General features: G+C 31.8%; 16 protein-coding genes, 1 non-coding gene and 1 pseudogene across 22 annotated transcripts in view; 13 read left to right on the top strand and 5 right to left on the bottom strand.

The window, feature by feature from the left end:
• The window catches only part of LOC100775760 (uncharacterized), a 2,356-nt gene extending 2,170 nt beyond the window's left edge, over window positions 1-186 (top strand). Inside the window, exon 1 of the mRNA XM_006575561.4 lies at window positions 1-186. This exon is cut by the window's left edge and continues 2,170 nt beyond it. The gene's annotated coding sequence lies outside the window, so the exon portion shown is untranslated.
• Window positions 187-6,028: 5,842 nt separating this feature from the next.
• Window positions 6,029-6,637, top strand: LOC102666204 (AT-hook motif nuclear-localized protein 17). Its single transcript, XM_006576055.1, has one exon. It carries the CDS (start codon window positions 6,029-6,031, stop codon window positions 6,635-6,637), a length of 609 nt encoding a protein of 202 aa, XP_006576118.1.
• Window positions 6,638-25,180: 18,543 nt separating this feature from the next.
• On the top strand, window positions 25,181-31,273 carry LOC100805374 (hydroxyproline O-arabinosyltransferase PLENTY). Its single transcript, XM_014770319.3, has 9 exons — window positions 25,181-25,674; window positions 25,985-26,393; window positions 28,476-28,543; window positions 28,630-28,831; window positions 28,996-29,093; window positions 29,254-29,323; window positions 29,408-29,479; window positions 29,654-29,767; window positions 30,900-31,273. The coding sequence occupies exons 2-9, from the start codon at window positions 26,019-26,021 to the stop codon at window positions 30,969-30,971; spliced, it is 1,071 nt and encodes a 356-aa protein (XP_014625805.1). The 5' UTR covers window positions 25,181-25,674; window positions 25,985-26,018; the 3' UTR covers window positions 30,972-31,273.
• A 1,716-nt stretch (window positions 31,274-32,989) lies between these two features.
• LOC100804837 (protein SMG7) lies at window positions 32,990-39,633 on the bottom strand. Of its 3 annotated transcripts, none has more exons than XM_041009371.1 (8): window positions 39,432-39,633; window positions 38,843-38,929; window positions 37,561-38,163; window positions 37,330-37,452; window positions 36,618-36,823; window positions 34,572-36,503; window positions 33,759-33,879; window positions 32,990-33,482 (listed from the first exon to the last, which is right to left on the bottom strand). In XM_041009371.1, exons 2-6 carry the CDS (start codon window positions 38,891-38,893, stop codon window positions 34,613-34,615), a joined length of 2,874 nt encoding a protein of 957 aa, XP_040865305.1. In that variant the 5' UTR covers window positions 38,894-38,929; window positions 39,432-39,633; the 3' UTR covers window positions 32,990-33,482; window positions 33,759-33,879; window positions 34,572-34,612. The 3 variants fall into 3 exon arrangements, with proteins under 3 accessions (XP_040865305.1, XP_040865308.1, XP_040865307.1); XM_041009374.1 differs by having other exon boundaries at window positions 33,759-33,889; window positions 39,432-39,600; XM_041009373.1 differs by having other exon boundaries at window positions 33,759-36,503; window positions 39,432-39,603.
• Window positions 39,634-41,147: 1,514 nt separating this feature from the next.
• On the top strand, window positions 41,148-45,187 carry LOC100527869 (uncharacterized). Of its 2 annotated transcripts, none has more exons than XM_006574315.4 (7): window positions 41,148-41,321; window positions 42,819-42,887; window positions 43,484-43,575; window positions 43,672-43,752; window positions 43,841-43,938; window positions 44,019-44,100; window positions 44,666-45,187. In XM_006574315.4, the coding sequence occupies exons 2-7, from the start codon at window positions 42,857-42,859 to the stop codon at window positions 44,702-44,704; spliced, it is 423 nt and encodes a 140-aa protein (XP_006574378.1). In that variant the 5' UTR covers window positions 41,148-41,321; window positions 42,819-42,856; the 3' UTR covers window positions 44,705-45,187.
• A 1,477-nt stretch (window positions 45,188-46,664) lies between these two features.
• On the bottom strand, window positions 46,665-58,796 carry LOC100820132 (rho GTPase-activating protein 7). 2 transcript variants are annotated; one of them, XM_003518435.5, is made up of 22 exons: window positions 58,195-58,796; window positions 57,195-57,231; window positions 56,501-56,577; window positions 56,018-56,088; window positions 55,860-55,938; window positions 55,601-55,745; window positions 55,157-55,276; window positions 54,506-54,583; window positions 53,931-53,986; window positions 53,304-53,373; window positions 52,685-52,772; window positions 51,638-51,881; window positions 50,945-51,166; window positions 50,495-50,827; window positions 50,139-50,191; window positions 49,798-49,858; window positions 49,629-49,712; window positions 48,827-48,940; window positions 48,567-48,733; window positions 47,980-48,049; window positions 47,385-47,588; window positions 46,665-47,207 (listed from the first exon to the last, which is right to left on the bottom strand). In XM_003518435.5, the coding sequence occupies exons 1-22, from the start codon at window positions 58,246-58,248 to the stop codon at window positions 47,022-47,024; spliced, it is 2,613 nt and encodes an 870-aa protein (XP_003518483.1). In that variant the 5' UTR covers window positions 58,249-58,796; the 3' UTR covers window positions 46,665-47,021. The 2 variants fall into 2 exon arrangements, with proteins under 2 accessions (XP_003518483.1, XP_006575623.1); XM_006575560.3 differs by having other exon boundaries at window positions 50,139-50,188.
• Window positions 58,797-65,402: 6,606 nt separating this feature from the next.
• On the top strand, window positions 65,403-69,159 carry LOC100803941 (vesicle-associated membrane protein 711). The gene is made up of 4 exons (XM_003519463.5): window positions 65,403-66,080; window positions 66,185-66,375; window positions 67,329-67,492; window positions 68,583-69,159. Exons 1-4 carry the CDS (start codon window positions 65,864-65,866, stop codon window positions 68,668-68,670), a joined length of 660 nt encoding a protein of 219 aa, XP_003519511.1. The 5' UTR covers window positions 65,403-65,863; the 3' UTR covers window positions 68,671-69,159.
• Window positions 69,160-70,073: 914 nt separating this feature from the next.
• On the top strand, window positions 70,074-75,706 carry LOC100819600 (protein CLT3, chloroplastic-like; annotated as a pseudogene).
• A 1,181-nt stretch (window positions 75,707-76,887) lies between these two features.
• Window positions 76,888-80,596, top strand: LOC100803404 (uncharacterized). Its single transcript, NM_001253112.3, has 8 exons — window positions 76,888-77,177; window positions 77,514-77,642; window positions 77,762-77,853; window positions 78,244-78,344; window positions 78,561-78,671; window positions 79,129-79,237; window positions 79,621-79,671; window positions 80,200-80,596. Exons 1-8 carry the CDS (start codon window positions 76,973-76,975, stop codon window positions 80,278-80,280), a joined length of 879 nt encoding a protein of 292 aa, NP_001240041.1. The 5' UTR covers window positions 76,888-76,972; the 3' UTR covers window positions 80,281-80,596.
• Window positions 80,597-82,946: 2,350 nt separating this feature from the next.
• LOC100819061 (calcium-dependent protein kinase 34) lies at window positions 82,947-90,157 on the top strand. Its single transcript, XM_006575559.4, has 8 exons — window positions 82,947-83,778; window positions 87,947-88,090; window positions 88,213-88,365; window positions 88,500-88,615; window positions 88,790-88,957; window positions 89,071-89,198; window positions 89,292-89,391; window positions 89,719-90,157. Exons 1-8 carry the CDS (start codon window positions 83,100-83,102, stop codon window positions 89,812-89,814), a joined length of 1,584 nt encoding a protein of 527 aa, XP_006575622.1. The 5' UTR covers window positions 82,947-83,099; the 3' UTR covers window positions 89,815-90,157.
• A 762-nt stretch (window positions 90,158-90,919) lies between these two features.
• Window positions 90,920-91,581, bottom strand: LOC100802877 (splicing factor 3B subunit 6-like protein). The gene has a single exon (XM_003519461.5). The coding sequence runs from the start codon at window positions 91,463-91,465 to the stop codon at window positions 91,091-91,093; it is 375 nt and encodes a 124-aa protein (XP_003519509.1). The 5' UTR covers window positions 91,466-91,581; the 3' UTR covers window positions 90,920-91,090.
• Window positions 91,582-92,830: 1,249 nt separating this feature from the next.
• Window positions 92,831-94,219, top strand: LOC102667968 (uncharacterized). The gene is made up of 3 exons (XM_006575558.3): window positions 92,831-92,961; window positions 93,410-93,661; window positions 93,845-94,219. Exons 1-3 carry the CDS (start codon window positions 92,947-92,949, stop codon window positions 93,905-93,907), a joined length of 330 nt encoding a protein of 109 aa, XP_006575621.1. The 5' UTR covers window positions 92,831-92,946; the 3' UTR covers window positions 93,908-94,219.
• Window positions 94,220-95,378: 1,159 nt separating this feature from the next.
• LOC100802353 (dihydropyrimidinase) lies at window positions 95,379-100,240 on the top strand. The gene is made up of 13 exons (XM_003519460.5): window positions 95,379-95,684; window positions 96,040-96,177; window positions 96,282-96,333; window positions 96,810-97,079; window positions 97,159-97,370; window positions 97,798-97,918; window positions 98,600-98,687; window positions 98,786-98,864; window positions 99,066-99,153; window positions 99,246-99,286; window positions 99,396-99,448; window positions 99,584-99,740; window positions 99,894-100,240. The coding sequence occupies exons 1-13, from the start codon at window positions 95,595-95,597 to the stop codon at window positions 100,083-100,085; spliced, it is 1,581 nt and encodes a 526-aa protein (XP_003519508.1). The 5' UTR covers window positions 95,379-95,594; the 3' UTR covers window positions 100,086-100,240.
• A 1,243-nt stretch (window positions 100,241-101,483) lies between these two features.
• Window positions 101,484-106,759, top strand: LOC100818525 (uncharacterized). Of its 2 annotated transcripts, XM_006575556.4 has the most exons (9): window positions 101,484-101,762; window positions 101,847-101,938; window positions 102,269-102,340; window positions 102,451-102,557; window positions 102,723-102,778; window positions 103,306-103,480; window positions 104,328-104,411; window positions 105,046-105,336; window positions 105,708-106,759. In XM_006575556.4, the coding sequence occupies exons 1-9, from the start codon at window positions 101,577-101,579 to the stop codon at window positions 106,556-106,558; spliced, it is 1,914 nt and encodes a 637-aa protein (XP_006575619.1). In that variant the 5' UTR covers window positions 101,484-101,576; the 3' UTR covers window positions 106,559-106,759. The 2 variants fall into 2 exon arrangements, with proteins under 2 accessions (XP_006575619.1, XP_006575620.1); XM_006575557.4 differs by lacking the exon at window positions 104,328-104,411.
• A 91-nt stretch (window positions 106,760-106,850) lies between these two features.
• Window positions 106,851-106,959, bottom strand: MIR398D (microRNA MIR398d). The gene has a single exon (NR_126760.1). It is a non-coding gene; the product is annotated as a microRNA MIR398d (primary transcript).
• Window positions 106,960-113,250: 6,291 nt separating this feature from the next.
• Window positions 113,251-114,713, top strand: LOC100527682 (heat stress transcription factor B-4b). The gene is made up of 2 exons (XM_003518431.4): window positions 113,251-113,658; window positions 113,961-114,713. The coding sequence occupies exons 1-2, from the start codon at window positions 113,407-113,409 to the stop codon at window positions 114,528-114,530; spliced, it is 822 nt and encodes a 273-aa protein (XP_003518479.1). The 5' UTR covers window positions 113,251-113,406; the 3' UTR covers window positions 114,531-114,713.
• Window positions 114,714-127,282: 12,569 nt separating this feature from the next.
• Window positions 127,283-131,875, top strand: LOC100801819 (F-box protein At2g26850). Its single transcript, XM_003519459.5, has 5 exons — window positions 127,283-129,035; window positions 129,189-129,268; window positions 129,639-129,817; window positions 130,122-130,196; window positions 131,403-131,875. The coding sequence occupies exons 1-5, from the start codon at window positions 128,364-128,366 to the stop codon at window positions 131,588-131,590; spliced, it is 1,194 nt and encodes a 397-aa protein (XP_003519507.1). The 5' UTR covers window positions 127,283-128,363; the 3' UTR covers window positions 131,591-131,875.
• Window positions 131,876-131,905: 30 nt separating this feature from the next.
• On the bottom strand, window positions 131,906-135,557 carry LOC102667373 (uncharacterized). Its single transcript, XM_006575555.4, has 2 exons — window positions 133,485-135,557; window positions 131,906-133,377 (listed from the first exon to the last, which is right to left on the bottom strand). Exons 1-2 carry the CDS (start codon window positions 133,709-133,711, stop codon window positions 132,582-132,584), a joined length of 1,023 nt encoding a protein of 340 aa, XP_006575618.1. The 5' UTR covers window positions 133,712-135,557; the 3' UTR covers window positions 131,906-132,581.
• Between the last annotated feature and the right edge of the window lie 6,843 nt (window positions 135,558-142,400).

Genomic DNA, 142,400 nt, shown 5'->3' with positions numbered 1-142,400 from the left:
GGCTGTGCAACCCCAAAAAATGCCTCATGAGTATGCATAAGTTTTCTATAGTGTAATCATGGCAAGGTTTTTGTCAATTTTAGTACCATTAAAATCAGTGTGACTTTAAAGCATGTTTATGTACTAAAAAAATGGCAACTCTTGTAAAGAGGTTTAAATATATGAAGAGTAAAAGCTAATTTTTTAGAATTCAATGTGATTTAGTTAACAATACATGTTGAATTCGTTAAGAATATGGATTTGATTCTTATATTAAGAAATTTTACGATTTTAGTTTCTATATGAACAATTTTTTTATGTTTTAATTCTTATATTTTTAGGTATAGAGACTAAAATACAAAGATGAGACCAAGTGTAAGGATAAAATGCTAATTAAAAAAGCAGTTTTTGAGATTAATCCATTTTGTGCTCAGTAGTTATACTTACGCCTAATTAAATTGCTAGAAAGCAGAGTGTTAGTTCTACTTAGTTCTGCAGAGGACTGAGAGGTTAAACTAGATTCACTATTTTACTTCAAAGCGATATAGGTAAAAACTAATGTCATGATCAAAGGCTAGAAAAATTGAGCCAAATTTTGTTGATTATTGTAATTCTGGTGAATGGTGGGGGCAGATTCACCAATTTTGTCAACACAATATGGTGCGCATCGTGAAATCAGTGAACGAAATGCACTTAATCAGAGGAGACAAGGATATCTAATATGTGGAATCCAAAATCCACGTCCACATTGGTCTCGTTATTGCTTTTTGCACAATCAAAATTGCAAAAAATCTGTCACAATTGTCAACGTTACTACATCTGAAATTAAGTGAAAAATAATTAGTGGGGTTTAGGTAAGAAACCATAATCAAACGTAGGCACATCATCAATCATACATAATTTGTTTTCAGCTAAAGAAATTGTACATTTTTTGTTGTTGAGATAATGGTTTGTACTAGTAGTGTTGCTTAAGGAAGAAACAACATATTCATGTTTTTATGTGCTAAGGACGAAGATCAATTTTGTTAGATCAAGCGAACAAAGCATATTTGCTTCGGAACTGTCCCATACGTAGTTGTTGATGTTGACTATGAATTGGTTGCTTCATTATTACATTTTGTTCTGTTAATTAGGACCATTTTTCAGAAGTTTGCTTTGCAATATAGGAAACCTATTGGCTATTATGATTATCAAGTGAAGAATAAATATGTCACGTTTCAGACAAGTGACGGGAATGGGATGGGACAATGTTCTCCCAATTATGCTTGCTTAGGATAAGAAATTTCTCATATTGATATTTATTATTTGAATATTAAATTATTATTTTATGATTATTAATTGCAGAATTTTAATCATAACATTTCAATTGACATCAGAGGAAGGTTGGTGAGGGAGGGTAAGTCTGTAGAATTTTAATTGACATGACACGTTTCAATTGGTAGGAGAACTAGAAATAGACAAAGCACAAGAGGTCGTCCCTTTATTTGTTACTAATTTACTATTATCTTATTTCAAAATTTTCATTAATTAAAGTAACAAAATAAGCAAGAAATAATTGAAAAGATATGTGGGAATGAATGGAATGGATTCTGTTTATGCATTATTTGGAAAATAATGAAAGCACAGACTAAAAAAAATGACCTATATTTGGTAGTTTAATTATAAGAAGGATATAATTAATTTTTCAAAAGGTATTATAATTGAGAGCAAAATTTTCAAGTTGAATCATTTAAAGTTACATGAATCCTTTATTGACTTAATCATTCAACAAATTAGTTTCTTAAAATTTGTGAGGTATTTTAAAAAAAAAATAACTTGAAAAAAAAGAGATAAGTGTACTTCCAATAAGTAGACTCCATGTCATCCAACCTTTGAAATTGTTCTATAAATTTCCATAAGGACACAAAAGGTTCACATTGCATATCCGGCATATCCGGCATATTTTGCCCCTTCTCTCTAAAATACTTTCTTGCTCTATGTGATATCCCCCACCCTCAACCATGGAGAATAGTGTCCATGAACCCTTCTTTTGCCTACCTTCTCAGAATGGCTCCACGAGCAACAATTCCACTAATTTTACCACCCTCTTTGAAAGCTCCCATGTTGTTGGTTTCAACAAAAGTCATTTATCCTTTGATAACATCAATAGTAGCAATAACTTTCTCGAACCCATAGTCCTAATTGTTCCTCCTGGAATTGACATTGTTAATGCCATCATCAACTTTAGTCATGATCAAGATGTGGACATTTCGGTGCATCATGCTTCAGGTCTCATATGTGAAATAAACCTTTGCAACCCTCTCTCCACTTCCGATGATTTGTGCTTCTTGGGAACCTTTCACATGATTTCTCTCACAGGCTTTTACACCAACAACAACCTTTCAGCTTCTTCACCCCCCAACAACATTCCCTATCCATCCTTCGCAATTCAATTCACGAGAGGAAGCCCTCCCAAACTCTTTGGAGGCCGTATTGGAGGCAAGCTCATTGGTGTAGAACCTGTGCATGTAATGGCTTCTATCGTTAAGAAGCATGAGTACCATAAGCCAAATGTTCAGCCTGTCATCAAAAGTACTCGTGGTGCTAATCACTATGTTGACATCACCAACAACACTGACAATAATCACCTTGGTTTCTCTAATATTGGACCTTCAAGCTCATCTCCGATCAATATCCAAACCACTACTACTCCTTATGCTCCTACAGATGCTAACATGCATGCTCTATCTGAACAACCCCACCAATCAGGATAACAGATACCAGGGATAGATAAAAAAGTTTCATTTTCGATTGTGTGTCTTAAATACAATGGACTTATTGTTTATGCTTTTTACCTATGTATTTGTGTGCTATAAGCAAGGAGTAATAATATTGTTGTCGCATGAATAAATAACACTAGCCGAAGTCAATTTGACTAACTTTTACTCTAATATGATTCGAAAATTTGAATCTTGTAATTAAACAATTTGTAAGTGAAAAGGAAAAATCTGTCTTTCACCTGTTATGGACTCTCAAGTTATTTTGGAAAACACTTGATTGAAGGTGAATTGTAAAAATTTCGAAAGAATATGGACAAAAGATAAATCAATTTGAAAAGATAATTGCAAACAAATAAAACTGAATGCAGAAGTAGTTGGAAAAGATAATTGTATTGATTGATTGGTTTGATGTGTGTGTCTAACATTTTCAAACACATATTTATACAAGAATATACAATATAATCACCTAAATTCATGTGTCCACGTTAGACCACTATATTCCTGGTTAAATATAAATTCGACTAATCTTAAATTCAATTGTATCTTTTTTGCCCCGATTTTCACTCTTATCTTAAGGTATGTTCAATTGATCTTCCCATATCTCTGAAACGTTGATCATAATCGCTTTGTTGGATGTTTCTTTTTTTTTCTTTTTATCCACGATGAGTGAAGGCTCCAATTGACTTCACATGTGCCAAATCCTAACAAATTATTCAAAATAACTTTGTATTTATTAGTTTTATTTGCATCCTCGTATTTCAACAATAACTTGGCAACCGTCTTTATCACATTGGGTGACTCAAATTTGGATGACAAAATTTTTAGGTGATAACAAATACAAACAAATTTTATGGGATTCACTCTTGTAGCATTTTTTTTCATGAAGTTATTAGAGTTCTTAACTGAAATCTCTCTCTAACTAGTTTATTTTGTGGTTAGGTTGCGTATAGTTTCGAGTATTGACAAGTGTTTGCCAATCATGTTCTCAACTCACGTTTATGCTATAATTTTGTTCTTTGCTTGGCTTGTAACAATTATTAGATGAGTAACTTCCTGGAAGTTTTTTAAAAAATGTGAGTGAAACTAAAACATGTTAAAAAAATTTGTGTTGATTTCTAGAATAGTCATGAGTCTTAAAAACAATTTGATAGACAATAACTTGAAAAAGACTACATGCGAAAGATTTTAACTGGTGAAAGGGTCTGACCATTAAAAAAATTAAGTAAAATATCACTAATTCAAGTATCATGAGTGCGAGACACTAAGACGTCGACTCGTAGGGACATTACATTATTCCTTTTGAGTCAAATGTTTTTTTAGAGAACCAAATGAACAAATAGAACCATAACTTACTATGGTTAAAATTGCTTAAAATACAATCTTTTATCTCCCCCCCCTCCCCCGCCGCCCGCCAAGAACATCTTCAACATTCAATTCTTGAGGGGAAGGTCCGTCCAACATTTTGGTGACCTTGTTAGAGGCAAGCTTATTATATTGCTGCAGAACCTGAGCAAGTCAAGGCTTTTATCATCAAGAAGCATCATTATTACCAAGAAGTGGTGCGTCTCATCACCAATCCAAATGTTCAACCTGTTATGAACAGTACTTGTGCTAACCTATATGTTGTTATTTGAGTAATGATCTAAGGGGAATCGCCAACAACATTGTCAATCACCCTAGTTTCTCTGATGGAGCTTCAACCTCATCTCCAATGAATGTCCAACTCCATGCTTCTCTTATAGATTTCGACATGCTTTGTTGGAACAATCCGACCAATCAAGGGATAATTACTAAGGATGAATCACAAAGCTTCATATGTAACTTTGTGTGTCTTGAATAATACAATAAATGGACTTATTGTATATGCTATTTTACCTATTTATTTGTGTTTCCATAGGCAAGGAGAAATGATACAAACATATTTTCTATGGAATTTAATCGTATAGGTTTTTTGTTGCATGAAGTTTGCAGAGTTTTAACTAAGGGGGCCTTTGTGGCCATGGTTGGTCTCACTTTGCTAAAGGGTTTTTTCAACTAGTTTATATTGGTGTTATGTTGTGCATAGTTTCTAGTGCGATGTGTTTGTCGGTCTTGTTCTCAAATCAGATTTCGTGATACAATTTTGTTCTCTTTGCTTCTTCTTTGACCGAAAAATTCCAGTAATACATTAAAATAATCTTTTAAATCACGAGTATTAATTAATTTATGTCTTGAAGTTTTAAAAATATAATATTTCTTTTATATCCAAAGTTACTAAATGATCAATATTTTTAGTGGCTAACGTTACAAAATAATAGTTGTTTTAATACTAGAAGTTATAAAATTTATTACAGACTGATAGATATAATATTTTTAATATATTAATGCATGGGATTGAAAGCTTAAAATTGGAAAATAAAATACCCTCTCTCACCCCAACCCCGTCACCGCCAACCACCTTAAACGTTTAACATACTCGACAAAAAAAACATGGTACCGAGTCTCAGTTAATTACAAAATGTTATATATAATATTTTGAATTAAACGTCACCCGTTGATGAAAAATATACCGACAATTATGATTGAAAAAAAATCAGTCCAAAAGAAAACTATGAAATAAACACCAATAGAGGCAATGTATTGGGAGGGAATAAATATAAAATCTGTGAATTTTCAGGACCAAAAAGTTAGGAAAATATTTATTAGAGATGAAATGTAAAGTTTATAAATTTTTCAGAGGATAAAAACATATTTAAATAAAAAAATTGATCAGTGAATTTGTCCCTCAAAAGTATAAAACAGCATCGCTATATTAATTGTTGAAATTTTTTTACTATAAAAATCCTTTAATGATTTAATTATTCAACAAATTAGTTTCACAAAAATTGTGAGATACTTTAAAAATAAATAACTTAAAAATAGATATGCACATCTAAGTCTAAACTGAATTTAAATGTGTAAACTTTTAAACTGAATTCAAATGTGTAAACTTTTAATTAAGTGACACGTTATGAATGTCTCTTAACTTATTAGAAATTAACTTGGAGTGTGTAATTATTGTTGATTTAAATTTTTTTTATACATAATATAAATTAAATATGAATATTTTTATTAAATAAATAGTTCTCATCAATCATAGAGCATAGCATAATCTCATAATCTTTTATCCATTCACTCAAACATTTGGGTTAATACATCATCTAACCTTTGAAACTGCTCTCTAAAAATTATCATAAAGACACAAAAGGTTCACACCCCCTATCTATCTGAATTACTTTCTTCCTCTTTGTGAAAGTCCCCACTGTCAAGCCATGGCAAACAATTTTTGTGCACCTTCCCTTTCCCCACCTCCGCCATCACCTCTATCATCAACTTTGTCTTCACCTATCTTCGTTATCCCTTCTGAGTCAGATGTCCCTCCTCCTGATGTGGTTGCAATTGCTAAGAGGCTTAAAAGGAAGCCATCTGGCTCAGAGAATAAGCCCAAGCCAGTCATAGAGGAATTTCCTAAACCCATGTTCCTAATGGTCCCCGCTGGCATAGACATTATCAATGCCATCATTACCTTTGCCCGCAACCAACATGCTAGTATCTTGGTGCACCATGCTTCAGGCACCATCTCTCAAGTTAACCTTTGCAACCCTGTATATCCTTTTGATGATTTGTCCTTCCAGGGAAACATGTACATGTTTTCTTTCTCTGGATTTTACACCAAAAGCCTTTCACCTTTACCTCCAAAGAACATTCCATTTTCCTTCTTCAACATTCGATTATCGAAGGGAACAACACCCCAACACTTGGGTGGCCTTATTAGAGGCAAGCTTATTGCTGCGGAACCTGTGCATGTCATGGCTTCACTCCTCAAGGAGCATGAGTACCAAGAGATTGGGTATCCCATGATCACAAATCCAAATGTTTAACCTTTTATAAACAGTACTCATGGTAACCGTTATGCTTCTATTATGAATAATGCTATCAATGGCATCACCAACAACAACACTGCCAATCATCACCCTGGAATGAATGCCCAACCCCTTGCTTCTCCTACAGATTTGAACATGCTCTATTTGAACAACCCCACCAATCAGGGTGATAATTAATAAGGAGGGATCACTAGCTAGGCTTCATTTGCGACTTTATGTGTCTTGAATAATAATCCAATAACAGAATTCTTGTTTATGCTTTTACCTATGTATCCGTGTGCCTTTGGGCAAGGAGTAATAATAAAACATATTTTCAATAGGATTTAATCTTGTAGTACACTATTTTTTTTCACATCAAGTTTTAGAGTTCTTATTCGACGGGGTTTTGGTGGCCATGGTGGGTGTCTCTTTGCTAGAGGCTTTTTCTAACTAGTTTATTTTGCCATTGTGTTGCGTATAGTTTTATGTGTCTATGTGTTTGAGTCTTGTTCTCGAATCACATTTCATGTTAGAGCTTGTTGCCTTTACTTCTGCTCTGTCTGAAAAGATCCAGTAATAAATTAAATTAATTAACTCTTAAATGGCAAGTGTTAATTAATTATCCTAAGTCTTAAAGTTGAAGAAATATTATTTTTATGTCAGAAGCTACTAAATGCTCATTATTATTTTAGTAGCTAACGTTACAAAAAAAATAGTAATTGTTTTAATACTTGAAGTTACAAAAAAAAATGTTTTAATTAATAATTAATGTTTTTTAAAACAAATTTAATAATTAATGTTAAGGTAATGTACAAAGGATTTGTTTTTTTTTTTTTTGGAAATGGAGTGTTGATGCATCACAATGAGGATATACATTCCAACTATTTTGACACTTACTTCTTCACGGCAAAGGAATTAACAAAAGAATGCTTTATAAAAAAATAATATTAAGAATATTAATTAATTATTCAAAAAGTAAAGATTTAAACGACTAATAGTTGGATCTTTAGACTTTTTCTACTCACAGGATGTCACATTCTGCCTCTTTGTTTTTGTTATAGGGTTAGGATAAAGTTGTCCATAAATACTTATAAGAGAAAAAAATAAGAAACAAAAATAAAATAATGGCATGTCTAAGTAATTAAGCTTATTTATATAAGCCAAATAGGCCTAATTTTTTTTCATATGTTAAAATTATCTTATGCATAAGTTGAAAATCAACTTTTGAAAAAGTTAATACAAAATAATTTTTATAAATTAGTTTACACATAAATTAATTTAGATTATAGAAAGGTTTATTTTATATTTTATTCTTATTTTTTTTATAAGTATTTATAAAAAAAATTATCCAATCTCACCCTTCAACATCACAAAAAGAAAAACTATCTAGACCAACGATGGAATTATCGACTAACCATATCAGTCACTAAGTGACTGATGAATGTTTAGCAATATATAATGACCAATATATCGGTCACTAATAAGTCACCAATTATTTTGTCATTTTTTTAGGGGTTGACTTAACTATTGTATTTTCTGTCTCTGATTCGGTCACTAAAGTTTATTTAGAATACTTTCCAAACAAATAAAATATTAACAGTGGGTATTCCGGGGATTATATAGAGACCGAATGTGTAGTTGTTGTCATTTCTATATCTAATTCGGTTACTTAAGTTAATGTCAAATTTTTAAAGTAATTATAAACAAACTTTGGTTGTTACATTCAGTAGCTCTATAAAGTTTGAAATTCTTTGATTGCCAAACAAATTGAATAATTATAATAATTGACATTTAAATAAAACAAAAGTAGTTGTTTTGATCAATAAATTGCAACCTATGATTTTATGTGGTTAAAAGTAATGTCCTTTTTAATTTAGCAACTGAAAAATAAGGTCACTAAATTACATTGTTGTGCCTGATTTTTGCTTACTTTTTTAATTAATTAATTTTCAACTTGCTTAATATTATGAACAACAAATAAAATTCTTAATCACATTTAAATCCACAATAAGATATATAATATATCCATAAACAAAATGTATAATAAAGTGCAGCTTCAATGTGTGTAAAAAATACCAAACACAATGTATGATAAAAGTGCATATTCATACCCCACATTTTTATTTATTATTTGCAATATATGTGAATTTTTTTAAATATATTTTTAGGTTTATTTTGTACCAAAAAATGTTATAAATCTATTATTATTTATAATTTTAATTATATAAATAGTGTTTAACTACGTTAACATGCTAACATGTAAAGTGATCTTTAATTTCTTTTATAAAAGAAACTATGTTGTAAGACATTTTTATTTTTATGTTAGGTCTCTTTTAAAAAAATAAAATAAAATAAAAGTTTAAAAAATTATTTCATGATTGTTATGTTAATATTATTCATATTTAGTTATATATGAAATATTTCCAATATTATTAGTATTTTTGGTCGCTAAAATGGCATGATCTGTATAGTACATATCCTTGTAGCGTGGGATGGTCATTAGAAAATTTGGTTTGAGAGAAATAACGACCAAAATGATTTCAGTTGCCAAACAACAAAAATGTGATGTTAACATTTATCAAAGAAAATAGATAAATAAGTATTTCTAATCTCATTTTATATTTATCAATTAATTCAATAGTTAATTTTGTCAAATACTTTTTAATTTAATAAATTAATTTAAAACTTTTAGATAAATATAATTTCTTTTAACATTTTACTAATATATCAATTATTTTTAGCAAGGATCTTATTTTTCTAAGAGAAAATATGATATACACTGTAAATGTAAACTATTCTCACACTAAGATCCAATAAAAATTTAATCATTTAGTTATATCAAATTAATCATTAAAAAATATTTAAAATTATTTTTTTTTAGAAAAGGCTAACCAACCCATCATTTTTTTCAATCACTCTCCTCCACTCCATGCACCCTTCCATCTCAAAACTCCAACCCCTATTTTTTCTAAATATATTCTCCTGCCTTACTCTTCCATGTCAGAACCTTAACCCCCATTTTTAATCACTTTCTACCTCCCCATTCCCCATACCAAAACCCTAACTCTTTATTTTTTTTCCCGTAGCATTCCTCCATCCCTCTCCACCATATGAAAACTCAACTTTTTTTTTGTGACCCTTATCCACCCTACTTCCCTATCTCAAAAATCAAATTGTTTTGGATTAGATAAAGTGGTTTGGTTTCCTAATTGAACTAGTTTTTAATTGTTTCTTAATCAATTTTGAATAGAACCATTTTGATTTTTAAAACTGGACTGGTTTTTTAGTTTTAAATTTCTTTTAAAAATGGATAGGTTATTTGGTACCCCAAACTTGCTAGAAGAAATGGTGCATTATATCCAAATTAATCCAAGTGCCAAAGTGTTTTGGTTTAAGAACCATTTTAAATGATTTGGCTTTTTAAATTAAATTTGATTTGGTTTGATTTTTAGCACAACCCTAGATATATTAAGTATGTTCTGCTCGGTTTACCATGCTGGGGCACATACCCAAAACAACCATTGTACAAAGATATCATAAGAAATGTAATATGGTGATATATTGCTGTGCTGGAAAAATGAACAAACAGCCATAATATTGCATTATCATCCCAAGAAATTGTTGTAAAAGAGAAATTCAGAGTTTATTTATTCCCTCATCACAAATTATGATGGTATAATATTTGTAAAAGATTTGTACATCAAGATTTTACATTATATTTTAAATTTAGGGCGCCTCGATCACTTTCTTATACTATTCATTAAAACAATGATGCAGCAGGATAAATCCTTAGGCTTCAGCTGTAATTACCTTTTTCAAGAAATTAAGACCATTTTGTGACAATATTACCTCAGGATTCACAATTAATTAAAATCAAAGACATCTGCATATATTACATCCAGCTGCAACAGCCCAGAGATCTTACAATATTAACAAGCTATACCCAAAAGTGATATGATAGTGCATGTTTAGATTAGCTTAAAAATACGTTTTACTCTTGAAATAATAAATTATTCCTTCTACACTTTATATATTAAAATTCACAAAAATAATATTTCAATTTTAATCCAATAATAATGATGATAATAATAAAGCCAGATATTCAGTCACAAACAACTTGAACCAATTAAAGGGACAATAGTCATATACTTTTTAGGTTCATTGTTTAGAACGGACCTCATAACATACATAATATCAAGAGAATGGTAAAAGCACATATGAAGTGTGGATTTGTAGGGAGGGGTTTTCGAAACAGACAAAAAAAAAAAAAAACTTAACATCACATTTCAGATCCAAACTTCTAACTTTCACACGTGTTGGAAAAAAAAAAAAAGAGAAGTGCTGCTCCTTTTAACACATTTTACTACAGAGTATGAGTGAGAATCCTTATAGAAAAGACTTAAAGATTTTCACATAAATTATAACTTATTAATAAATTTTAATCAATTATAAATAATATATTTAAAAAAGTGTATTTCGAATATTTAAAAAAGAAAAAGAAAAAAAATAAACCTACAGAGATGAGGATGGGAATGCAAGAGTATAAGACCTATTTGTAAATAAGAAAAAAATATTCTTGATAGAAACTTCCAATAGAAACAGGCAGGGTCAGCAAATCAGAACAAAACCTCACATTCCAAGCTCTAAGAAAACGGAAGTTTCTCAAACACTGAAGAAGAAGAAGAGGAACATGTTACAATGCCTTGAGCTTTTCTCTGCTGTCATCTTAACATTTTTTATTTCAAACAAAAAGAAAAGAAAGAAAAAGAAAAACAGAAAATGACAGACATAAAATGCAGCAGCAGGAGCAGACTCATCATGATGCATACGGCGGTTCAAGCCGATTTGGTTGCCGGCGGCACCTTCTTCTTGGGCGGAGAAGTGGCGGCGAGAGGGGAGTCTTTGATCTCTTGGGAGCGGGAAACGGTGGCGGCGGCGGCGGCGGCGGTTCCGGTTTCTTCGTTGATGATTTGCGTGAAGTCAAAGGGCTTAGTGAGTTCGTCGGCGGCGAATAGGTCCGACGGAAGGGCTTGGGAGGGTTGGCGTCGATGACGGGACATGGTTACTTGGTAGTTCCTATTACTGCTGAGTCTCAGAGAGTGTGAAAGAGTGAACAAAACAATGAATGTGATTGGGATTTTATGGGGATGACAAACAAACTTGGCTTCTTTGCTTTGGTTGGACACACACAAATACAATTCTATTCACGCGCTCTTCTGTTTCGTGCTTCTTCAAACTCCTATGCTATCTTTCAATCCAAAAAAATATAGTTTTTTTTTATTATTAAAAATGGAAAAGAAGGTTGACTTAAAGAAATAAAAATAAATATTTTTCCTTTCTCTTATTTTCTTCTTAATTCAAATTATAAATTATTTTCCTCTCTCTAATTTTATTTCCTACCATCCAAATGGAGGTTTATTTACGTTACAATCAATATAAAAACAAAAGGAAACTAGTTTACAAGAAAGACAACCTGCCAAGTGCCAATGTCTACGGGTTCATGATTTGATTTTCATGTTACCTTCTACAAGAACTGATGATATTTTGTGAAATATTGAACTTACCCTTTATTTTATTGGGGTATGAATAAAAGAAAGGTAAAGAAAATTAGAGAGAAAAAAAATAAGAGTAAAACATTTATTTCATTCTCATCAAATTAGAAATATTTAGATTTTGATTTCTATGAAAATTTTAGTAACCTTTTTGTCTTGTAAAATTAAAATATATCAAATTTTAACATGAAATTAAGTTCGGATAAATTCTCATAAAATATGTTTAGATTATACTTTTTTTAGATATAAATGTAATATTTTTATACCGATTATACATATAACTAAAAAAAATAAACATATATAAATTTGAATCCAAAAACCTTACTGGTTTGTTCTAGACCAAATAATAACACATAAATTTTATGATTATAAAAAAAAAACAGTAAAAATTTTACGTGAGAGAAATCTATGTCAATATATTTCTTCTTTTATCCATGATCATCTCTTTTATTCCATGTATGTGGATATGGATATTTATATAAAAGAAATGTCAGGTTATTATATTCAAACACTCAACTTCTCTTCTGACATTTAGAAACAAAAATAATGAGAGTGAGTTAAAAGAGAAGTTAAGTGTGTTTTTTCAGATAAGATCGAGAAGTTAAGTATTTGAATACAATAACTTGACATTTTTATTTTACAATTCATATAAATTTTATTTGAATAAGAATGACAAAATGTTCATATTTAAACTATTAACGTCTCTTCTCAATCTCACTTTTTTCTATGGTCCTTTAAACTTTGAAATTTTTTTCTACAAGTTTTAAATTCTAAAAAATAAGATTCTAACTTAAGAAAATATTGTTTATGAGAATGCAAACTCTTCCCATCTCAATTTTCTTTCACGAAATGTTTTAATAGCTAGAAAAACTATTATTAAGAATTGAACCCATTTTTGTCAATTAAGATTGTTCAATCCTACCAATTAAGTTATCCCTTATTGGCAAGCTAGGTTAGACAAACTCTAATTTGAAAATGCTAAATTATTCTAACTTGCTAAAACCCTACATGTTGGTAATATGGAAGAAACCCATCGTGCAAAGACGGAGTGGATCGTGATGGAGAGCGACGGAACAACGATAGAAATGTATTTATATAGACACATTCTAACGCCCAAAAAAATAAGCTTCAGGTAAATGTAAGTGATGAGTAATCAATCAGTAGTACTTATAGGAATTATGTTTGGAATTAGGTACATGCAAGTAGGGGTAGTCCGTTCCATCAATATCTGATTTGGCGATTTTTGACAGATTCAAATTTTAGAAATTACATCCGATGTAATTTGAGGTTGAACTTGTTGGGTTGTCCCAGTCCAATTCAATGTATTGTACTGTTATATTCTTTAAAGAGTATAATTTTTTGAATAATTATGTATCATATAGATAAAAGATAATAAATAGTTTACATAACATAGTATTATATTTATGATGATATTACTTATATATATATATGTATATATATATATATATATATATTAATTAGTAGAATCGATCATTTGAATAATATTAATTTGCATAAGATCTTCGATTCTAATTTATCTTTATAAATTAAGTTTACCTAATATTGTGTTATACATTATCGAGTTTTGAACAGATGAAATTCAAATAAATGATTATATATCTCATAATTTTAGGTGAAGTAAGAGAGAAAAAAAAATACTCATCACAAACTGGCATCATGGTCAGCCTTAGATGCAAGTGGTAGTGGTCATGGTCACTGGTCAGAGGCAAAGGCAAACGTGGGCCACAAGCTACCTGGTCATGCTATACTAGTAGGAATACTCCTAAAATCATGATGCAATGCAGGTACGAGGATGTGAAGCACAACCAAGTGACTAAGTCCCAATCATCGGGGTCAGGGTCATTCCGAATATATGGAGAATCAGAATCTAACTTGCAGGTTAGTAAGGTTGTCAACCCAGCCTAATTCTCTATGTTGGAGAATAGAAGGTATATATATGAAACTATCAAACTTTCTATGTTTATGAACCGTACGTGTTTATAGTTTGTATGCAAAATGAACATGTGTAGGAAACATCTGATTTTCTTCAAAATTAAAATGATCAAAAGGAGTAATGCTGTATATTATTTTATAAATATTCCTGTTCATATATAGAAGACTTTTTAATTAATTTATGTATCTAGATAATTTCAACAATACACGTGTTAAATGATAGTTTAATGCTTAAAAATAATATATTATAAAAAAATTTATAATTAAGATTTTAATTTTACCATATATTGCTTCTTGTATAGACATTGCCTAACTTATTGGTTATGTGTCATCTAGCACTGTTAATATAGTTTTTTTTAGTGCTTCTCACGGAACATTCTATTCAGACCCATGTAATGAGATAAGTAATTTAATTAAATATTAATTCAATAAACTCTTATTCTATAAGGGTTGATGTCATAAAACTTGTTAAAACTAGTTTAAAAAAAACTCATGAGTCATGTCTTATTTTCATAAGAAAAAATAAATTTATCGTTAATGTCCTGAATATATTATTGATAAACCCGTAGGAGTTGTATGTCTACTATAGACATGTACTACGATATATCTAGTTAATAGGAGTTGTCTACTATAGACTTGGGTATTTTTACTTAATTATAGAGCAAATAAACTAGTTATCTTATCATTATTGTAGATAAGTTAATTATTAGATAAATTAAGATCATGAGTTCCAAGTTCTTTACTCTTTAACCATCACAAGATTTTAGCTGACAATTTTCTTTTTAGCCGAAAAATTAGAGAATTTCCCAATTGAAAGAGCATTTCTCATCAAAACACGAGTAAAATAAGCATTTCAATCGAGTAAAATGATAAGATAGGAAAGTAATTTGACAAGATTACAAACTCCGAAACTTTTGCGATAAAGTAGCTTGGGTTTAGATGGACTTTGTTAATATAAAAAGAGTTATTATTATCATATATTTATATTTTCTTTTATTTCATTTCCGATCCACCTATTTTTATATTTATCATTTTTTTCTATTTGTCTCTATTTTATCTACTCTTACACTCCAAAAATACAGTCTATGTTCATCATTTTCCACTACAGCTCCTAGATTTTGATGCAATCATAAGGGAGTGGTGGGCACACTTCAAGCATTATATATGCTGCGCGTTTGCATTTTGTTTGAAAACTTGAACAAATAGTAATTTAGAATAAGGACATACTCCTTGTAACTTACTTCTTGTATGTAGCATTTGCTCAAATAATGTAAATATATAGACACCAGCAAATTGAAAACAATAATATGATATATGAATTATTATTTATTTTAAATATCTTATTAATATTTTTTATTTTTTATATTATATTATAAATATCATCATCTTATACATATATATATTTTTATCCACCTAGGTGTTGATGAATGCAAAATGGGAGATTGTGAAATATGGCAGTTATCCAAACCCAGTGCACATGCAAGAACACGTTGTGTATACTGAGCAACCACCGGTTTCATGATGGTGTTGGGGAAAGAAGGTGCAAACACATCTATTGCCCAAAAATAAAATCTATCCATGTTTAACAGGTGTCGTGGTGTGCTTCTCCATTATTTTTACGTGTGCAATTAGGGCAAGACAAGAAAACAAAACAAGGGTCACGCGCGCGTGGTGTGGGGTGTGTGCGAAGAGGAAAATTCATTAGAGACTGAAAAAATGGAACGCGTGGCGACAGAAGAGCCTCATGTTAACAAATCTATTATCTCGATCTGTGGGTCTCAATGAGTTAGGGCTTAGGGCATATAGTTCAACTAACCAAATCTAAAAGGAGACATTTCATTGCTTGTCATATGGTTAAGACTTAGGAGAGGTCTTCAAAATTCAAACATAATTACATTATTATTAAATTTAGAAAAATATTTAATAAACACTGATTAGCCTATTTAACACTTCAAAACAAAGATAAAAACAAGAGAAAAATATAAATAGGATAAAATTTGTATGTAATGTAACAGAAAGAATGAGAAAAATAAAAGATGTTGCTGAAATATTTATAATTAAAAACTATTTGTATATAGTTATTCTTAAATTAGTTTTGGCAATATATCAACATTGTGTTGGTTTCATTGTACTAGACTTAAATTTTGTAAATAAAACCTTAAATTTAACCTTTACGAATAAAATTAAAATATTTTAAAATATATTAAGTGCATGTGTAAAATATTTTTTAATAATTTAATCTTAGATTATTGTACATGGTAAGGTTTTTATTTTTTATTTTTGTAACAATTACTTTGAAATTGTATATATTTAAAATATTTTTAATTGTTTAGCAGCAGTGTAAAAATCTCTACTCATAAAATGTATGAAAACGAAACTCTTGAAAAGATATGTACGTAGAACCAGTCTGACATCCTGCATACATATATATATATATATAGAAATACAATGAATCTTGAGCATAAGAATATAAAAATTAGAGCAAAAGCATGTCCTACATATACATAAACAAAACAAAAAAGTAGTAGAAATTTAACTAAACTCCGTATAAAAAATAATTAAGTAATTAACTCAAATTTGAAAATTAATAATTAATAAGTAATAATATCCTAGTACATAATATGCAATTATTAAAAGATCTGATCTCATATATAATTATTCAAAAGAAGCCAAACAGGAGTAGATATCCAGACGCAGAGCCGATGTATCACGTTACGAAGATAATCCCTCAGTGTTGGGAGCATCCATAAATAAATAACTGCAACGTCAATAATTGATGTACGATGCTAGAACAGCCTCTGATATTATTTTATTATTTATTGGTTCATTACAATTGCCAAAAATTAATGAGGGGACACGTACTGCACTGTAGAATCACTGATCTGTGGACACTCCTTTTGTCTGCATGCAAATATATTCTTCAACCAAAACACTAGAGTGCCAAAAACACTATTTCAACATTATCCGTAGAACCAAAGTAAAATAAATAAATAAATGTAATTTTTACTGCATTATCCACGTACGTACCATTCTGCATTTCGCTCTCTCATCTTTCCACTACTCTTTCGTGTACGAAATAGTAAGGTTTTTACACGTGGGATGTCTAAAATTCAGATTTTTGAAGCAAATATAAAATCAAATTCCTTTTATGGCTTTTATAATTCAATAATATATCTTAAAATTGATAACGAGTGTTTAAATAATATTTACACAGACGATTCACATAGAACTCATTGGATTATTTTGGATAAATATATTTAGGAATAAAGAAGAGAGGAATTTTTCACCAAATTTATATATTTATTGATATAAAGTTGTTCTAATTTAACATGTTATCTTAATACACAATTACATTAAATATTTAAAGAAAAATTTTATTATACATATAATAATATTACTCGATTTAAATAAGATTATCTTCTGTAAAATATATAAGTAATTTATACTAAAAATAAGAGGAGGCTTTTAAGGGTTAAAAATATAATAAAGATTTTCATACTATAGCTATTCTCAAATAATTATATATGGAGTGTGAAACCATAGAAATTAAGCTCACATTGTATGCCTTTGAATAAGGTTAAAAAAAAGTTTTGGTTTCTAGATACTTAGGGAGATTGAAGGGAATGTGGGAGTGGTTATTGGATTTAGAAGGTGGGTGCAGTGGACATATGGAATCTTGATAGTCTGAGGACTATAGGCCAAATTGGTTGACTACCAGTCTGCCACAATAGTAAAATTAAAGAGGTGAAAAATGAGCGTGGTACCATCCTCATGACATGCATGATTTATGGGTTCGTGGAAATTGTTCCTTATCTAATTCAATAGGTTTGTGTAATATAGCCTCTAATTGAGATGCCAATTTAAATAGCATATTTACAAGTGTGGGGTACAGAAAAATTAATGGTACTCGAAGTAGGATTGGAGAAGACGATTTTTATTTGAGATGGTTAATATTTTTTATGCAAAAGTGAAGTCAGTAATGTTGCAAGAGAAGAACAGCAAAGACGAATAGAGATATGGAAAGCTAATTCGGTGAGGGTTTACTATGCACAAAATCAAGCCATTTAAATCTTATATATATATATATCATAAAAATTCATGTTATAGCTGCATGATAATATGAGGATTTTGCTTACCCTTATATGTTATAGCTGGTACATACTGAAATCTTTGTTAAACACATGCAGATTAATTAAATTGGTCGTGGAACTGGTACTGCGTAACATGATTGAGGGCGCTAATTAATTCAAGTTGCACTAGTTCTATATATTCTATTTTTTACGTTGTTCTTATATATTGAGGCAGGTTTTGTGAATTGTCACTTGTACGTTATTCGATAGTATGACGTTGTCTTTCTAGGTAATACACTAGCTAGGATTAATTTCGTATGGTTATGTTCGTTGGTTAGCATTTTTGTATGTGGAAATTAAGTTATAATGAGGCTCTAATATTGAGAACGTATATGGGCATGTTTAGGTTTCTCTTTGCAGCTCTTTGATCGGACATTGCAAAGGAACTCTTTGATATATCCTTTGGATTCAACGTACTTTCAGAGGCTGACCGACAGATTTCTAAACATAGGCTATATAATGGTGAATTTGTTATTGCTTACTAAGACTTGGTCGGATCTTATGGTACAAAGGTTTATTTGATTATGCTTTTTAATTAGTTGTAATTGTTTGACAATCATATCTTCTGCAAACTTTGAGTTCTTCTAGTATTCACATTTAATCAAATTTGCTTATAAAAAAAGGCTTATATATAACAATATGCTTGGTCATTTTTAAGGCAGACATTGTATTTAGGTTAATTAATTTTTGGTTGGTCATTACACTGAAGTAAGATACTCTTCCTCAAAATCTCAAAGTATACAAATTGGAAGGGATGGATTCAAAAATGTATTAAAGGATCGGTTGAATTAATTTTTTTTACACAATTATTTAAATATTTAATTTCTTATAAATAATTATTTAATGAATAATAAATTTTATAAATTGATTTATTATTAATTTCATATGTACGCTACCAGAAGAAAATTAAACAAATATCCTCTGAAATTAATTGTCCCTAAGAGGAACAACACTTTCAGACTTCAAATTTGGAGATTGATGAGACACTAGTGGAAAAAACATTTTTTACATCATTTAGAACCAATATTAAAAAATCCGTAGTAGCATTTTTTAAAACAAGTATTTTTTTTAAATCAAATAAAATTTTAACCAATTTAAAACAGTTTCCGTCAATTAATATTCAATCCCCATAACTCTCATCTCCCTAAATTTATCAACAAACTCATTCATGTCTCTTCATCAGTTAAACCCATCCCCCACTTTTCCTAATTTATTTCGCACTGCATTCTCTCTTCTCATTATCATCACCTAATCCCAATTCACCACATTTCACAAATCTTCCTCTTCTCTTCGTGAGGTTCTCCCAATCCATTCCCAGTTTCACAAATTTGAAATTTTCCTTACCATCCCAAAGGGAAATCAAGTTCGTACATGGATCAATAAGACGAAGAAGCAATTTCCAAAATCATGAATTAGTTGACAAGATCGAAGTTGTTCCTAATGGTCTCTCCACTGATTCAAATGTGTCTAAAAGGCACTAAGTGTTGTTTGATTTTTCTTTCTCTCTTATTCACTTGTAGTTCCCTTGCTTTGGCAAAAAAATATGAACTCTTTTAGTGTTACCTTAATAATAATTTTTAATTAAGCAAGTTGAACGAGAGGAAGGTTGGCTTAATAATAGGGGACAGGTGAGAAAGAGCAAAAGTGAGAATCAACAATGAATGAAAGGAGGAAATGTACGTGAGTGATGGTGATGTGGATGAGAGTGAGAGAAATGATTATATATTTCTAGTTATTCAATAAAAATATTATATCTAACAAATTGTAATTAATAGAGTGTAGTGCCACATTTTTTCTTGTGTATGTTAAATATTCTTTTTTCTCTATTCATTTCTTTTTCGTCAATTCAAACTTCATCTAAGAATTATTGTAATGACCAATAAATTTTGACCAGGTTAATACGCGGTTATAGGCTAGTCATCGTTGCTTTTTGAAATACAACTTATAATTTTTCTCTCTTATATTTGCTCCCTCGAGAAGTGTAAAAATACATTTATTTTTTCCTCCATCTCATTTTTTACCCAATTTATTCTTATCTCTCTTTTCTTTTACCATCACGTCATTCGTCACTTTCTCTTCACCTTTATATTTTATCTGCCATATTCACCCCATCTCTAGGCGTACATCAATCTGCGTTCTTCTCTCCTTATATGGTAAACATTACTAATAATAAATGAGAAAAAAATAGTACACCGGATTAATTTATCAAAATTTAAATATTAATTAATTTAATTTGAAAATTATAAAACAATATTTTAATTAATGTAATTTTTGAACTTTCGGATGAAGAAGAAGCAAAGGCAACACAACTATCAAATTACAGCAGCAGCAAAAAATTACTGCACGTGTATAAAATAATCGGGTGGTAAAAAATTATCATAAACATCCTTTGATTGTCTCCAAAAGTCTAAGATTTTTAACTCTTTTTCATAAAGTCTCTGGGCACCTATCTTTTACAAACTTACACCAAATCATAAGTTTTATCAAATAAAATATATAAAAATACATAAATATAACTTGAAAACTCACATTAAAATACAATCAAAAATAAATTTATCACATGACTAACAAACACATGAGCCCTAAACACTATACAACTTAACGACGAAATAAATTAGTTAGGGAGAGCTTTTAGCAAAGAGTCTCATCTGGGCCACCCAAATCCCCCCAGTTAAGAATTCTAAAAACTTCATGCAGAAAAAAACTACAGGACTAAGTTCCATAAAAAACATGCATGTGTTGTATTATTATGTCTTGCCTAAAGGCACACAAATACATAGGTAAAAAGCATATACAATAAGTGCTTTATTTTATTTTGAAGGCACACAAAAGTCTAAAATAAATGTTTTTGATCCTTCTCTAGTAATTATCATCCTAAATTCCTAATTGGTAGGGTTGTTCCAATAGAGCATGTTCACATTTGTAGTAGTAGCAGGGGTTTAGACATTACCTCCACCTGAGAAGTCACTCAAATCATGGTGATTAGCATTGTTATTGGTAGCTTTTGTTCCAACAAGTTCACATTTGTTAGAGTGAAATGGGTAGAAGGGCTTGAACCTCCAGCAAAGAAATCATTCAAATCAGGGTGATTAACGGTGTTTGATTCTGAGGCCACTAAGAGCGCTACTCATTGTAGTAGCGTAACCATTAGCATAACTACTATTTATAATAGGTTGAACATCTGGATTCAAGATTAAATTGATTTATTTTTAAAATTTTGAAAATCAAATTATACCTTTTAAAATTTTAAAGATTAAATTGATTTAATTTAAAAAACTTAAGAATCAAATTAAATTTTTTAAATTTTTTTGGAAATACCATTTAAAATAAATTGGAGACTAAATTGATACTTAAAAGAAAAAAAATGCTATCAAGACATAGACACATGACGTGACGATACCCATTTTCATGGAATTCTCTAAATTTTCATGAATTATTAATCATGCATGGCAATAACTAATAAATAAAAATGTAAGATTCAGTCTTTTTAAACCCAGTCCAACAAAACTCAATGCAATATGACTCTCTTTGTGCAAGTCTTATTACTACATTTTTTATTAAGTCGTGAAAATATTTCTAATATATATGTTGTTCATTAGGAAAAAAAAGGACATAACAAATTGACATGTAATATGAGTAATTACGATTTTAACATATTTACCAATAGGAATTTTAACATATTTGCCAATTTTGTTATCATTCAGTTCTTCTAAATATGTAAGAATAACAATAGGAATTTAAAAGTGTATTTTTTTTAGTCATAACACAAAATGTGAATTGATTATTAGTGGATCATTAAAATATTACATTATTGTATAAATCATAAATATATACTTTATTTAGTATAAGTAATTATTATTTTGACTTTTTGAAAAAAAATGTTATCTTTTAAAGTCAACATACTGGTCAAGATGAAAATAATACTTAAATACTATTTATTTAGTTTAGATGATTCACCCCAGATTAATATAATATATTTGACTTAAGAGAAAATATTTTTGAACATTTAATTTTTTTAAACAAGTTAAAATTTAAATTATGTTAGTTAATTCCTAATAAATTATAAAAATATTTTATCTATAATTATTAATAAAGACAATTATCCCCTTTGATGTATACATTTCATATTCCTAATTTACTCTTTAATATATATAATTATTTTATTTCTTTTATAAACCTTCAAAAAGTAACTATTATAACTATTTTCTTCAACTTTTTTTTTAAAATACACGTATAGGCATGAATGCCTCTTTTTCAACTAGTTAAGTATAATAAAATATAGAGAAAAGTAAAAAAAAAATATAATGTAACAACTATTATAGATTATTTTTATATGTTTTACTATATATGCTGATCATAAATAAAGAAAATAAAATATACCATTGATTATGAATTAAACATTTTCACTACCTTTTTATCTTCTAAACCTTGTTTTTTCTCAATTAGTTAATCAATATCAATTAAAAACGTAATGCTTTTTAATGATCATTAAAAATATATATTTAAACTATTATATAAATCATATATAGAGAAATATGGAAGTATACTTTATAAGAATATAAGTAATTACTATTTTGAGTTTTTCAAATTCTTTTCTTACTAATCATACTGTTCATAAAATAAATAAATAAAAATTACATAATAAAAAATCATTAATTGTGATTTTAACATATTTACCAATTTTGTAACCATTCAGAAATTTTTTTCCTTCTAAATATGCAATAACAATAGGAATTAAAAGGTGTATTGATTGTTAGTCAATAATTACGTTATTACTTTTATATAAATAATAAATATATGGAAATTATTATATAATTTATTAATTATAGTATAAATAATTATTATTTTTGACTTTTTGAAATATTTGTTATCTTTTAATGTTATTCATACTGGTCAAGATGAAAAAAATACTTAAACAATATCTATTTCATTTAGATGTTTCTCAATTTGTTATCTCTGTTTAATATATATATATATATATATATATATATATATATATATTGATCACAAATAAAAATAATAAAATATATATGATTAAAATATCAATAGTTATGATTTTAGCATATTAACCAAATTTTTTGTCATCCATTCATTATTTTTTTTCTAACTTTTTAAGAAAAATAGATATTAAAAAGTCCATTATTATAAGTGAATCATTCAAAAAATAAATCACAAATAGAGAAAACTAGTTACACAATTTATCATATTATAGGTAATTATTTTTTTATAAAAAAATGCTATTTTTAATCTTATTCATACTGGTTCAGATGAAAATAGTCCTTAAATAATATTTATCCAATTTAGATCTTACACCCTTAATTAATAATATATTTGACTAAACAAAATGTATCTTTTACTTTCAAGTTTTATTTTTTGTAGTCAGTTTTCTTAATTTTTTTTCAAGAAATCACAATCTAATTTTTATTAGTTATTTCTTATTAAATTTTAAAAATATTTTATTAAGTATACCAACATGCAGAGAGAAATAAAAATACAAAATATAATGTGATTGAACTTTTTATCGTAAAAGCATTGAGATAATACTTATTGATCTTAATTTTGCATGATTAATAATATATTTAAATGAGTATACATTATCTAAAACGTGTCATTTTCAATTTTTATTTTCTTATACTTTTTTAAATTTTTTAAAAAGCAAATAGCATTTAAAAGTGGTTTAATTGGTAGCAAATCATGAAAATTAAAAATGAGATGAATGAGAATTCAGTAAAAGTTACTTACAAATGTTATTGGTACTAGTTAGTTTCTCATTTACAGTACAAATGTTTTAAAAGTTTATAATAAAAAAATTAAGAGAATAGTATATGTTTTGAATGTTAATAATAATTATTTTATTTTATTATATAAAAACATCTCTAATGGAAGTACTTATATGAGTGTTTAACTTTTAAGTAACCGTTGCTTAACTTTTTTCTTTCACTGACATGACATTGCTTATATAAGCACAGTTCCTTAATAAATTAACAACATAAATGAAATATTTTTAAATATTGTAGGATTTACAAATTAAGTTAATCATTCTCTCCATCAACTTTAACCTTAGAGTAAATTTTCATGTAGAATGTTTAATCAAATTTTAAGACTTACAAAATTATGATAAATAATTCATTTAAAGAGTTGTACATTGTAGATATTTTAAGAATAAATTAAAGAGATGCAATTTTTTAAATTGAGAAAAAATATAATATTTTTTTTCTGAACCGAAATAAATTATTTAAATAAAAATATATAATCTTAATTTTTTTTATCTGTAGAAATTGAACATATTATCAAAGAGTTTGTAACAGTCATATTCTATTTCATCAATGGAACTAGACACTATGATTACAATAGTTTTAAAATTTATCTTTAAAGTATCTTCAATTTGTCACAATACATCAAGATTTATTGTTTAAATTAAATTAAAAATTGAAATTAAACGACATATTTTTAATTAACTAACGATGTAACTCACTAACTAATAAGTAGTATTTCACATAATTGACACAATAATATAAAATCTCACTTGTACATGTGAAATATGATTTATCTATTAAAAAAACTTATATTTAATTATCTTTTTATGCACAAAATTTTCTTGGAGTCAATAATAATTACATGATGAGTGTAATTAATTTTTGACCCATGAATTAGTAACATCCTAATCTTGGACACAAAATAAAAATGTAATTAAGTTAAATACATTTGTTTTCATCTATAAATAATCTCACAAGCAAATTGCAATAAGAAAAATAGAGCACAATAAATTAGAGTTATCAAACTTGGCCAAACGAACCTAAATGAGGACGAAATCTAAATATTTTTAATTTTAAGAGGAAAAAAATAAATTATAATTATACTATGTAGTAAAAAAACAAAAAGAAAAGCAACATAGGATAGGACAGGCATCCCTTAGGATTTGGAGTGGCTTTTTGAACATTCATTGAGATGGAGACAAATTGGAATGTGTCTGAGACCGGGATTTGCGTCCAATGCATCCCAATGACCAACCTTTCTTAAAGCTTTCTCCACTTTTTTCTTTCGTTTTGGTGTTGTGCACTAACGGCACCTTCATCATATATTCACCCCTTTCACTCTCATTTTTTTCTTTCCTTTTAATTTTATTTCAATTTTGGAGTCAATACACGCTCAGATTCATCATCATCTCAGTCTCTTCAACCTTCAAACCTCCGCGTTTTCTAGTGCCTTGTTGCTACTTACACCCTATTGTTGAAAAGTCAATCCCCCACAAATCCCTTTTTCCACATCCACCCCTTCTCCATTTCCTTCCTTCAAAACATTGCTTACCCTTCTCTTTTTTCCCCCAAAGTTTCGTTCTTTTGTATCTTCTCTCATTCAAAGTTTGAGTCTTCCGCATTTGGGGTGCCCTGAATTGCCGTGCAAGTTCAGATCTGCTTACGTGAGTCTTCATTCATGTGATCAAGCATGCGTTTTCACGTTTTATGCGTTTCAGACTCTGGGGTTTTATGCGGTGGTTTTTATTGGTTTTTTTTTTAATTGCATTGGTTGCTGTAACGTGGCATATTAACTACTTTATGTTGTGATGCAGTTTTTTTTTTTTTTTTGTGTGTGGGAAGAAAACGGTTAAAGGATTGTGTTTGTGTCTGTTGGCTATAGCTATGCATTAAAGTTGTGATTTTGAAGGGACTATATTGGTGTGAGTAGGGGGTTTAATCTAAATTTATAAGGGTTCGTTTCTGGGATTTCAGAGAATTCATATTTGAATCGGTGAAGATTTTGAAAATGATCGTGAGAAAAGGCATGGGGCGAGCAAAGTCACTGCTTTTGCTGCTTATGGTGCTTTTGTTTTCCTTTGCCACTTATAATTTGGTAGCTATGATCATGGACCATAAGGCAGATGGGTTGGAGTCTTTGAATAGAAAAATGATGGTATCGGGAAAGACTAATTCAAAGTTTCATGTTGCCGTGACCGCAACCGATGCCGCTTACAATCAATGGCAATGCCGGATTATGTACTATTGGTATAAGAAAGTGAAGGACATGCCTGGATCAGATATGGGGAAATTCACCCGTATTTTGCATTCTGGAAGGTCAGACCAGCTGATGGATGAGATTCCTACTTTTGTGGTTGATCCACTTCCTGAGGGCTTGGATAAGGTAAATGTTTTTTCTGGTACCCCTGCAGAATTTGTATCTTTTTAGCCCTTTTAAACTTGTGTTTTTTTGGGTGAATTTCTGACCTAATAGCAAATTTACAAATCCTGTCATACAGAATAAGCCTATTCCTTTCACAACTTTGGGGTGTGGGGGAGAAGTAGAAGGTAAAAGGGGGATGTTTGTTTGGTAAAAGTAATATGTTTTAACTTTTAGGGTTCGTTTGATTCTATAAAATTATGGTACTTGACAAAACAAATATTTCTGTTCCACCTTTGATTTGAAAAAGTATTAGAGGACAACACAAATCAAGCAGAAGAAATCTATAATTTTTGTTACTTAGAAAACCATGGGACAACTTTTTGTCCCAGGTACAACGTATTAAAATAACATATATATATATATATATATATAATATATATATCCCTATTTTTATCTCCTTAATAACTGGAAAAATAATAACTAACCAACTTAATAATTTTAAAAAGGAAACATTGGATTTTTTGTTCTAATTTCTCTCTTTTATCTCGGTAAACACATTAAATTTGATATAAATTATATTAAGATAATTAATATTAGGTATTTTAGTAAATTTTTTATATCATTTTATTTGTGGTGTTCATTATTTGTCAACGATTTACAAAATAAAAAATTGTCCTGTGACTTGTATCTTTGTCCTGTGCTGTTCTTATTGTCCAGTACCATATTTCTTACAAATCAAATGGACCCTTAATTTGTTGCTACTTAATTGTGCAATAAGCTGTCTAAAAGAATGCACAGAATGATCGTTATTTGTTACCAAGTCGAATGTTCTCCTCATCATACATAACAAGAGTTTATTTTTCTAAAGGGAGGAAATTTCTCTTCACTTGAAGCAAATGCAATGAGACGTGTTTAGGGGGAAATGGGATTTTGGTTTATATGATGGTTTTGTTTGAATATCAGCACTTTTTTTTTTACTATTATGGCACTGGTTATTTTATTTATTTGGTGTTTTGTGGCATTCGGTCTGCCTTATAATGTAGTAGTAATGATTGTTGCTAGTTTTTGGATTTGAAAAGCCATTTCCATTTTTTCTTCTTCTTGTCACCAAGTTAATCTTTTTATTGCTGATAGTGATTGACTCACAACTGATTTTATATCCAAGTATTTTGTTGCTACTGTTTAAGGTCCAATGCAAAAAGTTGATTGTGTAGTAGGGACAACAGAAACTGAAGTGCAGAAAGATAATATGTTAATATGCAACTACATTTTGAGCATTTATGGTATAATTACACCCATAACATAGCATCATCTTGGTTTAAGAAAAAAACTAGGGACTTGTCCATAGTACCATGTTGAAGTTACATATTAATTGTTTTTAATGTACCTCTACAGAAGACTGTATGATTCACTTAATCACATGTTATTATATGAAGCTTGGTGGACTCTTCATGTCATTATCCTTGCATATTGTATTGTCCCTGTCAAATAATGAAGGTTTATGCACACAGAAAAAAGGGGAATAGAGATGAAAGTTGCTAAGAACTGTTGCAGTTATTTTGCTTCTTTATTTCTGAAATAATCTGTTTCCATCCCTGTTTTCCTTGTATGCCTACCTAGTAACACAGACAATATCTTAGTGATTTTGATTTTCTCCTCTCTCTCTCTTTTCCTTAGTAACTGATTTTTTTTTCTTCAAGCAAGGTAATGTTAGAGCAAAAGAGTGAGTATTTTTCCATTTACTGTGCATCTTACTGTGTGTATATTCCAAATAGTCAAATGTGTACCAGTAGTATTTATTGAAGTTTTGCAGCTGAGGGTACTCTCTTAGCTGAGATTAGTATGTGAACTCACAAGTCTCAATAAGTGTATGCCCAAATAAGCTGGTTTTGAAGAATGAGTTTCAATAACCTATATTTAGGTTCATACTTGATTTTCAGTCATGCTGTCCAGTAGCAAGTCTGTTGACTTAACACGTTCTACACTGTTGATAGTTATCAACTCTATCATGAATGTCATTGTTTGTGATCTTTCTATATTATTCCCAATTTCCCATCAACTAACGCTGTCATCAAAATTTATATCCTCTTATTTTTGGTGCAGGGTTATATTGTCCTAAATAGACCATGGGCTTTTGTTCAGTGGCTGGAGAAAGCAGATATTGAGGAAGAGTAAGTGTCTTAATTCTGCTTTTCTACAATTTTTATGCTCTCCAACAATGAAATCTAAGAGGCAGCACATTTTATGATTGGTGCAGATATATTCTGATGGCAGAACCTGACCACATATTTGTAAAGCCTTTGCCTAATTTGGCTCAGGGAACCCTGCCCGCAGCATTTCCATTTTTCTATATAAAACCAGATCAGAATGAAAAAATAATCAGGAAATTCTATCCTGAGGAAAACGGTCCTGTTACTGATGTTGATCCAATTGGCAATTCTCCTGTAATCATTAAGAAGGTGAAATCTCAATAGTCTGCATACTGTGCTTGATTGATTTTAGTAGTTATATTGTGACCCATATAGCTGTAATTGTTACTGTTATAGCTATTATCAGATTTTTGTGATTTTCCCATAAGCAACATATTCTTTCATTTAAGGCATTGAATTTTCTTTATCATCAGTCTTTGATGGAGGAAATAGCTTCCACATGGGTAAATGTTTCATTGAGAATGAAAGATGATCAAGAGACTGATAAAGCTTTTGGATGGGTGCTTGAAATGTGAGTATTACCATAGAAATTCACGAATTCACGATTCGGAGGCTTCATTTTTTATTATTTATCATTTACTGATGTTCTTTTCATTTTATAATTTTTCCTGGACCGTGGTCTGTATTAATAGGTCTAACCTTCTGCTGCTTTGATTCTCTGTTGAGTAAAGGTATGCTTATGCTGTGGCATCTGCATTGCATGGTGTAAAGCATAATCTTCGCAAAGACTTTATGCTTCAGGTTTGAATTGCTTGTGTTGTTTTGTATTTGTTACTTAAGGAATTTATACACTAGTCAATGACATGCATCATTGGAATGTTTCAGCCACCTTGGGACTTAAATGTTGAGAATAAGTTTATCATCCACTATACATATGGATGTGACTATAATATGAAGGTGAGTTCATTCTCCTTAATGCAACTATGATGTGAAAGTAAGGTAGAGAAACTATGTTTCTGTGGTCAGTATTACTTTTGCAGTTTTGCTTATGTCTGTCCATGTATAAAATGTGAGTCTTGCATGCTTAGTTGTTTTATGTGTAAGGTATTTACTCCTTATTACTTCATCCAGGGGGAACTGACATATGGGAAGATTGGAGAATGGCGTTTTGACAAGAGGTCTTATCTTTTGGGTCCTCCACCCAAAAACCTGCCCTTACCGCCTCCAGGAGTTCCTGAAAGTGTGGTAAGTGCATGCTTCAAATTTTTTGGTTCTATTGCTTTGAAATTATTAATCAAAGTCATCTTGATTAGTTAATGTTGGAAAGTTGATATTTCCCAAACAGTCTAAATTGTTATCTTCTTTCTTGATTTTAATGTTTCTCAAATAGCTAGCATCACTTGAAAAAGCCAGGTGATTAAAGGTTTGACGATAACTACAAATATTGATGTCTATGTAATGCTCAGAAAAAGTCCTTCTTAATACTGATTGACCAATCCTCTTTTCTCATGTCGTTTGTGTTTTTAAATACTCCAAAAGGAGGAGTTTTGGTACACTCTGTACCTATCTTTCACACTTGCCTATCTATTTCAATCTCCATCATTTCAATTTTTTGCTTTGCTTTATTAACCCATAATAAGATCAGAATTTCTTCTCATTATATCTTAATTTAAATTTTAGAATGTTGATTTTGCATGTAAAATTAGTAATAAGGAATTTTATGATGGTTCAGCTTTCTGACAGATGGCTATATAAAAAAAAGGTTCATCATATGTAGCTTTAGTTTGTGGCGGCAAAGATAGTAAAACCAATAATATATCATTCTAATTTTTGCATGCTAAGTGCTTCAAATAATTAAATTAAATTGAGCAAATTACCACTGCAAAACCTAATCAAATGCTAATCATGTTGGCATGTCCACATAGGATGCAAATATATCCACAGGAAATCAACTGTGTATTTTGGGTAGGGAGTCTAATTTTTGATGAGGATGAATCGTGATTGATAATGTGGCTGTTTTTTCTCCAAAATTTTACTCGTGAAGATCTATGAATAGCTGCAATTTTTTTTGTTGCCTATGTCCATTAATGTTATGTTATGCCATTAGTACACGGTATTAGAATTAGCCTTGTTTTAGTGGCGCATCTATTATAGCATTTGGTGGACCACTGGACCTCAATGGCAATGGAAAATCAATTAAATGGAAAAGATTGGTTCTATGCAAGTGTTTGGTGGGGTTTTGATGTGATTTTACATAGTCTTTGCTAAACCTTCATACGACAGGTGTTTTAACTGAAGCTTCATTAATGCCATTTTGTGCTTCTTCAGTGATTGCTAGTTTTTGTCAATTAATAGATACTGCAATAATCATTTTCAGGTGCGGCTTGTTAAAATGGTCAATGAGGCTACTGCAAACATACCTGAATGGGATTCATTAAACAAAAGCTGAGGGAATGATGATAAACCATAAAGCCAGTGATTTTGAGATGAGGACTACAAATACCATATCAAAAATAGATTAGTTTAAGCAAATAGGAGTTGTGATAAATACAAATGATGCTTGTGCTTTCTATGAAAATAGATTTTTTTTTCTTTTAATGGCCAGGAAATTCTTTTACATTCAAACGTATACAAGACCTTTACAATCTATTACACTGTTGTAGTTTTGCAAACTGATTGTTATCATATTGCAACCAATGGAATGGCATCTTATCCCTTTTGTTTTCCCCCACCTTTGGTGGATGAAACTAATCTCTGACTCTCCTCACTAGTGTTTTTCTACTAGTTAAAAGCACCAATATTGCATAGACCCTTCAACTGCATAGGCTAGGATTGCTTACCCCTGAGCCACTCGAGAGGGTTTGTGGTGTAAGCTCTACCGCATTGGCTGTGTAGTAATAAAAAAGGATCAGGAAAAAATAAGTGTCTTTAATGGAAGGAGTTTGTACCATTATGGCGAGGTTAAAAAATTTACAAGTACGATACCAAAAAATTATAAGATTGATGTAATTTATTTATGACAATATTAGAATAGAAGTTTTAATAGTTTGCGAGAAACTGAATATCAGTTAATATAAAAAATATTTAAATATGAAAACATCATTCATTTTGGATAGGAGGAAGAATCTGTGTTTTGATTCTTTGTACGTAGAATTTTCTTAAAACAAGCATAATTATGTATCACGAAATGGAATAATTTTTTACCAATTGGATTGGGGATATTTTGGTCTCTAACTCGTGACAAAAAAAAAATGAATGGAATAAATTATTTTTAGATCATTTAATATTTATTATTTGATTTTTCTAACGTGCAATAATACACACAATAAAATTAATACTTATTACTAATGATTCTTTCAAATTAATTATTATCTTCTTATTTTGATTACTAAATTCAATTTCAATCAAAATAATAAACATCTATCTTTATTAAATAGATTCATTTTCTATAGTATTTTTACCTTAAAAATAATAATCTCTTTTAAAAAAAATCAAAATAATATTTAAAGACCATAATGATATTCATCATTTTTTAACTTCCTATAATATTTTTTCCTACAAAAATATATCTCTTTTATTTATTAATTCAATTCTTATGATATATTTTTCTTTTAAAAAACAATAGTTATATATATTTTTTCTTTTTCTACGATATATTATCGAATCAAGATTAATCTAATAAGTCACTATTAGACTCACACGACCTAATTTATATTAAAAAAATCATACTTATAAACTTGTACACTTAAAGTTTAACAAAATTCATCATATTCAAAATCATGTGTTTAAAACTTTAGAGCATTTTTCTTTTTCAAAATTCAACATAATCTAAATTATTTATTCTTTCACATTGAAGGTCCAAAATATACGCATATGTTATTTCGTAAAGCTCCAAATGATATGCTTCTAAAAAGTCCTAACACTTAAACATGAAATCACACTAAGGTGAATCGACTTAAGATATAACTGTGTTGGATAAAAAAATTGAGTTTTATTACTTACTTTACTAAGTTGTTAAAACAAAAACATTCAAAAATAAATTACTTCACTTCAAAATCAAAATCAATTGTAAAATAAATTTAAATCAAAATATTCTAAAAAATAATTAAATCATTTTTGGAATAGTGTTAGCAAATGTTTTAAATACATCCTTTACTATTTGTTGAAATTAATCCGATATCATAATTGTGGTATCGCTAAATTTGCAAATACTCACTGATCACTTATGAGCCTAAAATAAGTTGTTGCGTTGTAAAAAAACCGTCATAATTTATAAGATCGTCCGAAGTTGTGAAACTATAGTAAATTTTTAAATTCATATTTATACAAGTCTGAAATTATTTTTATTTAATCCTTTGTCTAAAATAATTATTTCAATTGTTAATCGTTGTGTTAAGAAAAATAAAGAGAGACAATTAAATCCCTACTTTAGATAGATATATTTCCTATAAGACCAAGACATATCCATAATCCACCATCCAACAAGGATTACTTATTTATAAGTTGGAGTAAACCCCGACTAGGTAAAAGGGAGAAAGTAAACCGTATGTATATCACTGGTTATATAAACACGATAACACTAACACAGATGCAAACCACTAGACACTTGTACTTAAGCATGCTTCACAAAGTCATTATCATATCCCATTATCCAACTATAGACGAGCGCTTCATACCTACCAATCTTCCCAACTAGTCTGAAGCTTTGAGGTAGTAAAAAAAGGGGCTAGCATCATGTATCACCAGCAGCTAGAAGACGGTAACAAATTCTTACAGGCGCATGGCGCATGGCGCACCATTATGACATTTCCACTAGAGAAGTGAACAAACCATAGTTATACCACCAATTCCAGAAGATACATACAAGCTCCAAGATGACTGGATTTTATTTATCACCCTCTGTCCACCATAAAGATGCTTGTTTATCTTCAATCAACCAGACTTGAGAGCTCAGCAAATTCTACAATAGTTTACAAGCAAACTATGTAAGAGTAAATTCAGCAGTTCACACATAATGACTGATCAACGGTTCAGAAGATACAGCCATGAATCCTAATACTTCCCAACACTGTTTACGAAGATGGTAATAGAGGCTAGGCTAAAAAAGAAGCTAGACAACTAGACACAAGATAGGAATTTGAAAAATCAGAGGAAGTGTATATTTGTGGCACAAATTGTCCATTTTAATTTTTGCGAGTTTTAAACATAATGAGAAAAATAATAATTTGGTACCCACCTTTTGTAGTAGCAACCTCCTGCAACATGTCTAGGCAGATAAACTCCAAAAAATCAATGACAAGGAAGTAGAGTTGGAGTTTGAAGGGGTAGCAAAGGAATGCAGCACGTTTGTAATAATCCTTCAAGGATCTCAAATATGTAATTATGTTAGCAATCCAAAAATAAACAAAATGAAAGGCATCCTTCAAACAAACAGCAATATAATAGGGATGCTCACATACTGAATTGGATCAGTTTTGAAGAGAAATATCATCTAGTCCAATTACTTTAGTTTTCTTAATTTATCATTCAATTAGATTGGTTTAAAATTTAAATTCAATTCAATCTAAAGCAGATTGGATTGAATCAGTAACAAATATAATAAATATGATACAAAATAATTTAAAATATCAAATATCTCATCTATAAGTCAATAATAGTAGTATAACTCCTCAAATATATACTATACTATTAAAGATAAATTTACACAGCTTAATAATTATATTTAAATACCCTTTACTCAAATAGTTACTAAAATAATTATCTTTAATTAAATATTTTTCATAAATAAGTATTAAGTTATGTGATAATTTTACAAAAAAATAAATAAAAATGTAAACATGAGTGATATCATAAATTTTCAAATAGTATGTCACTGTAATTTCTATTTGAATTTAGTAAGTTTTCAAAATCAAATCCGAAATCTAATCAGATTTGTTTTCAATTTTTTAGATTCTCGGTTTAGTCAGTTTTAAATTCTTTGGATCAGTTTTTTATTGGATTGGATCAGTTTATGCATACTGCTAGCAATAAATACAGATGGGAAGCATACCATCAATATTCTCATACTGACGAGCGACATCACACCAAATATTAACCTGTCCAGATTGACTGTCCTTGAAATTGCTCAGGCAGTGGAGTAAAATGCTGATTTCCATTTGGGGCCAACTGTGACTGCAACTGCTGATTATGGTGTGCTTTTAAAAGCTCCAAAGTCTGAAAATCTCGCCAACCATTCTGTTTCTCCACCTGCAGTGTAGATGGAATTTGTTTTCCAGGAAAGGGAAAACTGGCTGTCCCACTCAAACCAATTTGATGAGGATTTGACTGAGAGTAAGTAAGAGGACCATCAGGGCCTAAATCGTTGGTTGATGCAGGCAACTGATATCCATCCAACCAACTGTAATCATCCATAATTGGATTCCCACTAATTGAATCAGAAACAGTGGGTGAACCTTGTTTAGGAGGAACATGACTGAAACCAGGAGGAGGTCCAAGGTGCCTAGAAGGTCGGCTGACCAGAGATTTTTTCAAACCAGCTTGCAAGGTGGATGATGTTTTCACAACAGAGTTATCAGTGAATGTTCCAGAAGATGCAATGGCATCAATTTTGGATGATATTGCAAAGTCTTCAGCTTTTGAGAGATCATGAGCATAAAACATATTAGTACTAGCACTTACAGATTGCTGGGTAGGAACTGCAAGTGCAGCATGGTCAGAGATTGCCACAGCAGCTTTAAATGGTAAGTCAGGTTTCATCACGTGCCCATTCTCCAAGAATCTAAGTCCTTTCAAACTGTTAGCAAGAGATATTTCCTCCTCTAACCACCTCGAAGAATGTGGCTGAACTGGTTGTAGGTGTTGAGGCATCATAGGACTAACAGAAGCAGGTAAAGAAATTTGATGATTTGCATCATTCAGAGGGTTAGAAGTAGAATTAACATTAAATTTTATATCCCCAATAGAAGCTTTTGGAACTGATTCTAAACCTTCATGGGGTGCCTGTGATGAGGCAACAACCACATCAGCTCGTCTCTCAGCCACTATAGGTTTGAAAACAATAACCTCGTCATCCTCCTCTCCTTCAATGTACTGTTGGTGGTCTGGATGACCGATTCCGACTTTTGTCTTGTCTACTACGGTGTTGTCTTTCAATAAATCTTCTGCATTAGGCATACCTGAATAGGAGGAAATAACAAAATCATCTGAGATTTGAGGCTGAACACCAATTACAAATGTCTTTCCCTTTGAGTCAAAATATATCATTTTCTGATCAATCCTAACAACATTGGCTAAAGCCTTTCCGGCAGCCAAAATCCTTTTGACCCGAGCTTTTCTTTCCTTTTCACTGTCACTGCCGAGGTTATTCTTCCTTGAAAAATCCAAGATGGTTTGTGCAGGGAGAAGTGGACCAAATCCTCTTAACTCAAAATCCTCCCACAGAGCAAGCCGGTTTTCAGTTTCCCCTTCTTCATACCTGCTCATGTTATTAAAGCAAGTCTCCTCTTCATCATCTTCAATAGACATGGGCCAAACTGAAAGTAGCTTGTTCAAGAAGGATATACAATGATTCCAAAATTTTGATCTGACAGTTGCCTGATTCTCATCCACATCATTGCCTGCAGCAAGATATGGATAACATGCCAACCACTCAACAAAAACCAAAATGCCTGGTAAGAGATAACTACAAGAAGGATCCCACAGCTGCATACATCTCTCTACTACTAAACTCATCAATTCAAAAGCTGCAGTGAATGCATTCTGAAGTAGAACAGCACGCTGTACAATTTCTGCATATGTTTGACCTTCAGATTCCTTATTCACATTATGAACTGTAAATATGATAATGGAAACAATTCTGACAATGGCAAGTTTGTTCTCAAGAGTATCTGTGCCAAAATTCAGCTCTTCGTCTTGCCCTGATGATAAAAGCTCACGCAGGCCAGCGCTAACAAGAGAGAGAACTTCGGTGAGGATCTCAAGGCTATCATCCCAATATATGAGAAACAAAGAAAAGGAAAGAAGTCAGAATATAATAATCCTTAATAGTTTTATGCATATAATGGTCAGATAGAATTTGTGCATTAATAATATATACCTTGTACGAGTGAATAAGATTCCATTTAGACGGACAAGGCGTGTGCAGAAGGATTTGTAAGTGTCCTGTATATTGGATGCTCCTCCCTTTCTAAGACAGGTATCCACACCAGTATCCCTGTTCACAAGTTTTGCTTCCCCTTTTCCTCTTCCATTGACTTCAAGAGCTTTAACATCACCAGAAAGCTGAGAGTAACTTTGACGATTCTATCATGGTATTATAAAATAGATAGTTAGAAGTAATGCTAAAAAAATCATATACATGACAAAGGGGAAGAGTCAACAACACACACCATAGTATGAAAATAAACAGAGGAACAAGCTCAAGAGCTAATTCTTCACCCCCAACCATGCCAAATAAACAGAACTCCTTTATGTGAAAAGGTATGCTGGGTTGCAGTTTTCAATAATATCAAATATAATTGCATGCTTATAATGCATGCACAAACCATCTTACACATCTCAATGCTTGAATAACTTGCAAGCCAGTATGAAATTTACAACTTACAAACTTCCAATGCATTTAGCTTTGAGTACCAAACACTACAAGTAGCAGCAAAGACTTAACTTGAAACATCATAATTGTACTTCAATTTGCAAGTAAGCAAAAACACATAATAAAAAAACAAAGAACAAGATACATCTCAAACAATTGAGACTTCTAAATAAAAAAAATGCCAAGCATTTCAAAATCAACCCCATGGTCATATTACCTTCTCAAATGCAACTATCAAATTATCCCTGGCAGTTGTAAATGGACTATCCACAGCCAAACTCCGAAAATAACAATAAATAACTGCCAGCTCATCCCCAGAATATGAAGCCAACAAAGCAAGCTGAAAATAACAGACTTGTCAAATGGAATACAGTAGCCACAAACTATGATCAACAAGAAATGTGAACAGCCAAAAGCAAAACACAGCAGAGACAGGAATGCCAAAAACCTGATGATGGGGATTTCCACTTGTAGGACAAATAGATGCAGCTTGTAAATAGTAACTAGAAGCTGCTGCAAACTCACGCTTTATTGAGTCACCTTCACCATATAAGCCTTTGTAGCGTGCAAGATCACCCAAGTATATCAAACAACGATGACAAGATATTAAACCTTTCTTCATCTCAGAAGATTTTTTTCCATCCTTCTCCGTGACAACATTATTCTGTGAGTCGTCAAAGTAACCAAGTGGAAGCCCATACTTTGCTCTGATTTTCATAATAAGATCATGGTAAAATCCAGTTGCTTCTGAAAGGAAAGTCTTAAACTGCAGCCTTATTTTAGTTATCCGGTCAGGTCGAACAGGACCTTTCCCTCCCTGAGATGATTTTGAGCTTACAGAAGCATGAGCAGCATTAAAGTATGCCCTCAATTCCTCAATCCGCTTATAATGCAATTGCCACAGAGCATACTCAATATTATGCTGCTCAGAAAAAGCATGATCCTCAAGAATTATTGCTTCATAATTCTCCCGAATCTGCTGCCAAGCATTTGGATCTGATGGGACCTGCGCCTGAGCTGATCTCCTTCGCTTATTCTCCAATTCAAGATTCTAAGTGAGAAAACATTTGAGAGATTAAAAATATATCTTTTGCATTCATTCCACAGAAAGAAAAAAATCTTACGAAGTTAATTAGAAGAACAAGTAAGCCTCATCACGCAAAAAAACCACAGGTTAAGCGTTCTACATGGTTTGCCATGACAGACAGCAGCAACTCATGGGTTCTTAATTTATCACTCAAGAACCAGACAAGCGCTTACTAACCAGTGTAAGGCTGTATGCCAATTGCCAGAGGCTACCTAAAATCAAAGGGCCAAAACACCAAGCATGCAACATTTCTTGGCAATAATAGTATACACCAGAAGGTACTAATAACAAGGACTAGCAATAATTCAAAAGAATGTCATAGTAAAGAGAGCAAACGCAACCCTGCAAAGGGGGGTTATCTTCCCATTAGAGGAAGAAGAATAACACCAATTAATCAAACCCAAACCACTAAAGTCTAAAAGGATCAATGAACATGCAAAAATGGGCTCCAAAGTGCAACTTCAATATGCAGATACATTATACCAAGAGTACAGTTGAGTTAATTAAGATAAGATTGACCAGATTTCTTTACATTTGGAAGATTATGAGAGATTCACATGGATAAGACCTTATTCAGTAATCACATCTGCGATAATTGTCTGGTCAGTGAATGACGAAGAGTGAGTGAGAGAGAGAGGTGTACCTTCTCATAAAGGCGTTGTGCACGCTCCCGTGACGAAGACACTTTATCCATCTCTACAATATTGATTAAACTCTAGCTACATAAAACCTACAAATAAAAAAAATCAAATATCAAACAAAATAGCCCAGTTCAAAGAGTTGGGTTTCAAGTAACTGAGATAAAAAGTAACACGGCTGTTGTGGCACCAAAATGCGCTGATGATAAAAAACAACAAGTATGGCCTCCAGATTATATAAATTTACCCATTATAAGTGAAATTCAAAGCTAGAATACAATAAAACAACAGTTATTTCAGTTTCCAGACATCAAGTTGAACATTGAGTTCTGACCACATACACAGAAACAGAGTCGAAAACCAAAAAACTAAATGCATCAATTGTTTCAATTCCAAAATCAACTTCCCCTCAGTTTCCCACTGATAAAGCAATTGCATGAAATTCGATATAGGAAGGGTGAAATAATAAAATAGTGAACAAAAATGCGAGAGAATGCACGAGCAACGATGGTAGTACCGAGAAACAAGACCAGATCCGAGAAATTGAATTCAATAAATATACAACATGAAGAAGAAGAAGAAGGAGAAACTCACCGGTGAAAGAGGATCGAAGAATCGATCAGGCTGGAAGTGTTGGTGTTTTGGTAGGGTTTTATGAGAGAGAGAGAGAGAAGAAGAAGGAGGAGGAGGAGGCGTGGAAGTGGTTATTGTGTTGGAGGGTCGTAAAGGGATAACGCGTCTTTCTCTATCTTTCCATGCAGGCGGTCAATCACTAACGACGCCGTTTATACCACCATTTTCAACTTTCCCCTCACCTCATCTTTTTTGTTTTAATTTTGATTCTCAGTTTATCTCTAATTTTAGATTTTGGTCTCTTAGTTTTATAAATCTATATAAAATTAATCCTGAAAGTCCGATTTAGACGTTAACCATTAACACGTTGACAGTCACGTGTCAATATCAATGTCATGTGTGACGGTCACATATGTTAATGTCACGTATTAACGTCTACGTAGTTTCCTGTAAAGACTTCATTTTTTATAGGTAAAATTATATTTTTTGTCCCCCAATTTTGATTTTCATTCCCTTGTAATTTAATTTGCACATTTGATCCCCAGTTTTATAAATCTCTTTATAAATTCAGCCAAATTTTATTATTGAAGAAGTTGTATTTCAAATTTCAAACAAAAATATCATTGTCATACATAGGCCACTTAAGCACTCCTATACACATAATATTGCATGGGGAGCCACTCAGACATTCACACGTGACATTCAACGTCTTAAGTTAACGGTCAACATCCAAGTCGAACTTCTAAGACCAATTTTATAAGGATTTATAAAACTGAGGGACCAAATTTGTGAATTAAATTATAGGGGGACCAAATTCGTAATTGAAGATAAAGTGGAGGACTAATTTTACAATTTTACCTTTTTCTTATTGGATCGACGGATTATATATATCACTACAAGTATTTTTTTTGTCATTGTATGGTCAATTTTAATATATTTTTTTATTGGAAAATATTTTTGCTAGTCAAAAAGTTATGAGATTAATCCTTGAGATGTGGAAATTATTCAAATCAATTTTATCTCTTATAATAAAAATATTTCATATTTACACTCCGAAAATCAAATTTTTATCAATCTATTTAAAGAATTCAATCTATAAATTGTGTTTAAATTTTATTGGTATAAAAAATTATATCATATTATCAAAATAAATAACAATTTAATATATAAATTGTAAGGACAAATATTTATAAATTAATTATATTTCATTATAATTTTTTTGAAAGAAATTATGTGTAATATAAGTATATAAACATTAAAAGAGTTTAATTCAGTTGGTTAAGTGTTAAGATATAAATTTTTAATATACAAGTTTATAAAAAAAATGATGTTAATGTAATATGCCATTTATTTTTTTTTACAGAAGAAAGACACTATCGCAACTTTTTATTTTGTCAAATAAAAGTTTAAGAAAATAAGGTATAGGAAGTTCATAACGGACACCATATTTGATATTTCTCGTACCTTCAAATACTATTGTAATTTTAAAGACTAGTTTTTCATTTTTTTGATTACTTTTTCTAATTTTTTTCCTAGTCTTATTATGATAATGATGATGAATATCTAGTTTTGTGTTTTTCTTAACTTTCTTTTTAGAAGAAAACTATTAAATATATTCATGTTTTTGGTTTCAAGACTAAATTGAGCCACTAAGGGCCTAATGGTGAAACACTATTCATATATTGGGCCGAGATTTTGAACTTCAAAACTCGTACATGGTTAGATTAACATTGGGCCGAGTTTTTGACAATTTCTATTATTTCTATTATCAATGCAATTTTTTTTTAAATTTTTTTTCTGACCAAAAAATTATTTTGCATTTGAGAATTGACAATCTCTCTTATTAATCACCACCACCACTTCCGGCGAACATTACCTCCGAATTCCGGCGACGCCACGCTTCTGACACCGGTAACCTCTCACTGAACGAGTGGACGTGCATCTTTTTTTTTTTTTTTATGAATTTGGATCGATTTGTTTCTGTTACTGAAACAAAAGATGTGAGATCCCACAGCGCTTCACTTCTCTTTCACTACGCTTTCAATTTGCGAATCCCGAACGTTCTCCTTCTCTGATTCGCTTGGTTCAAATTCATATTCAATTTCGAAGGATTTTCTTCACCAGAATAATTCATAGCAGTAGCATGTACTGCGTAACTTCGTTTTCATCAGAGGTGTCACCGAAGTAGAAGCATGGAATATTTTTTCATTCATTGTTAAAATGCTTAGCCACCGTGGAGGATAATTGTTAATTGCGCTGCAAATCCGTGTTCTCAATCGTTATTCTACGGGAATTTGATTATTTAAAATTCGAGAAAGCTAGAAAATATTTATGTAGAAGTAAAAGTGGCTATATGACTAGTATCTGTGCAAATTTCTTTTTGCGTTTAGTAATATCAGCTTTCTAATTTCTTATTTTATTTTTATCTGCTTCTGTTTTCCATTTCTTTTTATGTGTTTTTAACCGTAACCTATGCAACACTTGTAGCGAATATTAAATGTTTGGATGCTATAGTTTGAATAGCTTAATAGATTTAGTGCTTAGTACTGTATTAGTTTTTGTGAAGACTTCAATTCTGGTTTTCTATGGCTTGGGTTTTGATCCTGTAAGTATTATTGGAGTAGGATAAGGTGTGAGTAAAGGCAGTAGCGAAATAGCCCTCAATTTTTGAGCCCTGGATTGGGTATTTACAATTTGCTCATTAGAATGCTATACTTGATATGTGTGCAGATAAAATTTATGTTTGGTCTTCATTTCTTTCTTGACTTGCATTTTGCCTTTTAGACTAAATGAGTGGAAACTGTGCAATTTAATTAAAGAGAATGCTGGTTATAAGTGGTTAATACATAGTGGGGTTCCAAAGTTTGGAAAAACTCAAAATTATTCTTGATATCTTGCATAATTTATTGGCTAGAGAAGAATGCTGTTGGTATGATTGTTCAACTTGACTAACTGATGTGGGCTTTCAGAATGACTGGAATTTTTGGTTTGACAGTTGTACATTATATGCACATCTTCTATTTCATGGATCATTGTAGTTGCCCTTCTCTTATACAGTTATACTTGAATTGCTATAACGGTAAAACATCAAGTTTCTTTGCTACATTTTTAAACTTTTGTTACTTATATTGTTGCCTGTGCTTTTCTCTGAACACAGGTAGCTTTATATCTGAGAATTATTTTTGATTGAAAAACTGATATTTTGTGGGCGGGTAAATTAAAGTTTAGAATTCACTTGCGTTGTTCAGTGGAAGCTGAACATTGCAGTTGGTTGTCCCAGGATCTTTTCTTTGATTAAGATTTCCCATGGTGGTAGTGTTGCAGTATGATCTTTAAATTAAACTGTCCATAAAGAATACGATTCACACTCATTTATTAACCGGGTTTGGTTATTTAGTTGTGTTTCAGCGAGGGCAAGGTGCTTGAACATCTGATTTGTTTGCAAAATGGTTTCCTTTGAGATGAATGATCGAAAGAGTAAGTGCAATGTGATAGTTTTGTTCTTATATATTATATGAAGTGATCTGTTGTCTTAATGCTTATGTGTGAGAATAAATTATTGTGGTGTTAGCTATAGTTCCATAAACATATAATGGCATTTTATAGACTTGGTAGCCATTTTTATAATTTAATGTTAATTACCCAATTCTCTTGTCAAAAGTTATGTGATTCTAATTTAATAGGAATAATTTTTCTTCTTAAAATTGCTTATTTAAAAGTAATGACATCACCTAATGAAGCTAATTGAAATCTGCCAATAATGGCATTACTTATCACATTGTAAGTAATGGTATTCCAATCCATCATGCTGATTTTCTTCAGGTTCTTAGGGGAAAGACATCTTTAAGATGTATGTTATTTGTTTGCCTAGTAATAACATTATAGAGTTTTCAAGAAATATATTAGTGTCTTTATGTTGTGATATCATACTTGCTGGCAGAAGCATTGATTTGACTAAACTGTGTACTATTTTTCTACGTTACATATTTGATAGCTACTATTTTCCTATTTCTTAACTTATTTACGATTTTGTTATTGCTATATTTAATGTATTTGATTGGCACATGATACAGAGATTGGATTAGGGTTAACTGGCTTTGGTATATTTTTCTCATTCCTCGGAATTATCTTCTTCTTCGACAAGGGATTGCTAGCCATGGGAAATGTAAGATTTATCTACAAGTTACTTGTCATAGAAGTTGCTTCTCATTTGATTTTGCTTAATACATCTTTTTTTATACCTTGTTATCTACGTGATTAGGTCCTGTTTGTTTCTGGAGTGTCCATAACCATTGGGCTAAAATCCACTATGCAATTCTTCATGAAACGAAGTAATTTCAAGGTAAACTTGTTACATGTCTTTTCACTTGGTGCATCATGCTTTATTTTCATGGTTAATTTTCCCTGCTCACCTTTTACTCTTCTTAAAGGGAACAATCTCATTTGGTGTTGGGTTCTTTATTCTCATCATGGGATGGCCTATTGTGGGCATGATTGTTGAGGCTTACGGATTCGTCGTTCTATTCAGGTTTGGTGCAATTTGAAAGAAATCTGTTGTGTTTGAGTATGTCTCTATGCTTAAAGCTAATTATGGATTATACTGTGCAGTGGTTTCTGGCCTACGCTGGCTGTTTTCTTACAGAAGATTCCTGTTCTTGGTTGGTTGTTTCAACAACCATTTGTTCGATCGGTATGTATTTGTGATGAATGGGAATGTGTTAACCTGTCATCTAAGTCTTCACAAAAGTATCTTACACATTCACCAGTATGGGTGCTACCATATCAATAATTGGTGTTCATGAAGTTATCAAGAAATCTTTACTCACTTGGATTAATTGGAGAATATTGATTTTCATTAATAGATGTGAATGGTAGTGACATATTGGGTAAAGAGGAAAAGTGACTATATTTAGTGAATGTCAAACTTCGTCTTCTGATGCTGAAGTTAGAAAAAAGAGCTTTTAAGCTTAAAAACATTTTCACTTTTTCAATGAGGCTACGGTGAACTACAAATGAGGCCATACAGTCCTCTGAATATTTTTGGCGGGTGGGGGTGACTGATCCATTTTTGCATGTATTTTCATAAAACTTTAACCATCGTGTTCATTATTTTTAACATTATCCTGGTGGGTCTGGATGAGGAATCTGACACTAATGGTTGGTTGTATATATCTGTCTAGAGATTGTTGAGTGATACTTCTGTGTAATATGTTGAAATTTTCCAACTGAGTTGCTAATTTTTTGTGTTCTTGCAGTTGTTTGACCGCTATAGAGGCAAGCGAATGCCCGTGTAACACAAGAATCTATGAAAACATAATGTAACTGGTAGCAACTGCATTTGTAAGTCAATGTAAAGAAAATACTCGTATGGATATCTAACTGATTTGAGTTCACTTTTTGATGGTAGAAAATGATTATCATTTTATCATGGTAGTCATTTAGTGGAAAGGAAATTTGCAAAAGAAAAAATGTTTCAGTTTTCACTTTACTTTGCTTGGTGGAAAATCAATAGATATGGGGAGTGGTTAGTTCCATCTTCGTGACTATTCCAATCAGAGACCTTTGGGAGTTGTCCCCGCCAAGTATAATGGTGGCTTTTGTTCAAACTCGTAAAAGGAGTATAATGGTTTTACATTACATGATGTCATTGCAGCAATATAGTTAGAGAACTACTTTCTTTCTTCCATATTTTTTTTCTCCGTATCTTTATGCTGCTAATGTGAGATGGAATCGGTGGAACTCTGCAATGTAACTTGCTCTAAATATTTTACCATTTACTCCCATGTCTTCTATTTGTTTCTTTGGAATTGCGTCTGTTTTCTTTTTAGGCTGAGTTGTGTTATTCATATAACAACTCATACATTTATACATCATTTTCTCTCTCTCTTTCTCTCTCTCTTATATTTCTTTTCTCCTTATTGTACAAATAATATTTCTCTTTTAGGTTTAGTTGCATTTATTGTCTTAGTTTCAATTGAAATTTGAAGTGACTTTGGTATTTCAATTTCTTTGAGAAAAATAAACAAATTCAGTTCTCTTCTATTTAAAATCCTCAAAATTCTATTATTTACTTAAATATTTATGGATTTATGATGGATTTGAGATATGTAATAATGTTAAAGGTTTAAAAGTAAAAAAATTGATAAAATATGAAGGATTTAGTAAAATATGAGATTAGGCTTTGAAGGGGAAAAATAGGAGTGCTTTTATTTTAGGTAAAATATGATATTTTTATTTTAGTTGAGTTAAAGGTCTAAAATGATTCAATTCAATTTATGAAAATTTTTAGTAATATAAATAATCCTAAAAATAAGAAATTAGGATTGCATGAAAATTATTTTTATAACAGTAACGATAATAAATCTTAAAAATATAATTATACATTCTTCAAGATACAAATGGTGTGATCTTGAGTGTTTCAGAAAAGTCTTTTGGTAATATAAATAATCCTTCATATTGCCTCTAAACAAACTAGTTGTCATTGAAGAAAGAGCAAGGTTATGTGAACATCGATGTGTTCATTAACTAGTTATCATAGACAAAAAAAAATGTGATAAGAGAGAGATATTAGTTATCATTGAAGAAAGAGCAAGGTTATGTGAACACCGATGTGTTCATTAAGTAGTTATCATAGAAAAAAAAAATGTGATAAATGTAATAAGAGATATAATGTGATAAGAGAGAGATATTGGATGTTAAACGGATATTTGTAATAAGAGTGTACATGTATCTTTACTCTTGTTAAATGTTTCTTCAACATTAAAAGAATTCCCTTAATGGTTGAATACTATAACTATACATTGTTAAAACTAGAAATACATCATGATTATTCGAAGCAGACCATTTTCATAAAGTGCTTCACTTCATTTTTTATTTAAAGAGAACTATACATGTGTAAAATAAATAACCGAACTGGACCAAATTGAACTGCTCTATTTCAATATTAATTGCTGCATCGATTTCACAGACAAGAGAGCAACTTTTTACAAATAGTTATGGGTAAATACTAATTGTTAGCCATGTCCATCTTAAAAATGGATTCAATCTCGTTTCCACCTAATATATGCTGAGTTTTTCATGTTTTTGAGATGATTTTAGGATAGTCACAATACGCAGGAGTAAAAAGCTGAGCGTTATACTAAAGAAATAATTTAATAGCATCACAAACAACCTGCTGCTAGATACATACCAATCATTCCACATAGGTGACATATAAACTGGCAATTTGCATGTCCCTATGTACAAAGAATTTGCCAAAACGGTAATTAAAATTTCTTCACTTTAGTTGTTTGTTCAACAAAATTCCCCATCTATTGACATGCCATATAATTACACCAAATTCCACCCCCTCCCCTAAAGAAACAAAAGAACTCAAATGTTATTAAAAAAAAAAGAGAGAAAACCTGAAGACCAAAAGGAAAGCCTTTCATTTCAACTCCAATGAACTTCACTACCAAAAGAAGAAAAAAATTAAATAGGAACCAAGAGAATGAAGCAGTACACAGACCATAACGGATAAAAATATATGCAATAAGTCAAAGACTCAAAGGATATACAACATGTCAGCCAAAATTCTTCTGTGCGGATTTTATGAAGCACCTATTTGGCCAGTCAACTCCATGACGGCGATGACGGTTTATAGACAAAGTCTTGGGAAGTTGTAGAACCATAATTCAAATCAAGGTTATGGAGCTGTTCCATCAACTGTGACCGCCGTTCCTTGAAAAAATCGAGACGAGTAGTTAACTCTACTAATGTTGAAGATGCTACAGGTGGATGTCTTGCATATTCCCCCACCTGAAACAATTGCAACTAGGTTAGTTCCAAATTATTTGGAAGCAGATAAAGATTCTGCAAAAATGTATTAGCAAAGTACTAATGATACTCATATCTGACAAAATGAATAAAATGATGTTACTGGAACTTTGCATGAGAACCACTTTCCAAGACACATTTGTTAAACTTAATTCTTACATCTGCTACTCTTGAGGTGGACGGTACAGAGGCCGAATCAATGGCACCGAGATCATCGACAGACATGCTTGTTGATGCCTCAGTACTTTTGGAGTCACTAGGACTTGACTCTAAAAATTGCTTTCGAGAAGGCTGTCTAGTACCATTACCAGATGCCAATACTTGTCCTTTGATATTTCTCCAATCAGTGCCCAACAAACTCTCCTGCATAAATGAAAAGGCAAATTTTACCGGTCTAGTTGAAGAGTTCCCCAAACCATAAAAGAAGATATCATTCATAAGTAATGGACTAATTTTATCATAAAAAAGAACTAATAAAAAAGACAGAAGCATTTTGGATTCTAATACCCTAAAGAAATGAATCCAGTAATATAAATTCCTGATTTATGCAGCCATTCAATATCATTTTTCATTTGTCATAATGAGAATAAGTTTCACAACAAAAGCAAAGAAAAGAACTAGACATGTTTCTCGATTATTGAGGTTAATTATGGAACTAACTTCTGTAAGGACTAAGGAGTTGAAAGGATTAGACTAACATAGGAAGATTAAACCCTCTTCCTTTTGATTTTGAGAAATAGACTATAAGACATACCTCAGTCCTTTGTTTCCTCTCGTGATTAACAAAGGCCAGGGTTGAATCAAAATCTTGCTGAAGAAATCTCCTGCATAAGTAAAAAAGAGAACTTAAATTACTACTAAAGGAATTAACAAGTTCACATGGTTTTCAATTAAAAACAGGTACCATAAATTTCAAAGAAAAGCAGCAACAAACTACTGTTCGGGTCCAGAAAAGGCAAACTACGGTTAAAACATTAAATTGACTATCATCGAATAAGTAGAAGCACACATGCAAGAGATACAATTATACAAAGCATCCTTTATAATGGAACCAAGGAAAAAGAAAATTGGAATTATTACAACATTTCATCTCCTTTTTTTAGGAAAATTTCTCCAACTACAGTATTTTGTGTATCAACTTTAGTGGGTACTTAGCCATTTTAAGTTGGAATATGCCAGTAGACCCTTATATTTAAATTGGATTTGGCGTCAAATTCATGTGGAACTCGCACCAATTTGAATTTTGAAGTACATCAAAAGCTTTAACAGTTAATACTTAAATTTCATATGTAGATTCCTTCTCTTTCTTATTATTAAAACCTCATAGGTCTGCATACTCACTGTTGAGGATGATTTTGGGCATGTTGGTATCGATCACCCACATCAGTAAGTGAGCCATAGTGATGCTGTCGTTGCTGATTAAGTTGATGATGGAGTTCCGCAACCTTCTGCTTCAACCTGGCCACATCAGCTTCAGCAAGTGCAATCTCCTCCAGCTCAGCCTTTGTCTGTACAATTGCAGATTTTTTACAGAATGTGTACTGAGAAAGCAATCAAAATGAAAAATAGATATATTAAAATTTACAAGAATATCAAACCACCTTGGAATCCATGCCACGTGAACTGGAAAGCTGTCCTGAAGACATGCTCAAGCCTACTTCCAATGCAGCTCTAAGATCCCTCTCAGCTTGCAACTGTTCTTGCAATCTTGAAACCTGTAGATTAAAAAATCAGTTGCATCTTATTAAGGGATCAAAATTATGATGAGGGGATGTATATCCATTTGAATCTTAAAAAAAAAATGAGGAATAAAAGACTTTCACATATTACTCCCAAAAGAAACAATAACCTTCGAACAGGACACATACTATTGAACTAAAAGAAAGATATGGCATAATTTTTTGCCCTAGTGATTATAAAATCCTAAGCTTCAGCCAGCACAAATATACCTTCAAAGGAGCTTTAAAATGCCATCTAGAGTACAAAAGTACAAACGTTTTTCCAATATGGAAAACCCTTCCAGCAAGTAACACTTCAAATTATAATTCTTTATAAACCTCCATCAGTAGTGTAGAATGCATTTTATCCATATCATAAATCAATGTAAAGATGTTACATTATTAACAACCAGCATCTCTCATAAATGGTAGTAATACACAAGGAAAATTCATTAGAAACAACTTTTGGTTTTTGCAAGAATATTTTACACAATTTAAATTCAAGGGTTCAATCAATTTAATGCAAAAAAACAGCAATAATGATGTCAGGAATTTCAAACCCAAGAATGCCCAGAAAATTAAATCACATGCCACATTGAAAACAAGCAACAAAGCACAGGGCAAACCAGCAAATGAAATTTAAACAGTCACAATTCATATTGGAGGGAGATATATAAATATATACATCTTGTTCAAGTGCCAAGCGCCGCTCATGCAAAGCTTGCTTCCTTCTCTCTAAGCTTGCTTGTAAAATTGCATTGCCTCTAGCCTAAAATGAAAACAGGACCAATTCCATTAAAGAAAATATATTGTTTTATGATTCAGCATAAAATAAGTAGGCAGAAGAAATCTACCTCCTTTGCAATTCTGTGTTGCAAATCATTTTTTGCAATCTCTAGTCTCTGAATAGCAAGCCTACAGACATCAAAAGTATTAGTTATCTGTTTTCAAGGTATAAAATTGAAAGAAAAAAAAAGGTGAAAAAAGGAGACAGGTATAAAGCAAATCACATAATGCAAGGAGATAACAATACATAGCTGTTACAGCTAATGAAAAAAGCCAAGCTAGAGAACCTAACACGACCTATCCAAAAAGTCTATAAAAAGGCATTGAAGAATAACTCAGAATTCTATCAAGAATCACAATCCAAGAGCACATAATACAAAGAAAAAAAGTACAACGCTAAGTATCTTACTCCTCTTCTCCGGAAGAATCAACTGATTCCACTGACGGTGTCTTCCTTGGCTGCTTAAATCAGAACAAATTATCAGATGCCATGTATTTACCTTGAAAATAAAAAACTACAAAAACTGGGAAGAAAATATCTGTTTTGCCTCACATAACAAAATTTAAGTATATTATCCACTGCTAGCATATTAAGTCTGCATATTTTAATGGCTAGCTTATTGCATGTATATTGTAGGTGTCACATAAATGTATCATTGCCCTATAAATGGTTATTAGTGTAATTGTGATTCCTGTATTCACAATGTGAGTTTAGATATCCTACAAAGTTGTTAGGCAGTAAAGGGTCAAAAAATAACAACTCACATTGCTCCTTCCCCAGAATGTCGACCGCTTAGAACTGAAACTAGTGCTACTAGCTTTACTTGTTTGCTTTCCAGAACCCGATTCAATCACTGGCATGGGTAAATGGTTGCTGGGGTCCATAGAAGATAAAATCTCACCCATGGATCGATAAGATTCAGATGAAGGCAACAAATTCGAAGCATCATTTTCATCAACTGGGTTTTCACTGGCCTTTCTTTGCTTGTTTTGATCCTCAGACCCTGGGGTATCTGGAACAGCATTCAGATTAGCATTTTCAGTCTTAGCATGGTTACTACTGGAGGATCCAACATCAGAATCATCACCTCCAAATGCCTGCAGGATCACAAAGAAGAGTTTAGGAGGACAGAGGGAAAAGAAAATAACATTGCTACTCACAGCAAGAGCTTAATATAAATCTCTAACAGAGGAAATAAGACTGCAGAAGATAACCTTGTAATCATAAAGATCACTGCCAGCATAACCACTACTCTCACTCAATTTTCCACTCTGAACACGATCAGCATCATCATCTGTCTCCTGATCAACTTCATTCTCTGCATCATGGTAACCATTTTCTTTCACATCTATATTATCATCATCAGTTGAATCTTCACTCCCACTGTTTTCAACCCGAGAATCTGCTGACATGGAACATCTCTGTATATTTTCTTCCTGAAACAGCAGATAAAAACTTAAGTTGCAGAATTGAATCAAGGAATGAAAAATATACATTTTTGGAAGTGCAAAATTTAGCAAACACTTCCAACTGACCACGGGTAAATAATTAATCACATGAATAGACATTCAATTTTAGTTGTATTATAGGAACAACCTATGCTACAAGAGGTCAAACCTTTTTATCTCATTATACAATCTACGGATTGAAATTTATAGCAACAGTTAACTTGACGAACAAGTCCCGCAGCAAAACTTCATAGTAAGTTTGCATCTTCGGTACAAGCAAAAGAATCCCATATAAGCACAAAAAAAAAGGAGAGCCTGAGAGTAATCAAGATACCTCAGGCTGAACAAAACATAAATGCAGGCTATGCATCAACTTGAAGTTACTTTTCCTAATTGTAAGCATAGACAATCCAGAAAGCAATTAATCAAAAGAATACAAGTTTATTGAGAGTTTCTTACATCAAATATACTCTCATACTCCTCTAACAAAGTGGTAATAATTGCTTGAGCATTATTAGCAGCATTAGCAGCAGCAAGAAGCTGGGCCGAACTATCACCACTGGCATCAAATTCATCCTCCAGTTCACATTCTCCAGCTAGCAGAGGCCGTAAGAGCAAGGGTGCCATGCAAGCAGCAACAGCAGATGGAGTCATTCTATTCTCCTGAGAATGAGAACCAATTGTATGCATCATCTTCAGAATTCTGCGAAGGTAGAGACAACAATTATGGTGAAAAAATTAAGGTATTTGTTTTTGTCATTTTAAGTTTATACAAATGCAATTCTCAGATTAAGCAGGCTACAAATTTAAGGTATTATTACCACATATCAACATAATAATAACTGCAGCAGATCATTCCTCATCACCAGATATTATCAACAACAACAAAGTCTTATCTCACTAGGTGAGGTCGGCTACATGGATCCCACGACACCATTCGACACAATTAAAAACCAAAGTTTCAGAAATATTATTATGTCTGAGATCTCCCTTGATGATTTTTTCCAACTTCCTTTTTGGTTTCCCTCTTCTCCTTTTTCCCGGGCTAAAAATCATTCAATCTACTCTTCTAATTGGTGCCTCTGGTAGCCTTCTTTGTACATGCCCAAACCACCTTAACCGATTTTCTATCATCTTTTCCTCAATGCTACACCAATCTTCTCTCATATCACCAGATATTATCATAGGTTACAAATATCTTAGGGTAAGATAGTGAAAACTTCCTTGTATTGTATTTATTAGAGGCTTTTTTTTCTTAAAGCCACATAAACCTGAACAAAACTCCAGAAACATAAAGGTTCTAACTTAAAATGCAACCAAACAAAAATCAAGAAAACCAAATATACATTCTCTTCAAGTGCAGGTTTTTAATTATTCTATCATAACTATTCCATAGCAAACTCAAATACAAGGACAAGATACAACAAATGGAAAGAATAGTGTGTGTGTGTGTGTGTGTGTCATAGCCAAGGCAGCGGGGAGAAGAGAGAGAGAGAGAGAGAGCACCTCTGTAACAAACGTCGATTTGGCTCTGGAAAAGTCTCCAATATAGCACAGCGCATTGCATTAATCCTAGCTTCCTTGCGATCAATTTCTTGTAAAATAAAAACAGTAACAATTAACTCAAGCATATATTCACATCCAAAGAACAAGATAAAAGCAACAAAACTTGATAACTGAACAGTTTGTGATGGAAAGAACATAAGCATTAGACATCAACATAAGCAAATTTGCACATCAGAAATAAGAATCAAATAAAGTCAATGTGAGGGGAAAAAAATAGGTGAGATTTAAATAGGACAGTCAAGGATAGTAACTGACATCAAACACAAATTTAAAGTAGCTTTTAAGCCATAAAAAGGTGGGCCAAACATAGCCCAAAAAGCATAACTCGTCCACACATTTCAATATTTCACAGCAAATTTTCAACATTAACAGCTTTTTTTAAAAAAGAAAAAGTAAAAGTTGTTATATTTTCCAAAGGTCAAACATATTCCATAAAAAAAATAGATGAAAAAAAAGCAAAAATAAATAGAGCAATTTAGCAGCATTTCAAAAGAACAAAACTAAACCACCTATTCAAAACATATAGTTATAAAGAAATTAAACATAGAGTTCAACTTACTATAAGCCTCCAACAAAGCAGTGCAGCATGAAGCTGGAACTGGAGAAGAGGGCAGCTCCCTCAGAACATGCTGCAATTATACCCAGTGGATTGTCATTAAATAAAATGCATAATCCAACGGAACATTTAAAAAATCCAGGATCCATATTAATTAGCTTGATTTTACCAAAATAATAGCTGCTCCAAATCAGGTTATATTAATCTTTTATGCTGATGGAAGAATGCACGATTGATTACAGGTCATGGTCTCAAGGTCTTAATAGCAAGCACAGGAAAACTATGATGGTTTGGACTAGAAATCTTCCCGAAATTTAACTCATTTTTATGTCTTTCTTCCCAGTTCAGCATTCAGTCTCTTTCGGAATTTTTACTTAGTAGACAGTAGACATGCAGAGCGATTGAGCACTTTTACACTAATCATTAATGTGATTGTCAGTTTTTGAATTAATGGCTTTGTTCTGTGCTCAATTGCTTCTATGTTTAAGGAGAATTTCTAATCCTATTAGATAGAGGATTTTCTTCTACATGATCTAGTGTGTTCAACATATAGTTTGCTTCTTTTTTTCCTTCAAATATTTTATATTTATGTTCACTAAATAGCCAATTATGGAAAACTAGTATAAATACCTTAACACAGTCACCCACAACATGGGCATCCTCCTCAGGACCAAATTCAGTCTTGCCTGGAAATATCAATTAAAAATAAGGCATTCGTAAGTTTCATGTATCGAAAAATAAATCCATATATTAAACTGAGTGTCTACGTCTGGATATTATCTTTACTGGTCTTTCACCAGCAGAAGGGTTGAACTACAAAAATAATCATAACATCGGTTTAGAGGGTGGCCGATTCTAAAAGTAGCAGCCAGCACAATTTATAGCATAAATTGGGTGGCAAGAAAGAGCAACTACTTCAGAACAACATAAAGTTCTTGAAAAGGTGCATAGATATGTTTGGTTAGAAATCTCTTCTACCCCTCTCAAAACACCTCTTTATCATTTTGGATAATCAGGATTTATGAAAGTTAGATTTCTGTTCCTCTATATTCTTTTCTCTCCTTTCTGTTTCCCCAATGAACTTCATTGCTATTTTTTTCTTGAAGCCCAATTAACTTCATTAATGCTATCTGTACCAAGTACCAACAACTGACTCTCTTCAAATGCATGTAAAGTGCTAGGACGTTTAAGATAACTGTTTGTACCTTGTTCATATTCTTGAACTCTCCTATCTACTTCCTCCACATCTGCAGACTGCCGCAGTATTCCTTCAACTTTAGTTCCTGCAAATTAAAAATAGTAAAATCAGCAGAAGCCCTTCACTGAAGAATAGGGTAGAATATGTTTCACACATTCAACATTTTTCAGTCATTATGCAGTCAGGTGCTTTTACAGAAAGCCATATCAACATCACATGGAAGGCACTCAAATTATTAAACAAAGTAATCGTCTGCTTTGCTGATAGATGAGCTAAAGTGTCCAATGTGCTTCAATAATTGCACACCAATGTTGTTATTTAATGATTAAGCAGCTTAACTCACAACATTTTAAATCAAAGGCTATTCTCCAAAGCACCAAGGTTGAAGAGGTAATTTGCATTTTAACGTAACAAGACCAATAAAGAAAAACCCAAAATATCCAATGCAACATGATCTCCAGTTGAACAAAATTTTGGAAAATTTAAGCACAAGGTTCACTTATCCAGACCGGAAGGCCGACTAGCCAATAAATTTTGAACGAACTGACTATAGAGAAATAAAACTGAACAAGTAACTCCTAAATTTTGAAACACGAGAGGAGAAAAAGCGAAATGAAATGCAGATGTGTCACATATATAATAGAAGATCATAACTTACCATACTTCTCTAGAAACCGAAGAGCTTTTTCAAGGAAAGATGGGCCTCCATCAATATCTTCTAGTGCTAGCAGAATTGGTCTTCCAACAACCAGAGACTTAATTGGACGCTTGTCCCTCCCTGGAAGCACCGCACAAAATATAGTGAAAACGAGGACAGATTCTTCTCTATTGAAAAGAAGGATGACAAAAATCCATACAAACCTATAAATAAAATATTAAAAAATTTAAACTTGAAAAAAACACAGAATCCTAGCAACACCAGATTGACCTATAACTAAGCTAATAAACATAAAATAAATAAGATTTAACGAAGAATGAGCACTACATTGATGGTAAGACCCTTCAATAAAAAAAAACACAGAATCCTAGCAATGCCAGATTGACCTATAATTAAGCTAATAAACATAAAATAAGTAAGATTTAACGAAGAATGAACACATACATTGATGGAAAGACCCTTCGATAGAATCACTTGCATCACTCCGAAAAATCCCATTGTGTCCCATAACAAGGGCAGCACTTGGTGCCTGTGTGAGGGCTTGTTCAAGAGCTGTCTTCCATTCAAGCAGGTCTTCTGATGTCTCCGCCTGATATTTGAGAAAACAATCAGAATTTATATGGCCCAACAATTAAAAAGGCATTTAGAAGAAGTACAATTGAATTTAATTCTCATTCACTTAAAAATATAATAAACACATCACCTTAAGGGTGAATGCTCGCCCATCACGTCCATCTGGAAATAATACCGTAAGAAGCTTTTTGTCTTCTCTAACAACAACACTGGCAAATAAAATTCACAACTTTTAGACAGATTGACATCAAAATTTACAGCTACAAAAAATCAATTTATCCAACATACCTCCCTGAATTGTTTAAGTCAATACCCCCCAATGTCAGGTTTACTTCACCACCTCTCTGTGGAAGGGCACTCTACATGACCAATAACTAATAAGTAAAGACAATTATAAATAATAACAAGAAAAGTAACTGTGATATATTGCAGTAAAAGAAATCAGCACTAATAGCTAAAGACTTTTATAGTATTATCCAATGCTCTATTGGTCTACAGTCACATATTACTCTCCAATAAGAACTGTGAAGTAAATAAAATGCCATTTTTCCAAAACATATCAGCACAAAGTATATCCACAAAATATTAATTATTTCATATATCAAGAAAGCCTAATCAATCACTATATTTAATTTTTGTCAGAAAAATCATTATTTGTAACCATATCTGCTTAATTCAAAATTGAATCACACAGAACAACAGAACACAAAAGGATATCAAATAAAGATGAAAGATCATAGCAAGAATGAGAAAGATTTGAGAGATACTAACAGGATCATTTTTGAAAAAGACCAATGACGTGCGTGTGAGTATAAACCACCTCTTTTTCCAAGACTTCCAGCCTATTCCTACAGAAGATCAAAATGGGATAACATTGATAAATTCCTATATTGCTGATTTATTTGGATATAATAAATACCATCCACAGAGAACAGAAGTGTTAGGTACTCCCCATTAGTGGATAGTTACAATAGGTTAGTAGTTACCTATCTATTAGTTATAGAGCTTAATGGTCATGCATTGACAATGTAAAATAGTTTTTACACTGTCATCCAATCATAAATCATCATTGGTATGACTTTTTAGGTAGTTATTGTAAAAGTTAACAAACTTACCATAATTGGTGAGTTGTGATTGGATGACAATGTAAAACTATTTTACATTGTCAGTGCATAGTCTTTTTTCTCTAAGTTATATTAGCTAGTTAGTCAGTTAGTTATGTAAGATAGTTTGGTTAAGGTATTTTTCCTATAAATAAGAAGGGGTGTTTTGAGGGAGGGATATCTTGTCATTTTGTAAGAGGATTGAGACCAATTAGCTTTAAGTTCAGCAAGTTTAAACAGTTCTTTCAGCGATTCTTTATTCGTTACAAGAAGCTACCAAAAAAAAAACTCCTTTCAAGAGAATATGAAAATAAACGACAAGAAAATAAACAAACAGGGGAGACGAAGATTCAGACACCAACCTTTTGAAGATATAAAAAGTGGGCCACTTTTAAAAACCTGCCAAATAATAACATCTGTTAGGAACCACTGGGTAACTCCTGATTAAACCTAATAGAAATGAAACAAGTGTAATCAAAATGCATGACAACCCCCGCACCCTCCAAATCCAACTTGATCCTTTGGTAAATACTAATAGCATCATATTTAGGAATAGGAGATATCAAGATTATAATTATTTAAGAATAGTATAGATTCTTCAAATTTGTCAACTACCCTATATTTTTTTCCTAGTTTTTCCACGCTTTGACAATGTAGTTCAGTAAACGGGTGTGTTAATAGGTTTTACTTAATGGGTTAAATTGCTCAATATATTTTCTTTTCACTTGTCTCACATGTCAATTTGTTTGGTATTATACTTTCATCCTCCAAACTGTAAAATCCCTTATTAAATTTAACAAAAGAGTAAACAAATAAAGATGAAATCTGAGGTACTAATCTCAGCCTCCAACATGCCAGAAACTATCAATCACATTGCCCACATAAATCCCGTTCGTCGCCACAAAATTATAAATGCAAAAAAAAAAAATCATTAACTAAACTAACATGCACCGAAAATATAAATTTTATTCAAAAGAAACTAATAGAAAACTAATCATATCATATTGATTAAATTTCAATTAAATTAACCTAATACTTCACTGCATAAGAAATAAAAAATATTAATTTTAACTGGACCAAGCTAAAATGCACTCTGCACACAAACTCAACACTCAACTAGCAAAACAAACAAGCAAGGCCGAGCTTCACTTCCTTCACTCCATCACCAACATTGTCTCACTAACACAAACAAGGGTCAAAACAAATGTGTCCGAGTTCAGTAAACAAATCAATTTATTTACAAATCACAACCTTTCCTTCAAACTCAAATTTTAATTAGCTAGAATCTGCATTAATTCAAAATCAATTTTTTTCAACAAAAAAAGTCAACATAATCTCTGCCGCCTCCAAAACAAAACATACCGTATTAGAAGCCCCAGGTCTCGGTCGCTCAAAAGCCGCTAAAGGAGCAGACATTTCCACACAAACACAGTATCACTGAACAACCAGCATTGCCACTCACTTCAAATTTCAAAACCCCATCACCCCACAAAAAAGAAATTAACCTTTCAACATTTGAAAACCCCACAATCCCCCAATCACAGTTCTCTATTGAGTCAACCCGTCAGAGAGATCCAACCCCAAAAGCCACAACATCAAAATCGCTGAGATCTGACCAAAAAAGCCTCAAACTTTCAGCGCCTAGGGTTCAAAAAACCCAACTTGATTGTATCCCCACATAAGCCACGACAAGGGCAAGACCTTCCCCCTTCTGGGGTTTCAATTTTCCGTCACTTTCTCGGCGATATTTTCGCACTTTCTGAGGAGATTAGGTGCGAGGAGGAAGAAACAGTGGTTATGGTGGTAATGTGAAAAATAAAATTTTAAGAGAAGAAAGAAAGGGTTCTTTGCTTTTCACCTACTTCTGGTGTCTTCTTCTCAGAGTGTGTGTGTGTGTTTGGGGGAGGTAGAGAGAGAAACAAGGGTAGAGAGAGAAAGAGAGGGAGTGATGGTTAAGGGCATTGGGTCCGATATAGTCAAGTTTAAGTCTTGTCAGGTAACCTTCCAATGAAAATGAGACACGTCAGCAACATACCAGAGTTACCTGTAAATTATGAATGTTACCTAAACACATAAATAATGGTCTCAATTGATGGGTTGGATTTTGGTTTGGGATGGTGATGATTCTAATTCAAATTCATTCACCTCCTTAAATTTTTAATGCACTACTTTATAAAGATTAAAAATCTTCAGATATAGATCCATCAAATAAAATTTTAGAAAAAAATAGTTTACATTTCTAGGTTGAATAAATAATATATGCAATATTCTGTCAAAAAAATATGCAATCTAGGTATAGACAATAATTTTGTAGGTGAAATTCTGATCTTACTGATGAGTAACCTTATTTCAAAGATCATTAAGTACCCTATGAATCAAATGAACAACTGAGTTTGGGTAAATAGACTTATTTAAGGCTGCGCAATTTCATTGGTGTTTACATCGTAATATTGATAGTATTTCTCCATTTTATCACTTTTTCTTCAACAAAAATTAAAGAATATGTACATGACCGTTTTAATTATAATTCGTAATAAATACAAAGTATTCATCGTTTCTGATAAAAAAATAACAGCAATCACTAATAAACAGAATTTTTTTTAATATCAATAAACAGAAATTGTTGTATGATTACATATTCAGTTAAAACACAGTTTGATCATTCCTTTTAGATGAAAAATTCTATGTTGTTTAAGAAATTCAAACTCTATTCTACCCAGATCAACAATCATATATTATAAGTTTAGCAACTTTTATAGTAGTTTTTTCTTAAAATTACTATTCAATAATAATGATATGTGATGAGTCAAGGATGTAAAAACTTTTATGTTTGATAGTAACGCGTCGTTATTAAACCATTTCAGTTTTAAGTTTAAAATTAGTGTCAGTTTCATTAATTTAGGATGAAAATGATTTTAATTTTACGAATCGGTAGAGTTGCGGTGGAAAAAATAGTTTGAGATAATGTAGGGAGCAATATCTCCCTGTTATTCCGTGATTGCCTCTTCTGTTCTGCACATGAGCCTCTAAGCTCTATGATGAAACACCTAGAACATGCTGTATCCCATATTCGCATGCTTTTATATTTTTTTATTAGTTTGTTTAAAAGGAGAAAAATCTGGTTTATGATGAAATGGATTTGAACTTGGGTAATTCCAAATATGTTCACCACGGTGTTTATGATCAATTTAATGCAACAAAGGGATGTTTTGGGTCTAACTTATAAAAGGAGTAGTATTTTTTATTTTTTTGTAAAATTAGGAAGTTCGAAGTAAGTATTACTATTGTGACAACTAAAGAAATTAAGGCACTAATTAATTTATGAGGTTCAAATATAGTACTGTATCATGATTAAGAGCATCGTGTAATTTTAAATTTTAAAGTCACATTAAAGTTGTAAAATACAATAAGAAACCTGTTCAAAGCAAAGATAAAATGTTTGCACGTGATGTCTCTTTGTTTTTTTAAAGGAAAACAATATCAATAGTATCAAAATTGATTTAGTATATCAAAATTCAAAGAGGATTATTAATTCACACTCGAAAAGTGTGAGAATGCCCAGAGGATGATGAATAATCTATTATCTTATTTCAACTCCTTTTTTATAGAAATAATTTTGAACAGTTCAAGTGGATATTATTTTTCCTTTTTTTTTAATCAATGCCAATAACACATTTTTTTATAGAAAAAAGAAAGGAAAAAAGGGAATGAAAAAGAAACAGCACGTAGTCATAATTATGGCTTTGTATTAGAGCCATCTCCCCTTCTTTATTTTGTATTTTTCAGGTCTTTTCATTATGAAAGAAGTTGTCAAAGTAAAAATGGTCCATTTATTGAAGCTTAGCTTTCACTGCAACAAACCCATTGCACATACATACATATAAATATTAAAAATAAATAAAGAGCGTGACATTGTGATAAGAGCATTTCATTGGTCTTTGTTTGTCTCATTTCGCACTTGGCATTTTGCCTCGTGTGATGGCAGAAAAGAAGTAACATGGGACAGAATTGTTGAGGGGGTGACCGGTTGTGAAGGTAGCCGGTGGAATTGCTGCTCTGGACAATTTGTCTGGTTCGGTTAGAACAAGGAAACGATGAATGAATGAATGAGATTACACTTACATTTGCTAGACTTTGTCTTTTGGGTACCTTTTTTCGTGTCACCACCCAACCCATCACATTCTCACACCACCATCTCTCCTTGGCCTTTTTTTATATATCACGGTGGTCCAAATTCCAAATTCATTGCCAATACATGCAAACCAAATTATAAATAAGTTTATATTTCAATGCTGCAATGAATTACAAGGCATAATTTAGTAACACATTCTTGTACTAAAGAAAAACTAGGATCAATTGGTAGTCCATTTTATCAATGGCTGTAGGTCAAAGTGGGTAGGAATGCGCAATGCCAAAACCATGATAAATAGCATAATTTAGTAACACATTCTTGTACTACGTCATAATATATTTTTAGATGTTAAATAGCATATGAATACCAAATTAAATATCTTTTCAGAAATATTGTTGATCATGTGTCTGGTGCTAGAGCTTGATGATACCTTGTGCATACAAGAAGTAGAATAATAGTTTGCCTTTGCCCAACAGAGAGGGATGCCTGTGACTGCCATTCCCTAGCTAGCCACATCTTTGATCTCATACAATGTACAATGTACACGTTGTCAAGTACCTAGCCATGCACATTGCTATTACCTCTAATTAACTTGCTCTTTCTCCTCTCAGAGTTCCCATTTAATATCAATTGTAATGACTTACGTTTTTGGATCATCATGATTACTGAGAAATGTAAAATTTCTTTCTAAATGGCATGTTGCCTTTTGCAATAGTGACATTGGGGGGGAATTGCCACCCCCGTGGCCACCACCAATCTTATGCCCCGCCACCGATCCCCCCTAGAAATGAATGGTCCCAATATTTTAGCATAAAAAATTATTAGAAAGGAAATAAACATAGAAAGATCACATACGCATTTTTAAGTGCAAAATAAGCATAAACAGGCCTACAATTCATAAATCATAATTCTATATGACGTAATTATTTTTTAATAATCTTATCACTTTATACCAAGAAAATAATTGATGGAGTGATTACATATAAATAGTAATTAATGTGTTAAAATTGAGATTGAATCATTTATAAATTAAATTCAATTCTTGACGAAAATAATTTTTTATGTTTTATTTAGTTCTTGATGGAATTTTGAAATAGTAAAATAAAAGAAGCTTCTATAAATAAGAGAATTAAGACAAAAAAATATAAAATATAATATTTTATTTTTTAATTAAATATTTTGAGGATCACTTAAAAAATGTTTGAAGAAGACATGTCGTCATGTTTTTCCGATGTTAGCTAACCAGATTGTATCGAAAAGCTTTGATTCCATAGACGGCCATTGTCCAATAAACAATAATGTCACTTAAAACTTACGCCACATGTGACCCATATAGAAAGAAACCTTTCTCACAAGGGTGATTGAGGCAGCAACATTCAGTCTGAAAAATCGCAAGGATGATCAGGAGATGAACAATATAATTAATTTCAATTATGAATTTCTAGTTCTGAAAAGTCAAAAGGTCACGTAGTCCTTCGTTTTTTCTTTTAGGTATACACACGTAGTCCTTCTTTGGTACTTCATATTAATTACCATGTTATATACTTGCATTGCAATGACTATCTGCCAATAAACTTGAGGATTCAAAGATTCATTATGGTTTCCTATTTTAGCATTCATTGGATACTTTCAGCTGCTTGTCACCATGATTACTTGGAACCATCATGGTGGTCTTATATATGTGTGTATATAAAGAAGCTATATATATATATATATATATATATATATATAGTTTTCACGTAAACAGAAGAGAAGATGGTAGATATTTTTTGTTTCTTCCTCCTACGACCCTTATCAAAATCATTCATTACTCACGAAACAAAAGTGCATTTCTTAATTCACTTAAAAGAAAGAGTTTTGTGATAATAATAATAATAATAATAATAATAATAATAATAATAATAATAATAATAATAATAATAATAATAATCGATAACCTAAGTATCCATATGAACAACATACCCGTATATTACTATTGCATTCCACCTTTATACGTATAATTTAATTTTTCTCTGTTGCACATGCTTTTGTTTTTATTACATTTGATGCATGAAAAATAAGTACAAACAAACATGTTTCTCACTGACCCAACAGTATCTCAGTGATATATATACATTCTACGTGAAGAAATTTTTAACTAATCAGGAACATTTCAAAATAGTAGTGCTGTATTTTTGTTGGAAATTTTAGATACTCCTAACCGTATTTTACGATTATATATTATCTTCTTTTATTTCCCGAAACTTAATTCTAATATAATATAGATGGCACGAAATCATGATGAGTAAATAATTATAACGTTTCATTAGAAAAAATAATAATTATAACGTTTAGTAAATGTTCACAAAAACTCATACGTACTTCCTTTTAATTAAATCATGGATTATTTATATTTTTATGTTATTTTTATACTAATCTTATATTATGTACTACAAATTGTATCTGTATATCGTGTCCTACAGCTTGTACTATTTATCTTATCCTTATGTCCGCATGGTATTGTATTCATATTCTGTATTCATGGATTTCTTGATACAAAATGTCTTGTTGTAAAAGATGCCCTTAGGTGAAAATGCCAGAGACATGCATGTACTTCAATGGAGGGCCATAGCAAGATTTAATCATATTCATTGTATGAAGAGGAGTCACAGTCTTTGCTCCAGAATCTGTTGATGAATGGAAGATAGCATTAGACAGATTGATGAGGGATTTAAAGCTAGTAGATACTGAAGATAGAGTGGGAATATGAATATTTGAGAATTAGCTTGAACAAGTAACTCTTAAGTCTTAATGTTATATGGCCTATTTCCTGAAAATCACAAAATCATTGAGTCAGGCATGCAGTGGGGTTGGACTTATATGGGGATGTTAATTAAGTAATTGGACATAGGAAGGAGCTAGCTGTGTGAATGTGGGGATAAAGGAGCTAATAAAATCTTGTTTTCTAATGCTTTGTGAGGAAGGACAATACCATGTGAAGATGCCTAATATGGCCCATGATGGGGTTTGCCATCAAGGTAAATGTGGCAAAAAAATCTAGATGCAAAAAGGGAAGTTTTATATTTTCATGGTATGAAGGACAGATCAACTTCCTCATCAATTGGATGCTCCTAACTCCTAAGCTTGATATAATAATGTTAAATACATACTGAAAGTGGCTTTCAATTATCAAATGTACCTTTGGAAGATGCTCCAAGTTCTGGCTGTAATTTCTGAAAATTATTGAGAAGTACTTTTGCCATCACTGCCACAATCATGTGAAAGTGTCATCCCTTAAATGTTTAAAGCCATAGGAGGCACGAATGAGTTAACTGTCCTTTCTCTAAGCCGTTGTTAAGAGATTGAGTGATTCATCAATACAGCTTTTAATCAAGCTGATTCTTTACAATCTTACAATTGGATCATGCCTCATTCAAGTATAATTGTAAGATTGGCAATTTCATTTCATATATAGAAATCGGAACTCGAAATAAAATTCCCTAACCCTTGCTCAAGATTTTTGAACCAGCAAGGAGGAGACTCAATATATGACCATATATATATGGAAAAACAAGTGCTCTATAAGAAGAAGTGGTTAGGTAAAGTTGAATTCACTAGAAAACCCATTCACATGTGAGGGAGAGCAAATGTTCCCTCTTGCCTCTCACTTCACCAAAAATTACAAGCAAGTATTATAAGTTTTTTTTTTTTGTCTCTTATTCCTATCATATTGAATCCACTAGTGGATCCAAACTCAACTATATTTGAGTTTTAGTTTTCCTGGGGAAGAGGGGTTAGTATTTCTATTTTCTACTTAAGCCCAATAAATTTATAAAATTGATTTTTTTTTCTCTTTGTTGACATATATAAACTTAAAAGCTAGTACCTACTAAATTTAAACTTTCATCATTTTATAAAAAGTGTCATATATAAAATACTTTTTGAAACACAAAAAAATATTTTGGAAAGTACTTTTCAAAACACATATTTATTTTTAACATTTTAGAAAGTACTTTTCAAAACACAAAAAATATATTTTAAAAAGTACTTTTCCAGAATGTTAAAAACAAAAATTGTTCCTAAAAGTACATTCTGAAATAACGGTTATGTATGAACGTTATGGGTATAAAAGGTATATATAAAAATAAAAAAATCAAAAGAAACGGAAATGTACTTAGCATAAAAAGGGAGTGGATTTAGCAAAAACTATTTTTAAAAAAGTTGTCCGAAAGTCCTGAATCCTGTTTTATTTGGATTAAAGCTTCGTACACTCCTATCATTGCTTCTTGTTGCACCCATAGTTTTCCGAAAAGCCCATTCCTTTCATTTGTGGTAGTGTGATTCCAATCCAATTTGATTTTCCTTTTTTTTTGGCCCGAATGAAAAGTCTTCACGCCGTATTGCTCCGGAATCTAGTTGGTCTCCATGTTTAAGTTACTGAAAATTTTGAAAACATTATTCGAACATTACAAATTTTGCAAGAAAAATATAGATTTCTACTAATAGGGATTCATTCATCTTGTGAAAACGGGAGGAAACTAATAAGGATTTCTACTAGTATATTAGTGATTACATACACAGTGATTTGTAAATTTTGAAGAGTATTGGTAAGAAAAAAAAAGAAGAAAATATTAAATCAACATTAAATTAACAATTTTGAAGAGTAATTTTTTTTTAATGTAAATTTTGAAGAGTAAATTGTAGTTGCGGGGGAAAGCAGTTTTTGGTTATTAGAAAGGCGGTGTGAAGGCAATTTTAAAATCCAAAGTGAAAAATTAAATTGGAATGATTAGTGGCGGTAAAAGGAAAAAAGTAAAGAAGAAAGTGACAGTGGATGAACAGAAGAAGAAGAAGAAAAGGGTTTTGTGTGTGTCGAAGTGGATAGTTCCTTCCTTCAATTAATCTCCGATCCGAAACCGAATGGGGATTCTGTACGCGCTGGTTGGTCGTGGATCGGTGGTGCTGGCGGAGTTCAGCGGCACCACCACCAACGCCAGCGCAATCGCGCGTCAGATCCTTGAAAAAATCCCCGGCAACAACGACACGCACGTTTCTTACTCTCAGGATCGCTACATCTTCCATGTTAAACGCACCGATGGACTCACCGTTCTCTGCATGGCCGACGACACCGCCGGAAGTTCGTTTTCCCGATCCGTTCTATTCTCTTCTCTTCAGCTCAATTCCTAATCGTTTTAATTCCTAATTTTTTCGTTTTTTGTTTTTGAACTGATTTTTCTTTAGGGCGAATTCCTTTTGCGTTTCTTGAGGATATTCATCAGAAGTTCGTGCGGACTTACGGACGCGCCGTTCACTCCGCTCAGCCTTACGGGATGAACGAGGAGTTCTCTAGGGTTTTGAGTCAGCAAATGGAGTATTACTCCAGTGATCCTAACGCCGATAGGATCAATCGTCTCAAAGGTGAAATGTCTCAGGTATCGTATCGATTTTATGTTGTAATTGAAAATTGAGAACTAATTGCGCCGGTGAGTGTGTGGCTGAACAATCCTAACAATGATAATTAATAAGTTAATAACTAGTATAATTGCATTTAATTCAACTTCAGTTCTGTTCTTACTTTTTCAGCTATTCAAACACTGCCTAAGTTCAATGAACAAGATAATTGTTCCTTAGAAATGTAATATAGACATTAAATTTATAAGTAATGGGACAAATACATCTAATAATGACTAATGAGAAGCATTTCTATTTGATATACACTTTGAATTTTACATTTTATACTTGTGTCTAGTTTGGATGTTTGGATAAGCTTTTATATAAGCACTTTAATAAGAGAAGAAATAGGCACCAAGTCAAGATGATACGGATCAACCCCTCCTCTTGCGTTCTTGTGCCAAAGATCTTACCATTTCCGAAATAATTGGAGTTACATCTATTTTTCCATTTCAATTCAAGAGTTCTTATGTGTTTCCACGCCCCTTCCAGACCCCGAAAAAATGGACAAATTGCTTTTCTTAGGAACACATATTTGTTACCAAAAAAGATAATGGTAACCCCACCATTAACTACTTCAATTTAATAGTAATAAAATACATGCTCTACTAAGACAGAATTTGTAATTTGCTATACTCTTGCATAGCAGGCAAAGATTTAAGAAATAAAATAAACCAAACTTCTCCTTCAAGTTAAAATCTAGTCACGCACTTTAGCTTTTAGAGAAGATATTATAAGAGAGCTTTTAAAAGTTAAGGTGTATCAGACTATAAGTTCATTTTAACTTGTGGGAGAAGCTTGATTTATTTTACCTCCTTATTTTCTTCTCTCATAAGTGTTTGTTGAGAAGTTTATCCGAATTGGGCCTTATGTTTGTTTGATTCACTTGTGCTGTTCTCATGGGTGTTCTATTTTCTTTTGGGTTCTTTAACAGGTACGGAATGTCATGATAGAAAATATTGACAAAGTTTTAGATAGAGGTGATCGGTTGGAATTGCTGGTCGATAAAACTGCTAATATGCAAGGAAACACATTTCGCTTCAGGAAACAAGCTCGTCGCTTCAGAAGCACTGTTTGGTGGAGAAATGTCAAGCTTACGTATATTCTTGATCTAAACCTCAGTCTTATTAGTTGAACTTATAAGGAAAAAATGCAGTCTCTTGAATGAATCTGAAACCTTTTCTCCATCCTTTTTATATTCATAAATAAATGGAATATGTGCCAATACCCTTGGAATCATCTAGAGTAAATAGATAATTATTTGATAGGATTCTGATGGAAACCACCTGGGTTTAAACTTAGGTTGTTGGTTGTGTGGGGATTAAGGTAGAGGTTCTAGGTTGGAACTTGAAGTGTTGGCAAAAACTTCCCAATGTGCCAAAACATTTTTCTTGATAGAATAATTCCACTGTTAAATTTTTATTAAATTATAAAAGAAGAAAAATTATTAGAGAAAGGAAGACTAGAAGATGTAGAAGTGAAGAAGGTTGGAGGAAGATTTACACCAATGAACCATGAGCAACTACATAAGGGAACTTGATATCACACTTTAATCCAAAACCTTAAGGCCTAGGTTTATGGGTTTTCTCCTCACTTATATGGTACTCAATTTTTTCACTTTTATTCGATGTAGAACTTCACCTCACACTTGTACTGCAACACTAGAACACACCCATTTCTCACCAAAATTACCAAAAAGTTTATTCAGAAACTATTGCACACCTGAGTAATGGAGAAATAAATGAGACAGTTTCAAACTTAGATATAGCCTCTGTTTTGGTGTTGGAAACTCATGTCATGCACTTTCTAACAAAAACACGTGTACCAATATAATTCTATGGTTATTAATTTGGACATATTCCAATTATGTCCAATGGTTCAAAATCAATTCTATCCAACAAAATAACAAATGGGCCCTTACTTGAACACCCTTAAGTGGAAGGGCTATGTGAGGATTTCTAACTTACAACATGTCAATAGTATTAATTAATGTAAGTATTTGTGTGGTGAGAGAGTTCAATTAAGTAAAATTTGAATTATCTCTACTATCGTACTTTTAGAATAATTTCAAATAGTAGGCAACAAACTTGTTTCCTTCATACAACTTCATAATACAATTAATCAATCTTTAGCTATGATTATGCTCAGTTTTTTGGGTCTCACTGACTAAATTGATTGCATGTTGCAGGATTGCACTTATAGTCGTCCTACTAGTGATAGTTTATGTTGTATTGGCATTTGTTTGCCATGGGCCTGCGCTACCATCTTGTTTTTAAGTGAAGGATTGGCAAGTGAATTTTATGTGTGCTTTCTTGTCTTCTTCAGCTTGCAGAGGTCACTTCTTTTTTATCTGCCATTGTTATGCAGACTCCCATTTCTTCAACTTAATTTCTGGGTTGTCCACTTTTGTGCTAGTAAATTTCTTGTAATAGATTCAAGTGTTTTGGGTTGTATTTTTCATTATGAGACTTGAGGGGCAAAAAAAAAACTATTGTATCATGTTATTTATTGTATTCTCCTACCAGCCCAAAGATTTGGATTGAACCAGAAAATGGCTGAGATTTTGATTGATGTATAGTGTTGCAGCGTGAGGTTGTCAACGTGTCATGGATGTTCTCTTGTTCAAGAGGGAGAAGGGTAAACCTTAAATTCCATTTGTCCCTTCATAGCTTAGTGAAGGGAGATTTTATACTGCTCGGCCAGGTTCTCTTGTCCAGTTGATGCATGTGAACCGCATAAGCTTAATGTATATATTCTTAAATTTATCTTTTTCTGTTTTAACCTTTTTTATGCGTCAAGTGTTAACTGTGAAGTATTAAGGTTCGTGACTTTGTTTTCTCTTCGGGTTGGTGATTCTGAAATGGTCCAAAGAAAAGTGATTGTGATGTGAGAGACCCATGCCATTATAATCAGCAACAACGTTTCTGATAATCTGATCTATGGTTTTAGTAATTTATGTCATTTTTGTCTTCGTATTGCAACTTGCAAGTTAGTTTAACTTAATTTTGAGGAAATAATTCCTTTTTCAAAAGTTATTACACAATATTACATAAAAATTATTAAAACAAGTTGAACCAAACATGGACTATATGAATAGCAGTTAGGACCAATTTAGTAAAAAAATATTCCGCAAAATATGTTTTAAGAAATAGATAATCTGAAACTTAAAAGTTATTAATTATATTGTTTCTGAGAATGGAAATTCATTCTGTATGACATATTGTACATGCTCTACTTTTTTTTTTTACTGGAAAGAAAAAGTACCTGCTCTACTTGTACGTCTGGTAATGCACTTTTAGTGAATGGTGTTTGGGATGGTAATAGACAGGTAACATTATGCTAATGCTAGTCCATTTCTTTTTTATAACTATCTACTGTAATCCCATTTCCATAAAATGATAAGTGAGCGAGAAGAGTCTTACATTAAATAAAAATCAACATATTGAGTAAGGAAGTAAAAATGATCAACAAATTTAATGTTTTTTAAGATTTTGAATTAAATTTGATATCAAAATCACTTATATAGTTTATTTATTGTCATGGAGTCTATAAATATTTTTTTTGCTAGTGGAATCTATAAATGTTGACAATTAAATAGTTAAATGTAGCTTTCTTGTTATTACTTGTAAACCCTTCCCTGGAGATGTATTGGCCAAAGCTTTCTTTTTAGTATGGTGAATAAAATATAAAATTTATATTATTTATACTTTTTATATATTTTTTTATCTTTTTTGGTCACGTTAATTATTTTATTTCTCATTTTTAATTCTCTCTTTGTTGTGTAATTTTTTTGGGCAAAATCATCACATGGTTTTGTGCAAACCTTTTGGGCACTCCGTGTCCAAGAATTGTTTCCTTTTTTTGAAGGTGATTTTATGGTCAAATGTTGATTTGGGTGATTGCGACAGACTTAATTGAAAAGTATATCTAAATTAATCTCAATATGAAATGTAGGCAACAAGAAAGGGAATTGAATTCGAAACATTAAGCACTGAATGATTGATGTTGTATATTATTGTTTATTACAGATATGTAATAGTGTACTTTGCGATTTTGTATATTCGACACCATGCGGGCATAGTTACTGATGAGATGTTAGATACTCCGAAGGCTCCATTTATAGTTGTTGGTCTGTTGGAGGCTCTTGCTGCTGCCACTGGAATGGCCGCAGGAGGTAACTAACTTTGCACCCTTTTGAATCACATTTTCAACTCATTCTAATTTCTTCCATCACTACATCAAGTTTGTTTTATTTTGCGATGATGCACTGATATGATATTCATACTATATAGTATACAGTAGGCCGTTAATGGAAATTTTGTTGGTGTTAGTTTGCTTCATAGATTTAGAGTGGAATGTGTATACTCAGACTGCAACTGTGTAACATTGATTAAAGAATATTTCATAGAAGTAGACTAAAATACTCTTATTTAATATCTCATTATTTTGTAATAAATTGTTATAGTCTCTACAATGCTTATACTTTCAGTGTTGACAATGTACAGCATAAATAATGATGCTGATGCTGGAGGGTAATGCACCTTGGACTGCTATAGTTAGAGATGCTAAGAATATATATTATCTTTTAGTTGTGTAATTTTATTTCTCCACGATAATGGTCAGAGTCTGAATCTGGCATACATATATTCTTAATTCCTGTTACTCTTGCATCTGCGTGATTGCTCTAGAGGATGATAATATGTGTTTAGCTCATATATTTACAACTTGTGTAGGTGTTTAGTAAAATGTAAAATAAAGTTGGGTAATTAATTTAGAGTGTGTTTGGATAGAGAATTTTTACCGAGAAAATTAATTTATCAGAGAATTTAAATTTCTGTGATCTAAAATTCATGGATGTTTTTTTATGAAAAATTTGAATTTTTGGAATTTTAAAACAAAATTTTAAACAACTAAAAATGTGAAATTTCAATTTCCTTCTAAAAGGTAATAAATTAAAATTATCTTCTTAACAGAAGAATCTTTTAAAATGTTAGCTTATTTTCTTTTTAACCTTCATTTTCTCTTACACCTGAAAGTTTCGAAATGTCATTCTTGAATTCGTGACGTTTCCCTCACATCGATAATCCTCATATGCAAGAAACACCGTCTGAACTTGTGGAGCATCGACCGAGTGTAGGCGTATGGGAACACGTAGAATTGCACCCGCCAGTCAGGAGAGCAGGCGTTGCTATCCATCACGCAACGAAGGGTCTGGGTCACGTCTTGCGCTATTGACTGAATGTTGTCGGGTGTGGTCGTGTAAGCCGTGGTGTCCCGGTCTCCCTACAACTTCCCATGCCGCATCAATATTCTTTTCTTTGGAAGCAAACCAATCATATCTTCTCTTCTCTTTGCATTCATTTTCTTTCATTCTCACAATTTTAATTTTTTTTATTCAAACACAAAATTTTGAAAATAAAAAAATTTCAATTGAAGTATTTAGAATTTTTAGAATTTAAAATTTATCAGAATTTTAAATTTCCTCGTCCAAACACACTTTTAACCTATTCTTTTGCAGACTTTTCTAGTGTGACAAATACTCCTGTCAATTATTTATTTTTCTTGGGAGAAGATATGAAGTCAACCAATTACTCGGATGCTTTCTTGTAACCATTGGTGTAGTTGTTACTGAAGCAAGGTCAGTAGTACATCTAATTTTATTAAAGATCTTAGACCATGGTGACTCAGGTTATGAGTGTCAAAAAGGATGCATTGTTGAACCATGATGCTACAGTAATGAACATGGTCTACAAACGATTTTGTCAACAAACTAATTCTGAAAGTCTAGGCATCTTGTCACAATTATTATTAGTAGTCAAACAAATGGATTTAATGATACTATTACTCTATTAGGTTTGTTTTTCAAAGGTTAAAATATGTTTTTTTACTCGTAAATATAAAAATATTTGAAATTTGTCTTTGTAAAGTTTTTATTATGTTTTTTGTCCTCACAAAATTGAGGTGTCATTTTTTGACCCAAAAGTAGGTTTGGATAAATTCGAACTTACGATAATGATTTTTTACATTGGTTAAGCTTATAATTGATGTAAATGTGACTTTTTATATTGATTGTGCATATAACTGATGTAAAAAAATAATGCATGTAGGTTTTGCTGTCCAAATCTTGTTCCCGACCAAAAAAGGAACATTTCAATTTTGTAAGGATAAAAACGGACTAAATTTTTTATAGAAATGAAGTCTGAACATTTTCATATTTATGGAGATGAAAAATATATTTTAACCTTCTTTAAACTCTGAAGTCTAAGAAATTGTTGCTTGTTGGTAAAAAAACTACTTTATTGGAAAGTCTCATGTGACATACCTTAATTAATGAGGTATTGTTCAAATACTTACGAGACAACTTCACTTAATCCTAATGATTTTAAACATGAAATATAACATAATGATTTCAAATGTTAATAAGTTAATTACATGTTTCATGCTGGACAACAACGTCAAAATTCTTGGACTGACAGAATTCTCTCCTAAGGCATGTTGAATAAACATTGTAAATGTATGTTACTATTATAAAGTATCTGAGTCTGGTACAAGCTATATGATATTTGTGTTAACTTTCTAAGGCCTTCTTATTTGTACCTTTGTTTACTATTGTAGTGGAGCTGGTGCTGGGAATTCATTAAAGGAAGGTGGTATGTTTTGGAGTCTTTTGATGATAGTTTCATTTTTCCTCCAAGCGGCTGAAACCGTGCTGATGGTTATCATGGTTTAATTTGTTTTATCTGTTCATTATTTGTATGTTGAGAATCAATTCGCCTTCCAACATTTTGAGTTTTTCTATTCCCCCCAACTTTCAAACTATTTCTCTACAGTTACACTGCCCTTTTCATACTTTGCAGGAAATAATCTTTTTGGATTCATCCCGAAAACTGAAGGTTCGCACAATAGTGAATTGTTTTAATTCATGTCTATGATAATTATGGCTTTCAATGCTCTTCTTAGGCCATTTGACAACCTGAATTATGCAATAACACTTCTGCTGCACTCACAAGCACATGTGTCTCAAACTATAATGCAGAGAACAATATTACTGAATTGTAGTATACGTAAAACTTTCACTTAATTGTGCTTCCAAACCACACTTTTCAGATGCATGCTGCTAAACTAGTCCTATTTAAACCTGACATTTTTTTCCTGACATGGAATATACTAATCAGTATTCAATATTATCTGAAATAGGGAGGTTGTTGTATGGACCTTTTTGTTGTCAATTCATACGGATCCGCTTTCCAAGTAGGTGTCCTGCAATCTTTCATGAAATATATTCATCTTTTGGATTACAATTAAGTGTTTACTATATAAATGCATTTTAGTCGTCTAAATGCAAGAATATATGCTTAGTGTAGGCACTATTCGTATGCCTTCTTCTTCCCTTCTTGTCAAAATTATGGGGCATCCCCTCAGTCAACTACCAAACTACCTTAAAGATGGTGCAGCCTGCTTCCTAGATGTTGGTACATTAACAAGCGGTAAGCTATATTTCCTTTTCATATTGTCATATCGTCTAGTGGTAAGTTTGGTGTCCACTTAAAAATGAGGGTGAAAATTTCAGGAATGAGCTATGAAAAAAATTGTGTGAAAAGTCATTCCTAAATATTTCACTCCCAATTTTAAGCACGTTACCATACTGGCAAGATTACCTAGATCATCTGTCTCTTATACAAGGCAAGATTGCCTGCATGTAAAATTTCTAGAAGAAGTGCAATTACCTGTTTGATGAGTTGACTTAAAATTCCCATTTTCTATTCTTAGTTTAATGATAATTGTAATGAAAGAAACTGATTTATGGTTCCAGGATGTGATGGTGCCCCTCTGCTTCCTCTGCTGTTTATTATTGTAAACATAGGTTTCAATATTGCATTGCTTCATCTCCTGAAGATCTCTTCAGCTGTTGTATCTTGTCTTGCTTCCACATTTTCAGGTATGCGAATTGTTTCACCGAGAATAACTGTACTGAAGTTCATATTGGTGCAATTATTGAATGGTCTTCGACCAACATATGTCCATGGTCCTAACTAATCTTTATGTGACTAGTATTCGAAATTTTCAATTTATTAGAAAGAGTTAATGAAACTTGGTTACATGTTATGATAAGATTGGCCGGAATCATGGAAGTATCCATGGTCCCCACTAATTTCTACATGATATATATAGCCGAATTTTTCAATTTACAGGAAAGATTTAATGAAACTAAACTGTGTGTCAAGTGAAGATTGATTGAAACCATGAACACATGGTCATTCAAAACCATATAAGAATTTCTTGTTTATATTCCCACCTTGCTCTGGAATTTGGGAAACCAAGGGAGGAGAGTTATGATGAAATATTTGTTATTTTCCCCCAATACAAATACATGCTAATGCGAAATTATGAGACATACCCAACTAATGCAATTTGGCTTTGTGGCAGTCCCAATATCCATCTATGTGTTCACCATGCAATTGCCATACCTTGGTGTTGTGATAGCATATCAGGAACAGCAAACATAACACCAGGAAGCAAGGGCATTAAGGAGCAGAAGCAAGATCAAGAGGTGCAGAAGCAGGATCAACAGGTACAGATAGCAGAGAAGCCCAAAAGAAAGGTTACTAGGCCTACATACCTGAAGGACTACGCGTAAGGGTAATCTGGGAAACAACATCAGCTCAGCTTGACACCATACACCATACTCAGGTTGATTGTACCTTGTCCCCCTTAGCTAGACAAGTATAACCGTATAGAATATTCCTGTAGTCAGAAGAGTACAAATTCTGTTACTAGGAACTCTTATAAATAGCCATGTAAATAATCAATCAAGCACAAGAAATAAGACTTCCCTTGCGTAATTCTCTCTTCTTTCTCTTAAGCTTCTGGAGGTACTGGCCCTCGAAGCCAGCTTCAATTCTGCACCTAACATGTTGCCTCCTCTCTTCCAACAGGCTTTATGGCTGGGGCCATCATCCTCATTTTGGGCTTACTCATTTATGCTTGTACCCCTTCAAATGGTTCCTCGGGTGCTTCCTTCTCAACTTCCACCTAGGAAGGCTAGAATGAATGAGTTGACATGTCATTGCATACAGGACAATACCACAAGGAACTAATCTAGGTTCACTTTTAGGAGATGGCTATAAGAAGGAGAAAGGAATAGGTTGTTCTTGTAAGTTGTAATAGTTGTTGGTAAGCATTTTTTATGAGCTAAGCTCAAGTGAGAAAGAAAGAATCTAGAGTATAGCTAACAGGTCCCAAGTTCAATTTTTATGTAAGCTAAGGAAAACAGTAAATAGAGAATAAAAGTCATTTTGTTGACTGGGGAAATGATATTGGACCATTTGGATGCAACATGTTCTTAACCACTAAGTACAGTGATTGAGTATATACAAATTGGTAAAAAGCACTGCCAAGTTTGTGATATTTTTTGCCAAAATACTAAGTCGTACTAGTAGAACTTTTTTTTTGGAGGAATAACCGGCAGAACTTAATTCCCATGAAATAAATTTAAAGGAGTAATAATAGTTAAAAGAAATATAATAACCCAAAAAATGTATAGAAAAATTGTATGAAAAATTCAAAAATACCTTTCGGCTCTGTAACTGTTTTAAAAAAAATTGTTTTAGTCATTCTACCCAAATGTTATTTGTCCAAATTCTTTCACAATGGATACTTTGAAAAGAAAAAACACGTGGTTGGATAATAAGAATGCAAAATTAGAATGAGTTATCATGTAAATGACTAGTAATTCACCCAGGACAAAAAAATGTAAATGACTAGAATTTTTTATTTAGGAACACGACATGTAAGTCAAATCTCTAATGATATTTGGAATGAGGGAGTAAAACAGATTTTTTTTTTCAAATTACATGACTAAAAAGATTAATTTTAAAACCAAACTTATTATAAATTTGAGAGACTAAGCAAATAAAAAAATAAGAAAGATTAATAATATTGAGTCATTTTTGTTTTTGTTTTTGTTTATCAAATTTAAATTTTTTAGTCGTTTGATTTCGAAAAATGCTCTTTTAATAGTTTTCATAAAAAAAAATAAAGATCCAGTAACCCAAAATCAATTTAAGGTTTTTTCTTTATAATGAAGAACTAAAAAAGATTTTTTGAAATTGAGGGACTAAAATAAATTAAATTTAGGGGAAAAAGAAAAATAAGCCTAATTTGAAAGGAAAAAATAATAATTAAGCCATTAATAATTACTATGATTAATAATAAAAAATACACAAAGAATCGATAACAATTGATATAAGTTATATCTCTTGACTATGATATAAGGTTCGAACGCCAATAAGTATAGAACAATAAAGTAGAAAATAGACCCGTATTAGAAGATGGAATACTCATCCGTGTGCTGGCTACTAACAGTTTTCACTGAAAAAAAAATTAATCACTTTTACTATCAATATCAATATCATAGTTAAAAAAAAACTGAGAAAAAAAAAATGAATTGAGCATTTGACTATTTAAGTGTCCATAGCATTTGACTCTTGAGCACGAGACGATGTTTATATAATCAATCTGTCAAAACCAGTTGTGTGTATTGTTTCTGCCAGGCAAATATCAATAGCAATAGCAGCAATGTCAATGTTGAGATCAGTTTGTCAGTTAAGGGTGGGAGTCACAACCCAAAAACCTTGCCTCCATCCCTCAATCTTATTCTCCTTTTCCCTCTCTCACAACACTCACACTCTCACTCTCACATCTTTCCCCAGAACCTTCCGTTTCCACCCACCTTCACTGCCTCTTTCACCCTTTGTGCCCTTCATGCCTCCCAAAGCAACAGGTCCCTCATTCTCTGCAAACCCCCTTAATGCTTCTTTTTCTGAATTTTGTTTATGATTGCATTATATTATCTATCAACACTTTTTTTGTAAGATGGTAAAAGAAATTTCATAAAAAGATGTAATTTTTCATTAAAAAAAAAAACTGTTTTTTAAACTTTTTTTCAGCTTCGTATTGCACTGGGGTTAGTGGTGCTCTGCAAACCCCTTAATGCTTCTTCTTGTGAATTTTGTTTCTGATAGCATTAGATTATGTATCGACACTTTTTTTGTAAGATGGTAAAAGAAATTCATAAAAAGATGTAGTTTTTCATTTAAAAAAAAATCTGTTTTTTCAGCTTCGTATGGCACTGGGGCTAGTGCTGCTGCTGAAGGTGATAGGCCAAGGGAGATATTGGTGCAGCATTTGTTGGTCAAAGAAGATGACCAGAAGCTTCTGTTAGATATTCAGCAAAGAATCTCTTCAGGTTAATGACTCTGAGGGAATTCTGTTCTTTTTCTCCTACCGATGTGTGGGGGTTAGGTTTTGGAAGATATTTATTTATTTCCAGTTTATCTTTTTAAGGCTCTGTTTTTGTGCGTTCAGGTGAAGATTTGAGTGATCTTGCTGTGGAATATTCACTGTGCCCATCCAAAGAAGAAGGAGGGATGCTTGGGTGGGTCAGAAAGGGACAAATGGTATGCTTTTAAGATTCAATTAAACCTTGTTTTTAGGCTTTACTTGAATTTGCAACCTTTTGTGCTTTGTTTGAAGGCGGTTTTACCGCTTTCAGATGGTATTCATCAGTGATAAATGAATCTGTCTTTATCTGTTAGAGGAAAAGACACAGTTACTGTGAACTTTCTTTGGGAAGGTGAGAAACGGGACAAATTAGATATTATACTTTTTCTTGCATTTAACTTAACTGATTATAATTTTGCGGTATGATTCTGTAGAGGAAGCAGATGAGGTAGTGATCTGGTTACAGTCACAGAACTAGAAGTGCTGTTTTTTCTCCCTTTAATTTTACTACAACAGTGCAATTATGTGATTGATTGAAAATATGTCTGATGGTGAAAATGTGACAGGTTCCTGAATTTGAGGAGGCTGCATTTACTGCACCTTTAAACAAAGTGGTAAGTTGCAAAACGAAATTTGGATGGCACCTGCTTCAGGTTTTATCTGAAAGGTATTTCCAGGCTTAAGTTTCTGTCTTCTGAATTGGATGATTAAATGTGTTTAATTTCAATGAAAATTTATTGAATATTTAGCTTTCGATAGAGCCTAATGGTGTCGTTTTGATCCAATTGGCCAACACCGCCTAGTGGAATAATGCTTGGTGATTGTTGTTATTAGTTCCAACATGTGTTCTTATGACTTGTAAATTTTCTACTTTACCTGATAGGGAAGAATCAATTCTTCAAGACATTCAACCTGATGAGCTGCATGTGAAAATTCAAGATCCCAGCTTTTTTGACGGGGCACAGTTAATTGATGTGCGAGAGCCTGAAGAAGTGTATGCTCATATTTTCTTCAACCATAATTAGTTTTGATGTGCGAGAGCCTGAAGAAGTGTATGCTCATATTTTCTTCAACCATAATTAGTTTTGAAAATCTTGAAATGAATTATTGTCTGATAGCATTTGGTTAAATATTTGTAAATAGACCAAGTGACTGATTATAAGTTGATATGATTGGCAATAAGCTTAAAAAAAGTGAAAATAAGATATAGTTCATTGAAAGTTTTGAGAGCATTTCAATTTTCAATATTTATGCTCTTTTGACATCTCAAAGGCAAGGGGATCTACTTTTATTTGACTGGTTGGGATATTCATTTAGTAGCTCTTACACTTACCTGCATCTATTTTTCTTTTGTTCTGTTGTTTTTGGAATCATCTTCCTATGTTGCTTAATTTTAATTTAGTAGCTGATTTGTTTTTTCTTCATTTAAATGACATTCTCAACATGCACAGGGCCAAAGCATCTTTGCCAGGATTTACCGTTCTTCCCCTCCGACAATTTGGAAGCTGGGGGCCTGAAATAACTACCAAATTTGACCCTCAAAAGGATACTTATGTTCTGGTAAGTGCAGTTTTTCTTCTAAAAGATGTCATTTCTATTAGAAGATATCCAGGAAACTAGACCACTAATGCCAATTGATTACTGTTCTCTAAATTGATTGATTGAAACTGGAGTTCTTTGAATAGGTTCCTGCCTTTGCAGTCCAAGTTTGAATTTTTAGAGGCCTTTCTTTCGAGATATTTAAGAAAGCAATAATTTTGAATTTTAAATTCATCCATCTTTCTTCAGAATAGTTTACTATTTAATATTTAATATTGTATTCTGTCTGGCCGCACAGTTAACTTGTTGCTGCAATGCACAAAATGATTAAATTTGGATCTGATTTTAGAAAGGCTTGTTCTTTTGTGTGTCTGTGCATTCAATAACTTGACTTCTGAATGCAGTGTCATCATGGCATGCGGTCATTACAAGTTGCCAAGTGGTTGCAGTCACAGGTATTTTTTTTCCTCCACTTTTTGTCAGGCCTTCAAGTTCAAGTGTGTATGTGTTTTGCCTCATCATTTGTTTTACTTACTGATATTACAATGCAACTTCCAAGCCATGCAGACAATTATTGTTATACTGTAAAATTGTATGACTTTTAGACATGTTGCATGCGTTTGTTGCTTTCAAGATAGAAATGCTTTTGACTGTAGACAACTAATGGATAAACAGTTTCAACTTTCAACTTGATCAAAGAAAATCTCATGATGGTTTTTAATACCTATTGCTCACCAATGTCCGTATCTCGAAATGGATTTGACCAACTTAGGAATTAATTCTCATTTTCACAAGTTGCAGTGAAGTGGTCATTGTTTGTTCTTTGTAATTTAATGAACAAGGTGTCAATGTAGGATGACAATGTTTTTTTATATGTCACGCTGGTTGTTTTCCATATGATTTCTGATTTTCCCTTGCCCCTTTTTTTATTTTCATGTAAAAAAGAAATGTATGTCGGAATTGTTGATTGCTGAACTTTTCAGGGTTTTAGGAAAGTATACAATCTTTCTGGGGGAATCCATGCCTATGCTGTCCAGGTTGATCCATCAGTTCCCACATATTGATTTACAATGTAGTCCTTTACTTGTCCTCTTTCTATCTTTGAACATGAGAGCAAGATTTTGTGGGATGTCCATGTTACCTTTAGGAATTGGAATTCTCTTGGTACGGACATGTATTTATTTTGGATTAAGAGTAAGAGGCTACATATCAAGTGCTAGATTTTTTGTGAAGCTGGCCTTGGCTGTGAGGTGGTTTATGATTTTCTCAGCAAGTAATTGTTACTTGTTTTATCATATTTTTTTCTGTGTAATTCCCTTCCAAGTTTCAATACTATGGCTCTCTATTCCTGGCTGGAATCATAGCTGGGTTAAGGGTTCCTTGATTGAGTACCTTTAATTTTATTTTTTTTACTAAGGAGTTTAGCTTAATTGATTGAGTAGGATGTGTGAATTATTTCAATTTCTACGGATAAAAAAAACATACAAGCTGTTTTTCTTGACAAAATTATCAAAGTGATAAAAAGAACCTTATTTGTTGATAAAAAGCTTTTTTTTTATTCGTAAAATTTTGGACATTATTGGTTAAAAGCTTTTAGATTAGTATTTGTATTGTAATTAACTTTTCTTATTCTAATTTATTTGAGCACAGTAGAGTATTTTGAAAACAAACTCAATTATTAGAAATAATTTCCCCCCTTTTTGTGCATTTCAGTATAAAAAATATTTTTATATAATTTAAACAAAACAGATTATTGTTAAAGCACTTAATAATTCTGAATAAAAATTATTTTATGGAATTAATTATAACAACTGATAATAGTTATAGTTGATTATTGAACTCATCTTTTCATAGTAAATCCAATTAGTGCTAGTTACACTCTCTTCCGAATATTCTCTTTATGATTAATTAAAATTTATTAAAAATTATTAATTTTAATAGGTTTTATTTCTTAATTAATATTTTTCTCTTATTTATATTAAATGAAAAATAAAATCTATTAAAATTAATAATTTTTAATAAATTTTAATCGATCAAACAAAAGTATTCAAAAAGAGTGTTAGAGAGTGTTACTAGGATTCCTGTTTTCTTATTTATCATCCTTGGCTCACGTAATGCTTATTTTCAGCTCCCCATTCTCTTGCAACTAAATGCACAACCTCAATATAGAGAAGAACAATATATAATAAGCTCTGTCAAATGCTTAGAACGTGAAATCAAACTTTGTAAAGTACAAATAGAAATTAAATAAGTTCCAATTGAATAATTTCCTTTGATTCTATTAGGAATAGAATATTTGCATTTTTGCTCAGTTTACAAAAAAGAACATTTCGTAAATTTAGATGAGGAAAATAGAATACAAATTCATTCATTTTTTGTTACGTGGAAGACTAATTATGTATAAAAAAAAAGAGAGAGACTAGTTTCATTACTTTATGAGAGAAAGGTGATTTCTGCTTAATATTTGACAAAAAATATCTATGGAAAATCTGTTTTTCTCAACCTTTTGAGTTTTGCTAAGTAATTTCCAAATCTTTAAATTGTCTTTCTCTCTCACATCCTGATCTCGCATTTTGCTGATTTGATTGCTTATACACTGCGTAATCCTCCCCATTCAACATGGTGCAAACAAATTAATTACAGCTTTTGTAATTATTATGAGAAATTTCGTGTAAAGGATTTGGTATTATTGATGAATGATGCAGCATCCAAAACAAAAATAGAGAACAGGTATGGGGACAAACGCATCTGATTTTGAATTAAATTAGTCAGGGTTATATATTATTTTGAGATACCGATCCATTATTTTATTTTAAACTAAAAAGAATTGAAAAGAATAAGCCACGTCGCGGCAAATAATCTAATTATTAAGAGCGCTCTTAATAATTGTTGCAATGGAGAGTATTGAAATAATCTTATTTATTAAAAATAACTTGCAAAAAGAAAATCATAAGTTACCTTCCTCAATTTAACTAAACACTTTCAATTTTCAACACAAGTTATTATATAACGAGTTAAGGCCGAATAAGCTTCATAAGAACTTTTAACAAAGTCATATAATACTTTTAATATGACATTACATTATGAGTTTCACTTATATATGAATCTTTTTATTGAAGGTAATAATAAGATTAAACCAATATTAGAGCGACTAATAATATATGACTTTGATTTATTCTTACTTAATTTTTTCTACAACACATTCTTTTTTTTTTCTCTTTCCATCATATATTATTTATCCTATCACATATTTCTCTTATGTATAAAAATAAACAAATTGTTAATGAGGGAAATACATCATAAGTAGCATAGTTGTATTGACTCAAATTGAAAAGAAGACGGTATATATTCAAGACTAACTATTGCTCATGATCAAGACAAGTTTAAGTTTAGACTTGGCACATTTTCACTATAATTAAAAACAAAAACTATACATTAGCATGCGATGTTAGTAACAACTTGCACCTTGGAACTAAATTGTGTCCACATCTTTTGACCTCCACGTCCTTTGACATGAAAAAACAGACCAAAATCCATTTTTATTCCCTCTCCGAAAACTCCTCCCCACCCTTGTTCGTATTAAACCTTACCCTTCCAATGCGACTCTTTCCAATTCCTTCAATCCAATTAATGCCTCCCTCTAATTAATTTTCTTCACAACCCTTTTAAACACCCTTTCAAATTTCCCCATTCCTTTTTTTTAGACAATTTTTTCGTCTCCCAACGTCAAACACTTTCTTTCCTTAATGCCAACACCTTCCCTCCAGAAAACAACAACAACAACAACAAAAACATTGTTGTTCTTCCCTGAAACCACACCACCTTGACCTATATATATCTCTCCCTTCAACCCTTGTGTTCCTGTTCTCCCTTCTATTCCACCATGGGCAATTGTTGCTCAGGTGGCACCAATGACACTGAGGACAAAAGAGAAACCAACCAACCAACCAGTGACAACGGAGGCGGAGGCGCGACTGCAACCGCAACCGCAACCGCAGCCGCCACCACCCCGCCACCATCATCTAAGGCCAAGCAGTCGAAGCCGGCTGCGATCGGGCCGGTGCTCGGAAGGGCGATGGAGGACGTGAAAAGCACTTATAGCATGGGGAAAGAGCTAGGGAGAGGGCAGTTTGGTGTGACACATTTGTGCACACACAAGAGCACAGGGAAGCAATATGCATGCAAGACCATAGCGAAGAGAAAATTGGTTAACAAGGAGGATATAGAGGATGTTAAGAGGGAGGTGCAAATCATGCATCATCTCTCAGGGCAAGCTAACATTGTGGAACTTGTTAATGTGTATGAGGACAAGCAATCTGTTCATTTGGTGATGGAGTTGTGTGCAGGCGGCGAACTCTTTGATCGCATCATTGCAAAGGGACATTACACTGAACGTGCTGCGGCTTCATTGTTGAGAACCATTGTGCAGATTGTTCACACTTGCCATTCCATGGGAGTCATTCATAGAGATCTTAAGCCTGAGAATTTCCTTCTCTTGAACAAGGATGAGAATGCACCCCTCAAGGCCACTGATTTCGGTCTCTCCGTTTTTTACAAGCAAGGTCAATATTTCTCTCTTCTTCTGCTCTTCTTTCTTTCTTTATTACATTTTAAACCTTCCCATGAACAACCTTTTAAATAAATAATTTTATAATTTTCATAATCTTTTTCCTTTTATTTAACCCTCCTAACATTAATTTGTTGTCAATTTAACATTTGAAATATGTTGCATGTGAATTTGAACGTAGTTTTAACCTGGTTGTATATGATAAAATTTATTATTTTAGTTATTGATTTTAATAATTGACTATCATACCATTATTATTCAATTAAAGGTATAAAAAAATTTAAATGAACAAATTACGCATGGTTCAATATTTGCTTGAACATTTATGATTAATAACATGAAAATAATTTATACATAATGTGGTAGTTTACTTTGCAACATGCAAAAAAAAAATTAAATAAATAAAAGAGTAAGTTGAAAGCAAATGAGCAGGAAAAAACAAAGTTATTACTCATTTGTCTATATATGTGACAATATATAGTGTTTGAGAACTTCAATACACGAAGGTTGAAGGAAGAAAGAAAAAATAAATTAATGGTCATATAAATAATAAATATTAAGGGTGAGGGAGAGTAAATAAGAAGATAATTTTTGCAATTTATAAGAATTCTTGATTTATTAATAAATGTATAGCTTAACTCTCCTATTAGATCACTACTCTCATGATGGCTGCATTATCTCTAAAAAACAGGAAGCATAATCTCCAAAAAAAACTTCAGCAACCATATAGTGCAGAAGAATTTTAGTACTGCTGTCATAAACTTGCAACATACATTGTGCAAAAAATTATAATGCCATAAACTTCTTATGAATACAGATTGTCATTTTTTCATACTCAACTAACATCACATTGTATCTTGTCCCTCAAAATTGCATTTGCAATACTGCTGGCCCATGAAACTTCAATATCTATACTTGTGCTCTTTACACTACTTTCATGGCTATAATATAAATAGCATATAAGTTAATTTATATTGAGACAAGGTCCTGCAACAAATTGTAGAAACAAACCTATCATATTAATCACATCATATGTAACTTCTTTTAAAAAACACTAAGACTATTTTTTTGGTATTGACCTTAATTTACCTCAGATTTTATAGATTTTCAAACTCTTATTTGTATACCATACATATATACATATACACAATACAATACATAAGGGGTCAAATAAGAGGATAAGGTAAAACATGAAAATAAGTGACACAAATATTACCTTAAAGCCACATTCGTGACATGTTGCATTTTTCACAAAAAAACATCTTTGAATCAGGGTAGACAGACTTGTTGCATGTGCAAGCACTATATCACCCTTCATTATCATCTACGACATGTTTTGCAGTATCGAAAACTACATAAGAGGTATCCTATAATTTGAAAATAAATTAGTATTAGAAATAACATATATAATATCATTTTTTAATTTTATATCAACAATTTTTACCTCAAAAAAGTCTTTAAGAGCACTTGTAGTCTTCTTGGGTGTATTATACAGAAATCCCCTCTAACATACTTAATGCAGCTAAATTAGTTAATTGGCTCAGACCTTGAGAGGGTGACTCGAGCGTTGTTCTTCAAAAAATCATGAATAAATAAAATCAGCCTATAAAAAACTTTGACATTACTCTATTTACCATTTTGCGATATCATCACCTTTTTGCCAATTCCTTTACTTCTTCACATTCAGCTTTGAACACAACCCTTGTACCACACATACAATTTTGAAGATGTATTTTGTATACATTTTAAAACAAATAAATATTAAATTAAAAAGTAAACAATGACCGTACCGCAGTTGACATATATTATTTAACAATATCTCTTAAATAATTAGAAGACAAAATTCAAGTGCTTTGGAAATATTTCACTTTGGCTAGATGGACTATTACAACAACATTTTTAACTTCTCCATATGCAAGAAATGCATTAAGTTCATCCACAAATAGACCAAACAAAGTACACTCTATGCTAAACCTTTTTTTCTCCAAAATATGGAAAATAACAAAGACTTAAATAAATTAAAAACCATATAAAACACCATATAGAACTAAATAGAAAAAGTAAAAATATCTCTTACTCTTCAGCCTCTATTTGGATGACATTCATTTTTGTCCTCCTTCCATTTTTTTCATTTTCTCTCTCAGTCCCAATACCCATCAGAATATCCATGACATATATGCAAATTAAAAATTTTATCATTTTAACTTGACCACATAGTATAATATTTAATTTAAAAATTTAACAAAATTTTATGATTGCAAGGAATAAAAACCTTACCAACCAACTAAATAATCACTATCATAACCACCTCCAATAATGTCTCTCACAGATACAAAATCATAGAGAGAATTTGGAACAGTTGCATTATCTACCAAATGCAACCTTAATGGGGTATTGAAACACAATTTTGTGTTTGTGGTGGGTGGTTCTATAAATACTGCTTGTCAGCAACACCAAAAAACTAAATAGAATATACTTTTCCTTCTTGTTAACTATTCTCAAACTTATAAATGAGAGTTTTCTTCAACAAAATCATGCACTCTATCTCCCTACATTCAAAACAGAGTAAAAATATATAAAATATCACAAATTAAAAAAATGCAAAAATGAGCAAACCTTTGAGTCCACCAGCACCACCTCCATGGATAATGGTATTTTGCTTGTAGATGTTTGTTTGTGGATTCAAACATGATATACCATTCACAAACGAACAACTCTAACCATGATTCTCCAACTCTCTTTCTCAGCATTAATCTCAACAACTTAATAAAAAAAACTCTCTTTATGGTTTGACAATTAGCACACAAAATCGAAAAACCCTAAATCACATATTTATAAGAGTTATAGGTTATGCAGACTTTGCGTATAAGGCTCTGAAATAAAGCTCCAAAGCGAAAAATTTTAAATTTCAAATTTTAAAATATTTAAATATTACCATAGCTCTTGTCCTCACGATAAGGGTTTATGAGCTACATTTCCATTTTGGCGATTTTTGCGCTCCTTTTTTGCAGCTACATAATGGAAAATGATGTTGCCATATGATCCTCCAAGAAATCTCCATTTTCGTTAAACCACTTTGTCCTAGAGCCACCTTATGCTGCATGCTTGCATGCTTTTGTTCGATTTCCCTTCCCCAAATGCCAAAATGTAGTTCTTTTGACTTATTAGAATTCAGGTTTGCTTTGGATGTGGAAGGAATTACCATTCACGTGAAAACACTCTTCCCTAATGCCAACTGCTAGTGGCGTTTGCTTTGGTGTTTACATCTGGTTTGGATGTGAGAAGTACACGGGAAGGTTTTTTCTCTTCTCTGTTTCGTTTCATTGCATTTCTTTGACCCCATTTTAGGAAATTTTGCAGTTCATTCTTATCAGACAGACAGTTACACTTTTAAACACTTTATTTTTTAATTCTTTTATTTTTTTTTTATTCAGGATTCTTAATTGTCCTAATTCCAAATTAAGTTAAAATTTAAATACGTCATTTTGGTCTGATTGGTCTGATGAATGCTAGAATGCCAATTGTTAAAAGTTTCCATTTGAGTACCCTTAATTTGTTAATAGTATAGATTTGTCATCAGGCTTGGTTTAATGAAAAGGAGAGTTAGTTTAATTAATTACCATGGAAGAACGTGCATGGCATGTTTATTTTTTAGGGTCATGGAAAAGATTTTTTTAGAATGGATTCATGGAACTAATAATTGGCTCTTTTGTTATTTTTTAAAAAAAATTAAATCTCATCATGCATATAGGTTTTAAAAAACAGTATGTGAACGCAATTTCGGCTTCAGCGTCAAGATTTTTGAGCTCTATGCAACCATAATCTGAATGCACCTTTTGTATTTATCCGTCATTTCTAACAATATCAAGGACCACAACAAAACTACAACCACAATTCAAAACCTTCATTATGACAAAATCACAACCTTGACCGGAATTTAAAACTTTGTAGTAGATATTGATAAGAACTGATCATACCACCAGTTTTAATAGAATTTTTATTTAGAGTTTTCTGCTATAAGATTGAATGTGTGATTAAACATCAAGCTGGGAGACTGCTTAAGAAATGGACAGAATTATCAATATAATCTTAGGATGATAGCACAATTTTCAAATTCTAATGAAGCATACTCTAATAATATGGAATTCATCCCCTTTTGACAGGAGAGATGTTTAAGGACATTGTTGGCAGTGCATATTACATTGCACCCGAGGTCTTAAAAAGAAAATACGGACCGGAAGTTGACATTTGGAGTATTGGTGTCATGTTATACATTCTTCTATGCGGTGTTCCTCCCTTTTGGGCAGGTTTGTATTCATTTACTCAAATCTTAAAGCTACTTCATAACCAACAAAATATAATTCTTCTTAAATTGATGGTATATCTGCACAACTTGAAACTGAACCAAAACATAAAAATGGTTTGACAGAATCCGAAAATGGGATATTCAATGCAATCCTACGAGGCCATGTTGACTTTACAAGCGATCCATGGCCATCCATTTCACCTGCAGCAAAAGATCTTGTAAGGAAAATGTTGCATTCGGATCCCAGGCAGAGGATGACGGCCTACGAAGTTCTGAGTACGTATAATATTGACTTCCTTTCTATGAATTCGACTACATGTTCTTGATTTACATATTAATTTTACTATAGCCCGGGCAGATTGGTTCAATGCAATTCTAATAAAGCACATTTTACTTTATGTGAAAAACAGATCATCCATGGATCAAGGAGGATGGAGAAGCACCAGATACACCTCTTGACAACGCAGTACTGAATAGGCTCAAACAGTTCAGAGCAATGAACGAATTCAAGAAAGTTGCTCTAAGGGTAATGCTATTTTAGCTTTCTCTTCATTCTTCGTGCATATTTACATTCTAGTTAGAAGTGGAAAAACAAACTAATTATCCTGATGCAAGTCACAGACTATAATAAATTGAACTAAAAAAACTGAGTTTTTAAAATCCAAAACTAATATGATGTTAAATCTACATATGAATATAGGTCATTGCGGGCTGCCTATCAGAGGAAGAAATCATGGGATTGAAGCAGATGTTCAGGGGGATGGATACTGACAACAGTGGAACCATTACAATTGAAGAGCTCAAGCAAGGGCTTGCAAAACAAGGGACTAAACTAACGGAACAAGAAGTTAAGCAATTAATGGAAGCTGTAAGTTATCTCTCCTTTTCAAAATACTGCATATGACAAAATAGCTTCCCGGCAGTAATTTTTCTGATGCCATTACTTAGACTATTTTCTTTTTTCCCTTCTGTATATTACAGGCAGATGCTGATGGCAATGGAACCATAGATTACGATGAATTCATTACAGCAACAATGCACATGAACCGAATGAACAAAGAAGATCATCTTTATACTGCTTTCCAATACTTTGATAAAGATAACAGCGGGTAAAGAAAAAACAACTAGATTGAATATATATCAGCCTCCCCTTTGGAAATTGATTGTTAAAGGTTCTAATCTCATTGCTTTGTCATAATCAGGTACATTACCATTGAAGAACTAGAGCAGGCACTCGTTGAGTTTAACATGCATGATGGCAGGGACATGAAGGAAATCATTTCAGAAGTTGACTCAGATAATGTAAGTCCTATACTGAATGAATTAAATACTCATAATTCTAAGAGGAGTGTTTGCACCCTCCTGCTAATACATTTTCTATTAAAGTATTATTGGTCAAAATTTATTGAAAGCTACAAAATCATAAATGAAACTCATTAAATTAATTGTGAGACCCAGAAAATCATGTGACCAAAAAATCGTGTGATTTTCATGAGTGTGTTGCTAACACTTCTCTAGTTCTAATACAAATAACTTACTATCACATATGTGCTTAACAATTAGCATACTACTGTACAGCATATCTAAATCATGACTGAAAAATTCTGAAAAACTTGTATGTCTGTGCAGGATGGCCGGATTAACTATGATGAGTTTGCTGCAATGATGAACAAAGGAACACTAGAAGTTGGTACCAAGAAGAGGCGTGATTCAACCGTATATTAGTTGGGGACTATGTAAAGATATTTAACAGGTATCATCATGTCTTTAAGCCGTGTCTTTGGGTGGTGCAGATGATGATGAGTGAAATATCAAGGAGTGTCCAGCATGGTAAATGATTGGTTGGACTGGGGATATATGTGGGTAATGGGTCAGGTCAGGGTGGAAAACAATTAGAGGGGGAAAAGAACTTAAACCAACCTCTGAGAAATGTTAACATATGCTAGGTATTTGATTGGTTGGTTTTGGTTTTTTCCTTTTCCTTTTCTTTTGCTGGGAAAAATTGCAACAGATCTTGTATTGTAATCATTGCTCACTTAGGAATCAAATCAAAAGAATTATTTATTTATGCACTGATTCCTTTTCAACACAAGGTTCAAATACATTCGATATTAAGTTTATATTTTTTTATTACACTAGGCTCAACACATCAAATGCCAATGTCAAACCAAATGAATTCAGATTAGGAAAACAGAAGGAAAAACCCTCAAAGAAGAAGAAACCTCATATAACTTGACTTGCAGAAACAAATTTCAATGATTCTCATTCAACATTTTCAATAGATAGACAACAAACAGAACGCAGAAAAAAACCTAAATTTACCAAAGACAAAAGTCCTTCTAAAAGCCAGGAGCAACACCGTTCGAGTCCCCCCCCCCCATTTCAGACTTTTGAAAATACAAAAGAAAAATAACCTAGAAATTATCCCTGTTTTGCCAACTCCCTCTGTTTTTGTTCCTTCTCTCTCTATCTATTTTTTTTTAAAAAAAAAATCTTCCGTATCCTCTCTTTTTTTGCTAACCCTCACGCTGACGGAAGCATAAACAATAAAGCATTATACAAGCTTTCTTCTGTTGAAACTAATGCCAAATTCAGCTGCGTATCTAGATTCAAATGTAGCATCAAGGAAATTAACAGCGATTAGCACAATACATTGTAGAGTCAATGCAATGTTCAATTCGATTCACTCAAAACGTGTGTGGGAAACATCGTCACCATTGAGTTTAACCGTTTATACTATTCAATAGCAACTCGAACGGCAACACAATTAAACCAAAGTAAATACAGAGGCGAGTTTCTCGAAAAACCCTAACCAACAACCACAAGGCACTTCCGATGAATTTATATTTGATTTCATTCTCACAAATAACATCGTAAACATGAATTCATACTCACTTATACTTACTCCAACAATAACAGTACAATAAAACCACCAAACAGAGTCTCGAAAACCCAAACCCTAACCCTAGGCACTTCCGAGAAGGAACGAAGTATTTTACATTTACTTATCTTTGGTGGAGACGCCGTACTTCTCCTGCATGCGCGCGATCTCGTCCTCCTTCTTCTTCTGATCGAACTTCTTGCTCATCTTCGCTTGTTGATAATAGAGAACGATGAGGTAGCGGTTGGCGACGTTGAAGCCGGAGAGGTGGTCGACGGCGGTTTTGGCGTCGTAGATGTCCTCGTAGACGACGAAAGCGGTTCCGCGAGTGTCCTTGTTGGTGCCGATGCGGATCTGGCGAATGGCGCCGTATTTGCCAAAGATGTCGTACATCTCCTCGCTGGTGATGTTGAAGGGAAGGTTCCGAACGTACAGCACGCGGTTCACCTCCGGCGGAAGCCGCGTGTTCCCCTTCCGGAGACTTATCGCCGCCATTGATGCACAGAAAGTGAGTGAAAATTCGAGAGAGAAGAACTACTGAATAAGTAACCTTACTGTTGACTTAGATTTTTGTTTGGCTTGGGCTCGGTTTATTTATAGTGGCGTTGAAGATATCCACTCGTTTAAGAACCTTCACAACAAAAATATAAAAATAAAAATAGTTTAAATTTAAGATTTAATTTTAGACTAAATAATCTTTGCATTAACAGTATATAGAACAATTATATTATAGTATAAAAATTAATTAATAGTAATTTTTAATTAGTTAATAATATAAAATTTTTTATATTCATAGTATATAAAAAGTAAACTCTTGATTTTTAATTTGGTTTCATTTATAATTTTAGATTACTAAAAAAATCATATTAATTATTAAAACTAATTTAATGATGGGCCTTGCATTATATTTAGTTTAATTGTATTGGTAAACAATAGGTATTGAAATATAAATATTATCTTCACAAACAACTCGCATAGGATGAAAAATTGATTTGTATTTGATGGGTACTCGAAGAGTAATATCCATGGTGGGAAGTGAAGTTATTCTTTAGGTATAAATTTGAGGATAAATGAAAATGAATATAAGTTTAATTAGGTTATTTATCTCACTTCACGAATATATTATTTTCTTATTACTATGTTACTGGTACACGAAATATTATTATTTAATAATTTTATTATCGATTAATTTTTATTGAATAATAATATTTAATATAATTTTTTATTTTAATTATTTTTTTTATCCATATGAGTTGAACTTTAAAATTTTATATAAAGAATTTAAATTCAATTTTTCTTGAACTAACCACATATATTACATTTATTTATTAAGAACCCAACACAAGTCAAAATAATTTATGGGACACAAACATTTAAAAATGAAAATAGATAAATAAGCAACATTTTTCAAAATAAATATATTTTTCTAAAGTAAATGAATAGGAAAAAAAATAGTAAATAGAACCTTATGCAGAAAGCAACAAGAGAAAAATTTTGACCTACCTAAAAGTGGCGCGTACCAGAAATTAGCTTGGCAAGTTATGTTGGGTTTTATTTTTGTGAACTTACATTTCTTCAGTGAAAAGTTATTTATAAATATCTTTTCTGTTTTAGAATAGCCATCATATTTTCCTTAAACTTGGAGAACATGTTCTAATTTGCACACGCTCATAACAGAAGAAAAGTAGTAAGTGGACAACCACATTTATTTGTCCTACTTTTGCTCTAAAAACAAGATTTCATATCTACAAACACGTTAATTCTGTTGATCCACTCCTTGAAGCTAGGATATTTTGAGTACTACGCATAACAAAAACTTTAATTTTATCTTAGTTTCTCATAGTTAAAATACCCCATGACTAGAACATCCAGACACCCTCCCATTATATTTTGAAGAAGAATCAGTAATAAACATCTTAATTTGCATAGTAGTCGCAGCTCCATATTCCCAAGGTCCCTCACCTCTCCATTTGTCCATGGAACGACAGGAGGTAATTCTAAGCTTAAAATTTACATAAAAGATAGAAGGAAAAATAAATTTTTTACCTTTAGAGTAGTCAAAATGATTTGTTCCGCAATAGTCTTCAACCATGGCAGGAATCAATAAAAAAGTATATGGAATAAGAAAAGGAAATTCACGATGCTATATATAGTTATAATTGTAGTTCTATTTGTTAATAAGCATCATTCTTTTTTCAAGTTGAAAATTCAAAGGTTCCTCATAATTGTTTAATGTCCATTTGGGTGTTTCATAAGTTACTACTGGTTTCAGAATGATTATTCAATAAATCACATTTTGAAATGGTTAGTGTGCATTAATCATCATGAGTATATTAACCAATACAACTTCAAGATGAAAGTTCTTCCAATTATCCCTCTATACAAACTCTGCAACAATTAAGGTATTAACTAATACTATTATCAATTATCATTGCGCAGATTAGACCTCCTGTGATGTCTGTGCCACAATTTGGTGGGTGGGACCAAAATGAACCAGGAGCTATCGACTATACAGTGATGTTCACTCAAGCTCGTGAAAACAAAAAGCATCAAAAGGCCAATCTGATTGAAATAAGAAGGAAAAGTTTTGGGAGTGAAAGGGACTTTGTTAATTCCAATCATGGTCGAGCCCCTCGTCATCATGTTCGCAGTCATACTCATTCTCATGCTCATGAGGATCATGTTGTCATGGTAAGACTATTTTCTTTCTTCAGTTTCAGTTACAAAATTATTTATGTTTATTGCTTCAAATTTCATGGTAGGAGTTTCAACTTGTCACAAAACAATACCTTTTTCTGAGTAACTACTCTCCCATATCTAGAGTCTAATTAAGTAATACAATTTCTAATTCATTTGTTGGTTATTATCTTGCAGGGGAAAAAGAGGATTCTAACCTACATAAATTGTTGTATTAGGCCTACCATAGCCGCTACTTGATTTTCAAATCAATGGCATTCTATTAAAGCACTATGGATCCATGACATCTAACATGTTTATGTAGATCAGACAAGTTTGATAGAAACCTTACCAACAACTTCCATAGCTAGTCCGAGTGTGCTACATATTGTACAATATCTTATTATAGCTACTGTCTCTTTTTCTCTGAGAGCTTTAGACTATTAGCAATGTACATAAATGAGCGGAAAAGGTAATATGAATCATATCAATTATCTATTGTAATATACGTATGATGCTTTCCAGAGGAGGTATATACGTATTTTACTTTATTTAAACAACAAATTGGATTAACATACGTATTTGTTCCTCCCCTTGTAAAATGTTGAAATTTGACTAAAAGGATAAACCTTTAATGCTTGATTTGGCTCAATTTACTGGGGCTTGAAGGAAATTTAGATAAATAAAAAAAATCCTTTTTGCCCATTCCATCGAACATATAACTAAAAGGGTAACATTTTTATATATCTCCAAGTACCAAAAGCAACCTTCAATTCATTATTTTTCTAGACAACTCATCTTCTTGCAGCAGTCACTTTAATTTTTCCCTTGAAAGAAACACTTTGAATATTGATATTACATGACGAGGCTTCAATTATTGAATTACATACAAACAAGAACATGTTGAATAGAGAACACTAACAAGCCAAAAAGAACACAACATGAACAGATCAAATAATAAGTGCCGATACTTAAAGCCTAGAGGGTAATGAACAGAGAGAAAGAGAATGATATACTAAGGGGGAAATGTCACAATTAGCATACTAGCAAGTTTTTAAGAATAATTAATTGTTCTCATCGATAGCCAACAAAATAAATTATAAATGAATAATCTTTCCAATGTTGTAATGAATTCTAACCATCTAATGTTACACATATACAAAATTGTTGTACCAAATGCAAAACCAAAGTGCCTTACCTAATTCAAACTCAATATATACAGCAACATATATGAATAAGTTTCTTTAATTGAATAGAACTGTATCTCCCAAGATCGTATTCCATAATCTACCACTTATACCTAACTATCTATGAACATTCAGACTTGACAGTAGAAAAAATTATTTCCAAAAAAATAAAAATAAAAAACAAATACTTTAAGTGAAACTCCCACATATTATGTCAAAAGTCCAGAGAGAACCGAAGAGATATTGGAGAAAATCTATATAAACCAAAACAAAGGAGATTTGTGCCGTACTCATACTTTCACTGAGCAGTCAAATAACTCAATCCTTAGATGAATCAGATTACAGTTAAACCAGCACCTTTCCTAATAGAGCCAAATCTTGGAGCTAAAACATTTTTTCATATCATATAAAAAATATGAATATCTAAAATTTTAAAAGACACAAAAACTGCTTATAAGAAAATTTAAAAACATAAAATGAAAAAAAAAAAACTCACCTTTGATTTTGGTGAGAAAAAGGATTCACCTGAGAATGAGAAGTCTGTTCCGGATAAAATACACAAACTTCTCATTCTCACCATATTAAAGAAAGAAAAGAAAAAAAAGTTTAACTTTTGTTAACCGAAGTGTTCGGAAGCACAATCCATTATTGGATCGCCATTGCAACTTTCTGTTTTTTATTCTTTTCAGCAGCTATCCAAACAAAACAGGTTCCTCGTTGACTGAGTGTGTCAGGTCGGAACAGTGAGTAGAGAATAAGCTATGCAGTTCAATATCACATCACAATTCCTTCATATCTTCTCTCTTACCTTCTTCCTTATCATTACCTCTTCACTTTCACAATCCAACCAGGTTCACTTCTCTATCTTATCTTCTTTTTCCTACATATTTCAATTATTCAATATCAATGTACAAAATTTAATCAGAATAGATATGGTTTTTTAGTTATTGGAAAAGTCAACAAACTTATCCTACATACAAAAATTGTAAGTGAATGTCAGTGTAGAGTCCGTTACAACTGATTTACTAATTCTCTTATGTGTTGACCTATGCTCACCTAATTTACTTACCCCGTTCTGCGTTTTCCAAGAGTTAGAGCTTCGATTCTTAACTGTTTTAAGTAGCTATGATCATTAGTACTGAGCTGAGATTTTCATTTCCACTAGTTCTATGTTTAATTCATGTTTGTCCTTTTCGAGTGATTCAGTTTTGTGATGCTGGGACTGAAATTCCATCATCCAAGTTGTTGATCAAGGGAGGCACGGTTGTGAATGGTCACCACCAACAGATGGCTGATGTTTACGTGGAAGATGGCATCATTGTTGCAGTTAATCCTAACTTCAGGGTATTTGATGAATTGAAATCCCCTAGCAGTAGCAGTGCTTAATTTGCTTTCTAACACCTTGCGCTTTTTGTTACTTTCTGCTTATGATTCATTTCCATTCCCAGGTTGGAGATGATGTCACTGTCATTGATGCCACCGGCAAATATGTCTTGCCAGGTTTCAACCTATTCAATTAATTCATCACCTATTATTGTTAAATTAAATTAGAATGCGTGAGTTGTTATAAACTCTTTGATATCTATCTTCGATTCTTAAGATTAAAAAAAAAAGATTAAATTAGAATGTGTGGATAGTTACATTTTTTATCCTATTGTCTGAATCTCAAATTTTAAGATAGCATCGGACCACCCTATATCGGGCTATTGCCGGATCTTCACAAATGTCCAATTTTGTAAACTTCATGTTACATTGACTAACAATATGACAAAAATAGTATATACATATATAAGTAGGGAGCAACCCATTGCCATGTATGCTAATTTAAAAATCATAAGTGGAATGATTTCTAATTGGTAAGCAACGTAAAAAGTGCATGAAAAATTAAATTATTATAGTCCTCGTCGTCATCATTATTATTGTTGTTATTATGTTCCCGAAGGACTCTATGAATGGTCCTTTTGTTAACTGACCAGGGGGCATTGATCCTCACACCCATCTAGATATGGATGTTGGTTTTACTGCAACGGTTGATGACTTCTTCAGTGGTCAGGCAGCAGCATTGGCTGGTGGGACAACAATGCATATTGACTTCGTTATACCACTTAATGGGAGTTTGACAGCTGGTTTTGATGACTATGAAAAGAAGGCAAAGAAGTCTTGCATGGATTATGGTTTTCATATGGCTATTACCAAATGGGATGAAACTGTTTCCAGAGAAATGGAGCTCATGGTTAAGGAGAAAGGTTGTTATTTTATTATTTCCTTGATGCATTTTTGATAATTTGGTTGATTGGGTGGTACATCTATGTTTTGTAATTGCAGGGATCAACTCTTTTAAGTTTTTCATGGCATACAAAGGAATTCTTATGATCAATGATGAGCTTCTTCTGAAAGGATTTAAAAAATGCAAGTCTCTTGGTGCCGTAGCCATGGTCCATGCGGAAAATGGAGATGCTGTGTATGAAGGGCAACAGAAAATGATAGAACTTGGAATAACTGGTCCTGAAGGGCATGCTCTTTCAAGGCCTGCAGTGGTAAAGAATTTGCAGAATAAGGGAATGAAAATGATTGAACATTTTTTGTTTCTTTTCTTCTTCTTCATTGTCTGACCAACCTATAGCATATGTGAATGTGATTTGTACTCCTATGTTTAAAATTTCCCTTTTCAACTTAGGCTCCTGGCATAGTGCATTGGATTTAGGTGCTGGCTGTACTTGAGCCAAATTAACTAATTTAAGTTGCTACTATCAATTTTTGTTTACTTGTGAGACCACCCTAGTTTGGCATTTGTTGTGTTCAGCTTTCATTTGTTATGATAAACTCATTAACCACGTTTAGCCAGCATTTGATCATCTTGATCACTGGTTTTGTCCTCTTATATCTTGTGATTACTGCAAAGTTTAAATGTCTGTCTGTGTGATTGATAGGACATTCTTCCATTTGACTTTGTTATCTGTGTAGTTGGAAGGAGAGGCAACTGCTCGTGCCATTCGTTTAGCAGATTTTGTGAATACTCCTTTATATGTGGTTCATGTAATGAGCATTGATGCAATGGAAGAAATTGCAAAAGCCCGGAAATCAGGTTCTTTAATATTTCTAGTGTTAGTCTCAATTTTTATTAATGTATGCATTCATTAAGAGAAAGTACATGATTTATAGCATATAAAATTAGAAATCCTTTTGAAGCAAAACTAATACTTTTGCAATCTTTTTTGAGAGAGAATTGCAAAAGGAAGACATTTCACTTGAATTTATAACTTGAGAGCAATTTATCAATCCACTCTTGAGTTTTACTGTTGTCTCTACTCTATCATAGAGTGTAGAAACAGAGGGCAACTCAAGTCACTTGAACTTAATTGAGAGTCTGAGACTTAATTCTGATTCATGTCTTGTGATTTTATTTTATTTTACTGTTCACAGTTACTTATGTACCCTTTTTCTCTGTATTTTCTACTCATGACAATAGCCTCCTGAGGAAGATTCTATTTTTGATATACAAAGAGACTTGCCTAGCTGCTTTTTTTTTTCTATCTCCTTGTTTTGTACTTCTATGATTTGGAGGAGAACTTATCCTCTCCCTGGTGTACTTTCCCTCTTTCCATACAGTCCTGGAAAAAATTCACTGATGGACTGAATCTCAATATATGAAGATGAACAAAAGGATCTTTATACATTTCCACTGTGATATTTTAATTTTTAAGTGTTATTGTTCCTTGATCACTTTGTTTTTGTAATAGTAAGGTAACCTGTTCTTGTGCTGCAGGACAAAGGGTAATTGGAGAGCCGATTGCCTCTGGGTTAGCCCTTGATGAATCCTGGCTTTGGCATCCTGACTTTGACATTGCAGCAAAGCAAGTGCCTTCACTTGTTTCAACGTTTTTTTTATTGTTGTTCTTTTATTGCCTTGAATTTTAAGAACATACAAGCCTTGTTCATTCTCATGTTTCAGGTATGTCATGAGCCCCCCTATTAGGAAACGAGGACATGATAAGGCCCTTCAAGCTGCCCTTTCAACAGGAGTTTTGCAGGTTTCACATTATGATTCAGGCTTATGTTCAATAAACAATTTAAAGATGATAGTTTGAATTTCTTAGGATAGTCTCAGCTGTGAAATACATCCTAGCATTTTCAATTATTTCTGATCAATATTCCCTCAGCGGCTCAGCTCAATTTTATTGGTTTTACTTAGATTGTTTATTTGACCAAAGGATACCTTTTAAAATTTGCAGCTGGTAGGAACTGATCATTGTGCCTTTAATTCCACCCAAAAAGCTCGTGGAATCGATGACTTCCGTAAAATGCCTAATGGTGTCAATGGTAATCACGTGAAAGTCTTGGACATTTGTGGCCTAAATACATTCTTGCTGATTTTGAAATGTTTTCATACTGATATACATTGCAAACTGTAGGTATTGAAGAAAGAATGCATTTGGTATGGGATATCATGGTGGTAAGATGTCAATTTCCAGCTTAGCACTCCCTTACTTTCAGGTTGGGGTAAAATGGTGAACAGGATAACCTTATTGCTAGAACTTATGGTTTATATATTTATGTCACAGGAATCTGGCCAAATATCTGTCACTGACTATGTCCGGATAACAAGCACTGAATGGTATATTTTCAGTTAATCAAAGTGAAAATTATCTTTCAGTTCTTATGACTATAAAGGAAAACTGTTTGGTAAAGATGCCAAAAACCAAAAGTATAACTGTATAACTGATGCTTTTTGTTTCTACAATCATTTCAGTGCTAAAATCTTCAATATATATCCAAGGAAAGGAGCTATTCTCCCAGGATCTGATGCAGATATTATCATCCTTAATCCAAATTCGAGCTTTGAGATGAGTGCAAAGTCCCACCACTCCAGACTGGACACAAATGTCTATGAGGGAAGAAGAGGAAAGGTACTGGTTTAATTATAATCTATTCCTTATGCCTTGTTTGTGTCCTATGGTTCTGTTCAACATGTGGTTGTTTGTATATTGTTCAACAATTGAAGCCTTGGCATGCAATATCAAGATTCAGAGTCTTTTTTTTCTCTCTCTAATTTTTCTCAGGGAAAAATTGAAGTGACTATTGTGGGAGGAAGAGTTGTTTGGGAAAATAATGAACTAAAGGTCACTCCTGGAACTGGGAGATACATCCAAATGCCACCGTATAGTTATCTGTTTGATGGACTGGACAAAAAGGATGCCATTTATCTAAATTCCCTTCAGGCCCCAGTAAAGAGAGCCAAAGCCAGCACTTAGAAAATTTCTGATATCCTTTCTAGTCAAATTTCAACATTTGATAGAGTGGAAAAACAAAGATGTTAATCCAGTTCTGTGCAAATAAAGAAAAATATGTATATTCTAATAAATATATTTCGTATTACCTTTTCCACTAATGTACATGCAATTGCATAGATTCTGATAGCATCCAATTTCTGTTTTATAACTTTCTACTTTGTTATGACATAGAATCTCTCTTGCATGCACCTGGTTATATCTCATCATTTTTTGAAGCTGGTTTCATTGTTTAATGAAATGTTTGAAAGTTAGCATTGGTTATAGAGCTATTTTTATCAAGGCATATAATTTAAGATGTAAAGATAATTGCATTTGGCATTTTTTCATAGTTGTTTTTTTATTATGTTGATAATAATTAACATAATTTATATATATATATATATATATATATATATATATATATATATATATAACAAATATAGTTATTCATAAATTTGTCAGCAATATATTCTTATTATACAAAAATATTTGTAAATTTTATATGAAAAACATTTCATGAATTTTGAAAATAGTTTAACCAAAAAAATTTTAATATTTTTATTTTCTGAAAACGAAATATAAATTTTCAAACCAAATGTTTTTTTTTATGTTTAACTAATCATTTGGTTTTTACAGTTTGTCTCACCTTTGCATTTTAGTCTCTATATCTAGGTATTTTATATTTCAATCCTTATATAATTCTTTTTATGTTTTAATCTCTATTGTTAATTTTTTACCATGTAAAACTGTTATAAAATAAGGTACAAGGACTAAAAGTTTAAAACATAGCTAATATACGGATTAAAATAAAGACTTTTTAGAAATAAGTCAGACAAAATTTGAGCTAATTTGTAATTTTCATCTCTTTTTAATTTTAAATTTATAATTTTGGTCATTATATTATTTACAATAATTTTGATATTTCTTCCAATTGATGATAAATTGATCATTTAAAATCAAATATTAACTTTGATATGATATATTAATTTTATATAAATTGTTGACATAATATTTATGTAAAAAAATATTAAATAAAATGAAAAATATCATTATAAGAATTGAACTCATATCTTTTATCCATAAATAAATTTCTATATATCATAAGTTCTTATATATTTCTTTTAATTTTTTTTCACATAAATATCATTTCACTAGCTATATAACATCAATATCAATATATCACATTAAAATTAACATTTGATTTTAGATACTTAATTAAAAACGGATGGGTCAAATTTATTTATTTTACAAAATTTAAAAACTAAATATCTTGATTTTAAAAAATAAAAAATAGAGAAGTAAAATTACAATTTAATCCAAAATTTATTAGTACAGAACCAATTTTCTAAATTGTAAAAACTTGAAAAAAAAATTCAAAAGAAAAGGTTTTTACGATACGACTACAAACAGCGCAAAACCCTCGAGCTCAGGGGATTTGGCGCCGTTTGACTCTGTAGTGGAAGCACGTTTGGGATGGAGCCGGCATTGTTATTAGGGTTGGAAGAAGAGGCGAAGGTGGTGGTTACAGAATCATCATCATTATCATCGTCATCAAGCGCACATAGATTAGTCCCTTGGTTGAATTGGGATGAGTGGCTCTTCGTTAAACACGCTCTCTTCTCCGATTCCCCTCACTCTGTTTCCTCTGCTCTCAAACGAGTAACTTTCTTAACCATTCAAATTCATAATATGGATAGTACTGCAACTGCAATCCTAACCTAACCATATTTTCTGCGCTTTCAGATATCTGCTTGGCGAAGTCGAGGTTCCTTGCCAGTTCTCATCGAAGTCACTGCTTCCATCATCGAAATTCAACTCAAAGACCCCTTTTTCAGGTAACCCTAACTCCTTTCCGTACTTTCGTGTGTATGTATTTATTAATTAAAACAATGTAATGTATACCACCAAGCTTGTGGATCAACTGGCGTAACTGGCGTGAAATTGTTCCAACTTAACCAGAGGTCTCGGGTTTAGGTCCCGGGTATGCAGCTGCGTCAAATACTTGGAGGGAGAGCTTTGCTGCCCATAGTGGTCCTACCCGGTTCAAACAGGATTGCCTCCAGTGGGAGAGGATACCTGTGGTCTAGAAAATATATGTAATGTATTAATTAAAGCAGTGTATGTTTGTATGTAAATTAAAGCAATTTTGTTTGATTTAATTGTAGACAGGATGAATCAAATGACGCTTCTCTTTCGGAGGAGATGCTTGCTATGCTGTATTGCATGGCTATCATGAGGTCTGCTCAGTGCTCACTATATGTTTCCTTTTTTATGCTTTTTTTTTCTTCCATTAATATTTATTTTTTGAATTTTTCTCTTCGGTATTTAATTGTTTTACTTTTTGAAGGCTTGTGAATGGTGTTGTTGAGAAGACACGCAAGAAAGAAGTGACGTCAATAGCAGTGGCAGCCGATGCGATTGGTATTCCGCGCATGCTGATTGATATTCGCCACGGTGAACAAGTTTCCTTTGACTCTTGTTAGTTATTGTTTTTGTTTTGCTGCTGACTGATAGAATGGGACACCATCTTCATTAGTAGTAAAAGAAGTTCACATAGTTGCTTATTTTATTATGTTTAGAGTGCCCTGCTTTTTGTCTTACTTATTGCTGTAATTGCAGAGGGATCACATCGTGAGCTTCCGTCACTTAAGATTGTTCGTAGTGCTTCTGTTAAGGTACATATGACTCATTTCGGTTTTTTGATCATCTGTCTCAACAATCTTTATGCTTTTTTGTGATTAAGTTCTTAGCAAGTGTGTGTGGTCCTTGGTTGGGGTTACATTCTTAGCATTCAGGAAATTATTGGACTGAATTTTTCTTTCCCAAAGTCTGTGTAACATTTTTTAATATATGAAATATAAATCATGTTTCTCTGTTAATGGTATCAAAGGACAGAGTACATGCATGGTAGTCACTGAAATCTATGCCATTTTGCAACAGTTATTAATCACTGTTTGTGATAACTTTTAGATTACTCTCGTACTGTCGTACATTCGTTTTTTGTTCTGATGAAATTTCAGTTTGTTGTTAAAATGTATCTGGAAAGAAAAATGGAAAGCATCCTGGTTTTCTTTTGTGGATTTAGCTATTTGAATATGGGCAATTTCTTCATAACTTCTTGACATGTATGGCTATTCCTGTCACACTTGAGTATGTTTAACCCACTTCCCACACTCATCTGATGTTTTACTAATATTTTCAGGCACTTGATTGGTTAAAATCTTATTATTGGGAACCTCAGAGCAAAGCCATTCCTTTTCATGGTGAAGGAATAGCAAATGTCAAGAAAGAAATTAAGTCTAAGATTCGTGAACTAGCTATCTGCTTGAAAGTCAATGGGAGTGCCCAGTCTAGTTCTTCACTACTAAAAGCAAAACGTCTGTAAGCTTTGTTCATTTTGATCCTATTGTGACTTTAATCATTGTCTTACACTTGCTTATTTTATGTCAAATACCTTCCTTCCACCTATTCATTAAGTTCTATTTTGTGTTTTCCTATTTTCTGTTATATTTATGTACATGAAACTTGTGCACGTGGGAAAGCATGTAATTTAATGTTAAAATCCCAATTTGAAAATTTGATGGTTGGAAATCCTTTGGCCCATTATATTGTGGAGCCTGTATTCTGTCTTTAGGTTGCACATTATTGGCCTTTTGGATCTAGTTTTTTTTTTTCTTGATAAAATAATTAGGCCTCCTTTCATCCTAGTCTCCACTCTCTAATATGCTGATCCAATTCCTCCCCCCATCAGAAATAAGAAATATTTTTAAAAAATTGAAGAAACAATGGTGTCCATGCTTCTTTTTCTTCTTTTTCAGAATATGATATACTTTGCATGTAGTTGATGATTGAATTGTACTTTTTTTTGTGTATTGCTATATAATCACATTTTATCCCCCGTCCCTGACAAAATAAGAAAAAGGAAATAAAAAACTGTATACCAACTTATATTTCCGCCTGTGGCTTATTTTATCTTTTCCCATTCACCCCTCTTAACATGAGAACCATACTTTACTTTGAATATAAGGATGAATTTATGTAGTATATAGTAATGGTAACACATGCCAAGTCATTTTTCAATTATTAATAGATGTAGAGTTAATGGTGTAGTATCCTATTCAGATATATTCAAGTCTAGACAGTATGGGTTATTTTGTTGGTAAGATGATTTTCAACTGCATGTTTTTCCTACAATTCTTATGTTGTGTTTTTTCTCTTTTAAAGGGGTCAAGCATAGTGAATTGCTTTTTGGGCGTAATAAGCTCTTGTCTCTTATAGTTAGCAAGAGTCAAACACCACGAACTGGAGGTATTGTATTGTTTGTATTTCTTAATACAATAAAACTTGTTGTGTTTGTTTAGTATACCTTTGTGTGTGTGCGCACACGTGTGTGTAAAAGGGAGAGGGTGTGTAGAGGGAAGAGTGGCAAGGCATCCTTTAAAAGAGAAGTAAATTGTGTCTAAAGGCTACATAACAAAAAATAAAAGAGAAAAGAAAGGATGCAACACCAATTGTGTCTACTTAACCTCTCTTACAGGATACTGTTGTTTTCTTGGCCACTTTGTGGGTTTAAATCACAGGTTGGTTTGTGGGAGTTCCTTTGTTGATTATGCTAAGAGATTGGTTCACTTGTTTAGTGGGTGTTCTTTCTTTCTTTATTGTCGTTGTTCTGCTTTAAGAGGATTCCTGGCCATTTCATATTTTTTTGTTTCTATTTTTTCTCATAGTGAATTTTTTTCTTTCATAAAAATGCAAGTGTTGGGTTTCCTTAAAGCTGATTGACCAAATAAATGAGAGATTCCTAATATATGAGATATTGGATATTTTTATTTTACTCTGAAAAATAAGTGAAACTGAAATAATTTGTTGTAGAGTATCTTCAGTTTAAATAATGTTTCAGGGTATTCATGTACTAATTACTAGTGAATCATGATACTTTCAGGATCTAAGAAACAAATTACAAAGATCTTGAAATATGTTCTTCAGTTATATTCCTCCTTTTCCTCAGAGATTGTTTCTGTGTTATTGGAGTATTTGTTGAAAGCTTTAAGTTCCTCAGAGTTGGAAGAGAATGCAGATGGTGCTTCGATTGGTCTAACCACTCAAAATGTTTTGGCCGATTGGAAGCTTATCATACTCAAGTTGTGCAATAAGGAACCAGAATTACTTCTGAACCTTCTTAAGGAAATCCTTGATATGATTGAGACTCAGGAAGATATGAAGTATAAAGAAGGTTGGTAGCAATTCTTTCCTTCTACATTATCCCTTCTCATTATGTATAGTTTCTGGTTGAAATTTAATATCTGTTTTGGGGTATTTGGGATGTATCTTTCTTGTGTGCTTTTGTCATTTGATGCCCCATTTATTTACTCATTAAATGCCAGATACATTCTAGGGCCTTAAATGCACTACTAATGGAAATTCTTTTCCGATTGAATTCCTTTTAATATTGCTTCTGCCTTGAGCTAACGTGAAGTCAGATATTGAGTTTTAAAATTATTGTCCTTCATTTTGGTTTGGGATTATTTTATGTCACGTGACTTTAGCACGCTAGGTTTCTTCATTATTGTTCTCATAGTGTGTTTTCTTTTTTAATTTTGGTAGATAACCCAAATATGGGGGTTTCACACTCGAGGACAGAGTTTCGGCTTTCTTCTTTGTTTGCATGGCTTGTTGGAATTCTCAGTAAAGATCCTTCTGCAACAGCAATTATGCCAAAAAGAGTTTTGCATGAACTTCTTCGTAGATGTCTCCTTGTATCACAACTTTGCAACAAGCAGCTCCTGGATTCAGCACTTCAGCTTGCAGAGCTGATGAATGACAGCTACTTGATGGAGAAAGTTCAAAAGTTCTCTCTTATTAGTTTGTCCAATTTAGAGAGTGCAGATGATGAAAGCCCTTTATTGACTTCAAAGAACATTTTCCAATTTGAGGAATCCATGCTTGAAGCCGCTAAAAAGCTAGAGTTAGTTAAACAACAGATAATGAAAAATAAAAAACTAATGGCAATGGATTGTGACACTAAAAAATCACAGACTTGGACTTTGGCAAAATCATGGAACCCGTGTCCAATTGGCATGTTGCCCCGTGCTGTTGGGTCATCTGGTTGTCTTCCTGTTCTTAACATTGTTGATGGTGAAAAACAGAATCAAGTATCGCCTTGTTGTCTTCCTGTTGTTGACATTATCGATGATGAAAAACAGAATCGAGTATCAGAAAAGGAAGAGAATTGGAAATTGACCCCACATGGTGCCAAGAGAGATGCCACTTTAGACCTTCTTCAACTTGATAATTCAACTGTCAAGAAGATGAGGGAGACCAAAGAATTTGGTGAATTAAACAATGAATTGCCATTGCAAGGGGAGAAAGGATGTCTCGTGGTAGGTGGAGTTTGGAAGAAACTTACAGAAGAAGAGCTACTAGTCATTGAGTCTTCTGTAAGGATTTTAGTTTAATTTATACTTTACTGCTTAGTTCTTGTCAAGATTTAATTCATGTTAGTTATTTTTATGCTTATTTGTTTGATTTATTTTAGAAGGTATGGTACCTATAAGATACAGGTGCCTGGCCTTAAAATATGCAATTCCACAAACATAAGAGAATCCTGTAGCTTAATTACCTGAACCACATTCATGCAATAAGAATTTCATTCTACATTCTTTTGCCCTTGCTCCAATTTCATTTGTGCTGAGTTCATTCGCAATAGATTGGAATTGGTCGCCAATGCTGTATTGTGGTAGAGAAAAGTTCAGCAGGGGCGACCTGAGAACACATGAACTGAGTCACAAAAGGTCACAAGCAAATATGCTTGTATTTTGAATCTGTTTCATGTGGTCTCAGGACGACCCTGTAGAATTCCTCTACCTCCGCATATTTTGGAAATGTCTTCGCCTAAAGTGGAACATTGAACTTTGAATGATGTTTTATCAATGTGATGAGTTTATCCAATTTGATTCAGTGGATATATAGCCTTTGCAAGCGAGGTACTTCTAGGCTTATTAGATGTACTACACCGAAGTACTTGTATTAGAAATGAAGGGATCTCTGTTCCGTTAAGAGTACAACTTTGTACTACTGGTTTTAACACAAATCTAAGACGCTATGTAGCAGTACAACTTCCCGTTGCTAACACGTCAATGCTTAATACAAATATCGATGCACTTTGTCAAAAAACCAAGGTTGAATCGTAACAAAAAAAATATTTAGCCAAAAAAAGGTGTAATTTGATTTCAAATATTGGTTGTAGTTTAGGTACGCAAGAATATAAATTTACTTTCCATAAAGTAAGCGTTTGTTTCAACAGGAACTAACTAGTTAATATATTATATTACACAGATAATCTAAATATAGACAAAATTTAAAAAGTAAATGAAAAATATTTAAAATTATAAATGATATATGCATAATTAATTCAGGTAAAAGTTAAGAAATATATCTTAAAATAATAATAAAAAACCTTGTTACGAAACATGTATAATTTATTTGAAAGAAGAAAAACCTTGTTATGAAATCATATATATAAAGGTAATGGATAATTGTTATGCAAACTTAGTTTGTACATTTAAATTACATGACAATTATCTAATTTTTTTTTAATGTTTTTTTTGACTTAAAAAGATAAGAATTGTTGTCTTTAAAAATTCACCTAATTTCACTATAAAAATCTGCACCAAAGATCATTTTTCACCTTCAGGTGTTTGTTTTTTCTTATCTCTTAGCATTTTGTTATGTTTTTCTATCCTTTGTTACGATTGAAGTTTATATTTCTATACTATTACTCCAAAAAATATTTAGTTTTAATCATTGATTAACTCAAAATTTAATATATACAAACTCTTAGTAAAGTATGAATTCGACACTCTATTTTACTGTTTTAATATTATTTTGACAAATTGATATGTTTGTAAAAAATTTAATGATAATACACTATTAGATTATTTTAATCTAAAGAGTGAGCACTTTATGTTAATACACAAGGTGTAGATAGAAAGGAAAACGAAGAATATAATCAATACATAAAAAGGAAAGGATCTTAATATATTATCATTCATTTTTTATGAACTGTATTCACTTTTTCTCTCTAATGTTGTTTCAGAAAAAAAAATGTACGGAAGGAAAAAAGGAGTCAAGTGTTTTATCCAGTCTCCAAATGGTGTAGCCCATAAAGTATTTATCTGTTATAAACTGTTAAATATAAAATTAAAAACGTACAAAAATCAAAACCTTAGCATCGGAGCTAAATTCGAACAATTGATAATCACGAGGAATTGAATGGCATGCCTACTTTGCATTGCAAAAATGCATTACGGCATTACTTTGACTGTCACGAGGAAAAAAATAAAGGCAGCAAAGGGTACCTAATAAGTTGCTAAAGATTAGAGAACAAAATGTATGCATGCAGACATGGAAGAGAGTGAAAGGTTGGAAAGGCCTTTGAAATTGCCCTTTCCATTTACTTTTAAATACACGACCATGGCTGAATTTTTCTAATGCTATTTGCTTCTGCACACTGCTTGACCTAAATTGTTGTCTTTCCTAGGTAGAAAGAATGACATGCTCCTCTCTCTTTGCATTTTGTCTTTCAATAGCTCCTCTCTCCACTATCCATCACTTTTTCACCTTTTGTATATCCTCTAAATAACAAAGTTCTTCAGAGAAAAAGAGAAAGGAAAATGCTTGGTGTGTTGATTAGTGCTTCTGACAATTATTTGGTCATATTCTAAACCAAAACCACTTTCATTAAAGAACAATAATATTGTAAACAATGTTAATCTTAGTTCCATCTTATTTTTATTACATTACCGCCTTACACCAATTTTATCATCATTTTTACGTGAAGAATGTAATAACTATGTGCATACAATGTAATTAAAAAAATAAAACAGTAAAATAAAAAGAATAATGATATATAATCAATCACATAGTATTTTCCAGTGGATAATTATCCAACGTAAAGAAGGTTATGCACGATAAAATAATAGTTTATATACATGGGACCTAATTATAATGGGAAAAGAGAGAGATATATAGTAGTGTGAACGTAACACCACTGACGAGACAAATGCATGAGAGGTAATGATGCCAAAATCCAAGTAATAGGAACAATTACTTTACATATAAATGGTTGATAGACTAAAGCTTGCTTGCATTGTCCTTCGCATGTGAATTTTCATCATTTGGCTGAGATGGGGTGGTGAATTCTTCATGTATTGATGAGGCACTCCTTAGCAGGAAGCACATACATATTATTCATTTAACTTTATTAAGGTAGAAACAACAACTCATAACCCCTCCCCACTAAGATTTTCTTTTCAAAAAAATAATAGTTTCTCGTCCACTAAGGATGAGGATAAGTAAAACCGGTGGAGTATGTATTGACACATTATTTTTCATTTCTATTTTATTATGAATATTCTATTATCTGCACTTCTTGCGAATGGTTAATTACCTTAGTAACTTCACCAGAAAAGAAAATTGATTATTCAAAATTTCATAATATCAAAGAATATATAACTCGAAGCCTCTTAACTATACTGTAAACTACTAATCTTTATTCTTTTAGTTCCTTAATTTTGTTACAACAAAGGGAAAAAAAATGGATGTAACTTCCTCAGCAAACGTTTGATTTCATCGTCCACATCATAAATAACTTAAAATCATTAGTTTCTAATTTGTCTTGTTTATTAACTGAAAATTTGAAAAAATAATGAAGCTGAGTTCAGTAGAATTAATTATGCATGTGTCTACAAGTACAAATACTATACTGATGCAAACGAGCCTGTTCAACAAATCATATTTTGGGCAAATATACTTCAAAGGTTTTTTATGCATTAAGTTGATGGTTATAGCTAGTTACCATTTTTCTTTGTAGGGATTTGTTTATTCCCTCCGTTAAAAGTCAGTTGTTGGTGCATGTTATAAGTGGTTCAATTCCTCAAGTATATATATATATATATATATATATATATATAAAATGTTTGGAGAGACAATATTCACGTCGGTGACTTTTACACCTTGAAGGAATTAGTCTATGACTATATTTTGGAGAGATATTCTCGGTGTAAAATAACAAACAAAAAAGTATGGTTGTTGGTCTTCAAAACTCTTCAACTTTCAAAGAACATATATTTAAGAAGAGCCACAGTTTCTGTTCTTCAAATTTCAAAGGAGAAATCATGCAATTGGTGTTAACTTTTACAAAAACCACTAAGCTTTCAAACCTTCCCTTTTTGTTAATTAATCCAATAATAGTCGCTTTTGGAGGCATCTTCTTTTCTATTTTAATTTTTTAAAATTTAATTAGTTACCACATGCTGATCTTCACATGTTATGCATTTAGATTTGTGCATGATACATAAAAGACAAAACTCTCTCTCTTTCTCTCTAAAAAGGCATGCAGTGGGTCACATGGATGGAGATAGATCATGTGATGCAACAACATATATTGCCCATTTTTACTGGAAACTGTAGGTGTTGGTAATATTAACTTGGAATAGAATCTTCTCGTTATTGAGATTTCTATTTGGACCTTTCAGATTCTTAGCAGTGTGATGCAGAGATTTTAGAGGCTTCCTAGCTATACTTTGACCACCAAACAGTATGCAAAAATTCATTCAAGACTCAAAAGAGATGCTAAAATGAGAAGATGGAGCTAGCTAGCTAAAGTGTGCCACTTAATTTCAACACATACATTTTCAAAGCAAAAGTGAGAAAGAAGAGAAGAGTGTGAAGAGAAAGAAATTAGCAAACTAGAAAGAAAGTGATGAATGTGACCCCTCCAACAATGGAATCTAGAGCTAGAAGGTTGTGCACAACATCATTTTCTTCCTTCTCTAATGTAATTAGGCATAGCATTGAAAATTTAAATATATATACCTTATCTATAGTCAAATGCCAGAAGATTCACTTATATAATAATTGTGCAGTGTATATATAAATACATTATTCCATGATTGATGACTAGAAGGAGCTACATCTTCTATATGTCTAGGTCACGGGTGTGCTTTGGATTGTACAAAAATGAATAAAGGTCAGAATGTTCTACCTTGAAAACTAGGTACAAAGCACTTTGAGTGTTTACAATTACTATATAATAGTCTTATTAATTTCTATTATATGTTCTATAGTTATGTACAGGAGGCAAACTTTGACATATAGCTGTAGTGGGAAAAGATTTAAAATGGTGATCCTCGTGATCACAACCCAACAGTGATCCCCACAAATATCCCTATAAAAGAAGAAAAGGTATTTCTTCAGAAAATAAAGGGCGGGATACACATGATAGCTGGAAAAAAAGAAAAACTACTACCACATAATTCTTCAACAGTGTTTATCTTTTCTGGTTTCTGAGACACTACTTTTCTCAAGCTGGAAATCAAAAAGTCATGATTTGGGTGATCTAAGAAAGTTTCTATCCCATCAATCCTTATTAGTACTTTATTTGAATGAGATTGTTGAAGCATGGATGAGATTAAACCAACAAGAACAGTACTACTGAGCATCACTTATGTGTAAATGATAATCTTGAGTTCTTGCTAGATATGAATATTTGATTATGAAAACTAAAAAATAGTGTTATATGCATACAATTAGTTTCATATAACTTTTAGTGTTATTTTATTATAGCTGAGTTTATCTTCTTTTTTCTATCTATAATGTAGAGTTATAAATGTGGTTCAACATTCAAGTAACATATGAAAAAGATTAATCATTATTCAAAAATAAAATGGCTTGTTAATTTCCATATAGTCATGTACTTTCTTCTAGGTATTCATTTTGGATGGAAATTTGACAAAGGTATCATTCAGGGGAACTTGTATATATGATTAAAATTTAATACAAAACAAATCAGTCCAATTAAAAAAATAATTCTCTATTGCAGATGCCAAAAAGCATGAGGAGTTGAGAATATCTCCTCTTTTATTGGACAAAAAAATATGTAGCAAAGCAGGCTTTGGTTCTAGTTTCCAAGTAAAGACGAGGGTGGAGGAGAGGGAGGGACCAACAAATTGAACAACTTCTGACATTCATATATAATAGTGGGCAAATGAATACACATAAAAGTAAGTATTTTCTTTTTAAGTTTGAGGACTATCGCAACCTTCCAAGTTTCAGTTCCACACAATAGTATGTGTATACAGAAACAAATACTTAAAATATCACCTTTTAATTTAATTATTGTTCTAGGAATTTGCGGAGGACGTGAGATCTTTGTATCCGTAAAAAATCACTGCATTATGCAGTCTTTACATTTTTTTTAACTTTCAAACTCAAATGAAAATGATCTAACAACCCCATCTCAGTACATTTTAAGTTTTGATTAATATACCCCCATACACCTCTCCAAACTTTGGAGAATATCCTATAAAAGGTAAATATTCATGAAAGTGTGGCACAGTAATAAATTAGTTTTAAAAAGATGAAAAATTTAAATTTAATCTTTGAATGAAAAAAAGTGTAAAAGATTAGTCGAATAAATTAATATGACAAATTGATTTCTAAAATTTACAATTTAATATAAAATTGATTCTAAAAAATACAACTTATTATTAAATTGATCCTAAAACATTATAACTTAATAATAAATTATCTCACAAATTTTGTTACATTTTTTCACATTTAAAACCTAAATTTAATTATTTTATCTTTTAAGAATCAATCTATCACTCTCTTACACTTTTTAGGAAGAATATAAGTATTTACCCCTATAAAAATATATCCCCCTGTTTTTCCTCCAAAATAAAATAGAAAGTAGCTCACATCTCTAGAGGCATCACAACCCACCACTATTGCATCCGAAAGAACAATCAATAGCTAATTAATAGCTCATTGAATCTTATCATATATCTTATCCTAGAAAAATACATTGTTTTTACTGACATGGTCATATGCTTCTTAAAGTTAGTAAACAACAGACATAATAGACGGGGTCGGACAAAGAATAGTTATTCAAGTAATATGTCATATGTTTCTGTTTCAAAAAGTTGTAAGATTATAAGAGTAATGATGCATGCATATCTGCTTAGTGTATATACTTAATTAACAATTTTAATTTTTTTCATTTTCTTTTCTTATCATATAATATTAACTATTATATTTACTTTTCTCTCTTTTTTCTCTAACTATTTAATTAGTTGTCTAGTAGCACATAAGTGTCCATGCATCATTTTTCAAATTATAATATGATAGAGAGTGAGAGAGGTTCTTTAAAAGTTGGTGGTGTGCAAAAAGTGAATGAAGATGAGAGTACCATATCAAAGCATAATATTGGAAGCAGCTAGCAGCACTCTTGAGTAATTCAGTGATGGCTTTCACACTAGACAGGTGTGAAGATAGCATGGTGTTCACTATGGAGTCTCACAAGTCAGTGCCTGCTCCCTTTCTGACAAAGACATACCAACTTGTTGATGACCCTCACACTGACCACATTGTGTCTTGGGGTGATGATGAAACTACATTTGTTGTGAGGAGGCCCCCAGAGTTTGCTAGAGATCTTCTTCCCAACTATTTCAAGCACAATAACTTCTCAAGCTTTGTTAGGCAGCTAAATACCTATGTGAGAATCCATCTCTTCTATATATATAACTTTTTTTGTTCTGATCTATCCTTCATTATTGTTTTTGTGCTACACTTCTTGACAGAGTTATAGCCTAATCATATTACTAATTCAGAAGAGTTAGGAAAAGGAATCCTCTGTAGTATAAAAACTTGAAAAGTATTTTCCTTCACTATTTGAACCATAAGGCTAACTTATGATTACCTAGCTAGCTACACAAGCTTCATGATTGACTCATGTTTGTAAAACAGCATACACACACACACATATATATATACCTTTCCTTTTCTTTTTTTTCTCAGGGATTCAAGAAGGTAGCTGCTGATAGGTGGGAGTTTGCAAATGAATACTTCAGAAAAGGAGCAAAGCACCTTCTATGTGAAATCCACAGGAGGAAAACCCCTCACCACTATCAACAACACTACCACATGCATGACCAACCACCACAGCTTCTTCAGCCAGATGAAAACATGTGTTGGATTGATGCTCCTCCATTACCATCTCCTAAGCCAGGCACTGACATCTTAGCAGCACTTTCTGAGGACAACCAAAGACTGAGGAGAAAGAACTTCATGCTCTTATCAGAACTCACTCACATGAAGAACCTATACAATGACATCATATACTTCATCCAAAACCATGTAAGTCCTGCTGCTTCCTATGATGAACAAAGAAGCAGAAGTGCTATTCTGAAGATGGTGGAATTGGATTCATCACCAAATGTTATAAGACCAACTAAGAGCCGTATTATGGAGAAGTCTTTGGTGACTAATTCTAGTGATGAGCCTAATAATAGTTCTGTGAAGCTCTTTGGTGTTCCTCTTTGTGGCAAAAAGAGATTGCACCCAGGTAACCTTGTTCAACAAGAATAGTACTTGATAGTCTTAGAAGAACTTCACATGATGATTATTAGCTTATTGTATTGGATAGATCTTATTCATGATTTTGTTGACATTTGAAGAGAAGCATTGTATAGAAGAGGCTTGTATTCAGATTAATTAACTAGACTGTTGTTTCCTTGGAATTTTCTATTAGAAGAAGCAGTTGTTTGCTTATTTTGGAGTTAAAAATAAAATAGCTAGCTAATTATTTACCTTTTTTGTCATCATTGTTGTTTTTAGTTTCTCTACATTTTCTTCTTTCTTTTGAATAAGTCTTGGTACTTGATTAAAAAAAATTACTATAATAACAACCACCAACATGTTAAGGTTGCTGCCCCTTTTATGTAACATGTTACATTATTAATTTAGCGGGGAACCAATTCTAACACTTCCATGAAGAAAGGATCCAAAGTAGTGACCACAAAATGACAACTAATCATACCAATACTTCAATGCTGATTTTATAGTACGCTCCTCTGATAGAAAAGAAAAGACATTTGAACCGGGGAAATGATTAAAAATGGACGACAATATTTTTCCACTTTGATTTTGAAGTGTAATTTTTGAGACATGTGTATATGAAGATGAGGATAAAGTGAAAGATCAAATAATTATATAAAGTAATATTATTTTTATAACATCTTCTCACAACATCTTTTATATATAAGAAAAGAAATAAAAAAACGAAAAAGAATAATATATTGAGTAAATAATATACGTATTGATCATCTAAAATATATTTTATTATTATTCAATCTTAAATTATAATATATAATAAGTTTGTTGTTTTTTATAATAGTTAATAAATTAAAATTTATATAATGATATTTTCTAATTAATTGCCAGTATAAAATTTTACAATAATTATGTATAAAAATTAAAATCTTTCACGAAAAATAAATAAATTAAACTCTAATTCTAACATATTTAAGTATTTAACGATATAATGCTATTTAAATTTTCTTATGTTTAAAAAAAATTGTTTGAACCCGACTTCCTTCATTGGGGTGCATTTGTATCTTGGAATCTTAACGGGGGGCAATACTTCTTTCAACCGTTGTAAACAGTGTATGGCTTGTCAAGTAGCAAAGTTAGTCTCTTAATTTGCAAATATATATATATACACACACGTGGATTGCTAATTTATTCACATGCTAAAATATGTTAACACTCTACACTAATATTTATGGATAAATATATTGATAATTTCTTTGTTTTAGACAAATTTTTTTATGAATAATATATTCATCTCATTATATATATATATAACACCCACAACTAGTGTTTGATGACTTGCGCAATTTTTACGTATTTACATCTGTATATAATTACACTGAGAGTGAGAACGGCTTTGTATTGCTAATATTTTAAACTCAAGTAATTATATGTATTTCATTCCCCAAACCAAATAAATATATCCTTCATCAGGCAAGCGAATCAAATAAAGAGAAAAGAAAACCAGAAGAGTGTGAGATATATTAAAAAAGGTACTGTGTGGTGATTCGAATTTAACACTTGAAAACATAAAAGTATTTGCAAATGCTTATCATAACATCCGCAGTAGCTCACCTGGTTAAATTCTCATACTGAATTTTCGAGTTCGAATCTGTGGAGTAATTTTGTAGATTCTTTTTTTTTTCTTCTTTTGACAACTACGTCTAAAACTTAGTATTAAGGCTATTTTTTTCAAATAAAAATCTGGGATTAGCTCATATTGGTTAATTGGCTTAACCCTCTCGCTGGAGAAAAAAAAAAAAAGAAAATATAAAGAAGCCTTTTGAATTCGTTAAAAAAACATTGTGTGCGACTACCAAGTTAGAACCCACAATTAAATTTATAAATAAACTACCTTTAAAATAAAATGCGTTAACTCATTCGATTCTTTAAAATTCATCAGAATTTTTTTAAGATCGTCTGCGTCTTCAATAGGAAAATTTTTCTAATGCAAATTTAGTCTGCTTATGAGTTATTTATATTTTAGATAAAATATTTTTTATGACTAATTTATGCTGACTTGTCTAAAATTTAAAAAAAAAATAAAAAAGGCAAGAATATTTAAAAATAGATTTTAAAAAACTATGAAATAGAGAAATACTAGATAGGATGCAAGAAGAAATTTGAAGGAGAATTTTTTTTATTATATAGAAAATTATATTAACAATTTTTTTAATTTATATATTATTAAAAATCTAAAATTAATTTAAATGTCTACAATACATAACTTATTTATTAATAACAATTAATAGAAGATAATTGAATATGAATACTTTTCAAATACAACTATAAAATTAATTTTGATAATATTGTTCTCTTAAAGTCAAAGAAGTTTGTATAAACAAATGAATTACATAACAAAACTCAAATTATTTTTTTTTATCAAAATAACTTATAGATAATTCCATCATAATCACTTTTATGAAGATCAATAATTTTACATCATATATAAAAAATTATTGAAAACAAAATTAAGTAAATGAGTGAAAGAAATGTAAATTTAATAACATATATTTAAATCATTAACAGTCAGTATAATAATATATTAGCCTGTTAAATTTGATAAGATATCACATTCATTATTTGATAAAACAATTAGAAACATATTTTTATTGTATAAAAAGGAGATGCAAAAAAATTACACAACCAAAACATATTTTTATTTTAGATTTTATATGTGGAAATATGTTTCTATTGAATATTTTTATGTACCTCTATATTATATCGTAGAACGTGTTTTCATTATAGTATAAGAGGTGTATACAAAATATTCAACTGAAACATGTTTTCATTGCTAAATTCAAAATAAAAACATGTTTTTATTGTATAATTTGTTTGCACCTCTTACACTACACGTTTCTGTTATGAATTTTGTACGCAATCATATAATAGAATCATGATTTTGTGAGAATGACACTTTTGGAATAGCAATGGGAGTGAGATCAATAGTAACTCCAATATGAGAATCTCCATGTCCTACATTGAATGTATCTAAGAATCTCCATCAAGACTTGTTTGTGCAATGCTTAAATTTTGAAGTCATTGTTGTCCAAGCCTAGAAATTATGAAAGTTTGGTATTCAACTTCACTTCTCTACCTCTAAAAAAAAATAAAAACTTTACTTCTCTTGATTAATGCTAAGGGTCTCTTTTTCATACACCTCACAATGTCATCTTACACCCCCTTTTTACTACGAAAAGTTTTATCCAGAATGAAGGTTTTACATTCTGAATTATCTAATTTGGAATTTACAAGGGGTGTAAGCTGAGATTGTTGGGGTGCAGAAAGACTGGAAGAAGAGGGCAATGCTAAGCCATTGCTTGAGAACCAATGCTAAGATTGTTGGGGTGTAGAATGAAGGTTTTAGATATTCAAATTTTGGTTGTTATTTCCTGCACCTCCAAGTTGTTTCGTATACCTCTTTTTTGACACTCAGAATGACCAATCTGAAATGTAAATTCACATTCCAGAATGATTACAAATTTTGGCTTCCAGAATGACCAATACCGAAGGTAAAAAAAAAAAATTCCAGAAAGGATGCAGGAAGTAAGTTAGAGGTGCAGGAAGCAACAGCCTCCAACTCCACGTTCAAGCCTAATTCCACCCTAGCCCAAACTCCTCCATTACTGGATTTTATTTGGCATATATATGGGGCCTAAGAGCCCTGGATATACAGTGGTCAATTGGAGACTAGTAAAAATTCACACGAACAATTTATATTTATATATATATAAAAAAAAAAATCTTAGGGACCAACTAAAAGTGCCAATAATAATAATCTACAAATGAAGTTGATTGTTTTAGCATCTGGCACATATACAGTTCACATTCATAGAGAGGGAAAGAGATAATTTTATATGGACAAATGTGTGGGGTAGGTGAGTTCAAAGGTGGTGGGGCTTGATGGATGAGATGTTCAAACTTTAGGGGACAAACACCAAAAGATTGTATGTCTTAGTGGAAATATCAAAGCAATTAACCAAAGAGGATATGCTTAAATCATATATATACATACTTTCTATTTCACTCATGATCAACATGAAGAAATGAAAATTTTGGTTATATCATTTGCTCCATAACCTATATTGAAGAGGATTTGCCAGCTTACGGTTAGTGACATTGTGAATTATCAATTTGGCCTTTTGTCTAACCATGCATATGCATTTAGATAAGATTTCCGGGTTTCTCTTACAAATGTCATGACACCCAAATGGCAACATCATCAACCCAATTGCTTGGTTGATGAAAATTCTAACTTCTAAGTTCTAATCCAACATTATTACTTGTACTATCAGAACCCACTCAATGCCACGAAAATTGTGAAACATTATGTGCCTATCCCAAGGGAACCACTTTTATTGTGCTAAGTATTGCGTCCATTGGGGCAATTTTTTTTTAACAATGCCTCTTCCTTGAGCCACGTTGCCCACCTCATAGACCAAGAAAAAGGTTTCTTTTTAAATTATGTCAATCTTCTAGGACTGCTACTTTTTGTGCTAACAAGGTGGGCTTGCTTTAGCCTTATCCACCATTGAAATTCAATTCGACAGAAAAAGACTTCACTCTCTCGATCCAACCCCTATTGTTGACCTGACCACACTCAAAGGACAGAACCTACATTCATTGCTTTTAATTTTATCATAAAACAAAAACGAAGGAATAACAATAAAGTCATCAGTGTTTAAGTGTTTGACATTTGTGGAATCCCTTAAATTAATATGCTTGGTCACGGCACTTCTTCTTGACTCGATCTAATCTTGCGTGAGTACAATTATGTACTAGCTAATTCCTCCCATTTGATTTTCCATTGTTACAAAATCTAGTCCAAACTGAAAATGCTGAGCACTACTATCATCAGCACAAAGTAATTACTATTGTTGGTCCAACCAAGTCAAAGAAAAAGGCCATGCATAAACAAAAAAAAAATAACTGTAATTTTTTAGTTAGTTAAAGGATTAAGAGTACTTGTTAGGAAGAATCGTAGATTTCTTATGATCTTTTTACTATCAAATAGTTTAAAAGATTAGGATATTAATGAAGAAATATCTAATATCTATTATACTTTGACCCGCTCAGAAAAAATGAGTCTGATAACAATCATTATGCCAAAATTGCAATGCCCTTTTAATGTTATTGTCTGGTCTTTAATTAGCTTGACAGTTTGACAATCATCAAAAGTCCTTTGTGTATTTATGTACAAATAAAAAATAAGAAAAAAACTTAGATACGTGTGTTGTTTTTATTGTTCTCCAATTAGAATTGAAGTTTTCTTTCAATGGATTAGAATTGAAGTTCTACCTTAATAGTCTTCATAATAAAAGATCTGTATTAAAATATTATACTGATTACCGAAGTAAAACTTATATTTTGATTGGAGAACAAAAAAAACGCACACTTAAGATACTATATTTAAGTTTTGTCCTAAAAAATATTACTCTAGTTTAAAGTTTGTTACTATTGATATCATGATATGATTTGCAAGATATGGAAATAAGAGTATCCGTGTTATCTGAACTTTTGTTTTATTAGTGGTTCGGCTTTAATTAAAATACCAAAAGAAATAATGTGTGATGATTAGCAAGTCATATGCATGCATATTCTCTCGACCAATGAAAATAATCAAGTTAATTAATTATAATTAAAAATGTCATAAATTTAAATTTTATTTTAAAATTACACATAAAATTAAATCATTTAAATAATAATTATATTTAATGATATTACATGTAATTCAATATATAATTCATCCTCACCCCCTAATAGTTGTAACTTATCTTGTCAATAGATCAATAAATACATCCAAATGCATGAAGAATGGGATAAGTGGCTCAGTACTAGATTTAAAGTAAAAATATACTCCAAAACGAAATTAGTAATTAATACACTTAAAATTGAGTCAATGTTTAATAAGTATAATTATTAAGAAAAAACTCTTTGGTTTCTTATATAAATCAATCGATCGAGGGAGCGGTAAAAATGACTATTAAAAAAATTCTTAAATAATCATGATAATATTAAAAAATAAGTTTCACAACAATTTATATATAAAAATAGCCAGGACCAAAAAAATATATATTAGAATAACTTCGTTTATACAATATGTAAAATTTATTATGATTAGAAAAAGTAAGCCATATTAAAAACCAACTTAAATTATGGGCAAAATAAACATTTTAAGGTTCCATTTCAGTAGGTAAACTGAGCTGTTCGAGCGACAAGATTAAACAAGTAAAAAGAAAAGGAAAGGTGAAAAGAAAAAGTCATAATTAAAAGAATTTAATATCTAAAGATTTGTGGAACGTGTCTTACACTGTCAATTTCTAGAAGGTGTTTGCAAGGTAGTGGAGGATCTAGAAATCAACGAATATTCAAAGCTAAAAGAATTATAATTTAGAAATTCAAAAGAAAGAAGAAAAAAAAAAGCAAAATCCTGAATTAACTCCACCATGGACCCAAAACAAAGTAGTGATTGATGCTTAAAATCATAGCTATGGCTATACCTAGTCTAGCTAAGGCCTAAGTGCTTAATAATCATACATTGTTTAATAAATCAAAGGGAAGTTGTGCATTTTTTTACAATGATAACAATTGTTGCTCTAGCTATACAACAACCATATTATTACACGTCAATAAGTTACACGTCTACTATCTCCCGTATCAGAAATCAATGACATGATTAGAATATTAGTCTAGAAATTAAAATGAATAATATTATACACCCTTATTCATTATTTGGGTGTATTTAATTATTTACAAGATATCAGTCAGTGCAATATCTACACACTGTTCTACTATAATTCTTAAATGTTCCTCGAATCCTCGTGCTTTTGAGAATCATAGTGGCCTATATATATACTTCTGATTGATGATACTACATGATTGAATTTAGGAAGATGCTGGAAATAAAAGGAACATTTATTATTATTATTATTATTATTTGTGAGAAAAAAGTTTAATGCAATTAACTAGTGTGTACATCTATACTTTAGTTTGTCATATAAGTGGTTATATATCCTGAATGAGTTCTCATTTTATCTATAGATGTAGGTTTGCTTTATTTAAACTATTTAAATTTGCTTGATGGTAAGGCAGCCCTTAAGGACTAAATGAGTACTTGTCAACTTGTGACTAAGTAAAATTTGTGATTGAAAATAGGTAAAAATATGCTTCTTAACTTATGATTAAAACATGAATATAAGATTTTATTATATTTATACGTGAAAGAATAATTTATTTAATAAAAAAATTATATTTAATTATTTATGTATATTAAATTTTTTTAGACCAACGATAATCATATATCACTAATAAAATAAATATCTTACCTATTAAATTAAGAGACACTCATAACATTAAAAAAAACATTTCTCTATAACTTTAAAATGAGCTCTTATATAATTTTCAATTAAATATTTTTTTTAATTTTTTAATCAGTAAGAACATTGGTTAGCTTAACTTTTTTTAACAGGCTGATGATGAAGTTTAACATGTTAAATTTACTCTTGATTTATTTTATAATTTTTAATAAATATTTTAATTTTTTTTATCTGGATGACTTCACAAAGTCACAAATAATGTGCATAAAACAAATTAAAATGATACTGAAAACACTATCTATATAACTATATTAATTGATTAGTGACATTACATTTCTTATATAATTCTTGCATCAATAGACTAGTTTTGTTTGAGGTTGATTCTCGGTTCTTTTTTTTTTTTTTTTTGATAAAACTCGATTCTTATGTTTATGTTAAAGATGAGTTACTTAGGAATATAATTTCTTTACCTAACTATAGGTTCTACTAATCTTTATTATTGGGTTTTGTCTTGGTCCCCCAATTTTATTTATATATTAAACAAACAGGCTTAAATTAAACTTAGAAGGATCGAGTATAGTAGTTTATTTTATTAACATTATTGAATGATAATTTGATGGTGTCTCAGGGCAAGTTGTAGGTGTAATTTATAATTAAAGATGGGTGTCGTTTTCAGCATAAAGCCAAACAAGTAGTAGATAGGTTACTTTCCATTGCATTGCATCATGTTGATATGTGTGTATGGTTGGGAAGTGTGAGAAGCTGCATAATGCATACATTGCATTGCTCTCTCTCTCTCTCTCTCTGTAAAGAAAAATAGAAAAATGAAACAATTAAGGAAGACGACTACTCATGGAAGCGGTCCATTATGGGATATGGTGAGGTGATGGACCACCCAACACATCAATCAATCACAATATCAAAATCAACAAACATTTGAAAGTGAGAGCCCCAATAATTGAATATTCCTTCCCCCTATACTTATTTCTTAATTTTAAAATTAAAATAATCACACTTATTACAAACAAATTAATTACTGTTAATCACTTTCGTCTCTCTTTATATTTTTTTTTAAAAATAAAAAGATGAGAGGGGGTAAAGGATAAATAGGAATGTGCAGCCGTTTCGTTAGTGAGATGATTCTTTAATATACAGTTACTAAGAAATAAAATAGTCTAAAAATGTAGAGATCGAAAGTAAATATCGTTATTATAATACTTATAGAAGTTATAGATATAATAGAAAATCATTTAATTATTGAGATTTTAAAAAAATAAAATTGTATGCTAGTATATTCTAAAATATATAATTAAACTAATCTATAAAAAAAACTATAATATTAATTATGTTTGTTTTAAAATAACAAAAATTATGTTCAAAATTTCTAAGTATATGTTTCATCAATTAACTTAATCTTCATATTAAGATTCTTGAAAAATTAATTTAATAAATGAAATATACTGCTAGTATATATATTTTTAAACTAATTTGGCCTAAGAAATAGTGAAACATATATTCAAATACTTTAGAAATATTTTTCGAGTTTTGTTTGATTCAGACTTTTTATTAAATTTAATTTTTTGGTTAATGAATCTAAGTCTAATTTTACTCAAAATAAATGTTAGTAAATTTCAACTTCATCTATAATTTTTTTATTAAGTGAAACAAAGTTTATTTCCATTTAGTTAGTCTTAGTATCTTGTTTAAAACAACTATTGACTATAGATAGATGGGACTATATAGTTTTATTTGGGATGTGTAACACTAACTTGCGATTAAGAGAGTGAAAGTGGATATGGGAGTAGTAAAGTAAAATAATAAAACAAGCAGCACGCAAATTCACGATATGTAGAAGGTGGCTGTGGCGGTGGTTTGTTTGCACCGTCCAATTCCAATTATCAGGCACTCTTTTTCAGAGATCTCATCATATTCATGCCATGCTTTCTTTCTCATTCGTTCGTGCTCTCCACGCACCTATCAAATTGCACTCCTTCTCCCCCAACTTGTGCACAACTTGACCTTCACCCTACACAATTCCTCTTTTATTATTACCTTGCTTTCATGCAAGAAATAACAATTTCGATATCATTCATTCTCTGCAAACCAAGCCATATTAAACAAACTAACAAGCAACAAGCTTGCCTTTTCTAAATGCATACTATATATAGTATTATACAAGGTCTAGGGTAAGTTTCATATATATTATGCTTTAATAAATAGTTAAGGTCTTAAAGACCCATTAGTTAATAAGGACTTTAGAGTTTAAGGAGAAAAAAACCCGTGAGTTCGATCTTTTTTTCCAACAAAATTATCATTCTAATAAAATAATATTTATTGATAAAAAAACCTTATCCTTGCGAGTTACTCCATATGCCACATAATTAAATTATTTGCAGACAAATTTACTCATTATTTACTACTATATTATATGCTTTAAATAAATAGAAATAAGTTAGATTCTGTTTATATAATCTCCTCATGTCAAAAAGACATTTTTTTAAACCCTGATCCGGAAGAATTTAATTGTCCCATTTCTTATTCATTATTCTCTACTATGAATGTCTTACCAATCTGATTAATTAAGAATAAGGTAGGATCTTACTTTTTTTTCACGGGATTTTTTTCTTAAAGGCTCCAATGCCCTTGCTCTATTATTGGAAAATGGTTGTAGGTAGACACTCGAATGCATATACTTGAAGCGAAAAAAAATGTAAATACGATGAATAACATAATTTAATAAGAAAAAAAAAAGTGCTTCCTCTTTATAATACTTAGATCTCAATAAGAGAGAATACACACACGTGAAATGGTGATCCGTTATTAGTCACCTCCGCATGCACGTGACTCCTTTTATTTTCTGTAAGGTAGAGATAAAAAGTTGGATGCTTCAGTCTTTCGATTAGATGAAGTGTTTTTATTTTTAATAACAAAAGAACTAGTATATTACTTTACTTTATTTTGTTTGCATTTTAGAATTTTATTTAAAAATTGCAAAGAAATATTTTTTTACATTATTTCCTATATAACCGAAGAAAAAAAAATATTTCCTATATAAATATTAAAAAGGAATATTTTATAATCATGTATAAAATAATGAATAAAAAAAATCTACCAGAGTAACTTGGAGACCTTGTAAAAGTTGACAATACACAATCTCCAGCTTCTTTGTTCCCCTAGAGGTTAAATGCACTCTTACCTACCATAAAATTTGATGTAGCATTAGTTAAATTATTTGACACAGACACACACATATATATAACACAAGAGTACATCATAAATAAATGGATGAATCATTTAGTCCGTATTCAATGTCTCGAATTTTCAAGATTAAACTTTTAACTTGCTGATTTCTATTGGTTCGTTATAAATTAAAGAGAAAAGAAAAAAGAATGGAACAAAAAATTCCGTACCATCGAACCATCTTAATTCTTGCAAAAAGAAAAAGTAATGAAAAGCAAAACTATCTTTGTATATCGAGTCTTGAATTGACGAAGTAAATTTGATATCATGATTTCATGACTAAGATTTAATTTGTTTATATTCTTAGAACATATAATTTTAGAATGATACACATGCATAGTGCATTATAACTCATCATTTTTTTATAGACATTATAACTCATCATAAAATTAGTAACATTCCTGCTATAGGTAAATCTATTTCTAGATGCTTCCTTCCTTCAAATTAAGGTCTAATTGCTGACTTTTTTTTTAAGCTAACGGATTGACAACTTGATTAAACTTTGTTTTTCTTTATTTTTTTATAAGCTAAAATGTAATTTTTATCCTCTTATTTTCTTAAATTTGTGTTTTTATTTCTTCTATTTTTTAGTTGAGATATTTTATCTCCTACTTTTAAAAAGTTTATGATTTTAGTTTCTTATTTTTTAATTGAGATATTTTGTTTTCTATTTTTATAAAAATCTACAATTTTAGTTTTTATGATCAATTTTAAACTTTAATCTATGTATTTTGTAAAGATTGACAAGATAACTATTTGTTTATATACACATGACAATTTTTTTTAAAAAATTATTTAATTGTTAACATGTTTATTTTATTAAAAAAATACATGGTGAACAAGTTTTAAATTGATTAAGGAGATTAAAATCCTAAATTTTTTAAAAGTGGAAACCAAATGTCTCACTTATAAAATATAGGGATTAAAATTGCATATATTTCTAAAAGTGGAGGATACAATGTCTCTATTAAAAAAATAAGAAATTAAAATTTTATATTTTTTAAAAATAGAAAAAAATATCTCCATTGAAAAATAAGAAGACTAAAATTATAGATTTAAGAAAATAAATAAATAAAAATTACATTTTAACCTTTTTTATATTATATACTACCTACATCTGTTTCTAAATATAAGACTTCTTTACCTACTTTACATTCTTTAACAAAGTTAATTAATTTAATTAGTAATTTCATTCTTTAACAATTTATATTGTTTTCCTCAAAATTACCCTTCAAATTATTAGGATTCATCATCTTTTTTAATTAATTACTTTCTATCTTAATTAGGTTAGTTTTGTTCTCCAATCCTTAAGAGAGAGCATTTATTTATCTTTTTAATTCATAGAATCTAATATAAGGTAATTAAAAATATTTTAGACAAAAAATAATTAATATAACAGACAAATTAAAAAAATATTATAAAAATACACAAATAAAATAAAATAAAAAGTCTGATATTTAAAAAAAAGGTAATATTAAACATGAAAAAAGATAAAATTATTATAAACAACACAATATTTCAATAAAAATGTAATTGATTATACTGATTAATATTGATGACAGATATTTAATTATTAAAAATAAAAGGAATAGAGGGGATAGTTGTTAAAAACGTTGACATCTTGTTGTGACTTGTCAGCGAGAACATGTTTGTTACAGTGTACGCAGGTGTAGCGGATCCGAATCCGAATCCTTACCTCTAACCTCCGACTTTAAAATTAACGAATCTTGTCCTATATACGTTATCCAATGTAGTTGCCTTTTCTAGTCAAACATATTTCCTTCCAACTAGAACTTGGTACAACAAAAACAAAGCATACAAGATTATCTAGAGATAAAAAAATGCAAATTAGTTTTAAAAATTCAAATTGTTAGTTATTTGTCTATATACACCAACAAGTGACAGTGAATTCATTCGAATCATATTAAATTTATTTTTTTAAATAAAATTTTAGATTTAAGTCATCTAAATAAAAAAAAATGATTTTAAGAGAAATTTTTATTAAAGATAATCAATTAAAATTTTTAACAAAATTTAACAATAAAAAATCGGTGAATATTTGGTATCATAAAAAAATTTATTTATCTACGTAATTTATTTATGGGAATCCTTGGATGATTGGATGATAGAGTAATAGCCATTGGTGATGACATGGATATATGTTAAGAGTAGAAATGTGGTTGTCATCCACAAAAATCTAACGTAACCTCAGCCTCCCATTCATTTTACAAATAATTCTGCCCTTTCCTTTCATTGTCCACAAATTGTTCTCTATATTGTCCCACACACAGAACAAGAACAACTACAGGAAGAAGGAGAAAGAAAAAAAAAAAATTCCGTGATTGCATTTTCAGAGGAGAGGATAACAATTGAGGTGTGGTGAAGAATTTGTTGGAGTGAGGGGGGTCCCACCTACCCTTCACATTCATTATCTTCTTCATCAGAGTCTCTTTTTAATCCTCTTCTCTATTCTGCACCATCCCAAGTATTGTCCTTTGCCTTGGTTCCATTGTTTTTGTGAATCTTGAGGGTCTTGTGTGGGCCTCTTGCTGCTTAAGTTCCAACTAGCTAGATCTACTTTATTCTAGCTACACACCAATTATATATACATAAGATTTGGAGATTCTGCACACCAATTATATACATCAGAATCTCTTATTATATAGACTCATCTTCCATCTTTTTTTTTCTTCCATTTTTCAATTCCATTTCTAGGTGCTATAAAACCTGTTATCAGATCTTGGTTGCCCCACTTCCATTTCTTGCTGTGTTGTTGTTCCCCTCCTCATAAGGACCATTGTATAATACAAATTCTTCATTCTTCATTGAATGACAGCTATTTAGGTTGACTACACGGTTGTGTTGTTGTTCTCTCCTCTTTATTGGAAGCCAATAGGAGAGAGAGAGTTAGTATTATTAAGCTACTGTGTGAGGCTTATTTCCATGGTTCATTCGTGTGGCTGTCTACCTAATTTGTTCTGATCTAACTTTGGCCTAGGAGGCCCACCATTGGGTTTTGGTGGGCTTTCATTGAACCAATAAAAAACCCATCTTTAAAAGGTGTTTTGTTTTGAAGGTTCCAATTTGCTTCCTGTGTTTCTTTCCAACAAGGAAGGGAGGGTGTGTAATTAATTTGTGTCAAGTAGTGAGTGAGGTCATTTTTGGTTTTGCTTTTCCCCTTGTTAGCCATTGGTGTTGCACAATTGGCATTAAGGTTCTATTATAACATATGCCAAACTTGACCTGTGAAAGATATCCTAATTCCTAAGTGCTAATGCTACTCTACTTTATCACTTGCATCTCCTTCTTTCTGTTTTTAAAGCCTATCCTCTCTCTCAAATCACTCCCGTCATGGGCAAGTGAAGTGAGGTTGATCTCCCCTTTGTTTTACAAAGACTTGTCTGTGAAGTCCATCTCTAAGTTGTTTAGGAAACGCCTTTGGCTTGGTTTTCTTGGTCAAATTCCGACAAGGATGTCTCTAGTGAACAAGTCTTCAAAGGTGGAGATTATTGAGGACTCCCAAGACATGTCAGTGTTGGACTTGCCAGAGCTGGTGTTGGAATGCATTCTTGAAAAGCTCCCTCCACCTTCACTTTGTCAAATGGCCGGGGTTTGCCGTTCCCTAAGGGAGAGCTGTGTGAGTGATCACCTTTGGGAGAGGCACATGAAACAGAAATGGGGCAGAGTTATTGGTCAAGCTGCTTATAGGGAGTGGAAATGGCATGCTGCTTCTAAAGGGAATGTTGGAACTCTTAGACATGGCAAGCAAAGGAGCTTGTTGAGGCTGGTGTCACTTAGTTGGCCTTTTTCATGGATGAGAACCAAGGTAGATGCAAATAATAGCATCAAGCAGCAAAGTTATTTGCCTCCTGATTCACTCATGACATGGTATCTTGCTCTTGAGACTGGCAATTTCTGGTTTCCTGCTCAGGTCTATAACCGTGAGGTATCAATCATCATGAACCCCTTTGTGCTTTTTTCCTATTGAAAACTTATATTCTATCATGCTACCTTCAATAGTGAAACAAATTAGTTTTTTCATGGTAACTAGAATAGACGATTATTGTGTTTTTCTCACAAGTTACATTTTTCACTGCAGAATGGCCATGTTGGATTTATGTTGTCATGCTATGATGCTGAGCTTAGCTATGATCCTCACACTGACACCTTCCAGGCCAGGTAATTTAATTGGACATGATTCTTGGTGAATATATTATGTTCCCATCAGTCATTGAAAGAAGAAATATTAAAAATTAACTGAGCCCATTTTCATTATATCATAATTCTGTCATCCATACACATATGTTCTGTCTATACATAGACACACACCAGAATTAGAATATATATATTTCATGTTATTTGTTTAAAAGTTAAAATTTAATTCGCAGAGTAAAGCCCCAACACAATTCAAAAAGGTAAAATAAAAGTTTTATGAATATTCTTATAACAACAACAATAACAATTTAAAAATTAACTTTGATAGTAAAACATACACATATGCTCATTTTAAGATCTAGTGGCCCAATTATTTATTGATTGCTTATTACAGATATCCACCACATGGAAGAAGGGCAGTTGCAGTAGAGCATGGCATTCCATGGGAAAGGCTAAGAGCACCACCTGTTGATACTCCTCCACATGATCTTCATATTTCTGATTGTCTATATGATTTGCATCCCGGTGATCACGTAGAGATTCAGTGGAGAAGAAACAAAGAATTTCCTTATGGTTTGTTCCTTTGCTCAACATATTCTTCTACTTTTACTGTTTACTATGGTCTTTAGAATATGGTTAAAGAGATATTTAAACAAGCATAAAACAAGAGTGGCTATGAACAGAAAAAGAAAAACTAGGATGAATATTGAATACAAACTGTGAGGAGTAAACGAAAAGAGGAGTAAAACAAGTGGAATCCAATTTTGAGTCTTTGATAAAAATAATTACTTCTCCAATCTTAATTATGCAGTTTCCTTTACATCTATCTACCCTTTTTTTTGTGATAGTAGATTGATGAAATGAACCTTTATGGCAGGTTGGTGGTATGGTGTTGTAGGCCACTTGGAAGTATGCGATGGGAATGAAAATTACTGCCGTTGTCATAGTAGTGGTGAGCTAATGCATTTTCCATTTAAATGAATGTTTTTTTTTTTATCATTCATTATTTTTTCTTGGCTGTAGATTTTGCCTTTTATCATTCATTTCATCAATGTTTTTTGTTCCTTCCTTCAAGTTGAATTATGTTCTGAGTAAAATTGCCTAGTGGACCGATGCAAGGAGGATATGATTTAGTGATTGGTTGAACGAATGATTGTAAGATTGGGATGAATTCTGTTTTCTTATTCAACTGAAAAGTGTATAAATATGCAAAAATGGAGAGAGATAAAAGATAATGCTCCAGAATTTTGAAGACACAGGATTGGAGTGAAGGTTAAAATACTGTTTAATGGATTAAATATTTTAAAGTTTTGTTATTTACCATTATTATGTTTTTCATCGTGGAGGTTAAATGGTGAAAAAAGTTACATAAATGTGAAGTTCATGGCAGACCAGACCACAATTTGGGCTAGGTTCCTTTCCTAATAATATATCAAAACTTGGACCACTAGCTATGATATATGATTGGTCCCCTAGACATATCATGGTCCGCATGTCATAGTTCCACCAACACATTGATAACTTGTGTCTCAGTGGATACGTTTATGGCCAACTACGTTAAAACGAAGAAAAAAAAATCAATTTCTCTTTTATGTTCTGTTTTCATTTTGTTATGTAATGTGGGGATACCAGTCACTGTAAGCCTTAAAAGTTTACTCCCTTTTTCTGATATTAGTAGTTATGACCAGAATAATCCACAATCTCTGCTTAGCTATCCGGTCTGATGTTTCATTTAACATTTCCTTAACCATAGATAACAATAGCAACAGAATAATAATAGTGCAAATTACTAATTTGTGCCTCAGTATCTTCCTGGCCACGATTACTCGTTGCTTTTGGCTGTTATCTCTCTGACAGGAAATTTTATTGAAAAACTCTATTGTCATATTCTTTCATCACTTTGTGTCAGCATGATGACAGTTTTTACACATGTTCCTGTCTATTTTTTTTATGGAGTTGTGGAGTGGACTCTGGCATTTTGTGGACCATGCAGTCATACCATAAAAAGCTTTTCGCCTAGAATATTGAATAGTTATAAATTCTGCCAAAATGAAAACTAAACATGTCAATTTTTTGAGTCTTCGCATTATTTCCATTTCCTTTCTTAGGATTCAAACATGGTTTATTTGACACTGCATTATTTGTTTGTTGGGTGCAGACACAGTGGTGCTAGAGTTCAATCAGTACAATCCTGACTCGCGTTGGGGGAAAACAACTATAAGTAGAAGAGATCATAGAGAGGAAGGAAATGAAGCAGATGGTTTTTATGGAGGAATCAGAAAGATTAAGAGTGAGACTGAGATTTCCATTTGGAAAAGCATTTGGCCTTCTGAAGTCTTGGACTAATCAGATCTAATTTTCCACTTAGCATTATGTCAAGACTAGTATTCTTATTAAGCATTGGCAGAGGCAGGTTCTTCTGCATTGGAGAAAAAAGGGTATAGGATTCTCATTCAACCAAATGAGCGTTTGAGGCTACCTATTTACTTTCCCCGTTTTATTTATCCCATTTTTTTTCATGGTTAAGTTTAGCTTGTGATTTCAATAAATGTAAATTACTCATTTATGCACTGATGGCGTAGAATATTCATTCCACAATATATAGAATGATAAAAATCTCTGATTTTCTCATATTAGTGAACGTTGAAATCACATAGCAATGCAAGTATACAACTTTCGTACCAAGTGATGTGAGAAGTATTTCAGACATTTTTATATGCAAACGGATCATCAGCAATATGCCTAAAAAATGCGCCCTCTATGCGCTAACTGATTTTTCTTTTGGCAATAATTTATGATTGAGGTCTGTAGCCTCCTCAGTAGTATGCAGGACTCATGCTGATTCATCTAATCTACCATTCAGTGTTTTGTTTTCCCAGAAAAATGAATGTCTATTCAACAATGTTATGTGCAAGAAGAAAAAAAGGGCTATAAAGGGAGTCAAGATTGTTAGGGAAATTGATATGCCAATTCATGTGGGAAAATTTCTAGACAAGATATAAATAGCCAATTTCTAAAAAGCATTGCTATCATATGTTTCCCCCTAGATAGTATAAAATGGTAAAATAGAGACAACATCACAGCAACACTATTACACACAAATAGAACGAATCTAAAATTGTAATTTAAAGCATTCATTTCAGCTAACTTCTACATTCTACCTTGTGTGACTCAGTCACTTCACTTTCCCTTCATAACCCAAGCAGAGAAAAAATCTTGGCAATGGCCTGTGACATACCAATCTCATTTTGGTCAACTCACCTGTTCTTGGATCTTTACCCCATTGTGTTGATTCTATTGCTTTCACAGATTTCATGTCAAGTTTCCTCACCAAGGGTTATTTCTCCTGTGCTGCCATTTTATCTTCTAACTTGTGATGAGCATTGGCTTTCCACATGTTACTAATCCCAAAGAGAAACTTCTTTATATTTTCTCTCTTCGTATTCCTTCTCCAAAAACCACCTCTTTTCCTTTCATCTTTCTTTGTTTCCTTAGAAACTTTGGAAACTGAGGTCCTCTCCAAGGTTGTAGTGTCATTGCTCACTCCCACTAGTCTCACCTGTCTAGCAAACACCAACCCTTTGGGCTCGGATAGCACATTTATTCTTCCTGACACGTGCTTTAATGGCTCTTTCTTAAGTTCACATACTAGCTGAGCTGTGTCACAACAATGTGACTCAAGTTGACTTGACTTCGATATTCCCACATTTCTTTCACACTTGTTGTTGAAGCTCCTGAATGGAGAAAGTGACCTAGTCCTCCTGAGACCATGTCTTGCACTTGGTTTCCCTCTCTTTTCTTCTCTTACCTTCTCCAAAGCCGCCATGAAGGGATCAAAGTCATCATTCCACAAACATTGCCGTGAAAACCGAACCCTAAGCACCGATCCGGGGGACCTTGGAGACGTCAGTGTTGAGCTGTGAGTGCTCATAATGCTACCATCCCCATTCTGATGCATCCTTGGAGGAAGTTTGAGAGGTGGCATTAGTGGCAACACCTTACCATCACAGAATAGCTCATCAGCAAATGCCATAGTCTGCAATGAATCCCCAAAAGGGCTCTCATCCTTTTGGTTTGTCTCGGTGTCCAAGTCACCGACACTAACATTGAACCTGCGAGAAGATATATTGAACCTGCGAGAAGATATAAGGTTGGTCTAGTGATGAAGGCGGGGTGGAGAGGGGGTGATACTAACAATACTAACAATTAACATTTTGCTGATAAAAGAAAAACATCGAACCTGCGACTGGTTTCAAATTCAAACTCATTCACATTGGAGTTTGCATCATCCTCATGTGTTGTTGCTCTTGGTGTTGTGGGGCCAGTTTGAGAACCAAAGGATGTTCTTACTTTGAGCCTGCTAGGACTAGTTGGTGCACTGTAGAAGCACATATCTTGGCTGAAACTACATGCAGTACTCATGTAGCAGAACTCGTTGGAGAAGGAGATATCCATCATGTCCACCATGTTTGACACAGAAAAGTAAACTTAAGAAGAGACTTAAAATGCAATGACACGACACAAGGTGTAGTGTTTTTGTTAAAAAGACAAGACAATGATAGGGAGCATGGGAAACAACTGTAGTGTAGGGATTGCTGTTCCTAAAATGAAGGGATTTGGATTATATATATTTGAAGGAACTTTGTTGTCATCCCTCAAAGTAAACTTCAAAGTTCAAAGGTCTACCAGAATTGAATGGATCGCTTTTGAGGGAGTTTTTCTGGTGGTCTGTCCCTTTCTGTGTTGGCCTTATTAATGCTGCATTTCATAATTGTCAAAGGGAAGTTAATTTTTATTCTAAGCAACTTAAATTCACCATGTTTTTCTGTTTATCGTGACCCTACTGTTGTCTTATGATTTCTTAATAACAATTTTGCATCATTACGTACCAAGCGTATAATTTATATATCTTGTGATATTCTCTCCCTTGCCAAACGATCAAAATCCGAAATTCAGTATCCCATAATGTTTACATTTCTTTTTACAAGTATCTTTCAACTTTTTTTTATGATTAATTTTTACTATAAAATGATCGAACGGACCAAAAATTGATCAAATTCTTTTAACAAATATTCGATACAACAGTATATTTAAAATTCAAACCCAAAAAATTTAATTAAATTAGAATAATTTTACGTTAATTAATTCACGTGTTCAATGATTGAAACCCAACACTTGATAAAAAAAATCCAACTATCATAATATTGGTCGCATAATGTTTACTTTAAATAATGGAGAAACGATTTAATTAGTTAAACAAATCTAATGCATGTTTGGTCAAGGTCCTCTTACCCGAGACATGAGGAAATAAATATAATGGTGCTATTACCCTTTGATTCTCCTTAGGGGTCTTGACCCTTGAATAGGCCTATATCCTAATAAATTCTGTTTCCAGCGTCATCGCAGGCACTTTGATTAGGCCTATGTGGTAATTCTAATTTGTAAGAAATACGTAATGCAATTTTGGCTCTTGGGCATAAGATAAAATTGTAGGACGTAAATTTACGTGCAACAAATTCTATATTATTTACCAGAAAGGAGAAGAATATTAATAGACCAACAAGCTAGAAAGTTAAATTATGTCAATAGTGTGGCTTAAAATTTAAATTGTAGAGGAGAATTTTTTTCGTACCTGATAAAAAAAGTGAAAAATATAAATAATATTTTTAACATCTCGCATTATTTCTAACTTCGTTGAGTTTCTTAGCTATTGTAAGTGGAATGAAAGACATGTATTGGTATGCAGAATGAAAATTAAAAGAAGTAACCTAATCATTATTAATGTTTATAATGCAATAAATTACAATGATAACACACCTTTTATGGTTGTAATGAATAGCTAATTTTAATAGTTAAGAAAAGAAAATGAATGATAATGATGATGATGATGAGAGTTACTTTTAGAGTTAAAAATAAAATTTAAATTTCTAAATATATATGTAGCTTTTACTTGAGGCCTCAAACGCAAGAGACTGCACACAGCAAACCCAAAATCCAGAGGATTAGCAATGTAAATTTTACTTATGATATTGGAGAGTGGAGATTAAAAAGTCTAGCAAACAAGTCATATGCATCTATCGTTAGAGAAATAAATTAGAGGACCACAACAACTAAATTAAAGGATGAACACGACAGCTTTCAACATTCGATGAAAACACTAATTGGGCGAATTGGATTTATGTCTTTAGAAGCCAACATTTAGCTCGTTTTATATATATATATATAAAATGTTAGCAAAATCTTGAATCACACGACTATGCAATTAAATGATAAGAGTACTTTTGTTCTTTTTTAAGTATTAAGTTTTTGGAAAATTTTTGTTGATATTTATCTATCATTTTTAAAATTGAAGATAACGTTATTTTTTTTGGTAAATTATATTCTTACTTCTCATCTAATTTTTAATTAATTTACACATTTATTATGAAAGTAGAAATAGAAAACAACTAATATATATTTGTAAAAGATAAAATGGACAACTTCATCACTATCTGAGGAACGAGAAAAATAAGTAATTTTTTTGGTTCCTACATAAAAATCTTAAAAGGAAAATAACCAACGTGGTCTATTTGTATTTTCTGAGTATTGGTATCAACTTAAGAAAATTCTATAAGATTTAATGTGTTCTCTATCCCTCTGGTCTGATTTATTTCTAGAAAATTATATGTGATATAAAATTATGCCTCATTTACTTTACTAATTTTCATACAGGTATATTTTGTCCATTATCCCTTTAGTTTTTAAAGTCCTTGTTATGAAATGAGGTCAGATGAGTAATTCAAGAAATGTTGTTGAGATATTTGCAATGTTGAGATTTTTAAGTTTGAAGTTGAAATGAAGATCCCCTAAAAAAAGTTGAATAAAGATGGTTAGATTTTGAAATATTTTTTTTATGTAAGATTTGAAAATGTAAAAATGAACTAAATCTTGAAAAGGACAAATTTGACTTTCTTTTTTTATTAAAAAAGGTATATTTGACCATTTGTGACAAGAAAAATTTTAAGGATTATGAACTAGTATGTTGAAATTTATTTGTTAAAACAAATATTTATTCTAATATAAATAAATAATTTTCTATTTTCAATGTATTTAGTTAAATTATTTATGCTTGAAGAAAATAAATTTATACTTATTTTAAGAAATAAATCTTATCTATCTCTTAAAAACTCATTTATATCCAGATTTGTTTTTATCCTCTCTCTGGCTTCAACACCTGCAACTTCTATCAATGCCATGGTGACTCCAAACCGTAGTCAACGACAACACCGCAACTGACAACTCCATTGTCCCGACAACAATACCTCCACCTCTTCAAAGAACCACGAAAACAATATCGATTAAGATCTCGAAGGAAAATCCTCATTTAAAAAAAAAACAATAAGATTCAGTAATTCAAAATGCACATTGCAAACCAAAACGCAAGCTTCAATCTCGATCTGGACAGTACATATTTGGATCTTAGTGGCATTGTTTCAGAAAAGAGAAAACAAACACAATCAGATCGCAAAACAAAACGTTTGCAATTTGTTGAGTGAGGATGATGAATGAGACATGATAGTTATCGTTGCAGCCGGAAGCGCTCGTCGACGGTGGGTTGCGCCGACGAGATCTACAAATCCTAGATTTGTTCCTCATCGACCTTTCTCTGTTGTCCCTTCCGCTGGGAGAGTCTCTGATCTTGGTACCTCTGAGCTCAATAAACGAGAGAGGCAAAGGTTTCGAGCAGGGTGTGGTGGTCTTCCTGGAGAGATGGTGGTGCATGGTGGTGGCGATACAAAGAGAGGGGAAGACGATCAGCGGAGAGAGAAGAGAAAGGAAAAAGAAAAAAAAATGAAGAAATTTATAGGATAATTCAATTTTTTAAAGGATTTTAATTATCTTCAAGTGAAATAAGATGTTTGGATAAAAAATTTAAAAAGAAATTAAAATTTCAATATTTTGTTCAAGTATTATAATTAACTTAAATATTAAGATTTGAAATTCTTTCAAAAAAAATATAAAAAATTAAAATTCTTTTGTGAACTTAGGATACGAACACGGTATATTTTCTCGGACCTTCATTATTTTCAATAGTTTCTTCCTCTTCTCTCTCTTGCAAACTTTGGATACGATGTCTTGGTTAGCTTTGCCAGCATCGTCTCAGGCTTCCCAACACGCACGACGAGATCGGAGACGAGTGCCTGGAGGCTACAGTAGAGGTCGGAGACGGGCGCCTAGAGGTTGCGGCAGAGGTTGAAAGTTGAAGATTCTTCTAAGTTCGGCGTGACGTCAGTTTGCGACAGAAGAAGAGACATGGAAGATTTCGTTTCGGTGCGACCTTCCTTCACCCAAGGCTTCCACTACTTTGGCGTTTTTGACGGTCACGATTGCTCTCATGTTCGTATTCTCTCACTATTCCTCTGCTAAATAGTAATGGATCTAGTTGTGGTTGTGAACTGTGATTCTTAGAAGTTGTGTAGTTTTCGTTTCCACAGGTTGCGACTATGTGCAAGGAGCGGTTACACGATATCTTGAATGAAGAAATTGATCACGCACGCGAGAATTTGGAGTGAAAGCTAACAATGGAGAATAGATTCGCTCGCATGGACAACGAGGTTAATCGCAGGAGCCAGAGCAACCAGACCTTCACGTGCAGGTGCGAGCTCCAGACTCCCCACTACGATGTCGTCAGATCCACTGCTGTCGTTGCCATCGTCACGTCGGACAAACTCGTCGTTTCCAACTGCGGCGACTCCCGCGCCGTTCTTTGCCGGAAAGGCGTAGCCATCCCTCTCTCCTACGATCACAAGGTCATTTTGAAAATGAAGAAATTTAACTTTTTATCCAAATACAGAATTTTAAAAATGAAAAAATTTAAATTGAAGCATTTGAAATTCTTAAAATTTAAAATTCTTTTGAATTTTAAATTCTCTCATCCAAACACACTTTAAAAGCATCTTTGGTGGTAGATCACAAATTAAGATCTTAGATTACTTTTTAGTAGACCTTATAATATCATATAAGATTGAAGATCTCTTAAGATTTATTTTATTTTTTTAGATCTCATTTTTAGATCTTAAATAATTTTTTTCTTCTGAATGGAGACTTCTCTCAATACTTTTTTTTCTCTTCTCCCAAAGTGGACTTCCCTTTTTTTTTTCCTTTCTTTTCTTTCTCCTTCTTCTCTCCTAACCTTAGTTCTTCTCCTCCCCTCCACCTTTTTTCTCCTTTCTCCCTTCCCTTCCCCTCCCCTCCACTTCACGCTACCTCCCTCTCCCCCTCCTGTCCGTGGCGACGCCCTCCCCCTCCCTCCTACTCTCTCCTCATTGCTTCTTTTTTTTTCTTCTTCCTTCACCGTGGCCTCCTTCCCCTCCTTCACGGTCACAACCTCCTTCTCCCTCCCCTTCCCTGTCCCCTTAGCGTGACCTTTCCCTTCTCGCGACGCCTAGCGTCCAGTCAACAAAGGTATATTTTTTCTCCTTTGTGTTCCATTCTTCCATTTTTTATTTTTTTCCCTTCTTCCATTGTTTTTTTGTTGTTCCCAAGAGTTGGTTTTGCTTTTGTGATTTTATTTGTAATTTTTTATTTTTTTTAACATTGTTTAGAAATCTTCAGGATTATTCTACAAGAATCCATTCTTCACTTTGAAGATCTCTACACTATTTTTATTACAAGATCTCTGCAAGATCAGATCTTGAACACAACATCCTTGTTCAAGACCTTGCATTAAAGATGCTCTAAGGAAAAATAAGCAAAAAAAGAGAGAGAAAAAAAAAATTAAAACCATCATATGAAAGCTAAAACATATCCAATGATGAAGGTTGTTTTCGTATTCGAAAAATATTTTACTTTCACACAATAGAATTCATCTATCTTGATCCGAACTAGAAACTAAGGAGGCTGGGTCCCAAAGGCCCAATTACGGGTTTAAGTCCATTTGCTGAATTGCAATGTCACCTAAATCACACTTGCACATAAGTGTAATATTTGAAAATTCAAAAGGAGTCCCAATTTTAAAAGTCTTATAAATTTAAAAGCTCCTTATAAAAAGTAGCTCGTTATAGTTTAATTAAATTGAAATTGTAACTATATATTTTAAATGTTTTCTTGAATATTTATATTTTTTTTCTTACACAAATCTCTATCTATTTCATAATAAAAATAAATTGCTCTTTTCTCTCTTGAAAGGTATAAATATTATATTACTATTTTTTTCTTATTTTTGAATACATACAATTTAATTTATAAGAAATGTTAGAATCACAATGTTTAACATACTCTTTTAACATATTTTTTCATTGATTTAAATTTATTTGAAATCACAAAAATTAGTGAGTCTCATTTTATTTAATATCTATCTTTCCTTATTAGTGAGTCCCACATGTTTGAATACATTTTTTTCCATAAAAAAATTAATAAAAGAGAATATGTATGGAAGAATGTGTTAAAGAGTATATTGACATCACTCATGTTAATTGATTGATTAGATTAGCTTTTTTTTCTCTAATTTATATTTAAGTTTAATTTGATATTCTATTTTTTTTTTCAATTGATGAATTTTAGGGTTCAACTCCAGGTTGTGAATTTTTTTTTTAAATGCTTAAATATGCTAAAGGTTTATGATAAATAACCAAATTTTATTTGACCAAATATGTAAGTGATTACATATTTAAGTCTTTTTTTAATTAACCATATTTGATTTTTATTATTTTCAAACAAAATTTTATATATATTTAAATGTTTACATTTAAATATAAAAACATCCGTAGTAACACATCTAGTTAAATTCAAATGTTTAATTCCGGGTTCAACTCATTAATAATAATAATAATGATAATGTTTGCATCAAAATATCAGAACATCTGCAGTAGCACACCTTGTTAAATTCAATTGATGAATTCTGGGTTTAACTCCCGACTGTGGATTTTTTTTTTTAATTTTCATATTTATTTTTATTATTTTTGAAAAAAGATCTAAATGAAACTGTCTGGATATTTCACGTTTTTACTGGGGAAAAAAAAATACAAATATGAACAAATTTGAAGAAAAAAAATGTTACGTTATTCCATTTCGTAAAGTTCAGGGGATTCGAATTTGCCTCTGCATTAGTTTAAAACTTTGAAATTTTCTAATGCTTACCATGAGTTGCAATATATATTAAAAATAAAATAGAATGAGTTAAAATTGATAAAAAAATAATTTTTAAAAAAACTTAAAATAAAAGCACACAATAAAAAACACACTAATTTATGTAGCCAAAAAACTATATGTACCAAAGAAACAACACACTAATTTTCTATAAAATTATTCTAAAACTCATCCTGAGACGAGTATATATAGCAAGTGGTGATCATTTCCTTCTTAAGAGCAACCATATCCCAAGTAGAACAAACCCGGAGATGTTCTCATCTGAATTTCAGGTTCGAGTTACGTCTGCTAAACATGAACATTATATTCAATTTTATTTTATTTTTCTTATTATTTTTGATAAATCTCCGAAGTCCAAAGCAAAATTGACGAAAAAAAATGAGAGAATTGTGTCTAATTTCATACCTTCTTGCACTTAAATAAGAATCGTATAACATTAACAATATATTTAAATTAAGTAACTAACCATATATAGCAGGATTTATCTGCGTACTTTATTCTCCTTGCACGGAAATAAAAAAAAATGGCAAACATTAACATAGCAGTCACTACACCACAATAGCTTCATTAATGCCAGCCAAATGATTCTGGGTGCATCATTGCATCTCCTTTCTTTTTTTGGCATTTATTCCAAAGGGTAAACAATTAGTGCATGCACTTATAATTAAAAAAAATTCTACACCCCCAATGAACTAAACTTTATTTCTAATTTACTTAAGACAGAACAAAAATGAAAAAAACAAAAAAAACTTTCCACTTTCCGCTGTCTATACATAAAAGTTTTAATTTTATTCCAAAAGCATTATGGAATTGGAGACACATTAGCCAAAATTCTTTTGTTTGAGATATTGGTTGATAACATAACTTACATTCTTACATATGGTTTACTGACAATACACCAGAAGAAACTGGTCCATGACAAATAAGTCAAAAACTCTTACAAGAAAAGAAATGGAAGAAAGAACATGTAAAGAAGTAAAAACAACTCAAAAATGAAACAAAATTATATATATACAGATTACAAAGAGAGCTTGAAATAAACAAGGCAAAAAAAAGACACTTTAGGAGAGTAAATGTTCACTTATCTGTTATGCAAAGGATTAGGACCAGTGTAGATTATCCTTTTCTCATCACCAAGAAATGCTTCACCACCACCTTCACCCGTGTTCTGTCGTGATTTTCCTTTAAATGGGCCAAGATTTGACACAGGCTCAGTTCTAAAGCTTTGAGATTTCGCATACCCATCAGCAGCAGAAGATGATGAGATTTTGAACAAGAACAGAATCAACAGTAGAATTGAGAAACAAGCCAGACTCATCAGCCTCATGCTCTCAACTAGGCACAAATCGTGCATGGAAAACTTATATAATTGGCTCAAAACCCCGTAAAGAAAGAAACAAAACTAGTAGCTTCTTTTGGATCTGATTCAAAAAGGGTGTCACTAAAAATACTTAGAGAAAGAAAAAATAATAAAGCTTAGAGGAAGGGAAAGTAAAGTGGTACTACTAGTAGTTAATTTGATTTGAAGGAGGGTGAGATGTGTGTGTCTGATGTGGTGGCCCTTTTTGTTTTTGGTCAGAGTGTGATTTTGGTAAACTTGTATGTGGATTGGATGATTTTGAATTGGATGGTGTGAGTAACCTTGAAGTGTGAGCTATGAAAATGAGGACAGTCAATGAATGTGCATAGGGGTTGGTGCCTTATATAATGCAAATAAATATGGAGTGCAGAGTGTGTTTGGATGCATTTTTTAATTACTACTTGGGAAAACTATAAACAACTATGGACCAGAGAGAGACAGAAGATGAGACTTTGCTGCTTCTGCTGGGTGATGTTCTCTGTGAAGTGTGATCACTGCATGAGAGAGAGAGGTCTTGAACTTGAATATAATTGCGTATCTATATCTAAGTCAGCTCATCAAATAAATTTTATCATTAAGAAAGTCTAGCTAACTAAATTGAACAAATTAGATAAGTTATTATATATTTTTTAATATCTGTTTTTAATTTTTATGAATTAAAAATAATAA

This window comes from Glycine max, chromosome 2, assembly GCF_000004515.6.
Source record: "Glycine max cultivar Williams 82 chromosome 2, Glycine_max_v4.0, whole genome shotgun sequence".
NCBI classification, from domain to species: domain Eukaryota; kingdom Viridiplantae; phylum Streptophyta; class Magnoliopsida; order Fabales; family Fabaceae; genus Glycine; species Glycine max.
The sequence above is the reverse complement of the archived record's forward strand: the minus strand, read 5'-3'. Positions and strand labels throughout refer to the sequence as shown.

Excerpts from the sequence above, each read along its gene's own strand:
- LOC102666204 (XM_006576055.1), top strand. The coding sequence starts at position 6,029 with ATGGCAAACAATTTTTGTGCACCTTCCCTTTCCCCACCTCCGCCATCA.
- LOC100805374 (XM_014770319.3), top strand. The coding sequence starts at position 26,019 with ATGATCGTGAGAAAAGGCATGGGGCGAGCAAAGTCACTGCTTTTGCTG. Across the intron at positions 28,832-28,995 it reads CTCCTGTAATCATTAAGAAG|TCTTTGATGGAGGAAATAGC; the intron begins GTGAAATCTCAA and ends CTTTATCATCAG. Across the intron at positions 29,768-30,899 it reads CAGGAGTTCCTGAAAGTGTG|GTGCGGCTTGTTAAAATGGT; the intron begins GTAAGTGCATGC and ends AATCATTTTCAG.
- LOC100804837 (XM_041009371.1), bottom strand. The coding sequence starts at position 38,893 with ATGGATAAAGTGTCTTCGTCACGGGAGCGTGCACAACGCCTTTATGAG. Across the intron at positions 37,453-37,560 it reads GTGGAAATCCCCATCATCAG|CTTGCTTTGTTGGCTTCATA; the intron begins GTTTTTGGCATT and ends TGTTATTTTCAG. Across the intron at positions 36,504-36,617 it reads ATCTTATTCACTCGTACAAG|CCTTGAGATCCTCACCGAAG; the intron begins GTATATATTATT and ends TTGGGATGATAG.
- LOC100527869 (XM_006574315.4), top strand. The coding sequence starts at position 42,857 with ATGGTTTCCTTTGAGATGAATGATCGAAAGA. Across the intron at positions 42,888-43,483 it reads TGAGATGAATGATCGAAAGA|AGATTGGATTAGGGTTAACT; the intron begins GTAAGTGCAATG and ends CACATGATACAG. Across the intron at positions 43,753-43,840 it reads TGAAACGAAGTAATTTCAAG|GGAACAATCTCATTTGGTGT; the intron begins GTAAACTTGTTA and ends CTCTTCTTAAAG.
- LOC100820132 (XM_003518435.5), bottom strand. The coding sequence starts at position 58,248 with ATGTCTGCTCCTTTAGCGGCTTTTGAGCGACCGAGACCTGGGGCTTCT. Across the intron at positions 51,167-51,637 it reads AGTATGAGAGTATATTTGAT|GAAGAAAATATACAGAGATG; the intron begins GTAAGAAACTCT and ends CTGCTGTTTCAG. Across the intron at positions 50,192-50,494 it reads CATTCTGGGGAAGGAGCAAT|CAGCCAAGGAAGACACCGTC; the intron begins GTGAGTTGTTAT and ends TTCTGATTTAAG.
- LOC100803941 (XM_003519463.5), top strand. The coding sequence starts at position 65,864 with ATGGGGATTCTGTACGCGCTGGTTGGTCGTGGATCGGTGGTGCTGGCG. Across the intron at positions 66,376-67,328 it reads TCAAAGGTGAAATGTCTCAG|GTACGGAATGTCATGATAGA; the intron begins GTATCGTATCGA and ends GTTCTTTAACAG. Across the intron at positions 67,493-68,582 it reads TGGAGAAATGTCAAGCTTAC|GATTGCACTTATAGTCGTCC; the intron begins GTATATTCTTGA and ends TGCATGTTGCAG.
- LOC100803404 (NM_001253112.3), top strand. The coding sequence starts at position 76,973 with ATGTCAATGTTGAGATCAGTTTGTCAGTTAAGGGTGGGAGTCACAACC. Across the intron at positions 78,672-79,128 it reads GTGCGAGAGCCTGAAGAAGT|GGCCAAAGCATCTTTGCCAG; the intron begins GTATGCTCATAT and ends CAACATGCACAG. Across the intron at positions 79,672-80,199 it reads CCAAGTGGTTGCAGTCACAG|GGTTTTAGGAAAGTATACAA; the intron begins GTATTTTTTTTC and ends TGAACTTTTCAG.
- LOC100819061 (XM_006575559.4), top strand. The coding sequence starts at position 83,100 with ATGGGCAATTGTTGCTCAGGTGGCACCAATGACACTGAGGACAAAAGA. Across the intron at positions 88,616-88,789 it reads TCAAGAAAGTTGCTCTAAGG|GTCATTGCGGGCTGCCTATC; the intron begins GTAATGCTATTT and ends ATATGAATATAG. Across the intron at positions 89,392-89,718 it reads CAGAAGTTGACTCAGATAAT|GATGGCCGGATTAACTATGA; the intron begins GTAAGTCCTATA and ends ATGTCTGTGCAG.
- LOC100802877 (XM_003519461.5), bottom strand. The coding sequence starts at position 91,465 with ATGGCGGCGATAAGTCTCCGGAAGGGGAACACGCGGCTTCCGCCGGAG.
- LOC102667968 (XM_006575558.3), top strand. Across the intron at positions 93,662-93,844 it reads ATGAGGATCATGTTGTCATG|GGGAAAAAGAGGATTCTAAC; the intron begins GTAAGACTATTT and ends ATTATCTTGCAG.
- LOC100802353 (XM_003519460.5), top strand. The coding sequence starts at position 95,595 with ATGCAGTTCAATATCACATCACAATTCCTTCATATCTTCTCTCTTACC. Across the intron at positions 97,919-98,599 it reads TGCAAAAGCCCGGAAATCAG|GACAAAGGGTAATTGGAGAG; the intron begins GTTCTTTAATAT and ends CTTGTGCTGCAG. Across the intron at positions 99,449-99,583 it reads CGGATAACAAGCACTGAATG|TGCTAAAATCTTCAATATAT; the intron begins GTATATTTTCAG and ends CAATCATTTCAG.
- LOC100818525 (XM_006575556.4), top strand. The coding sequence starts at position 101,577 with ATGGAGCCGGCATTGTTATTAGGGTTGGAAGAAGAGGCGAAGGTGGTG. Across the intron at positions 102,558-102,722 it reads GCTGATTGATATTCGCCACG|AGGGATCACATCGTGAGCTT; the intron begins GTGAACAAGTTT and ends CTGTAATTGCAG. Across the intron at positions 104,412-105,045 it reads TCAAACACCACGAACTGGAG|GATCTAAGAAACAAATTACA; the intron begins GTATTGTATTGT and ends TGATACTTTCAG.
- LOC100527682 (XM_003518431.4), top strand. The coding sequence starts at position 113,407 with ATGGCTTTCACACTAGACAGGTGTGAAGATAGCATGGTGTTCACTATG. Across the intron at positions 113,659-113,960 it reads TTAGGCAGCTAAATACCTAT|GGATTCAAGAAGGTAGCTGC; the intron begins GTGAGAATCCAT and ends TTTTTTTCTCAG.
- LOC100801819 (XM_003519459.5), top strand. The coding sequence starts at position 128,364 with ATGCTACTCTACTTTATCACTTGCATCTCCTTCTTTCTGTTTTTAAAG. Across the intron at positions 129,818-130,121 it reads AAACAAAGAATTTCCTTATG|GTTGGTGGTATGGTGTTGTA; the intron begins GTTTGTTCCTTT and ends CCTTTATGGCAG. Across the intron at positions 130,197-131,402 it reads CTGCCGTTGTCATAGTAGTG|ACACAGTGGTGCTAGAGTTC; the intron begins GTGAGCTAATGC and ends TGTTGGGTGCAG.
- LOC102667373 (XM_006575555.4), bottom strand. The coding sequence starts at position 133,711 with ATGGTGGACATGATGGATATCTCCTTCTCCAACGAGTTCTGCTACATG. Across the intron at positions 133,378-133,484 it reads GAATTTGAAACCAGTCGCAG|GTTCAATATATCTTCTCGCA; the intron begins GTTCGATGTTTT and ends ATCTTCTCGCAG.